Here is a 144179-nt window from a genome sequence, read left to right on the forward strand (position 1 = left end):
CCTACATATAGCTTGTACCATTTCACAGTTTAGCCTGTCAGATATCATCTTACCCAATGTCCACTTGACCAATCTCATTTCAGCAAAGTGAAATAGTTGTTTCTCTCTCTTCATCATTGGTCAGCATTCTGAAGTGTACGTCATGGCTGGCTTAATCATGGTGTTACACAATTACAACTTTTTTTTAGTAAGGTTATAGTCATTGGAACATGAAAGAGGCCAAATCTGGCCAAACGTCTGAAAGCTGCGGACCATAAATTATATTGTCCTGCACTGAAGAATTGATGGACAATACAACAGCCATATTGTACCTCAGCAGGTATAAGGGTACTCGCTTGCAGTCACTTTGTTTGGAAGTAATAGCCTTCAGAGCCTGGTGCTTAGTTCATGAGATATTCATTTGGTTCATCAGGTTGCTGGCAAGGAAAATGTATTGTCAGACAAGTTTAAGCTGCAGACCACAATAATTAGCCTGAATAGTCTCTGATGCAGCAAGTGGTAGACCTGTTTTTCACAAGTGATGCTGTCATTTCAGAAGTATCTTTGCAACAGCTAGCAATGCAAAGTGTTGCTCCATTTCTTTTCCAGAGCAGTGCCAGAGTGAAACACAATAACAGCTGTGCTTTTGCTGAATTGGAGAAAAGATCTTCTATATATTCTTCCATCAGTGTTACTTCCTTTGTTGCTCTGAGCAGATAATGCAATGGTTCTTTGTTCCTCCAGCATAAGACACACAACTTCAGTATATACATATCCTGAATAAATCACAAAAGCCCTTCATCTCTTCTACCACTGGCACCAAAACTCCTAATACAGAAAAATGATCTCACTCTGCATCCTAATTCAGAATCATTTCACCTCATTATTTGGACCACAGGACATGGACTGCTTATGCTCTATCACATTTTTAAAGGGCAAGTGCATCTTGCCACAAGCCATTAAACCTTTTGCACTAAATCATGATGATGATGATGATGATGATGATGATTGCTGTTATTAATTGCTACCACCCCTGAAGTTTCTTTGCCTCTTCTTGGCTACGTCTACATGTGAAGCCAACATCAAAATAGCTTATTTCGATGTAGCAATAGGCTATTTCGATGAGTAACGTCTACACGTCCTCCAGGGCTGGCAACGTCGATGTTCAACTTCGACGTTGCGCAGCACCACATCGAAATAGGCGCTGCGAGGGAACGTCTACACGCCAAAGTAGCACACATCAAAATAAGGGTGCCAGGCACAGCTGCAGACAGGGTCACAGGGAGGACTCAACAGCCAGCCGCTCCCTTAAAGGGCCCCTCCCAGACACAGTTGCACTAAACAACACAAGATCCACAGAGCCGACAACTGGTTGCAGACCCTGTGCCTGCAGCATGGATCCCCAGCTGCCGCAGCAGCAGCCAGAAGCCCTGGGCTAAGGGATGCTGCCCACGGTGACCATAGAGCCCCGCAGGGGCTGGAGAGAGAGCATCTCTCAACCCCTCAGCTGATGGCCGCCATGGCGGACCCCGCTATTTCGAAGTTGCAGGACGCGCAACGACTACACGGTCCCTACTTCGACGTTGAACGTCGAAGTAGGGCGCTATTCCTATCACCTCATGGGGTTAGCGACTTCGACGTCTCGCCGCCTAACGTCGAAGTTAACTTTGAAATAGCACACGGCGCGTGTAGCCGTGACGGGAGCTATTTCAAAGTTAGTGCCGCTACTTCGAAGTAGCGTGCACGTGTAGATACGGCTCTTGTCATCAAAGAACACCTCTTTGATTCTTCGCCTTGGTCTACACTAGACCTTGCAGACGACTGCAGATATGCAATTCTGTAAAGTCTATCCTCACTGAAGGAGACTAAGGGGAGGGTTTCTCCCATCGACTTCCCTTACCCCTTGTGATAGGAGGAGTACAGGGGGCTGACTGCCAACCCCAGAGCAATCGATTTTGCATGTCTTTACCAGATGTGCAAAATTGAACTCCAGAAGATTGACCCTGCACTGATCAATCTCCTGGTAAGTATAGACAAGCCCTTGGTCACACCACTCTTTTCCATCATGTGCTCCATTTGGAGACTATACTGCCAAATTTAGGCCAGAGAAGATTATGTACCTGGGGTTATGTCTACAATTATAGGAACAATGCCCTGTTACGACATCAAAAAGGGGTCCTAACACATCCCGGTGAGCATTGATTTCACACTGTCAGCAGCTTGCTGCAAAGTATAATAATGTGGAAGTGATTAGAAACTAATAATAAAAAGACTTGAAACTGAGTTTAGTTTCAATTGTCCAATTTGTATAAAACCTTACAAGTACCTAATACATTTGATTTTAAAAGTCTTTCAACTTCACTACTCTAAAATGTTGTTAGTAATACAATATTAACTTTTTAAACGATAGTATTGTATCTTTACAGTCAAATCAATGGGATTATGCCCATCAATACAACAATGATGATTTGGTGTGTTGGTAAACTGTTATCCTACTTATATAAAGAGATAAGGTAAGTGAGTTATTTCTTTTATCCAACGAACTTCTGTTGGAGAAAGAGACTAGCTTTGGAGCTCTGTGTGGCTCTTCTTCACATCAGGGAAAATAATCAGTGTCACAGCTAAATACAAGCTAAATAATATGTCCATTTTGTATTTAGTTGTGACACTCAGATTACTTTTACCAGACCCAAAGAAGAGCTCTGTGGACTTTAGAAGCTTGTCTCTTCACTTGGTAGAATTTGGTCCAAAAAGGATACTACCTTACCTATTTTGTCTCTTTCATAACCTGGGATTAAGACATTGGGCCGCAATACTGCAAACATACATTTTTATATGTACAGAAAGTTGATAAATTGAATTGCGACATTACAGACCAATGTTTAAAGAGCAACGTTGTTTATCCTGTTTTCACTTTATATGTCTGCTGTAAAGGAAAAAATGGATCATTATTGGCTACATGTCAGAACGTCTTTTATTTATGATGATTATTTCTCAAAGATAAAGACTAATATGATATTCTCTGCACAGATTAATTTGAGGGTGCCTGGCAACTGTGAAGAATGTGATGGTCAGAGATTCCAGCTTCTCGGTGATTTTGCTTCTGGATCTACTGTAATTAATAATTATGTACTCATTAGTATGAAATGAAAATGTCATGTTGGTGCTCTTTTTAATGAGGTAGATTTTCATAAAGGTGACTATGTGCCCTGCTTGCTGACTAGTATAATGACAGCCATTATGTACTGTGAAATGGTGTCTTGTATAGTCAATTTTTTCTTATGTTCTTAGGAGCAGCAGCATGTGTTCAATGCATTTTAATGTGTGATTACAATAGATCGTATACAAACGTGTGTAACAGTAGATAATATACTAAAGGTTCCAAACATTCCATGATTTTGTAGTCCTGGAATCTGCTTCAGGATTCATCTTCTCTCACAGAAATGTTCAAGACAATCAATGTTTTCACCTTTTAAAACAACAGGGCTTCTAACCTTTGACAGTTACAGGGGAAAAAAAACTTTCAAAATTATTAATTGAATATAAACAGGTGGTCTGTTCCGTTCGATGGAAAGGATGGGCTTGTGGTTGTGATACTGGACTGAATTCCAGGATCTAGGAAGTGAATTCCTGAGTCTACCAGATGAATCTTGTGTGACCTTGGACAAGCCACTTACTTGCTATGTACCTCTCTTGCAATCTCTGAAACGGGTGTGCTTTCACTTTGTGTGTTTTAGCTACTTATATCGTAATCTCTTTGAGGCAGGACTGCATCATTAGTTTGGGAGAGTACAAACATAATGAGGACCTAATCTCAACTAGTGCCTTCCAACATTATCGTTGTCAGCCAGGGGCTCAGCGCCCGTTGAGTATTGATGCCGCTCTCAACTATTTCCTTCCAATTTTCCCTGTCCAGTGAGGAGTGGCTTAGTTTTGTAGACTAGCTCCGCACCAATCTCCTATATCTTCCACAACGACTGACTTTCAGAGCTATTATAATATAAATAATCAGCAGTCTGAAAATAAGCCTTCTGGGAACAATAGCACTGAGCAGTGTAAACTATCCTTTTCATCTAATAGTTAGAGCCTGAACAGATACAAAATTTGTTCTGCATCCCCATCTGTATACACAAAGGCTATGTCTACATTAGAGAGTTTTGTAGACAAAACTGAAGTTTTGTCAACAAAACCCACAGAGCATCTACACACACAGTGTGTTTTGTTAACAGAAACTGTTGACAAAAAAGCTGTGTAGACCCTCCTGGGGCCCTTTTGTTGACAGAACTGATCAAAAGATTCATCTGTGTTTATGTGCAGACTCAGTCTGTTGACAAAAGTTCTGCTGGAACATCTCTTCTGACAGTAACTTACTCAGATGGATGTTTCTAGTGTAGACATAGCCAAAAAGGAGCTGCAGATATCTGGATTTCCATCCACAGATGTGCATACCCCCAGATATAAAGCTGATATCCACAAATTTGCAGGGTTCTAGATACAAAATTTGTATCCACATTTGTATCCATGAAAATGAACCTCGGATATCTGCACTGACATCCATGGACGCAGCTACCCACCATATTAAGTGGATATCTGCAGATTTGCAGGGCTTTACTCATAGGCTGTGCCTACGCTATAGAGTTCCATCAACAGAAGTTACTGTCGGCACATATTTCCCAACAGAACTTCTGTTGACAGAATGCGTGCACACCAAACAGAGGCTTGTTCTGTCGACAGACAGCGTCCACACACCTCGACTCCTCTGGCAACGGAGTGGGCCACAGTGACCCAGAAGCCAGATTCACATGGACACCAAGCCCTTTCTGGAGCAACAGCCCTGCTCTCCCTTAAACAGCACACCCCATGCCACGTTTCCTGCCCATGTCGAGGCTTGCATACCTCTTGGAGGGACAGCAAAGCTAGTGCAGGACTCCCGGCCTTCCTGTGGGAGAGTTTAACTTTTCCAGTGAGCCGTGTCACCAGAGCAGCCACCGGGCTTGTGCTGGCCACCTGCATTGCTGCTGCAGCTTTTGATGCATGTCATCCCAGCCATCCTTCCCCTCTTCCTATGGAGGGATGAGCTTAAGAGTTCCCATGAGGGGGACGCCCTCTTCGCTGCTGCATTGAGTTACTGGCACCCGTGCCCATGAGTCATCAAGCATGTCTGGTGATACACCACCAGCTCAGACTGGTGGGACTGTCTGGTAATGGGTGAGTGGGATGACCGGCTCTGGCTTCTGAATTTCCACATGTGGAAGGACACCTTTCTGGATCTATGCACCTGGCTCACCCCTGCCCTCCAAAGGGAGGACACCCACCTGCGGCTCTCCATCCCCCTGGAGAAGAGGGTTGCCATCACCCTCTGGAAGCTGGCTACCCCGAGAGCTACTGATCAGTTGGGAACCAGTTTGGCATGGGAAAGTCAACCATCTGTGCCATCCTCATGCTAGTAAGGTGCTACCATCTGCAGGCCCTGCCCGTGGGAGGGAGGGGTCCTGGTCATGGGGGACCATCAGGAAGCACAGGTGGAAGTATGGGGGGGAGATGGGAAATGGGTGAAACCCCATCCCTGGGGGATCATGCAACCCCAGCTGAATACAGCTCTTCTGCATGGGGGATGGCCTCCTGAGAAGAAGCCTGAGGGGCTCAGGAGGGAACTGGGAGGATGGAGAACACCCCCGGGCCAGGGGTCCAACTTCCCAGCCCCTTACCTGTGTGACCCACCTTCTCCCCCCTCCAGTAGTGAAGGTCATCAACTCCCTTCTGCTGCAGAGGCTTGTCTGCCTGGATGATGCTGATGGTGCTGTGGCTGGATACAATGCCATGGGGGTCCCCAACAGTTTCAGGGCCATCAGCAGGACCCACATCCCCATCTGTGCTCTGAACCACAGTACAGCACAGTTTGTCAACAGAAAGGGTTACCATTCCATTGTGATGAAGGACCTGGTTGACCACAGACACTTTGTTGACATTTACATTGGATGGGCTGGCCAGGCACATGATGCCAGTGTGTTCCATCACTCCAACCTCTTCCAGAGAAGTCAAGTAGCACTTTAAAGACTAGCAAAATAGTTTATTAGGTGAGTTTTCGTGGGACAGACCCACTTCTTCAGACCATATCCAGACCAGAATAGACTCAATATTTAAGACACAGAGAACCAAAAACAGTAAGCAAGGAGGACAAATCAGAAAAAGATAATCAAGGTGAGCAAATCAGAGAGTGGAGGGGTGGGGGGCAAGATCAAGAATTAGATTGAGTTAAGTATGCAGACGAGCCCCTATAGTGACTCAGAAAGTGAACTCTCAGTGAACTTTCTGAGTCACTATAGGGGCTCGTCTGCATACTTAACTCAATCTAATTCTTGATCTTCCCCCCCACCCCTCCACTCTCTGATTTGCTCACCTTGATTATCTTTTTCTGATTTGTCCTCCTTGCTAACTGTTTTTGGTTCTCTGTGTCTTAAATATTGAGTCTGTTCTGGTCTGGCTATGGTCTGAAGAAGTGGGTCTGTCCCACGAAAGCTCACCTAATAAACTATTTTGCTAGTCTTTAAAGTGCTACTTGACTGCTTTTTGTTTTGATAGTGTATAGACTACCACGGCTTACTCTCTGTTACTCTTCCAGAGAGTGTGCCTCATGGGGTACTCACAGACAGGTACCTCAAAAAGGTCTGGCAAGGCCCTGGAGGTGGCCTGGCTGAAGGAGTGGCCCGACTCCAGACTGATGACGAGGGTTCCCTTGCTGGCCAGGGACATGGTGTCACCTTCATCATCGGGCTGCTGCTCCCCTGGGTGGGACTCTGTAACTGGGTGGGGGCTTCCCCGGATTTGTCCGGAGGGCTCATGTGGGGGAGGTGTCCTCCACCCAGAGGAACTCATGTAGCTCCCAGTAATAGGGGAAGCTTGGCTGTCTTGCCCCTGACGGGCAGCCTTCATCCCGGGCCTGTCGCAGCTCGTTTATTTTCACCCAGACCTGTTTGATGGTCCAGATGGAGTGTTCTCGGGCTGCCAGGGCTGTTGTGACGTGGCTGTAGCCCAGGGTATTCCTCCTTTTAGCAGCCAGCTCAAGCAACACAGTTTCTTCTGCCCAGAGGATAAGCATGTCCTAGACTTTGGGGTCTATCCAGGACGGGGCATGCCTCATCCTAGCAGGCGGAGTGTCCTGGGGCTCCTTTCCCCGCTCTGTGGAGAGATGGGGGATGACCCTGGTGGAGTAGGAGGCCGCCATTTGCCTTTCCTAGCCGCAGGAGGGTGGTTGTCAGCAGGCTGCAGGCACATGTGGTGGCTGGGCTGCTTGCACGCTTCCCACTTCCTGTTACAGGGTTTCCAGGGCTCCTGTACCTCTAAGGATGGATGGAGAGGCAGGGCATAGAGCTTTGCTTGTGGTGGACAGAGCATCTCCTGGCTCCAGATGGCAAGCACCATGGAGGACTCCTCTGTCGAAGAAGGTGCCCTCCACCCATCTACACTATTTTTTTTTTGTTGACAGAATCTGTCAATAGAAGCATTATGCTTAGAACGGGAGTGACAGAACTCTGCTGAGGAACCTGCTGTGTTCTCGACAGCACACATTTGTAGTGTGGATGATCCCTGAGTTTTGTCAACAGAAGGCCACTTTTGTTGACAAAACTCTCTAGGGTAGACCTGGCCATGGTGGTTGTAAACTGCCCCTAAATATTTAAAATATTTTCACCATCTTTACTTGTCATACCAACTGCTGCACATAAAAGCAGGCATTAACTTAACTGTTCTTAGGAATCTGATTTTCTGCATTAATTCCCCCATTGAGCTCCATTTTCCAATTTAAATTAATAAAAGTAATTTAATAAATTTCATTGAAATGGGATTGTATATCAGTCAGTGCACAGAAATGATGTATTTTTTATCCCAAAAGTATGCACTTACTTTTTTATATGTTCTTCCCAGTACATTGGTTTACTTAAATTTTATTTTATTTGCTTACTGTTAAAAGTCTATTTCTCATCAAATGTAAGTATCTAAATCCCTTTGGTTTGATTTGGGAAATGTGTTCAGAATCCACCATATAAATGCCACCATCAAACTTGGCTCCCTCAGCTTCAGGACATCTAACTCCTAACAGCCCAATTAACTTGTTCTAATCTATGGTCTTCATAAAGTGTCTATCACTATGATACAATTAAATATAATTTAATTTAAAATGAATTACCTCCAGCACTGAAAAATAGAAAATGAGGTTTAAGATGGGGAGGCAGAGAGAAATTTAGGTAATCCTCTCTATTGTGGAAATATGTCTGAAGCATTAACTAATAAGTACAGATGAATTATAGCAGTTACAATGGAGGGTTTAAAGCTTGGACCAAATAAAATAAAATAAAATAAAATAAAAGAATAGCAAGATTTGACCCACATTGCTTGGCCATGTAGTAAAGAATTTATTTTGCTCAGAATAGTTATTAATTTGTAAATTCCCAAATACCCTTATGTTATTATTTAATTAAATCTCTAATGATGGAACTTCATTTTCACCTTTCCTTCAGTTTTATTTCTAGAGTCTGAGGCACTAGTTCAACTGTTAGAAGATAAATTCCTACTTTAAATATAGCGTTGCAACAATAGCTTTAAGGTATAGACATAATTCATTTAAAATCAGAAAGACTTGAATCCCCTTTGTTTATCCTTTTTCTGACAACATTTCCCATAAACATGCCTTTAAGCAGCTAAATGTTCATATGCAGCTCAAGGGTGACAGTTCCTCGACTGGTAGGTCAACTGGAAAGAAAAGTAATGCTTTCTAAAACCTTTAGCATAAAACTAGAGTGTGTCCTAATGGAGTTACAATCAACAAATAATTTCATAGGGCAGAAAATATTTTAAAGATATATTGCAAAGCCATTTTAAAAGCAGATTTATGGTAACTGATACATTTAAGTGTGAACTTCCCTAGTCCAGCACCCTTGGGATGTGACTGGTGCCAAAAGAGAGAATTTGCCGAACCATGGGAGATCAATATTTTCTGGTAGCATTTCTAACACTTCTACTGGTTACTGGGCTCTTAGAAGATATTCAGGAGGAAATTACAGCTAAATAACAGCACAGAACACTGAGAATCAGAGTTGGTGGCTGTAAACCAATTTTATGGAACCACAGGAAATGTGGACATACCACAAACGAAAATTATGTTGGACCACGCAAGTTGCCAGATGAGAAAGTGCCAGACTATAGAGGTGCCACCTGTATTAAGATTCAGTTTATGCAGGGCTGAGTGGGGCAGCCACCCAAAGCATAAATCACCTAGGCAGGAAGAATGAGGTGACAGGAGAAAGGCAATACGTGTGCGAGGGAGAAGCATATGTGGAGGTCACATACCCTGCTAATTTGAAAATACCTGTGCTTAGTGGAAGACAGAAATCGAGGGTGGGAGCACAAATATGCCTGCTCATCCAGACACTAAAATGCCCAGTTACAAAACTGTTTTTTATGTAGGCAGCCTCTTCAACCCCCTCCAGTCTACTTTCTATTGGGTCTGTTGGAATTAAATTTCTGTCACCAAAGCCACGAATGACTACCTGCTAGCAAAGTCAAAGGAGCAGTCAACCTTTCTGTTGCTCTTCCCTCACTTCTCTGGCTTAACTTTTACTGCCTCTTTCTAGATGCCACATCTTTTTCTTCTCACTATCCGAGTTCTTAGAATCCTTGTAGAGCCCTTCACTTCCTCTTGCCTCATTGGTTGCAACCACATTCTCTTTTCTATTCTAGTTTAACCAAACCACCATCCATAGCTAAAAGTTATGTTTGTCCCCTACCACGTGGGCCTGGTTCAACATCCTCTGTCATGGTTCAGCACCTTCCCATCATTCCTCCCTGCTCAGCCCTGGTTCAAACACCCCCCAGCTCCGGTTCACCACCCACCCCCCGCACAGCTCTGGCTCACCTTCCCACGCACCCGGCTCGGGCTCACCCGCCCTCCAAATGGCTTCCGCTCAACCCCCGTCCCCCAGAGCTGCGCAGCCCGGGCTCAACTCCACCCCCAACTCCCCCTGCAGCCCTAACCCACCCCAGGCTTAACCCTCTTGCCCCCCTCCCATGGTCCCAACCCACCGTCAGGCTTAACCTTCCACAGCTGTCCTCCACTCAACCCCAGGACTTATCTTTCAAAAGGAGCACCAGGTGCTCCTGCTGCTTCCCCAGCTGCAGAATGTGCATTCCGCCAGGGAAAAAAAGCCATGCCCACTCCCCCCGTGACTTATGTGGAATTCCAGTTACACAAGGGTTCATGGGAACACAACTCTCACATACCTTGAGGGACTACTGTATTATTTGACAGGTATATTGTCACACATGACACCCTCTAAAGCTCCTTCAAAACCAGAACATTATTCTCAGATTCCATACTTTGCACTGATCAAAACTGGGGTCATAAATGGCTGGATCTTCTTGAACGAGTCTGTCCCTCTCTACAGGATAACAGCTTCCTAGCTGTCTGTAGTTAGAAGGAGGCATCTGTGGAAGCTGTTGTTTCATAAGTATTTATTATGGGAAGATGGCTATATTATACTTACAAAATTCAAAACCCGTTTATGTTAATCTTCTAACAGAGATCTTAACAACAGCCAGTTATGGTACTAGTTAAACTAAATCATTTTAAAATCACCTTTTCTGTTAAACCATTGAATTTTTCATGGTTAAATAAACACAGAAAGACTCTGGTACTATTATTAGAGGTGGAATTCATTTTTAGTTTTTGAAATTGGCTGTCAGTTGAAAGGAGCTCTTGATAATGTTTGTTGCTCAGTACAAATTCCATCCTCAGGTTGGAGAACGGTGATCTCATTGATTCCCCTGAGTGCTGCAAGCATATACTGCTGAAGGACAGAATCTTCACCTTTTATTTTAAACCATTTTAAAAGTATATTTCTCCAATAAGTTAAAATGAAATATGCTCCAAGATGGGGAACCTGAGAGACAGAAAATGAAGAAAGATGGCTGTTGTTGTTGTTTGTTCTTTAACATCAGTTACTTACTTAAGGTTTATGGAATTCTGCTATGCAGAGGAAGATATGTAAAACAAATCCCTAAATAAGAATAAGTCTATGTTTACACTAGGCAAAATAAGTTGACTGCAGATACACAATTCTAGCTACTGCAATGGTGTCGCTAGAATCAATGTATCTGTGCTTGGCTCATTTGGGCACCTTTACTGAAGAAGGCCAATGGGAGAGTTTCTCCCCTTGTCCTCCCATACGCCTAATGTCTTGTGAGGAATACAGTGTTGACAGCGAACCCCGAGAGACCAGTTTCTTGCATCCCTACCAGAAGTGTGAAATTGAACCCCAGAAGATTGACCCTGAGCAGGTCAGTCTCCGAGCTAGTGTAGACATTGCCTTCAGAATTGAGTCTAAGGCTTTCATGTACATAACTTAATCATGTGAGTAGTCTCACTGATTTGTACAGGTCTACCAGCATACTTAACATTAGGCATAAGTTTGTGTACCTTTTTCAGTTGGGGCCTAAATCCATTTGCTATATGAGAATTAAACTAGAATTCCAAATATGGAGAGAGAGAAAACTTTTAGTTATGTTAAATATGTCAGTGTGTAAATTAGGATGGGATTTTACCTCTGGTATGAGAAGGTAACCAGATTTTTTTGTAGACCATGTATTTTAAAATACATACACTTTTTCTTCAGTGCATGGTTAATCTGTCTTTATTAATTGACTTCTACTGGCCAGTAGAATACTTCTAAGTGGATCATTGACTCTATGAATCTGTTGCCTCTGTCCATTATAGATCCAGAAAATTAAAAGTTAATTTTAAAGCACATTAATTAACCGATGTCCAGATATCTCATACTCTTCACATATATTATCTCTGTGTATGTAGATATGTATTAAGAGTGAAGGATGTGATGAATTTTTATTATGTTTCATTTTTCATAATTAAATTCATCAAAGTCTTGTACACCAAAATTCGATCAGGCTTGGTGAACTGTTAATTATCAATATTTTTATAATAGTAATTATTTTTTAATAGTAGGTATTACATATTCAGTCTGGATTATAAGAAATAACTGGATAATATTGTAAATTCTCAGAATTTCTCAATTGTGTTAGTGGGGTGGGAGCTGTTTTGGTTCGTTTTTTGACTCTTAATATAAATATAACTATACCAGCAATTGGGTTTATTCTCAGCTGCAGTTCAGTATACATGGGGCCAAAGTAACCTTGTAATGGTTCTTTAAGGGATGTTATACCAGCAAGAATCACAGGAGCATATAGAGTATTCTGTCTATACCCTCTTCTGCCTCTAACATGGCCCATTTAGAGGTTTGGGCTCAGGAATGGTTCACAAAGAGCTGTTGTGTAAAGGTGATTAAGAGTAGTACAGGATCTCACATAATATTATTCATGACCTTGGAAGATTAGATTAAAGGTAAATTAATTTTTCATTGTATAGATTTAATAGCTGACACCCAGTAAAAAGAATTGTAAATGTCTTGTTAACTTCAAAAGGAGAACATTGAGCCCCATGTTTAGTAAATTCTGCATTAAAGTACAGTTTAAACTGAATATCAAATATTTCAGTAATTTTCTAGTTGTAGTGAGGACATCTAGAATACCCACAGTTCTCAAGAACTTCAGTGCACAGTGGTGATCAGTATCGCTCAGGATCTGATAGATCTGCATGAGTAAGGATCGCAGGATTTGGATTTGGAATATATGAAATAAAAAAACCCACATAGTATACAGACTGAATGAATTACAATGATTCAGTATCATTATCGTATGTCCATAGGACTTCTGACATGAATGTACAAGAGTAGCTATAGAATTAGATCAAATACTGTGTCTGGAGACTCATATATATTTGGCACAGCAGAATAAATTAAAAACTGAACACCAGACTTACTGGCATGCTCTGTCTCCTGCTTTGCACTTTCTTCTTCCCTGCAGTGAGACACAGCTGCCAAAAACTCTCCTTAGTTAGGTAGTTAGACTAAATTTATGGCTTTTTTGTGTTATTGGAGTAGCACAAAGCAGTGAGAATATATTGGTAAATTTCTTTTTAATTTGTACTGTAACGAAGCATGGCAAACAGAAGGTGGGGAAAAGAAAGAGAAAGAATTGTCCCCATTCTACAGATGGATATACTGAGGCATACAATGGTTACATGGCATGCACAAGTTCAAACCATGAGTGGTAGAACTAGGAATAGCACACAGGTCTTTTGGGCTATGTCTACACAGTAGCACCATTCTGAAATAAGATGTCTCAATAGAAAGTATCCACACATAAAATGCATTTTGAAATAGCATTTCCAGGTCCATAGTGTTATTTCGAAATAGTGCCATTGGAGTCCATTATGACTTATTTCAAAATCGTGCTATTCCATGTCTTTTTAGCACCTATTTCGAAATGGTGATTTTGAAATAGGTGTTATACCTCGTGGAATGAGGTTTACCAGAATTGGAATAATGAACCCGCTATTTTAATTTTATTTTGAAATAGCGTGTGTGTCATTTGGATGCTGGCAAAGTTATTTCAGAATAACAGTTGTTGTTTCAAGATAACTTTGCTGTGTACATATAACCTCGGTATTGCTCTCTAAACCCTAGTATGCACAAATTACAGTAAAACAAATGAGATTCTGTCATCTGTTTATAGTATACATTGGTCAATTTAGGCACCAAAAATATCCAGATACACACAGTTTACTTTACTCATTGACTTTAGGGCAAAATAAACAATATTTTTTGTTAGATTCCCCTAGACATATATAAAATTTTATTTAAATATACTTTTCCCCTAGTCATTTTCATGATTCACGAAAGTATTATTCTTTATGCTTAAGCATCTGATTATCTTTGAAATGTGTAGTCTGTGGATCACATTGAATACTTTTCTGAACCAACTCACACTGACAGGTAACATTCTTGATTTAGTTTTTTCTTACTGCTTACTACTGACTGATTTGATTTTCCATGTGTATTTTCATACCATCATTTAATGGCATTTAAATTCTTTGCAGTTCCTCATACACTTTTATTTAACAAAACTAGTTATCAACAGCAACATCTGTTTTCCAGAATATTGCACTTTATTGTTAAGTTAGACTTGCCTTGTATATTGCCAACTGTTATTAAATGAAATAGTAATTTATACCACATATTTATTAGATATTTCACTCTGGGGCAGGAAGCGAAGATGAAATACACAAGCTTCTGGGTATGCATCAATGTTTAAGGACATAGGCTGGACGGGCTAATAAATAGATATCATGGAAGTTCTGTATTCACATGCATTTCTTAAATTTCCATAGCTATGCTCTTCTGCTTTTTATTACACTTCCATTATATGTGATTATTTTTGGCACAGGTTGTGCCTCCAGAAACCAGTTCTCTCTCATCTGGCAAAATTCCTCATTATGCCCAGGGATGTCACTGAACCAGAGAGCAGGGCAGGAGCGCAAGCTGCAGCCCATGTCCTCAGGCAGCCCTGGGGGACTGGAGCCAGTTGAGCACGGGTAGGAGCCTGAATCCCCCAGCAAGTCTGTGGGTTGGACAGCCATGCAGGGCCTGAGTCGGCATCCCTGGCCATCCTGCATGCCTCTGGCAGCCCTGTGGGGCACTGGAGCTGGACCAGCTTCTTCTGGGAACCACACAGGGCCAGAGCTGGGGCTGGGACTGGAAGCAGCAATGTGAGGTTGGAGCCGGAGTTCCCCAGCAGCCCTAGTTGCATGCGTGGGAGCCCCAGCTGTAGCCTATGCCAAGATGCCCACACAACATTGGATGGGTGAGCAGCCCAGTGGGGCAGGGAGGAGGGGTTGGTGGCTTGGGGGCTGGTGGCAGGAAACCCACCACGCTGGACCAGGGAGGTGCAATCTGTAGTGACAAATTACAAAATGATCACAGTTTAAGATAACAATTTGTGCAAAAATCAAATTTCAGGCACACAGCTAAACCCTCATAAAGAAAAAAGTACCAGCTAGTCATATATTATAAATAAAACTATATTGCTTCCTAAAGACATACAACATGTATACACCTTTTGATCTTCACAAAATCAGAACGAGGAGATGGATTTTGCAGCAAACTCTTAAGGTCAATGGATTTCTTGGTTTTCTATGCTATAGAACAAGGGCAGAGATGCTGTGACTGCATGTGGGGTGCAGAAAGCCACTCAACCAAACTCTATATCTGGCACATGATGGAAACCAGGTCGAGCCAGGGAGTGTGTCACCATAAATTCCAGCATCATCAATGTATAATGGGAATATTGTCAAAAATGACACTTGAGTCAACACCTTGGCTCAGTAAGGAATCGTGTCTACACGTGCCCCAAACTTCGAAATGGCCATGCAAATGGCCATTTCAAAGTTTACTAATGAAGCGCTGAAATGCATATTCAGCGCTTTATTAGCATGCGGGCGGCAGCGGCGCTTCGAAATTGATGCCGCTTCCCGCCGCACATCTCATCCAGATGGGCTCCTTTTCGAAAGGACCCCGCCTACTTCGAAGTCCCCTTATTCCCACAGGGGACTTCGAAGTAGGCGGGGTCCTTTCGAAAAGGAGCCCTGTCTGGACTAGACGCATGGCAGCAAGCGGTGGAAATTTCGAAGCACCGCTGCCGCCCGCATGCTAATAAAGCGCTGAATATGCATTTCAGCGCTTCATTAGTAAACTTTGATATGGCCATTTGCGTGGCCATTTCGAAGTTTGGGGCTTGTGTAGACGTAGACAGAATATCATAATCTGACACATCTAGAATAATTGTCAATGCAGATGTGTGTTTGAACAAGCAAATCAGATTGCACACCCCTACTTCCACCAGTAAGCCAGATAAACCCTAGGTTATTTTTTTTCTTCTTTTTTCAATTTCATTGGGCAAGAAAGCAGTTATTCACCTGACCATGTTTTTCTTTGTTACATAAATACTCAGGAGAGGGTGGAGAAAACAGTGGAAAAGAAAAAGCATTATGAATTTTTGAAAAAGAAAAGCATTCTAAAGAGGGTTTTTCTTTAGGGGCATGACTAGGCTAAGGCTGCTTCTACGCTTTCCCTCTCCTGTCAGAGGTGGCATGGTTAAAGGGGCAATTCGAAGCAGGCTAATAAGGCACTAATGTGCATATTCAGTGCATATTCATTATTTAGCATAATGGCAACCACATGAATTTCAAAGTGCAGACTTTGAATTGCAGATTGACACTGTAGATGGGGGGCAGCTTCAAAATAAGTGCCCCACGTTGACATTCCCTTAGTCCAATCTAGTTCTGTTGGAGTAAGTGAATGTCGAAGTGGGTTTTTTATTTCAAAGCTGCCCCCTTCTTCACTGTCAATCTGTAATTCGAAGTCTGCACTTTGAAATTTGCATGGCCATCATTATGCTAATGAGGCACTGAATATGCATGTTAGCTCCTTATTACCATGCCACCTCTGACAGGAGAGTGACAGTGTAGAAGCAGCCTAAGTTACTCTTTGGAAGCATGAGCTGTGAAAAATGGAGAAAGCTTCCTCTTGTGTTTCGCCCTTAAAGAGACAGCACTTTGCCAACCTGTATATATTCTGACTACCTGGCAATGAAACTACCACTCTAAAATACTTAACTTGTCTGGTGATTGTTATTTTCCCCTCTCCATGAACACCTTTACCTCATCAGTTGGTGAAATTTAGCTCAAAGTGTTACAAAATAATTCTGAAAAAATTCATATGTATGTGCTTAAAATATTGTATGAAAAGATTTTTTTTTCTTCCATGGCTACCTGCCAAATGAAGATGCATTTGAAAGGAGAGCCTTTAAAGTCCTTTCAGTTGTAAGTACAAAATAATCTTTGACCTGTAAGAAATAATTCAGGCAATGCTTAATTTGCAATGAAAAAAGTGCTGGGACTCCAGCCCTTTCTTTTTTTAAACTTCCATTACTGACATGGCAAGCTCAGAGGTGCTGAGGCTATGAACTGCCAACTGGGGCTCAGCCTTGGCACAATTAAGCACAGAGTTCAAGCAACTGCTTCCCTTTTGTTCACTTCTGTCCCTTGTTCAGTAAGATATTTAAACACATGCTTAAAATTAAGAACGTGAATAGTCCCATTGCACTTAGGGGAACTGTTTAGCCATGCTGGACTAGGGCCTAGCATAAAGGAATCATAGAAAATTGAAACTGAAAAGCACTACAAAATCCATTCCTATGCTGGAACACCTTTCACCATATTTCACATTACACAGTTTTTATCGCTTACATTCAGGAACATATCACATAGTTTAAAAGATGTTTTTGAAATAGTCTCCTGATACTCAGATTACATTTGCTCTTCCCTGATTTCATTCTAAAATCCCTAGTTATACATACCCTTGTTTTTGCATCAAACCATTCCTCTTCCTCAAAAATTTGATCTAAGAAGCAAAACATTTTAAAACAATAATTCCCATACAAATTAATCAATTACACTTGGAAGAGTAATTAAAATGGCCAAACTGAATATGTAACCGTATGCTTAAATAGATGACCCTGCCCCAGGGCCTACCCTACTACTATATTGCTCATTAAAAGTGATATTTTGTATATTAATCACCACATACTGAAACTTTTACTGTACATACCAGGAAAATAGTGAGGCTGTTCATAAGGCTCAAATCTTTGGCCTTAATATATAAAACCTGCACTGAATTAAATGGAATTTGCACGCATAAAAGTTGGAGTTCTCAATGCTGTGCAAACTAGACCAACCCTGCCCCACAGTGCCTGCCAGCCTTCAGGGCTGTCCAGAGCACACGGCAGGGGGCTTTGGTAGCAATTTAAATGGTGTGGGGCATCAGCTACTGCCACTGTCTCAGTATTGGTGGCCGGGAACCTCTGGGCCCTCTTGAATCACAGGGCAGCTACTCTCTTTGCTGCCATTGGCTGGCCTGTGTATGAAGGAAATAAAAAAGAGAAACTACTGTCATTTATCAGGTTTCGGCAGTAGCTGTGTTAGTCTGTTTCAGAAACAACAAAAAAGCATCCATTAGCATCTTAAAGACTAAACATTTTATTATGGAATAAGCTTTATACAGCTGATCAAGTGAGTTGCAACGCATAAATGCCATAATAAAAAGGTTAGTCTTTAAGGTGCCACTTAACACACCATTTTTACTGTCGTTTACCCCAGCCACTACAGAAAGAAAAACATGACCAGGAGAGTGAGGCAATGTCTTTCATTGAACCAGCTTCTGTGGGTGAGAAAAAAGAGTTTTTGAGCTACACAGAGCTCTTCTTCAGGTCTGGGAAAGGAAATCAGAGATTCAGTTAAATACAAGCTCATACATATTTCTTATGTGGGTGAAACCAGACAATCACTACATTGTCTTGAATGAACTAACACAGGAAAATGATAAAAGGTGAAACCACATCACCTGTGGGTGAAAACTGTTGCTAAAGCAATCAATCTATATGTGACATATCAGTCCTTACCCTGAAAAGGAAACATGTGCAACACTTTCAAAAGACCAATCTGGATAAATTAATTACCTTTCTAGACACTTACAAAAATCATGATTTTAATAAAGATACAGTAAACTCCTGAAATGCATGACTTCAAGTTGCACTTAAATTTCCTTAACGTGAGTTAAGCGCAGCTTGAAGCTGCTCTGTGGCTGTCCGCCCAGCACAGCTTCTCCCATCTGGGGGAAGCCAGAGATTAAACCAGCCATGCTGCTGCTGTGGCTTCTCCCTGGCTTCCCGATGTGCTGGTCAGTTTCCTGGCTTCCCTCAATGGAGAGAAGCCTGGAGGTAGCCTTCCGCCTGGTTCCTGCCTCCTGCCCAAACTGTGGGAGCCAGGAAACTGACCAGCACTGACCACTGCTTTGCATGGGAAATTTGACTTATGCGGGGTTGCGAGAACACAATCCCTGCATAAACTGGGAGTCTACTGTACTGGATGTATGGCTCATTACAACAATCTGTAATTCATGAATCTCACCTTTTCTATCCTAAGACTATGAAGATGGGAACACTTTGAATGATTGCCTAGAATACACTATCAAAACAAAAAACCAGTCCAGTAGCCTAGAATAAGTAGTCTTGCCTAGACTTTGTGTTAATTACTTACCTAAATTGCCTGTTCCATCTTGTGTTTAGCAGTGCCAGTAGCTTTCCCAGGCCTGAAAAAGAGTTTTGTTTAGCTCAAAAACTTGCCTTTCTCACCAAAAGAAGTTAAAAACAAAACAAAACAAAACCCTCAGTGACTTTGTCACTTACATATCCTGGGACCAACATGGCTAAAACAACAGTGCATAGACTAGATTTCATGGCATCTTTGGTGACATGTTTCATTCATGGGGAGCTCGTGAGTGCCTTTGTCTGGGAGGCTAGTTCCCTGGCCCCACCCCTTCTGGCCAAGGCTCTGATCCTACTCTGCCCCTTTGATGCTTCCCCCCTTATCTGCCAAAGCCCTTCTCTCCTACCTCTACAAGAGGTCTGAAAATCATGATGGTGTGAACACAAGTGTGTCTATGTTTTAGCTTGTTGGTGATATGCAGACCCCATTCTCTATCCAAAGAGTGTGTGCATGTTGAAAATTCAGTCAAAAATCATGCACAAAAATGGAGAGTCTTGGTTCCATGCTCCCTTCCTTTCTGCTGCCATGAAAGTCACTTCCTTCATTCCTGCACCTCTGTCCACAGTGGAGAGGAGCGAGCTTTTTCTCCTTCTGGTCACTCTACTGCCTTCTTCTGTAGTTCCTCTGTCCCCTGTAATCACTATCTCTTCTCTCCATGACTGATTTATTTTTGTCACCTCTTCCCTCATTATTCATCTTTTTTTGCCACTGTCCTGTTTTGTGGAAGCAGTAAAGCAGCATCCCTGCAAATGTGTGGCATTGCTTTATCCTCGCTCCCCAGTCAGTCTAGAAGGGCAGGGTGGCCGAGAGACTTGCTGTGTCCCTGGGAAAGGACAGGTGGCTTTGTGCTCCAGAAGGGGTATGACTAGGGCAGCCAGCCCTTAGAGCCACCTGGAGCACACTATGTGGCCCACCAGCAGTGATTTAAAAGGCCTGGGGTTCCAACCTCCACCACTCCCGAAATAGCTGTGGTGGCAGCCGGGAGTCCCAGGCACTTCTGAATCTCTGAGCTCTATGCAACTGCCCTCTTTCCCTGCCCCACCTCAGTGGGCCTGCAGATGGCAAAATTGTCTTCTGATCATATACAGGAAGCTGGCAGCAGTGCTTTTCCCTGGCTCTCTGTCTCTGGCTGTGGCCACACTTGGCCAAAATTTCGAAAGGGCCATACTAATGGCCAAATCAGAGAATACTAATGAGGTGCTGAAATGAATGTTCAGTGCCACATTAGCATGCTGCTGGTCACGGCATGGCACTTTGAAAGTGCCGCATTTCAATTGTGTGCGGCTCATCTACATGGGGGTCCTTTTCAAAAGGACCGCGCACACTTCAAAATCCCTCATTCCTATCAACTGGTAGGAATAAGGGGATTTCGACATCATTTACAGGGTTCTTTCAAAAAGGATTCGCGTGTAGACGAGCCACATGCAAGTGAAACACGGCACTTTCGAAGTGTCATGGCTGGCAACTTGCTAATCAGGCACTAAATAGTCATTTCTGTGCCTCATTAGTATTCTCCGATTTGGCCATTAGTATGGCCCTTTTGAAATTTTGGCCAAGTGTGGCCACAGCCCCTCTGTACCCTGTTAATAGAATAGAAACTATCCAGAGCAGGTGGGAACCTCCCACTCCCATGAAGTGAGAGCTCTTTATTTCTGGTGAAGAACAGCAGATCAGACCTCCTAGCAGCAGCACACTTGGCAAAGCTATGATTTTGGCTTAAATGATTCACAAGCAGCAAGGGAAAACTGTCCAAAATCACATTACTGCAAGTAATTTGTGAGATTTGGCTTGGCAAGGCTACACATTCTGTCAGCAAAATGAAATTTGGTGTTTGAAATGAGACAACTCAGTGTAAAATGAGAAAAGACAATGGAGCCGCAGAAAAGAGTGAGCTTATCAGTTGTGGGTAGGTTTAGTTAAAACAAAAAAGAATTCAAGGGAGACAGCAAATCTCAATGCATTTTTTCTGCATGTGTACTGTTAGAACTGCTGTTTAATCTTAATATTTTGTACTTTGCTGGGAACTGTAAGTTTTAGGCAGCTAGCAATTTTGGGCGGTGGAGACCCATGTAAAAAGACTGAGAACAAGCATGTAGAACAGACCCTACAGCCCAAGGCTGCTGCCACCTGCAGGGCTTCGCCAGATGGAAAACAGAAGCTGCTCTAGGCAAAACTGGCTCTGGCAGGCTTTCCACCTAACCACACCTCTCCTGTAGGTCGGGGTGCTGGAACAATCTTTATAGCGAGCTGTTGAGAGTCATTGAGCCAAACTGTATACCCTGCATGTAATGGAAAGCACTTCGAGCCGGGGGGTGCACAGGCACCCACAGCTCCAACAGGCATGGCCGGGGCAGGCAGTGCAGGGGAGGAGGTGAGCAGGGTGCCACTACTTGTAATTGTGGTGGTGAGGCTGGCAGGCCCAAATGCTGGGTGCGCGTTATGCCCGGAAAACGGAGGCCCACTGAAGGCTGCAGGGCCCCCCCCCCGCACTGCCAGCTCAGGGGCACGGCGATTCCTCGTGTACTTTTCCAGCGGCGGCCATGCAGGGAACCGCACATTTAGCGCTTCCCAAGTAATGGGCAGGGGGAGGGGGCTCCTGTGCCGCCCCTGCCCCCCAGCTATTGCAGCAGCCCCCGGCGGTAGGTGCCGGCCATGCCCTAGATGGGGGGGGTGCTACCGGCGGGGGGGGGTGGTTGTCCGGCCGGTGCCAACAGCCCGGGAGCAGGGGGCGCACGCTGCAGGACAAAGCCCCGGTCACAGGGCGAAGGAGGCGGAGGCGATGAGGTTGTGAAAGGATTCGCAACACGCAGCTCATCTTCTCCCTCCGCCCCGAACTATTTCCTTCCCCCGCCGTCACGCCCCATCCCCAACCGCCGCCGGGGCGCTCCAGACAGGGGCAGGAGGCGTGGCCTGCGCGGAGAGGAGGGGCGGGGCCTCGAGCGCAGGGCGGGGCCGGCGCGGGAGGAGCAGAGCGGAGCAGACAGGCTGAGACAGTCACGGAGCTCCGGGCTCGGTTCGGCGGCGACAACCGGGCGGGGGACGGGGCGGAGACGCGGGGAGCGGCGCTGGCTGGAGACGGTAACCGCGCGGCTGAGGACGGCCGGGCTGCGGGGCCGGGCTGTGGCGGAGGAGGAGGCAGTTGCAGTGGTTACGGCGGCCGCCGCTTCCGTCCGAGCCCGCACGGGAGCGAGCGGGGGCTGAGTCTGCGTCGGCAGCTGGGGCTGCAGCTCCCCCGGCTGCACCTGGCGGCGGGCGATTACCCCGGCCTGGGCACCGCGGCTGCGGCTGGGAAAGCCGAACGCTCCCGGGAAGGAGGAGGGGCGCGGGGCCGCCGGCTGGCAGCTTTGTGCCGGGTGGTGTGTGCTCGCAGGCAGGCTCCGCTGCGTGCGGGCTGGTGGGGGAGGGACAGGGCGCGTGTCTCCAGTGGGGTGTGTATGAGAAGCAGATGGGGGCGCGCTCCCAGCTGCTCCCTTCAGCAGTCCTGGAAAAATGTAGCTCGACTAGCAGGACCTGGTGAAGTGACTTTTTAGCCCTGCCTCTGTATCAGCTGAACGGTAAAGCCTCGTACTAGGGACTTACAGCAAAGAATCCCATCCAGCCCCAGGGGGAAAAAAAAGGAGGTGGGTGGGGTGGGCTGAATCCAGGCAAGGGGAAAAGTATAGATAACAGAAATGTGCAACACAAAAAGAAACTATAGGGGGTGGATGTGTTCAAGTGTGATTCTGAGAGGCGGCTGTGTGTGCTAATGCATACAAATTGTGAACAAAGAAGTGTGTAAAGGGAGCCGTGGACAGTGCTGATGTGCAAAACATGCAGCTGGCAGTGAAAAAAGCAAATAAAAGGATAATTAGATGGACAAATGTTGGCAACCAAGAACGCTCAGGATAACCGGATATATGTCTCCTCCTTAAGATCAATGGGAGGCTCACCACCCTCCTCAGGTTTTTGAGGTTACTGTGAAACCCGTGAAAGGAGGCAGCTGTGACTAATTTTAGCTCATACCCATAGTGGAAGTAGGAAAAGCTTGACTAAAATTATTTTCCCTGAGTAAGTTTGAGATTAACTTTAAGACTTTTGAAATTGGTACAAATGAGGAATGTGAATTCTTGGTTTTAGCAAATGTATAGTAAAATTTGTGAGGAGTGATTTTGAACCTGGAGTTAAAAGTCACCGTTGTGTTCCTTATTTCACAGGTCCAGAGAAGAAACTTCTTGACATTTTGCAGTCTCTGAGAATGAGTTGAAGAAAATTTAAGGATTTTGAAGAAAGCACTTATCCTATATATTCCCATCGTCTCTGCAGACTTCATACATCTCAGCAGGAAAACACTCTGTTATGGTCTTCAGCAGCAAAGTATATTTATACTGACCACTCCTCAACAAGCAGTACAGATCTACATATTTGCAGTATAACTTTGATTTCTAAAGGACAAAAAAATCTTCCGAATAGAATTCTCAGAAGCTACATTTTATTGTGGACAGGTTTTTTTTTTTTTAAATGTAAATTCATGAGGGTTAATGTTTGGAATTGAGGCATCTAGTACGTACTCAAAGAAAACTTTGTTTCTTCATATGCATTGTCTTCTCTACTCTGGGAACATACATATCTACAGATGAAGTCATGGAGTTGTTATCTTTTGAACAATATGAGAAGCATTGTTGAGCCTTGGTACTAGGTATCACTTCGTTGCATGAGCAGTTGAACACGCTACATGCTAATTGTGATAAAGTGTCTGAGTGGAGTGACTGTCTTATAAAGAGGGTGTTCACTTATACAAGAAGTGGTAACTCATAGTGTCTTCCCATGGCTGGTTCCACGTACGTGTATTTGCATGTAAGATGGATCCTTCTATCCAGACTTTAAGATGTTGAAGCTGTTTTATTGCTTATGACCAATCCCAGGGACGAAGGTCTACAAAATGGCTCAAACCAGTTTGCTACAAGGGAAGCAGTTTTACTGTAGGGAGTGGGTATTCCACAAGCTTCAGCACTGTCTTCAGGAGAAAGCTAACTGCAGCAACATTGCCGCCAACAAATCAGCTCTTGTAGCAAATCCTGGGAATAACGCTGGTTTTGTCTCTGGGAAAGGAACTGCTTGGGGTCTGTTGTTGGTAGGGGGGCCTGGTAGTGGGAAGACAGCCCTGTGCACTGAATTATTGTGGCCAAGCTCACCTGCAAGCCTGCAAAGAGGTTTACATTGCCAAGCTCTAGCTTTCCATTTCTGCAGGGCCCAAGACTCTGATACGCTATGTGTTGGAGGGTTTATTAGAGGTTTGGTAACCCAGATCTGCCGCAGTGGATTGATCCAGGGATATGAAGACAAACTAAGAGATCCTGCAGTTCAAAGTCTCTTGCAACCTGGGGAATGTGAGAGGAATTCTGCTGAAGCATTTAAAAGGTAAAAATAAAACCATTTTATATTTGTATACTGCCATTCATCCAAAGACCTTAAAACTTAGACAGGAAAAAATGTGCTTTCTTGGAGCTTCATAGATTGTTCCTATGGCTTCCAAAATGTCATGAAAAAGAATCTAACTTCCTGTTACCATAAATCACATAATTGTTTCAAAACATAGTGATGGATATAAACAAATATCCAGAGGTGAACACACATTTTTGAAGATTTAGGACCTCAGAGAATAACAGAGCTCATGAGGATGTAGCTTAGCCCACCTCTCCATACTGCAGGTTTTTTGCACTTTCTCTGAAGTATCGAGTGCTGTCAGACAGGGTATTGGACTAGACAGGTATTAGAAATTGTCATCATGGGTCAGACTCCTATTTGTATCCTGCAAGATCAGGTAGGAGAATGTGAAGTTAAAATAAAACTATTCCCCTTAACTATGCGTGGATTGCAATAAGTTCAAATAACTGTTTATGAAGTCAATTCTCTTCCACAGTATAAAGTAGTACAGAATCAAAACAATTTCTATAAATATTATTTAAAGCCCCACATCTCAACAGTTTCTTTTAAGCAGTATGGATTTCCTAGTTTGTTTTTTTAACTTTTATTCTAGCAAAATCAAAGAAACTGAATAACTGTGAGGGAAATCACAAATTCAGACATCCTGTATTCATTTCTTCCATCAGTGCCCCTTGCTATACAAAAATGTGTTCATCACCAGGAACATAGATGATGATAGTGTTTTCACAAAGATTTTTAGGAGTGTGTATTCCTGATTACATTAGATGCTCCTTTTCTGGTATTGCTGCATGAGGTTAATTTATTCTGACCAATTCAAAAGGAAGCCAATAAGAGTAAAGATGACGACTCAACACAGTGTTGGAATATTGGCCTTTTTACCAGTAGGACTTCATTGGTATGAAATTTTCCTGAGTCAGTAGTAGCTAAGTCATGGCTCTGAAGTGGCCTGTGTAAAGTTTGTAATGGTGTCTGAAGTCTTTCTGGACTAATTTGCATTTTACAAGAATCATCAAAAGAAATTTTCCTTCTCTTCTGATCAGAAGGGTTAGCTGAATAGATATCCGGGCTGCCAATATGATCAGATACCGTTTTACAAAGTGGAATATGGGTGGCTTGCATTATAAGATCTGTTCTGTTATTGTCCTGCTGCTAAATAGGATTTAAGTCTCCAAAGCTTTCAAACCAATGTTTTTCACAAGAGTTAGGTTGATCACAGTTTCCCTCTTCTCCACACGAAAGCTAAAAATCTCCACATGAAGATAAAATGAGTTTTACACCGTGAACAAAGTTATAAAATTTTCAGTGTCCAGTCTGGTTTAAGTAATTGTAAAAGCTGTAGGCACCTGCAGCTCCTACTCTTTTTTGTCTTTTTAATGTTTTTCAGTGTGATTTACAATCTAAAATTCTCTCATCCATCCGTCAGCTTAGTACTCCTGATGCTGGTAATATACTGTCACTTCTGGCAGTTGCAAACATATACGTCAAAGTGACTAATACCTATCTTTAAATCAGGCACTAGCCCTAGCCCTTCATGGACAGAGTCAGAGGGCTCGTGCAGGAACATGGCTCTGCCATGTCTATCTCATCACAAGTTCATGCATATCTCAAAGAGCTGGGAGAGACCTCGAGAGGTCATTGAGTCCAGTCTCCTGCCCTCCTGGCGGGACTTACCATCCCTGACCAATTTTTAAATCTATTTGCTGCAGACCCCTAAATAGCCTCCTCAAGGACTGAACTAATAACTGTGGGTTTCCAAGGCCAATAGCCAAGAATGGGGGAAAAAAGTTCATAAATCTAAAGAAGCTTGTGGCCTGGAAAAATCTACTTCACACCAGTATTTTAGGCTCTTATGAAGATTAAATTAGAAACAATTTACTGTTTGACAAAACTGTAAAAATGAAACTTCACAGTGAATAATGTTTAGATACTTCACATTGTCATCTGTTATGTGCTAAACATGGCTTTTAGCAATCTTGAGATGTTTTAAATTTTGCATAGTGAACAGTATAATTGCAACCCAGACAACTGAAGCTTTTTCAAAAATGTTTTAAAACGTCTTTTATTCGGAAGAGGTAAAATCCAAATAAACTAATTCAGTTTAATATATCCACCTTCTTTCTCCACCATTGATAATCTTTGAAACTGTTCCTACAACAGTGTGTACAGTTCAAAAAGAAATGTAAGATCAATAGTGTGGAAGACTTCAGCAGGCCTCCTGATAAATGCCAGTCATTGGATGTAAGACTGAAATGAGGAATCGCTCTTGGTAGCGGTGCTTTGGGGCACTCATCTTGATAAGCACAGTTTTAGTCACAAAGTTGGTAAATGAACAAATTTTGCAGCTGAAGCTTTTGCTCTAGACAGGTAAGTATCTTGCCTTGAGCTTGTTGCTGTTTGCCTTAGATGCTCTAGATTCAAAAGACACTGCAGTGATCAAAGCTTTAGGTTTAATTTCATTGCAGAAAATGTTGGAACTGATTTTATGTTTCAACAAAACTGTTACTATTTGTACTTGTTGTAAGTTTAAAGTTAATATAAGGGAATGGCCAAGAGTTTCTTGAAATGAGTACCTGAAATTAGGTTCCTGTGTGGTCAGTCCATTATATCTAACTTGTGACAGCTTTCTGTAACTTAGTCCATGTTTACACATGGAGCAGTCTGCTGATTTAGAATGTTGTACTCTTAGGCTAGGTCTATAGTAGAAATTTGTAGACAAAACTCCGCGTCTACACACAAAATGCGTTTTGTTGACAGCATTCTGGCGCCCTTTTGTTGACAGAGCAGATGGAAAGATTGACCTGCTTTCATGTTTAGATGTGATCTGTCAACAGCAGTTTTGTAGGAGCATCTCTGCCAACAGTAACTTCTGTAGACAGATGCTTCTAGTGTAGATGTACTCTGTGTTTCTGCTGTTGATACAACTATACTTGTACCCTGTGATTTGTATTGGTTTAGTAAAATTACACCCAGGAGAGAGAGCTGTTCCAGCGCAGCTGTATCACACAGCTCTTCACTTCCCTGACTGACAGGTATTTCAGCAGAAGCTTACAGTGTAAAATGGCCTCAGAGTGGATTTGATCCTAACTTTAAGCATCCAGTATTGAAAAACAAGAGTGATATTAAACTAACCTTGTGCTTCAGACACTTAATTACTGGTACAATATCTATGTCTCAAAATATATATTGATCATTTAAATGATTCTGTACATTTTTTCCTATTATATTGATCCTGCTTTTTGAACTTTTTAAACTTTCCAAACAATTAGTCTTTTTGTCTTTAAAGTTTAAATAAGAATTGATTGGAAATAGTCGCTGCTGGCCAAGGGAATGAAGAGTAAATGTGGTTGTATATCAGTATTCCCTGCTCTTTGACCGTCAGTCTGTTTTACGTGAATTGGATTCTCCTAGTCCTCTCCTTTTTACTGTCTTACTCCCAGATGGCGCTTCTCCCCGCACCATCCTCTCAGATCACAAATCTATACATGATGCTTCACTAGGCAGCTGTCTGCAATACTAACACTAAAACAAATGCAGAAAGGGCCAACTGCTGATGAGGGCTCAGATATATGTTGTTACTCCTCATTTGCTGCTGAGGATATAGACCCAGTGATGGAAGTAGGAAGGAAGAAGCAGGAGTCTACGTCTCCTTCTTACCCTATTTCATTATCCCTCCAGGACATCTCCAGTCTCAGCAGAGTAACATGCCAATGTTCTTTCTGCACACACATCCTCTCCACTGGTGCCAGCAGAAGCATTATGACAGTAACCATATTCTGCTGTGCTGATATCAGTAAGGCAATGTCTGCACTTGACCTCTTCCAGAAGGGGCATGATAATGAGCAGAGTGGAAGATGCGAATGAGATGTGGATTAAAATAGCCACAAGATCTCAGTTCTGGAAGACTCCCCTCCGGAAGCGAAAGCTGCCATGCAGATTGGGCTCCTCTGGAAGGAAACACGTCTTCCAAAGGGGGATTTCCTTCTGAAGGAGCCCTGTCTATGTGGCAGCTTTCCCTTCCAGAAGGGGGATCTTGTGGGAATATGCTAATGAGGCATGAGATATTTTAATCCCCTGTGTCATTTGCATCTTCTGCTCTGCTCATTACCATGCCCCTTCCAGAAGGGGGATGGTTGAGTGTAGATGCCACCTAAGTGTTTTATACAAAGGAGCAACTCAAGTACAGATGTAGTCTTCTGTGAGAATCACTTGCTCCTGAAACAAGGTAAAAGCCATATTATTGGTGGATTAACCTGTGTTTTGCACCTTCTAAAGCAATAAGAAAATGGGATAAAGGTTGAAGTAAAAAGGATCAGATAGAGTAAACTCTTTCATATCCCTTAGCCCCAGGATCAGGAGGTTGACAGATATTCAAATATTCTGGGTAATAGAGAGATGTACCTTGTAATGCAGAACACTAAAGAAAGACAAGATTAGATATTAAGAAGTAAACAAATGTATACAGAGTACTTTATTTACCAATAGTATCACTGTGCATTGTAAACTTATAGGCTACGTCTACACTAGCCAAAAACTTTGAAATTGCCATTTCGAAGTTTACCAATTAAGCGCTGAAATACATATTCAGCACCTCATTAGCATGTGGGCGGCCGCGGCACTTCGAAATTGACGGGGCTCCTATCTGCTCATAGGAATAAGGGGACTGCGAAGTAGCCGGGGTCCTTTTGAAAAGGAGCCACGTCAATTTCGAAGTGCCGTGGCTGCTTGCATGCTAATGAGGCGCTGAATATTTCAGCGCTTCATTGGTAAACTTTGAAATGGCAATTTCAAAGTTTTTGGCTAGCGTAGATACGGCCATACGGTTTGCTGTATTATTTTTATTTGCTTTCACTATACTGTACTTATGGAAAACATAACTAAAATTTACATCTGGTTAAAATGCCAGTTATTTGAGAATGCTGGGTATAAAAGCTTCTACTGTACTAATAAAAGGAAAGGGGGGTGGGATGGAGGATGCTAAAAATAAGAGCGCATAATATTATAGAGAATACTAAAAGGCTGAGGGCAAAAATTTAAATCTATAAGGAACCAGAAGATTCAAGTTTCCCCTCTACGTCATGTTAAAATTCAAATACATTTTGGAAGACTTAATATACAGTTGCTGTTTGGATGGCCAGTGGCTTTTAGGGGGAAAGACTCAGTGGATTCAATGCTCACCTTAATGGGCGTAAATGAGCTTGTTTACGTGATCATCACAGTCAATGTTGGCGGGGTAGTTCAGTTTCCTTACCAATTCAATATGGTCATTCTAGGTCAGGCAGTGAGTTTTGTAGGTATGTTGGGATTGAGGGGCAAACTTGTACTTCTGGTGACTGCTGTACCTGTAATACAAGTATAGGATTAGAGTCCACTGCTGTCAGTATGGTACTTCTCCCAAGCCCTAATGTACAGGTGTTTAAAATACACCTATTGCTGCGCTGTGCTATGTGTATAGTAATTAATACTTCTAATTTATCCCTAAAGTGAGTAGTTATTTATTGAAGATTCTAATACAGTTGTTAACTGCAGTGGAAGTTAAAGTTGTGTTCAATGAGAATTTATCTTGTTTTGTTTAAAAACGTTGAAAGACAAAAATCAGAATATAAAATATAAACTTAGTGATATTCAAATTGTACATGGTTTGAAACTAAGTGGTACCCAAAGTTAATACATCATATTATTAGGCAGTTCTCCTGGTCCTTTACTTTCCTTTGTATCCCCTTCAAAGAAACTTCAAATATACTGGGCATTGTCTTTTGGTCATGTTGTTTCTCATCATATACCAACTTCTTCAATATCAATTATACAGAAATAGTGTATGCCCTTAGTATATTCTGTAACACTTTTGCCATAAAGAAAAATGGTTGCATGAAAGCAAACCTGCTAAATCTTCATTTTTAGGGTAGAATTGAAGGTTGGAATGATGGGGGTGAGAGAAACGAGTTGAAGAGGACAACAAGAATTCAGATCTTCTCATTTTTTAAATTTATATACTGTTAACAACCCTTGTTCATGGCCTTAGTTAAGAACTGCAAAATATGAGGTGGTGGTAGAATTGCTGTCAGACTGAGTCTGTGATGAATGGCATTCTTCCAGGAAGCATCTATAGCTAACAGGTTGTCATCTCTACTAAACATAGAGGGTTGGTTTTGGGTACACTGGCTTTTAAATAGGGATTAAATTTTATGGAAACATGACCTAGTATGGTATGTTTCTGCTCTTAGTCTTCAAGAGAGTTGTCATAGGAGCTGTGTCAGCAGCAGATGATCTTCCTCTTCCCCGTAGAGGTGTAACTCTTCTCCTTGGCTACATCTACACTAAAGAGTTTTGTAGACAAAGCCTAGGTTTTTGTCAACAAAACTTCCGGAGTTTTATACGCAATGTGTTTTGTCGACAGAAACTGCCAACAAAAAAGCTGTTAGATGCTCCGGGGGCACTGTTGACGGAGCGGAACTAAAAGTCAGTCTACTTTTATGTGTAGACGAGATCTGTCAATAGAAGTTTTGTCGGACCATCTCTTCCAACAGATGCTTCTGTTGACAAATGCTTGTAGGGTAGACGTAGCTCTTAATTCCAGAGAATTATCGATTGAGGTAATGCAAAGCTATAATTTTTAAAGGTAAAATAAGGAACTTAACTCACTGAAAATATAACTTATTAAGTTTGCGGTAGGATATAGTCATCCTCCAAAAAACTTTATGGTCATGAAAAGAAAGGGAAAGGCATCTGCTTTCCTCATTGTCTTCCCATAATTATGTTAGTAGGACTGTTGTCAGCAGGACAAAAGGAGTAATTCTGTTCTATGCTGTTCTGATTTTGGTGATTTGGTCTCAGATGGAGAATTGTATCAATTTCTCCAGTTTGTTTCAGTCTGAGAAGGTGGACACAGAAGGCATAACAGCTTTCAAGTACGTAAAAGGTGGTTGATTAGAAGGAGAAAAAGATCTTCTCCTTAACTCTGATGATAGGACAAGAAGCAGTAGGCTTAAATTGTAGCAGGGGAGGTTTAGATTGGACATTAGGGAAAACTTGGTAACTGTCAGGGTGGTTAAGCACTGCAATGAATTACTTGGGTGATCATGGAATCTCCATCTTTAGAGAATTTTAAAAGCAGGTTAAACAAACCCCTGTTAGGAATGGTTGAGATGGTGCTTGGTCCAGCCATGAGGATATAGGGCATATACTCTGTGTGTGTCTGGAGTTAGAGATTAAAGCTTTTATATTACTGGAGCACATTACTTTGGGCAGCAGTAAATCATATATTTAGAAGTTGCCGTATTAAACACTTATACTCATCCAGAAAACTTGGGTACACACATACAGTTTCACCTACAATTAGTACCTTAGTTCTCTGGAGTGACTTGCATATTCGAAAAAGATGTGGAAAGGACTGGGCTTCTGTATTTTATAGTCAGAGATAAATGGAAAAAAAAATTAAATCTGTGTATTCAGTTGGGTTTTTTCGTTTTTGCTGACAAAAATTACTATGCATTTTTTTTTCGTACTCTTAGCTATATTGACTCTGCTGTGCCATCATGGAGTGAGCTGGATATGTGTTTTCTGGCTGCTGTATTGTCAGCAAAGTTCCAATTTCAGGGTGGCTCTTACCTCCTTTTGAGTGGTGAGAACACTCTTTGCTTTCTGATCCCAGGTTGACTTTTTCAGGTCTTGCAGTAAGAAAAGAGATCTACTTATTTACTGACATAAGTGGTGTGGAAGCCCACTGAGAGGCTGTATAAGTCTACACCAACATTATAATCCCATTTTTATGGGGTTGCTTGTCTGAGTGAAGCCACATTCAAAAATTATTAAGGAAACCCCCTTTTCTTTCCTGCTTGTTTTTTGCTTAAATGTGGTATGACTAGTCACATAAAAACAGCTTCTTCATAATTATTCTAATAGCAATTTGAACATTCAGAAATTAGACTTAATCAAGTAGTATGTGTTTTATTGTTTGGACTGGAGTGTCTTAAATTTATTTGAAGCGTCTTGCTCTAGTATGGTGGAAATTACATAAACTAGACTGATGGTGCTTGTGTGTTCCATTTTTAAAATACTGATAGTGGTAGATGTTTGCCATTGTGGTGTCAGTGACTACTTTTGAATGACTGCTTGAACTCTCATGTTGGTCTCTTACCAGTGGGTATCTGAAATTGTGAAGATCCATATCACTAGCTGCTGAGGCAACAGTTTTCTTTGTCTCCAGATGAGCCTGACTGCTTTGCAGGAGAGTGGGAAGTCTCTTTGCTCTTTTACCCCTCCCCCCACATTTTGGGTCCACTGTTCTAATGTTTAACTAGTGCTGTCACTTTCATGCTGTTTGCCTGCTCTGTTGTTCAGAGCTGGCAGCATTTTAAAGTGGACACTCTTTGAGTTTCACTGATGGAGCAGATATTCACTGCCAGGCTATTGATGTTGCTGGACCAGAGTGTCCCAGATTTCCGTGGTTTAACTGGTATTTAAAACCGATATTCTGTTCTCTATAACTACAGTATCAAAGAGTCAACCCCCAAAAAAGCAAGGTTTTGCTTTTAATACTTGATTCCTTGCTATGAAATTCTGTGCCACCTACCTTCTGTATCCAGCTGATATGATAAACTTCAATTTTTAAACTTCATCTACATTTTCAAAATAAGGGATATTGATATTGCTTCCCTCTCTCATTTGCTTTAGCTTCCTTGCAAATTTTTTGACTGAAGACGCTTAAATGTAGCAAATATTATTTCATCTCCTCCTCCGTTAAGCAGTTTTGAAGGTTGTCTTTTACAACATAGAACCTTCTTAGTTTACAGTAAACAGTTATTACCTATGAGATCAAAAGATCTTTTGAGATCCAACCAGAAGCTCCAAACTGACCAAGACCGGCTTGGTGAGAGAAATAGGAACAAAGGAAAACAAAATAAGCCCATAAAGCGAAGTTCTAATTATATCCTCTCTGGGTTATTGTACTTTAAAGGCTACAGTATATAAAAGCTAAACATTGTTATAAATCACTATCTGTCTCAAATTTGTTAACTTACTGCTATCTGCAGTAGTTCAAGTCAATTGTCATGAATACTGTTCTTCTCTGTGCTTAACCAACTGGACTAAATTAGAAATTCATATGTAGTTACATGATCTAGTAACTCACTTCCTGGGTTTCTCATTAAAGAACATAGCATTTGATCCCTACTTTTAATTATGCAGTAACATTACTCTGAAGTAGGTATTATTGAAAGCCCAAAATAATGCAAGGGTCAGGACGCAGACTGAACATAATTCCAACACAGAGTTGAAAAAAACATTCTTTTACTGCTAGGAGCCAGCATGTGAGATTAAAGGGAAATTAACCACTTAAATGGAAGTTCTGACTGAACTTTTAATTGTAAAATTGCATGATTCATAAGGAAGTTAAGTGTGCACCACTGCCTCACTTAACTAACAAAACCTCTGGCCTACCTTGTGATAGGTATCAATCTGTTTTGCAAGGGTACAAACTACAACGTGATTGTTCTGGGTTGCCTTTTAAGTTTTTAGTGATCACAGATAATCAATGTTTTGTGTAAAGAATACTGTACTTTCATGCTTTCTGTCTCCAACTTGATGTTCTGGAACACTAAAGTATTAAGTACTTGTTGATATTTCTCTAGAAGGTTTTTTTGTTATAAAATCTCTTTAATATGTGGGTCATATAAGAGTGTTTTGTAAGCGTAAGCTGGATTCTTCCTTTTTTAAGGTGTGGAATCATTATATACACATTGAACATAATACATACTATTTTAGGTTTTAACCTGTTCAGTTTGAATTGCCACAAGATAGCTTGCCTTAGGGAATTTTCATTAAACAAGTTATAGACCTTTCTCATCCTGTACTTTAATGAACACTGTTTTGTCTTTCATCTTTCCAGTGCAACCTTAAACCTTTCAGCATTTTCTGTGAAGTATTTCACAGGTTTAACAGCCCCTATCGCCTAAACTAGAACAGACTAGTATATATTTTAGGGGTTGAAACCTCTTTCATGTAATTGGATTTTTCACACTATCTGTAAACAAAGATAGTGAACAGCAATTATAAGAATACTATGAGATTGCCCTACTTACTGGTTGTCCTGGTTATGACTCTTTTTTCTCCACAGCCATAACTTGTGCCCAAGTTTGAGCTACAGGTTAAACCTTTAAAAAACCGGAACTCCCTGGTCTGGCTGGCAGCACAGCTGTCTGGCCAGGGTCCTGGGTGGGGTCTGCGGCAGCAGGCCAGGAGCTTAAGTGGAGCTGGTGACTTGGAATCCAACCAAGGCATACAGCCAGGTGGGGTGGGGCAAGTGGGAGCAATGCCAGCAGCCTGGCTGGGTTGGGCAGCCTGAATGGGGCTGAAAGTGAAGCTGGCTTGGAGGGGTGGGGCAGGAGCTGGTTATGAGCTGGCTGCTGGGGTCAGGAGCAGAGCCAGGCAGAGGGACTGGCAGTCGGGCTGAAGGGAAGGAGCAACAGTGGGGGCCAGGAGTGCACTTGAGAGCCAAGATGGCCAGGTTGCCAGAACTGACCTTCCCTGATCCAGTAAACTTCCTCAGTTGGGACCAGTGAGGTCCAAAGGGTGCTGGCCTAGGAAAGACCAACCTGTAATTACTTTTTTAAAATTAGTTGACAGGTGACTGTACTCAGATTCAGTTGTGGAAAAGATTTGGAACAGGATTCTGTGAGGTAGCAAAAATTCTTTGTCAACACAAATTCATAGAGCTCTGAAACTGGCAAATAGAATATTGCTCAGAGGAGAAGCAGAGCAGTAATCTGATGGGCACCTTGCTCTTGTCCTGAAGTAGATATTATTTCGTGGAGTTGCTGTACATCAAGAAGACTGAGAAATTTGCCACATTCTATTGGGTACACTGAAACCTCCTTAATCCAGATGTCTGATTGGGGAATAACTCAGGTTTGGTGTATCCCTGCCCCGGCTCACATGGCTGGAGCTCCAGTACAGGTTGTGTGAGGGTTGGGGAGCCTCGTGGGCAGGATCCAGGAAAGCCGCACGGGCTGGATCCGCCCCTACTGGCTGTGCCTGGCAGGGGGAGGTAGAAGCAGCTCTCTTCACTACTGTTCCCCTCCCTCTCAGATGGGGAATGGCAGTGCAGCAAAGCACCTGTCTGGAGGTTTTTCTTGATGCAGTGCCTGGGATGGTAGGGTGCACAGAGCTACGTGTGCCCCTAGGAACAGGACACCAGGTAAGCTCCCTATCTTCCTCTCACCCAGGCCCTATGCACCCTCCGTCCCAGACACTAACCCTCCCACCTCCAATAACAGTCGAAATAGAGTTCATTATGGATTTATCCTGAGACTTGCTATACACATACAATGCTCTATAATGGTAAGTACATACAGAAGCTTTAGTAATAGGCTGTTTATGCTTCGTTATGTCCAACACTCATGGTTTGGAAAACTCCATGATCTGGCATAGCCTGTTTCCCGGGGTGCTGGATTTAAGAAGTTTAAGTATAGTGATAGCTATTAATTCATTTTAAATTAATCATGATATGTAACATCCACAGAGAGAGATTTTCTGGTCGAAGAATGTATTTTCCATGCATCTTTCAGGTTAGGAGATCCAGAGACTGGAGAACTTGCATTTCCTTTTTTTAAAAAAAAAAAAAAAAAAAAAAGTAGTGATTTTGATGTTTGGGAGTGGCCTTTGAAGATGGTTTAAAGGAGGTGGCTTTTTCGAATGGTTGGGGTCCTGTTACATTATCTGGATGCATTGTATCATGGTGAGGGTTGTGTGAATAAAGCATGGACGTGCATCTCATGAAGCGGGTCTTTGCCTATAAAAGCATATGCTCCAATAAATCTATTAGTCTGTAAGGTGCCACCGGACTTCTCGTAGTTTTCGCAAGCAAGATTGGAATCTAAAGATTATTCAGTTAGTTATTTATACACCCTTTCTCATTGTTGCTTTAGGTTTTTGATATTGATGAGGAGTATGGTTTAAATACCTAGATAATTCATTCTTCTATATAATTTCACAGTGTCCTAGGAGACAGCTGAACTGACCCTTTTCTGTTGTTGACAGTTGGCATTCTCACCAAACTCAAGAAGGAACTAGCTATTTCTTTCAAATCCACTGCTATGTAACTATTAATCACAAGAAACTTCATATGATTGACATTTTAAATCCTGGTGAAACTAGGAATGTTAATGTTTAACTGGTAACCATGGGCAGGAATGCTTCAGGGTAACCTTGGGGGGGCGGGTAGTTGGGGAAACGCTCCTGGAGAGGCCCCTCTGCCATGGGGTGGGGCTGCTTAGGCCAAGCTGGAGCAACCCTACTTGAGGCATGTCAGGGACCAGGGCTGCTCTGCCCATCTGGAGTCTCCCAGTCTGCAGCATGCCCAGGGCCTCCGCCAGTGGTGGTTGCTCCATATGGGTTGGAGCATTTTCCCCGCTGCCCACAGTCAGGGGGGCACTTCAGCCCTCCCCAGACATTCTACCTCAGTCAGGTAACCAGTTAAACCCACCATTTAATATGTTAGCCAATTGAATGGGATTTTACATCCCTAGGTGAAACAGACTTTACATGTGAGTTGCCTTAAAATTGCAGTGGATGATATTTTAGGCATTAGATGTGGCTGTGATGGTACAGATGTATTTCATATTAGCTTCGTCTTTGGGCCAGTCAGTATCAGGTGAACTGTCTAGGCCATTTCACTAACCTATTGCATGCCTAGCAGTATGCAGAAATTTGACTTCAACTCTTTTAGTAACTGTATGCTACAATGCTGCTCATTCCTACTTGAGCCTTCTCACTCAGCTGCATCCCACAAAAATGTAACTGATTTATTTTCTAGAAAACACAAACTGGGAAAAAAATTCCAAACACCTGTATTAATTTGATTTGTTAATCCCAAATGCATTTTGCATGTTTGTTTTTGAGAAAAGTACAACACCCCCATCTTTTGTTCCTCTGCATGGTGCCAGAAATATAGTAGTTGTACATTATAACAGCTGTCAATTATACCAGTCTGTTATAGCTGATGCTAAAAATGGATCTTACTAAATAAGCTATAGAATGAATACCAGAGCGAGGTGTGAAGAGTGTGTGTCAGACATGCATGGTGATCATCTTACAAAATAGTCTTTAAAACAAATGAGTGAATGGTAGAGATTCTATAAAAGAAATTTGCAGAAGATGTAAAATGGCTCAAGATGGGGAAGTTCAAAGCTGACTGGGAAGAGTTATAGGGATCTCTCAAAATGAGGTGAGCTGGGGACAAAAATGGCAGACAAAATTCAGCGTTGGTAAATGCAAACTAATGCACGTTGTAAAACTTGCCAACTAGACAGACAAAATCATTCTGTGTTTTAGCTGTTACCTCTTGATCTCATCATCCTGAATAGTTCTTTGAAACTATCTGCTCAATATGCAGTCTGTCCAAAAAAAAAAAAAAAAAGCTGATAATATTATGAACCATCAAGAAAGTGATCGAGTAGGTCAGTCAGCTAAACTATGTGCCAAGGACGATAATGGAACAAATAATTAAGCAGTTGGTAAATATCTAGAAGACAAGGTGATAAATACTAGTCAGTATGGATTTGCCAAGAACAAATCTTGTCAAACCAACGTGATAGCTCTCTTTGACAAGCCTTGGGGGTGGAGGTGACCAGTAGATGAGGCATATCTTGACTGTACTGAATGACCTATCGTAAAGTGAGTGCATGATTGGTTGGATGACCATTCCCAGAGGGTAGTTAGCAAGGGTTTGCAATCATACTGGAAGGGAATAATGCTTGAGGTCCTGCAGGTTCAGTTTTGGTGCTGGTTTTATTCAATATCTTTATCAGTGATTTAGATAATGACAAAATAAATAGAATCAAATTCAGTAAGGACAAATGTAGCATACACCACTTAAGAAGGAGTGATCAGTTGCGCGCACACAAAATAGGAAATGACTGCCTAGGAAGGATATTGCAGGAAGGAATTCAGGGTGATAGCGGATAACCAGCTTAAATGTGAGTCAGCAGTGTGACACTCGCAAAAAAAAGCAAGCATCATTCTGGGACGTATTAGCAGGAATGTGGAAAGCAAGACATGGGAAGTTGTTACTGTGATCTGCATCATGGTGATTAGGCCTCACTGGAGTAATGTTCTCAGTTCAGGGTGCCACACATCAGGAAAGATGTGTCCACATTGGAAAAAATCCAGAGAAAAGCAATAAAAAGTTTAAATTCTAGAAAACATGACTTAGAGTAGAAAAAATAAGCTTATTTAGTCTGGAAAGAAGACAGAGGACACTAACCCTTGTCAGGTACATAAAAGATTGTTAAAAGGCAAAATTATTAAAAGAGCAAAATTGTTGTCTCTAACTTTTGAGGATAGAACAGGCAGCAATGTACTTAATTGTAGAAATGGAAGTTGAGGTTGGACATGATGGAAAATTCCTAACTCAGGGTGTTTTATTGAAATTGCCAAAGAGGGTGGCAGAATCCCCATCACTGGAGTCATGTGGGTTTTTTTTGGTAATTATTTTCTTTTTTTAAAAAAAAAGAGCAGGATAGATGAATGTCCGTTAGAGATGGTGTAGACAAGGGATTCTCAGACTTCGCTGCACTGTGATCCACCTCCTGACAAGAGAAATTATTACATGATCACAGAAGACGGGACTAAAGCTTGAGACTCATGAGCTGGGCAGGGGGTAGGCAGGCAGGCAGGTAGGTGACGTCCAAGCTCCAGAGCCCCATGTGTGGGGTAGGGGGGCAGGCAGAGCAGGGGCAAAAAAGACAGAGGGCCTGTAACCTGAGCCCTGACACCCAGGGCTTCAGCTTTGGCCCCCATAAACATAAGCCAACCCTGGCAACAACATTAAAACTGGGTCTTGACTCACCTTTGGGGTTCTGACCTGTAGTTTGAGAGCTGCTAGTCTAGATAATACTTAGTCCTGCCATACGTTCTGGAGACTGTACTAGATGTCTCCTTGAGGTCCCATCCAGTCCTTTGATTCTGTAATAACGCCAAAATATTATAATGCTGCTATATGTATCTATAGTATGCCTAAACCTTGAATACAGTGTGCAGTGCTGATTGCTCCTGTATTGGAAAGTGTATGGAAAAGGATAACAAAATTGATTAGTGGTAGCATACAGCATCCCTGTAAAGAGAAATGAAAATGACTGGGACTGTTTATTCACCTCCTTTTCTAAGTTAAAGTGGTAGTTAAAAATAGGTCTGTTAGTTCATGAAGGGTAGGGGGAAAGTGAAATAGCAAGTATGGATTACCCCATAACATAACAGAAGAACAAGAGGTCACACAATGAAATTAGTAGGCAGCAGGTTTAAAGTAAGCTTAAATAATAACTACTTCAAACAACATCCAGTGAAACTGTGGACCTCGTTGCCAGGGAATGTTGTGAAGGCCAGAGGTATAACTGGGCTCAAAAAAGAGTTAGATAGGTTAATGGAAAACAGGCCTATCAGTAGCAAGTAGCGAACTTGGTCAGGGATGCAGCCTCATGCGCTGGGTGTCCCTAAGCCTCTCACTTCCAGAATCTGTGATTGAGTGATGGGGGGTGGATCACTTAATATTTGCCCTCTTCTGTTCATTCCTTCTGAAGCATCTTTCACTGACTGCTTTGGGAAGACAGGATACTGGGGTAGGTGGCTCACTGATATTTGACCCCTTAAGGTGGTTCATTTAGGTTGTGTTTTCCTTTAGGCATATCTCTAAGTTAAATGACAGTATTTAACTTTGGCTGCATCTACATGATGAGCTAAAATCAGTTTTATTAAAAATGATTTATCAATGCTAGGTGTTATCAATCCAGTTTTGAGTATCCTCCCTTTACACATGCTCCCCACAGAATCAACTTACTACTGCCACACACAAGTTGCCAAAATTAACTGTTGCAACTGTGTAATGTGAGAACCTGTCCCATAATTCCCCAAGCCCCACAGCATTCTGGCTATTTTCACTGGTGCAGCATGGGGAGAAAAAATGCCCCACAAGTGGCTGTGGGTATCTTGACATCTTTCCGCAATTCATTGCCTACAGTTCATTTCCCTCGTTCCCCTGCTGTATTAATCAAATGTCCCTTTTTCCAAGTGGGATCTGCTTTGCCTGTATAAGAGATGTGCTTTCTATAATGGAGGGGAGGAGTAGTAAAGCGCTTAAGAAAGGTTAGAAAAAAAAGATTTTGGGTTTCCCAACTGACAGGTTTTTGAAAATGGGCTGCAAAAGCACTGGTTCTTTGGAGCGTTGGATCTGTATTTAGACCTCCTGGCAAAGAAGATCCTCAGATCAAAAATTTTGTCTCAAAGGCCCCAAGAGCTGGCCCTGGGACACAAACAGACAGATCCCTCCTGGACTGGACAGAAGGTACAGACCCTTCTGGACCTGTGGGGCAAGGAGGATCTCCTCAAGACCCCAAGGTGAAGCCCTGTAATGCTCAAGCCTATGCCGGATGGCCACCTCCACGGTGGAACGAGGCCTCCCCCCTGCTGCAGCATGGCAGAACTCTGGTGCAGGAGCTCCAGCAGGGCTACATCCAGGCCCAGCATCCTGGCCAACACTCCAGGGCAGGACCCACTACCAGCCCCTATTATCAGTGGGTCCAGGCTTGGATCTTGGTTTAGACCTTCAGGCACAAAAGACCCTCAGAACAAGAATTTACAACTGAAATGTATGTTTAAGTAGACATAGGCACTACACTGAAAATGCGGTGGATCATCAAATCAGTTACAGTTGCTTGCTGACACTGCAGGGCAGGATTCACCACTTGCCCCTATTACCAAGGAGCCCAGGCTTGAATCTAGGTTTAGATCTTTTGGCAAAGGAGACCCTCTGAACAAGAATTCTTGTCCTTGCAGCCACTGCAAGACCTAGAAATGCTTGTGTACGTAGCAGACACAAGCACAGCACTGAAAATGCAGTGTATCATAAAATCAGTTATGGCTTAGTTCGTCACTGCAAGCCTTACCTGGAGAACTGTAGTAATTGTAGAGCTACTATGTTGCCTTCAATGGCCTTTGGAGAAAGCCCATACAAAAATTTGCTCTGAATGGACAGACATTCTTGTGACAGTTTTTTTTTTCTTCTGTTGACCAAAAATTATGTCCTCCTGAGGAGACATCCCCTGGGTGACTAAAAGACCCCTGCCTGTAGCCAGCCCCTGAAAATTATCTGTTTTGGGAGACATCCCTCAGACTGCTCAAGATCCCCGACTATGTCAGCTGCCAGCCTTGAAAATCCTGGCCACTGAGGGTGACTTCTCCTGGGCAACTGCAAGGCCCCTGAATAGCTGCCAGTCCCCCAGTAGTCTACCCGCTGAGGGAGACTTCCCACGTTCACCTCCAGTACCCTCACCATGTGCAAGCTGCCTGGTACCTTGTCCAGTATGTCCTTTTATTGGTTTGGGATCAAGCCACCTGATGCTGTTGCACTCGGAAAAGTTCCAGACTGTGTAGCATCTCTCAGGGAGGTCTTGAAGGGGGTGTGAGAAATGTAAACAGCTTAAAAGAAGCTTCTCATCCTATCATACAAACACAACTCCCGCCTAGCTGCCTCATGATGCGGGAGGGCAATGGCTGGCACCAGACAGCACAGGAAAAAGACACCTAGCAGAGGTAGACACAGAACCACAGGCCCTACAGCCACACTAATAGCAAAGAGAGATTTTTCAGCCTCATACAAGCATGACCCAGCAGCTATGGGCTTTCAGGTGCCAAATTCAAATGGTATTCCTGTTGCCTAATTTCTCTGAACCTGAGCAGTGGAGATGGAAGCAGGCAGAGCAGAGAACTGTGGGCCACATACGGGACATCCCTGGAGGCTAATGAATTCAATTTAAAGATATTGCACTTCTCACTATCCTTCATTTGGAATTTTAAATTAGAACTGGATGCTACAATCATTAGGTCACATGCTGATTTTAGTGCACCATAAATTGAGCTAATGGAATCTACCGTGAAGACAGGCACTCGGTAAAATTAGGCTAAATGCCTTAACATCCATATTATCTCATAGTGTAAATATAACCTTAGTTGAAGTTTTCTGACTGTAATAGATGTAGCAGTGGACTTTTACCAGTGCGAAAAACAAAGTAATGGTTGAGTGAAATCTTGCATATTTAAACCACAATTTCAACCTTAGCCTAAACACACACACAGTTTGACGGATTTGCCCCCCACCATACTCCTCACTGGCGTACAGTTCACCAAGTAAATTACAAACCTTACATTGTTTTAGAACAATACTACATGTATGTTGAGAGAGTTGAATTGCATTGACAACAGAAAAGGGTTTACCTGTAACTTTAGCTGCTGTGTGCTTAGTTGTTTTGGGGAAAGTTTAGGAAAGGTGACTATTAATAGAGCTTCTTCTTCGAGTGTCCCCGTGGGTGCTCCACCATAGGTGACGGCTTGGCCGGCGCCGCAGATCGGATCTTCCAAGCAGTTTCTGCCGGACCGCGCATGCGCCGGCACGCGCCGCTCCCTGGCGCGCTCCTGGCCATGTGCGCGATCCGGTCCCCGCCAGTTCCTCTCAACCGCCGTCGGCTGTAGACGGAATCCGACTAGGCTAAAGCCACATAGCGTATTCAACGACTTTATTTGTTTTCTCTTTAAAGTTTTTCAGTTCTTAGGATACCATAAGTAACCGGTTGTTATTTTGTAAAAAAAAAAAAAAAACAAAAAAAAAAACCAAACAACAAACAAGCTACGGAGGGACAGCTCAAGCCAGTCCCAGTAACCAGCGCCGGAGGCCGGGAGCTAGGGCCATCAGCCCTCCTGCGGAGGCAGGCCATCGGCCGGGGAAACAGCACAAAGAAGTGCTAAGTACCCACAAACAAACTCAAAGACTCACCAACAATGTCCTCCTCAGGCTTTAAAAAATGTGAGTCCTGCCGAGAGGCGATGCCAGTGTCCGATGGGCACAGTCTATGCATAAGGTGCCTGGGGGAGTCCCATGTGGCACAAAAATGCGCCTTCTGTGCAAAGTTAACGACCAGAGCACGGAGAGACAGGGAGATGAGAATTAAACTGCTGCTTCTTGACAAGGCCCTCCAGCCAGACGTGCCGGAGTGGCCGCAGCAGGAGGGACCCTCCGGGACCCTTAGAAGGAAAGCTGCCTCCCTCACTCCATCAGCGCAAAAACGGAGGAAAGTTTCTCCAACCCGATCCCTGCCGGCAGCAACAGTGAGCGGGACGGGAGGAGCGAGCAGCCCCCAGCCGCAGCAACAGCTGATCGGCGGCGGCACGGAGAGCCACGTGGAAGCGGCTCAGCCTCCGATGATCAGCCAGCCGCCCTGCACCGCAGGCAGGGCGGCGGCTAAGCAAGCGCCGGTACCAGCGGCACCGCAGGCAGCGGCACCGATCCCCGGGGAACCGGCGGTGCAGAGCGCGCAGGCACGTAGCCTGCAGGCGCAGAAGGACTCCGCACGTGTGGCACCGCCCTCGAGCGTGCCTAGCACGGTGCCGACGGGGCCGGGATCCCCCGCCCATCAGGGGGCGGAGTTACCTCCTCAAGGGAGGGGGAAGGCTGCACACAAGAGGAGGCATTGCAGCCCCTCTCCAGATAGGGCTGTGGAGCTCTTCTCTCACAGCCCTCCGCTCATGTTGCAGACTCCAACCAGAAGGCAGGGGCCCCCCCTAGCCTACCCGGAGCCCCCTTTTCCTTTCCTGCAATCAGCCTCCCCATGGCTGGCACCACCCTCGCCCTTCCTGGGATTTGAATCGCTGGACTATTATGCAAAATCGCTCTCTCCAGTGTCTCGACGATCCCCCTCTCCCAGACACACAGGGTACGTGCAAAGGGAATGGTCAAGGTCACGGTCACCTTCCCAGGAACAGTGCCTATACTGCCATGGTCGTCCCTACCACGCGGGGCATGGACACCATCGGCAATCTACCAGGGAGAGATCCCCACATATTACCTCGTACCCCCGAGGGCAATCGCGATCGGGGACGGAGACTCAAGCATCCCAGGGGGGACTGGCCGTGGACCCACGAGATTTTCCCTCGCAAACCTCCAGCGAGAGGGCGCACCATCACCATCAAGAACCGGAAGGGTCCAAAGAAATGTACCCCAGCGGTTCCTCGTTTTCCTCCCCGGATGAGGCCACGGCCTTAGGGGACGTCCATCCCAAGGACGATCTCAAACAGTTTCAGGAGCTGTTTAAGAGGGTAGCTTTCACGCAAGGCATCCAGACAGCACAAGTGCAAGAGAAACATCATAAGCTCCTTAAAAATTTGAGCTCCCCGGCCTCCTCCAGAGTAGCAATCCCGCTTGATGAAGCGATCTTGGAGTCCGCCACTACCATATGGCAGACCCCGGCAACTATTCCGCCTGTCCAAAAGAGAGCGGATAAGAAATACTTCGTGCCGGCGAAGGGCATGGAGTTCTTGTTTAGCCACCCCCAGCCAAACTCCTTGGTGGTGGAGTCCTCACAGCAAAGATTAAAAACATCTCAATTTAAAACAGGGGGAATGGACAAAGATGCCAAGAAGCTAGAGCTGTTCGGCAGAAAGGTCTACTCCTCCTCCACTTTAACCTTGCGAATGGCAAATTATGCAGCGCACTTGGCGAACCATAATTTCGACAACTATGCCAGATTAACTTCCCTCATGGACTCGCTTCCAGAGGACAAAAAGCCGGTCCTCAAGGCCATAGTGCAAGAGGGCTACGCGGCTGCGAGGATGGAAGTTCAGATTGCTTTGGACGTTGCGGACACGGCAGCACGTTCCACAGCAACTGCAGTGGTGATGCGACGGGAGTCCTGGCTCCAGACCTCGGGCATACCGAGAGATCTGCAGGCGAAGATAATCGACCTTCCCTTCGACTTGCAGAAGCTGTTTGCTGAATCAACTGACTCGGTCCTTCATTCCAGTAAAGACTCAAGAGCCACACTCAGGACCCTGGGGATTTACACCCCTCCATACTCAAAGAAAAGGTACTACCCACAGCAAAGGCGGTACCAATACCAGCAACAGCGCCCCCAGTATCACAGGGGTTACGAGCAAGGGCGGCATCAGCAGCACCAGCAGTACAGAACCCCCAGGCGACGCTCACAACAGGGCCGTCCGTCCTCGGGGCGGGGCCAAAGGCCACAAGTTTGACATACAAATCCAGGGCTGCGCCATCACCACCATTGCACAACATCATCCGAAACGACTTTTTCACCATCGCCTCCGACCATTCTACGACCAGTGGCAAAGGATCACCACAGACAAATGGGTGCTGGAGATCATAGCCACGGGGTACGCCATCCCCTTCCAGTCGCTCCCGCCGCCGCGACCCCCGCCCAAGCCCCACCCCCAGGAGGCCTCCCATGTAGCCAGGCTCAGGCAGGAGGTGGCCCACCTAGAGTTCATAGGGGCGGTGGAAAAGGTGCCGGAGCAACTGCAAGGGAAAGGGTTCTACTCTCGGTATTTCCTGACGGAGAAAAAGACAGGAGGCTGGAGGCCCATCTTAGACCTTCGTGGCCTCAACAGGTATCTGCGCAAGCAACGTTTTCGGATGATCACTATTGCCTCCATCCTTACAGCACTGGACGATGGAGACTGGTTCGCAGCCCTCGATCTACAAGACGCGTACTTCCACATAACCATTCATCCGGCTCACCGACGTTTTCTCCGGTTCATGGTGGGCAACGAACACTTCCAATACAAGGTCCTACCGTTTGGCCTTTCCTCGGCCCCCAGAGTCTTCACCAAGACCTTGGCAGTGGTGTCAGCCTACCTGCACAGACAGGGGGTGTTTATTTTCCCGTATCTGGACGACTGCCTGCTCAAAGGGACCTCGAAAAGGGAGGTTCTCCGCATGATACGCGTCACAGCAAACACGTTCTCCGCACTTGGCCTGGTTATCAATATGGCAAAATCAAAGATAGACCCCTCACAGGACATAGAGTTCATAGGGGCTCGCATAAACTCAGTCTCGGCGAGAGTATACCTTCCAGAGGCTCGCTTTCGAGCCATCGGTTCCCTCGTGCAGGTCATCACCTTCAGCCCTACGGTGCCGGTCTTGACGTGCTTGCAGCTGCTGGGCCACATGGCAGCGGCTACGTTTGTGGTACAGAACGCCAGGTTGCACATGCGCGGCATGCAACATTGGCTGGCAAGTATATACAAGCCGGCAGTACACACCGTTCACAGGGTGGTGTCGCCCCCACCAGGGGTGCGCGAATCCCTGCAATGGTGGGTAAACCCCGGGAACTTGCTAACAGGGGTACCCTTCCATCAGCCGCAAATATCGGTTTTCCTCACTACGGATGCCTCCCTCATAGGGTGGGGAGCGCACATGGGCGAAGAGGTGGCTCAAGGACTGTGGTCACCCACGGAACAGTCTCTGCATATCAATGTTTTAGAGCTCAGAGCAGCGTTCAACGCCTGCAAACACTTTCGAGACCGTATACAAGGCAAAGTCGTCGGGATCAGTACAGACAATACCTCCACCATGTTTTACATAAACAGGCAAGGAGGAGCTCGATCCCGTACCTTATGCGCGGAAGCAATCCGCCTATGGAACTGGTGCATCGCCCACGATATAATCCTGAGAGCCTCCTACTTGCCGGGCACGCACAACGTGAAGGCAGACCAGTTGAGCAGACGTTTTGCGCTCACCCACGAGTGGCAGATCCGTCCCGATCTACTACGGCCCATTTTCCACGCATGGGGGTTTCCCCAAATAGATCTGTTTGCCACTCAGCACAACAAACAGTGCCCACGATTCTCCTCCAGAGCAGGGCTGGGCCGGGGGTCCCTGGGGGACGCGTTCGCGATCCCGTGGGGAGGCCCCCTGCTTTACGCGTTTCCCCCCGCAGTGCTGATCCACAAGGTTCTGCAAAAAGCCAGGAGAGACAAGGCTCGGATGATCCTGATAGTCCCAACATGGGATCGCCAACCATGGTTCCCCCTACTCCTGTGCCTGTCGGACCGCCCACCGATGCCTCTTCCGGTGGCGCCGGACCTGCTCACGCAAGCCCAGGGGTCCATAGTGCATCCGCACCCCCAAAGCCTGCGACTGCAAGCGTGGCTAATCCATGGCTCAGCTCCCTAGAGAGCACATGCACAGTGGAAGTACAGCAAGTCCTAGAAAGTAGCAGGAGGACTTCCACTAGGAAAACCTACAAACAAAAATGGACTTGCTTCATGGCTTGGTGTTCTACCAAGCAGCTGGCCCCCCTTTCGGTGCCTATACCTACAATTCTAGAGTATTTACTGGACCTCAAGAGAGCAGGACTCTCGCTATCCTCGTTAAAGGTCCACCTGGCCGCCATCTCGGCGTTCAGACATGAGGAGGGAGGGCACACGGTGTTCGCCCACCCTATGGTTACCAGGTTCCTCAAAGGGTTGGTAAACCTCTACCCCCCTCGGAAACCGATTCCACCTTCGTGGAGCTTGGACCTGGTGCTTACCACACTCATGGGACCACCGTTCGAGCCCTTGGCCACGGTTCCCCTTCGCCTCCTTACAGTAAAGACGACCTTTCTTCTTGCAATTACGTCAGCCCGTCGGGTGAGCGAGCTTGCGGCAGTCATGGCAACGCCACCCTGTACTGTCTTTTCCAAGGAGGCGGTAACCATACGGCTGCATCCAGCCTTTGTTCCCAAAGTTTCTTCCGAGGTTCACATCAATGAACCTATTGTTCTACCCTATTGTTCTACCCTCGTTCTAGCCTCATAACTCCAGCGAAGAGGCGCGCCTACACCTCCTGGATGTGAGGAGGGCGCTAGCCTTCTACGTAGACAGGACCAAGTCCTTCCGAAAAACGGATAGACTCCTGGTCTCCCTCGCTCCCAAATCTAAAGGAGAAGGTCTCTCATCACAGAGAATCTCAAAGCACATTGTATCCTGCATAAAAATGTGCTACGAGCTCAGAAAGACTCCTTTGTCGGCCACTCCCAGGGCTCATTCCACCAGGGCGGTGGCAGCATCAACAGCCTTTTTCAAGGGCGTTGCATTGAAAGACATTTGCAGAGCGGCGACCTGGTCATCCTACGACACGTTCGCCAAACATTACGCCCTTCACAGGGTATTCCAAGAGGATACCCGTCTCTCTGCAGCGGTCCTCTTGGGGACCAGCTGCACATAATCCGATTACCCACCACCTATCTGGGTTACTGCTGGGTAGTCACCTATGGTGGAGCACCCACGGGGACACTCGAAGAAGAAAGAGAAGTTACTCACCGTAGTAACGGTGGTTCTTCGAGATGTGTCCCCGTGGGTGCTCCACTTCCCGCCCATCCTCCCCGCTTCGGATCTCTGTTAGTGTTTTGCAGGGGCAACCGAGGCGGTTGGTCGAGGAACTGGCGGGGACCGGATCGCGCACATGGCCAGGAGCGCGCCAGGGAGCGGCGCGTGCCGGCGCATGCGCGGTCCGGCAGAAACTGCTTGGAAGATCCGATCTGCGGCGCCGGCCAAGCCGTCACCTATGGTGGAGCACCCACGGGGACACATCTCGAAGAACCACCGTTACTACGGTGAGTAACTTCTCTTTCGGGTTCCTGAGAAGTAAAATCTGTGCTCCATGACATCGTAGGGATCTTTTCAATTGAGGCACCTCTTAAAATGAACACCTCTATCACAGGTCTTTTGAAGACCTCAGTATTGGTATTCTAAGTGCCTTAAGAAGTACTTAGTATTGGAGATACTGTCCTACACATAATATGTAGAAAACTATTTTTTACATTATTTTAGGCAACTGGGCAGCAGCCTTGAAGGATCAATGGTCCAATCAAGGGTTTGGTTTTCTTGGAGGTCCTCATTGATGAGAGTGGCTATACAGCTGGAGGTTTACAGAATTGTGATTCTGTTGCTGTAATGAGGGTAATTTAATTCTTTTGTGATTAGATTTTTATAAGATCTTCGTTTTGATGTATTTTTTTAACTGAGCAACTTAATACAATTGTATTTTTTCAATCAAGATTTCTATGCAGAAAATTTACTCTTTATTATAAGGAAAAATAGTTAAGCATTACTGTTGATGTTCTTTGTAGGTATTTTGAATGGAAAAGTTCCAAGAATATATTACTGTGACTTTATCTTGCTGCAATAAGGAATTACTACAGAAAATTAACATGTGATCTCACAGCTGACACACAGTAAACAAACTGACCTATATGGCTTCAATAGCGTGTACATAAAATACTGTTTTGGAGTCCTCTCTTTATGTATGAATAATTGTTTGCATTTGCACCCTAGCTTTTGAGAAGCTGTGTTTTAGTTCTGCATTAAATTAATGAATTTTCCAGCACACAAATTATATAGAATTAAAATGAATAGTTCCTAAATTCAGAGTGTTGCATGTTCTGAAAATTCAACCACCATTTTACTGGTCCTCTGTTTTGAAAGTCTACATATATATGTATATAAGAACATAAGAATGGCCATACTGGGTCAGACCAAAAGGGCCATCCAGCCCAGCATCCCATCTGCCAACGGTGGCCAATGCCAGGTGCCCCAGAGAAGGAGAACAGAAGACAATGATCAAGTGATTTATCTCCTGCCATCCATCTCCTGCCCGTGTTCTGAAGGCTAGGGCACCATACTTTATCCCTGGCTAATAGCCATTTATGGACCTAACCTGCAAACATTTATCAAGCTCTTTTTTTAAACCCTAATAGAGTCCTGGCCTTCACAGCCTCCTCGGGCAAGGAGTTCCACAGGTTGACTGTGCGCTGTGTGAAGAAAAATTTCCTTTTATTAGTTTTGAACCTACTACCCATCAATTTCATTTGGTGTCCCCTAGTTCTTGTATTATGGGAAAAGGTAAATAATTTTTCTATATTCACTTTCTCCACACCATTCATGATTTTATATACCTCTATCGTATCACCCCTAAATCGCCTCTTTTCCAAACTGAAAAGTCCCAGTCTCTCTAGCCTCTCCCCATATGGGACCCGTTCCAAGCCCCTAATCATCTTAGTCGCCCTTTTCTGAACCTTTTCTAATGCCAATATATCTTTTTTGAGGTGAGGAGACCACATCTGCACGCAGTACTCAAGATGTGGGCGTACCATAGTTTTATATAGGGGAAGTATGATATCTTTTGTCTTATTATCGATCCCTTTTTTTAATAATTCCTAACATCCTATTTGCCTTACTAACTGCCGCTGCACACTGCGTGGATGTCTTCAGAGAACTATCCACTATAACTCCAAGATCCCTTTCCTGATCTGTCGTAGCTAAATTTGACCCCATCATGTAGTACGTGTAATTTGGGTTATTTTTTCCAACATGCATTACCTTACACTTACCCACATTAAATTTCATTTGCCATTTTGCTGCCCAATCACTCAGTTTGCTGAGATCTTTTTGTAGTTCTTCACAATCTGTTTTGGTTTTGACTGTCTTGAACAACTTGGTGTCATCTGCAAACTTTGCCACCTCACTGCTTACCTCATTTTCTAGATCATTGATGAACAAGTTGAACAGGATCGGTCCCAGGACTGACCCCTGGGGAACACCACTAGTTACCCACCTCCATTGTGAAAATTTACCATTTATTCCCACCCTTTTTCTGTCTTTTAACCAATTCCCGATCCATGAAAGGATCTTTCCTCCTATCCCATGACCACCTAATTTACATAAAAGCCTTTGGTGTGGGACCGTGTCAAAGGCTTTCTGGAAATCTAGGTATATTATGTCCACTGGGTGCCCCTTGTCCGCATGTTTATTAACCCCTTCAAAGAATTCTAATAGATTAGTTAGACATGACTTCCCTCTGCAGAAACCATGCTGACTTTTGCCCAACAATTCGTGCTCTTCTACGTGCCTTGCAATTTTATTCTTTACTAGTGTTTCTACTAATTTGCCTGGTACTGATGTTAAACTTATCGGTCTATAATTGCCAGGGTCTCCTCTAGAGCCTTTTTTAAATATTGGCGTTATATTGTATAATGTCTAAGGATCATGTTTTTCCACGGCCAAAGCTCTTCTTAGGTCATCTTTATACAGTTAGACATTCTTTCTTCCAGACATATTCCTACTGTCTACATTTGTCTAAAGCAGGAAGGGATGAAGAATAAAAACTGATTGCTTTTGAAAACCAGAATAAATTGTTTAAAAAGCATATTTTCTCAGGCATTATTTCATTCCATGGAAAGCTGTCTGATTGAAGAATCTGTTGCATGGGCCTGAGGTCATCATACTGATAGAACAGGAGGTTAACAATTGGTTGGTAGACTCACTTGAAAAGAGTAATAAATGGCTCCTTTACTACTTTATTTTTCTCCTGCTGTGATCCTTTAACGTTGGAGGCCTAGGTGCAACTCATAATGTAATTATTCACTTTTTTGTGGATGGAATTTAAATTAGGTTAAAATTCCAAAATACTGCTTATCAACCAAAATAAGTGATGACCTGTCCCTTCCCCTCCCCCCCACCCCAGGAAACTTGATCATTCTGTTTAGCTGTGTTCACAGTAAGTGAATATTAAAATGGAAACCACCAGAAACCCAGATATACTTCATACTGTTTCTGCTTTTCTGTATTGCTAGGAATTAGAGTGAGGGTTTAATCACTTAAAAACTGGAGCCGTCATTATCAGTTAATTTCAAATACGGCACAAGTTCTTGAGATGTAAAAGTAACTTCACACCAAGAACCACATGAAAATAAAGCTTAGTTTTGATGGAAAAAGACACAGACAAAGGAAAAAAAAGCATTCTGAGACAGAAGCATAAGAATAGAGTAAATGATTTCTTCTCTGTGGGCTTAGCATCTCCAAAAGCAGTAATTTTGATCTTCTATTTCACTTCCTTTTCTGTGAATTGTAGAGGTTTAATGCTTCCAGTATATTCAAAGTTACTTCCATTAAAATTGTGAAATGCGTCTGAAAGGGCATCTAAGTTTTAGGAGAATAGAAGGGATTAGAGTTGTTCCTTAGGAACCTAAGAAAGGGAGGAGAGAAACCACACTATTACTGCCAGGGGAGAACCTTCACATCTGAGAAGAGAGCAGTATTTCCCCATTACTTAAATTCACTTAATAAAATAAATTAATCTTCTAAACATATTAACTAAAATTTAATGATTCATTGCCATGTGGTCAAATTAAATGTTTTACCTTTTTAAAACTGGACTTACAATAGTCATATTATTTACTTACCATGGGGATGTGCCAAAAGAGCAAACCTCTGTAAGCATTTTAACATGTATACAACCTCAGTACATACACAGTCCTTTCCCATCACTGTGATATCTGAGCATCATATTTAGAATTTTTTCACTTTAAACCGAATTGTCCAAAGGCCTGTGAGTAAAATTTTCAAAAGCAAGTTAGGCACTTAAGTGTATATGATCCATTGATAATCAGTTAATCTTAAGGCCCTATGTCATTCAGATACTGTGGAAATTTTTATCCTGTGTCTTTGTGATGTAGAATGGAAGTGCTGAATAAATACTTAAATTCTGGAAATTATGACGTATAGGTTGCATACATTTGATTGCAGACAAACATAGTAAAACCTCAGTTATCTGACATAAACAGGACCAACTGGTCATTGGATAAATCAAAATGTTGTCTAATTGGGGAGTGGAGGGGGACTGCCTGGCTTCCTGGGGCTGGCTGCTGTGGAAAGGCTGCCGAGCCTGGCTAGTGTTGGATAAAACAGAATGTTGGGTTCAGAGAATCAGGGTTGTATTTTACACTTAAATGCCAGCTTAGGCTATGTTTTAAAGTGGAGTATTCATTTTTTTAAATGATGCTGCTCAATATTAGATTAGTGCTAGATACATTAAATCTGGCTGCCTTAGATATATTTAGAGTATTTAATGTTTACAATATATTTAAGCCTGAATGCTAAATTGGATCCTCTAGTTTGGACCCTTGCACACTCAAGAATGATTGTTGAAAATTCAGTTGCTCAACCTTGATCTCTGTTACTTGACTAGGGATGAAAAATACAAGGAAAATGTACCACTGAATTTACTATAGCCCAGCTGGGTTAAATTATTTTCAGGCTCAGCAGCATGAAATACAAATATAGAACCATCATTCTTTTTATAAAACTAAACTGCTTAAGTATATAACACTGACAACTTTGAAGACTAAGGGATGCTATTTTTCTTATTTGGAACTCTTCATCAGTCGCTAATAGTCTGTGATAACTAGTATTAGTTGACACGAAGTATTGGTGAGCTTTTAAAACTTTGAATTGAGAAACCTTTTAGTTTAGAAAAAAATAGCTTACAAAGCAGGTATGTTTTTTTTGTAAAATTGTAGTAGACTTATGCCAGGAAAAATAACACTGTTTAGTCAAAATGAACATCACTAATTTACCAGCTTGCCCTTTTCAGAATACCATTATTTAATACAATCCTTAATCTATCTCAGTATATTCTCCACTAAAAATAACTGAAGAAAATCCTTTCTTCAGATGCTTTTTAAAATGATACTGTACTATAAAAGGTTCGTCAGGGTTGACATGAATGACTGACTACCACAGTAACTTGTGAGTTGTCCAATATTTCTAGAATATTAATTTTTTTAATAATTCTTACAGGTGCATTCTGCTTCCACTTTTGGGAATGAAGCCCCCACAGCAGAGCCTCTTTCTTCTTGTCGATTCAATTGATGAAGGTTGTAATGTTGCAGAAGGTGAACAGACTTCATCAAGTATATCTGGAACTATTGCAGAGCTTGTAGCCGATCACTATGAGTTCTTCCCTCCGTGGTTGCTCCTCCTCTGCTCTGCTCGCAAGCAGAGTAAAACTGTAACCAAAATGTTTACAGGTGAGTACAAGCATGTGAATTATTGGCTACCAATGCACTGTAACAAACTTGCATGATTTTACGGGAAACTTACTGGTGGTTGAAAGTGCTAGGTATAAATTTTGATTGCTCTAAATTTATTGCCAAAGGATTAAAAACCTTGGAAATCATTTTCCTGCTTTTGGGTTTTCAGTAGTGCTGATCAGCAGATTATATATAGTATTTTATTTGCAAACTAATTTGATTGCAAACAAATATAGTAAAACCCCAATTGTCTGACATAAACAGAACTGACAGTTGGATAACACTAGTAGGGGAATAAGGGGAACTGCCTGGTTGCCCATTTCCCAGGGCCAGCTGCTGCAGAACGGGCTGCTCTGTGCTTCCTTGGTAAACTGGATTTGCAAGATAAAGTTGTTATGGCTTGGAACTTTCACTCATCTTTTTCAGGTCTTAAAAAGCTGTTGTGATTTTGAAAGTGTGTGTGTCACATCTAATGTATTCCTCTCTTCCCCCTCCACCACCTTCCTTCCCCTACACATACACTGCAGGAGTCTTAAAAGATTTTTTTTAAATTGTTCTTTGTGATGCCATTTTGTTTGAAAAAGCAGGACTTAAAGTTTGCAAGCCAAGTACATGGGTGTAACTGACTGCCGAAGTAAGTCTTGGGAGTATACTTTTTGGCAAAAGTTATGCCATAAAGAATCTCCTACAACTTGTTTATCCAGTCCTTGCTGTATCGTGAGATTGTTTCATCAGTCTGATGGTAATGTTCCTGGGATTTTCTTGGAGTTTAATAAAGGGAAGCACCAAAAGTGGATTCCAGGCCTGCATAAAACTTCTGTGTGTTTTAAGGCAACAACTGGAATAAAAATGTTGATTATGGACTATATTCCCAGATCTCTGATAGACTTACTAGTTTTCATAGTGCCTGAAAGGCAGTGTGATGATTCCATTTTGAAATCAAGTAATGCATTTATCAGATGGGGGACATGAAAGATTTAGAGGAGCTTTGGGGTGTTTCTTTAAAGATTCTTTGGGTGTACTCACGGAAATAGTTTTTCGAACCTTGGCTGCTTAGATATTTAGCCATTGTCAAAAAATAAGAAGAAAAAATACCTTACAAGATATTTGTATTTCCATTTTGTTGAATCACCACATATTGAACATTAGCCTGAAAAATTGCTGTTCTGTTATCTTCAAAGCATATTTCCAGATGGAGTTCCTGACAAGAAAAATAAGTAGAACTAACGTTATAAGCTTTTCATATAAATTTCATCTGAATGAATTAGCTTCTCATTTCCTCAGAGAGTGGTTTTATGAATAACATAATAAGGGAGTTGGCTTGAAATGTTGCAACTCTGTATGAACCATTAAAATCTTCCCTTCTCTGGCATCTCTGGTTATAATATAAAGCCAGAGAGAATGAAGCCTAACATAATTGGACAAAACTTAAAATGAATTTGAGAATATTTAGAGAAGATTGTTTCTCCACCAGAGAAGGCAGTAAGTCTTGATAAATAGTTTGTCACTATTTAGAGGATTATTGTACATGTTGCAACACTCAGTGTTAATGTAGTGTCTGACATGGGCAGAAGAATGAGTGAAGCTCTCTGAAGTGGCATATATCTGTCATTTAGAAAACTAAGATGAAACACATGCGGTTTCAGTATGGATAACCTACAAAGAGAAAAGACAGTTTAACTTACAGCTCTCCTTAGGCAACAACCCCCTCCACACACAACCACCTTCTCTTCTCCTCTCTCTCCCCCCCCCCCCACCCCCCCCCGCAACCGGTTTGTGATGTATGAAAGCTTGCTTGGAGTTAAATGTTGAGCTGCATAGGAAGGTGGGCAGGATGTGGGAAACGTGTATAAAGTACACATGGTACAGTGTAGGTCATGGATGTGGTTTTTAGGTCCTGCTGCACAGAGTAGGTTTTCCCCATGGGAAAGGGTAACTGTCCCTAAGCGGTCTAGTGGACATGCTATTCATATTTTGAAAGTGAAAATAGTGTGGATGCTGGTCCAGACAATGGGTATTAAACAGCCCATAGACTCTAAGTCTTGCTATCTCCAGGGATAGAGCGTGGTGCATTTATTCCATGTATGGGTTATTTGACTTAAGTGTTTACTTCTGTCTATATGAACTGTACAGCTGGGCTGTGAGCAAGCAGCAGGTATGTGTCTGGTTACTGGTGCCTCACATACTGGGAGGCTTTGTCACTTTGAGCTTTTCTGAGAGTCTTGGTGGGGGCCAGGAGGCTGTGACCTTTGAAAGCCCAGTCTTGCTGATTGGGATTAATTAATTAACCTCCTTTAATTCTCTATTAATTGAGTTCCATATGAGCCATTCCATTATCCCACCCTGGATCAATATCAGACTAACAGGTTCTTCTTCGAGTGGTCCCCGTGGGTGCTCCACAATGGGTTTCGGGCTCGCCCGGCACCGCGGATCAGAATTCTTCTAGCAGTTTCTATTGGATCGTGCATGCGCCAATGCGCGCCGCTCCCTTGCGCGCCCTCGGTCATGCGCACCATCCTGTCCCCGCCAGTTCCTTCTCAACCGCCATCGGCTGCAGATGGAATCCGCTCCGGCTAAAGCCTGAGACAGATAAGATAGTTGTTTTTATGTGTTAGTTCGTTGTTTGTCACTATTATACGAAAAAAAAAAAAAAAAAAAAAAGAGGAGCATATTAAATAGCAGGGAGAAGAGGACCAAAGGAGAGAGGGGCAGACAATAGGCTGTTAAGCTGTCTGCTGCCCTGAAGGCCGTGAATGTTATTTTGGGTTAGAAAGCACTGATTAGTGGCTAAGTACCCTATTAACAGTAAAGACTCACGGTGATGGCTTCCTTGGAGTTTAAGAAGTGTGAGTCATGCTGCGAGGCTATGCCAGCCTCTGATGGGCATAGTGAATGCATTCGTTGCCTGGGGGAGTCTCATGTTACCCAGAAGTGTTCCCACTGCACTAAGCTTACAGCCAGGGCCAGGAAGGACAGAGAAATGAGGCTCAAAATGATCTTGTTAAGGCCCTTCAGCCTTAGCCGCCGGAGAAGCCTCACACAGAAGGGCCCTCTGGGTCACATAAAAGGAAGGCAGCCTCTTTGACCCCCTCTGTGCAGAAGAGGAGGAAACTCTCCCCAGCTCGATCCTTGCCGGCGGCCTCAGCAAGCAGGATGGGCAGAACGCAGAGCCCCCAGCCGTGAGCTGATGAAAGCGGCAGCGCAGCAGCGCGTGTGGCCGAGGCTGGGCCTCCAACTATACAGCAGGCGGCATGGAAGGTGCTGCGAGCACCAGCACGGCAAGTGCTGGAATCAGTGGCGCTGCCGCAAGTGGCACCGGATCCCACGGCGCAGGGGCACCCAGCACAGGGACTACTGTCGCCAGAGGAAGCTACCCCCGCGGCACCGACAACGGGGCCGAGATCCCCGGCACGGGAGGGGGCAGCGCCCACCCTGCAGGGGAGGGGTAAGGCTAGAGCTAAAACCCGGCACCTCAGTCCATCTCCAGGAGGGGCTGCGATGCCCTTATCACCCAGCCCCCCTCCCGAGATACACACGCCACACCGCCGGGCGGCAAATCCACCAGCTTATTTCGGGCCTCCCTCTCCGTTCCTCCAACCAATTTCGCCGTGGCTCAGGCCACCTTCACCATTTTTGGGCATGGATCCCCTTGAGTACTATCACAAACCAGCTTCACCACTATCAATGTCGTCACGGAGATCCTGCTCTCCCAGACATCATGGGTACACTTCCCGATCGTGGTCCAGGTCTCCGTCACCGGGCCCTTGCGCATGTTGCTATGGTCGTCCTCATCATGCTGAATACAGACACCGCAGATCTAGATCCAGGGGCAGGTCCTCTCCTACTACTCGTCAATACTCCCGTGTACACTCTCGCTCTGGGACGGGAACGCAGTTGTCCCAGGGAGAATTAAGTCCAGAGTCCTGAGACTTCCCTTCACAGCCCACCAGGGAGCAAGTATACCACCGAACTCGGGAGCCAGAGGATTTGGGGGAGGCTTACCCCAGCGGTTCCTCCTCATCCTCCCCAGATGAGGCCATTGCCACCGGGGATGTCTCCCCTCCGGATGACCTTAAACAATTCCAGGAGCTGTTCAAAAGAGTAGCATTCACACAGGACATTCAAATAGCAGAGGTGCAGGAGAAGCACCATAAACTCCTGAAAAATTTGAGACCCCCGGCTTCATCTAAAATCGCTATCCCGCTGGACAAAGCCATTATGGAGTCAGCCACTAACATATGGCAGACTCCGGCCTCTATTCTGCCTACGAACAAGAGAGCGGATAAGAAGTACTTCGTCCCAGCCAAGGGCATGGAGTTCCTGTTTAGCCACCCACAACCCAATTCTTTGGTGGTCGAATCGTCCCAGCAGAGGTCGAAGACGTCTCAGTACAAATCAGGGGGGTCGGGTAAAGATGCTAAGAAATTAGAGCTGTTAGGCAGGAAGGTCTACTTCTCCTGTACCCTATTATTGAGAGTGGCAAATTACGCGGCACATCTATCAAACCATAACTTTGACAATTACTCTAGACTCGCTCCTCTCATGGATTCACTTCCAGAGGACAAGAAGCCAGTGTTAAAGGCGATTGTCCAAGAGGGCTACGCGGCATCGCAGACGGGAGTCCAGATTGCCCTGGACGTGGCGGACACAGCGGCACGTTCAACAGCCGCAGCAGTGGTAATGCGTAGGGAATCCTGGCTCCAGACGTCCGGTATCCCCAGAGACCTACAGGCGAAGATCGTGGATCTTCCTTTTGACAAGCAAAAGCTGTTTGCGGACTCAACCAACTCGGTCCTCCACTCCAGCAAAGACTTGAGGGACACACTTAAGACCTTGGGTATTTTATTTATACTCCCCCATACAAGAAAAAGAAATTCTATCATCGGCAAAGACGCTACGCTTACCAACCACAGCACGCACAATATCAGCGAGGCTATGACCAAGGGCGTCGTCATCAGCAGCAGCAGTACAGGGCTCCCCAGGCGACGTTCTCAACAAAGCCGTACACCCTCGGGGCAAGCCCAGAAACAGCAAGTTTGACGGGTATGTCGAGGACTGCACTATCAACACCATCGCTCAATGCCATTCTCATCTCATGTTCCATCATCGCCTCAAACCGTTCCTCTCCCAATGGCAAAAGATCACAACAGACAAATGGGTGCTAGAAATTATAGCCACGGGTTACACGATCCCCTTCCAGTGACTTCCACCGATGAAACCTCCCACCCAGCCTCATCTCAGGGATGTTGCCCACGAGGCGAGGCTGAAGCAGGAGGTAGATCACCTCATGTTCATAGGGGCGGTGGAAAGAGTGCCGGAACAATTCCAAGGGAAAGGTTTTTACTCACGCTACTTCCTAACAGAGAAGAAAACAGGAGGCTGGAGGCTGATTTTGGATCTACGGGGCCTCAACCATTATTTGCGCAAGCAGCGCTTTCGGATGATTACAGTTGCCTCCATACTTACGGCACTGGATGATGGAGACTGTTTTGCAGCCCTCGAGTTACAAGACGCTTACTTTCATATAACAATCCACCCGGCACACAGGCACTTCCTCTGCTTCATGGTCGGCGGGGAACATTTCCAGTACAGGGTTCTTCCATTCGGCCTATCCTCGGCACCCAGAGTCTTTACCAAAACCCTAGCAGTAGTATCAGCCTACATGCACAGACGGGGTATTTATTTTTCCATATCTGGATGACTGCCTACTGAAAGGGGCCTCAAAGGCGGAGGTCCTACGCATGATACGTGTCACCGCGAACACATTTACTTCGCTGGGCCTAGTTATCAACCTCGCAAAGTCAAAGACCGAACCCACGCAAGATATAGAGTTCATAGGGGCACGCATAAATTCTATCGCATCAAGAGTATACCTGCCCGACGCCCGCTTCCGTGCCATCAACTCCCTGGTGCAAGTCATGACATACAGCCCCGCGGTGCTGGTCCTAACGTGCCTGCAACTGTTGGGGCACATGGCGGCAGCGACGTTTGTGGTACAGAATGCCAGCTTATGCATGCGAAGCCTGCAGCATTGGCTGGCGAGTGTTTACAAACCGGCATCCCACACTGTCCACAGGGTAGTGTCGCCCACGACGGAGGTGCGCAGATCGCTAGCGTGGTGGGAAAATCCCAAGAACCTGCTAGTGGGAGTGCCCTTCCACCATCCACAAATTTTTTCTTACAACCTATGCCTCCCACATAGGATGGGGAGCGCATGTTGGCAGCAAGGTAACACAAGGGCTATGGTCCCTTGTGGAACAGACACTGCACATAAACATACTGGAGCTCAGAGCAGTGTTCAATGCGTGCAGACATTTTCGGGAATACCTGTACGGCAAAGTAGTCGGGATCAGTACCGACAATACCTCCACTATGTTCTATGTCAATCGACAAGGAGGGGCACGATCCCGTGCGTTATACGTGGAAGCAGTCTGATTGTGGAACTGGTGCATCGCCAACAACATAACGTTGAAAGCCTCGTACTTGCTGGGTGCCCACAATGTGAAGGCAGATCAGCTGAGCAGGTGCTTCGCACTCACGCACGAATGGCAGATCTGCTCCGACCTGCTGTGGCGCATATTTCGTACATGGGGTTTTTCCCCAAGTCGATTTGTTTGCCACCCAGTACAACAAGAAGTGTCCCCAGTACTGCTCCAGAGCAGGAATAGGGCAGGGGGTCCCTGGGGGACGCATTCATGATTTCATGGAAGGGCCCTCTACTCTACGCGTTTCCCCCCACAATGCTTATCCACAAGGTTCTGCAGAGAGCCAGAAGGGAGAGAGCTCGCATGATACTCATAGTTCAAACTTGGGACCAGCAACAATGGTTTCTCTTGCTTCTGCGCATGTCGGATCGTCCACCACTCCCCCTACCGGTGGCGCCGGACTTACTCACGCAGGCTCAGGGGTCCATAGTGCACCTGCACCCTCAGGGACTACGCCTACAAGCAAGGTTAATCCATGGCTCAGCACCTTAGAGAGCACGTGTACGGAGGGAGTACGACAAGTCTTGGAGTGTAGCCTAAGGACCTCCACCAGGAGGACTTACGAACAGAAATGGACACGCTTTACAGCCTGGTGTTCTGCCAAACAGTTAGCTCCCATTGACGTTCCTGTAACTGTAATACTAGAATACCTGTTGGACCTGAAACAAGACAGGCTTTCTCTATCCTCGCTAAAGGTCCACCTCACTGCTATATCAGCTTTTTGGCATAAAGAGGAAGGGCCCACCATATTCACCCACCCTATCGTCACAAGGTTCTTGAAGGGGCTGGTAAACCTGTACCTGCCTCGAAAACTGCTACCGCCGTCGTGGAGTTTGGACTGGTGCTCAGCGCGCTATCAGGACCACCCTTCGAACCATTAGCCACGGTACCCCTCCGACTTCTTACTATGAAAACAACCTTCCTTCTTGCGATTACGTCAGCCCGCAGGGTGAGCGAGCTCGCAGCAGTGATGGCAACACCGTCCTGCACAGTATTCTCAAAGGAGGCGGTAATCTTATGGTTACACCCAGCCTTCGTTCCAAAAGTTTCCTCGGAGTTCCATCTTAACGAACCAATAGTTTTACCCTCGTTTTACCCGAAGCCTCACAGCTCCAGCAAGGAGGCGCGCCCACATCTCCTAGATGTGAGAAGGGCGTTGGCCTTTTACATAGACAGAACTAAGTCCTTCCGGAAAACGGACAGGCTTCTGGTGTCTCTCGCTCCCAGGTCAAAAGGGGAAGGCCTCTCTTCCCAGAGAATTTCAAAGCACATTGTGTCCTGTATAAAAATGTGCTACGAGCTTCGAAAGACCCCTTTGCTGGCCCCACCTAGGGCTCACTCCACCAGGGCGGTGGCGGCATCAACAGCCTTCTTCAAGGGAATCGCGTTGAAAGACATCTGTAGAGCGGCGACCTGGTCATCCTACGACACCTTTGCCAAACATTACGCCCTGCATCGGGTGTTCGATGAAGATACCTGTCTGTCGACAGCAGTCCTCTCGGGGGCAAGCTGCACATGAATCGATTACCCACCTCCTTACTTGGGTTACTGCTGGGTAGTCACCTATTGTGGAGCACCCACGGGGACCACTCGAAGAAGAAAGAGAAGTTACTCACCTGTAGTAACGATGGTTCTTCGAGGTGTGTCCCCATGGGTGCGCCACCACCCGTCCATCCTCCCCACTTCGGATCTCTGTCTGGTGTGTTTCAGGAGCATCCGAGGCGGTTGGTCAGGGAACTGGCGGGGACAGGATCGCGCACGTGACCGAGGGCGCGCAAGGGAGCGGTGCGCATCGGCGCATGCGCGATCCAATAGAAACTGCTAGAAGAATTCCGATCTGCGGCGCCAGGCGAGCCCGACACCTATTGTGGAGCACCCACGGGGACACACCTCGAAGAACCATCGTTACTATAGGTGAGTAACTTCTCTTTATAAACTGGGTGGGTCATCCCATTTACCCTTGTAAAATATTGCCACAGTAGGGAAGGCACATAAGAAAGCTAATGTACCAAGGTTTACTGAATATCATTAATGACACAGAGAGCAGCCGTGCAAGCTCTTTTAAAACTCTTAATTGAAAATTATCCAGACTTGCTGATTTAAAAATATCCAAGTTTAATAGCTGCTGTTTAATGTCTTCCTGATTACACTCAGCATAACAAGGATATAATCGTCATGTGATAAGATTTCCTCTTTTATACAAAATACAGCATAGAAATATTTATTGAATACTTCAGCATTTATTGTTGACAGTTCTGTTTCCATCTAGTGATTGGCAAGTACCATCAGGATTCTTGTTCGCAACATATTTAAGAAAATTCTTATACCTGCAACTGTCTGCCACAGATTTCTCCTTGCATTGTTTCTCCCTTTCAGTTTTCTGTAGTTCTAAGCTTCTAATTTTTGTTTATTTTTTCTCAACATCTCCTTTCTTTTGTGTTGTTTTGATAATGGCCTTCACTTCCCCTCTAAAAAATAATTTTTAACCAGTGAAGCCTTCTTCCTAAATATGTTTAAACCAATAGTTACAAAAACTAATTATATGAAGCATCCCACCAGGTTTCAGTAATGCTAACAGATTTAATTTATGTTCATAATATGATAATCCAGTTCCTCTTATTTGTTATCCTAGTGTTGTTTTATAGGCAGTTAAAGAATTTCTTTCTTTTGCATCCTTTGGTTCCTTGATGAATTTTAATTTCAGCATCTTGATTTAGTGCTAAATGAGGGCTTATATATTGCCTCTTTTTACCCTGCTCTTTTGTTATTTAATGCCTGTCTGACTTCTCTATCCAGTCTGGCCCCAAAGAAAGTGTTTCCCCTACTACTGAAGTGGAGGCCATTTAATTATACAGAGGTTCCCTATGCCCAAGTAGGTGGACCAATGTGTCACGAAACCAGAACTCTGCACTGCTTACCAAGCCAGCAGTTCACTTGTGTTTTTTTCCTTTTATTGTCTTTTCACTTGTGGGGTAGGAAGTTTCTCAGAAAAGATCATGTAGGCATTATTCTACAATGTGCTTCCAATTACCTGAGAATATCCTGCAACAGGCCTGAAACATGGATAATAGATCCACTGCCAGTCTTTAGAATGACATCTTGTGTCTTGGTTCCATGAAGGCAGCAAACCTTCCTGGCCCTTTCAGAATGGCCTTTTGATTCTTCTGAATATTGAATCCCTAACAAGTGTAGTCTGTTTTGAATGGTTGGAGAGCTCTCTCAGTAAGCTTGATTTTTTTTTTTTTTTTTTTCATAAAGGTTTAGCTGAGCTGCCATCCACAGTTGTGTCCTGTACATCTCTCCATTCCTTTGGACAAACTGACTCTTGAGGGAGATCTTCCACAGTTGTCATGTTGAGGACATGCAGTTGACTGGAAACTTATACCTGTGTAACATTATTCCTGGTCCTCCTTTCTCTCATCTCTTCCTGCCCATTTTAGTCCATCTGCAGTCATGCAGAATGCTGTTTTTTAGCGGGGTACAAACTGCCAAGACATCCCCCACTCTCCCTCCCTGGTCCCTTTTTCCCTTGAATCTGGTATACTGATATTTTCCAAAGCTGTCTGTTTAGAAAGTCCCCAACTTCTCTGATTCTCAGTGGTATCTTTACTTGCTTCTCCAGTCCAGAAAACTTTTTCTCAAGCATAACCACCAAATTAATACTTAATGCACAGGAAGTCCAAGAACCCTCAGGATGAGTCTCTCTAATCTGGAATTTTGTCATCTGACAAAATCCATAATCTAGCATGATATTACTTACCTGAATGACCGCGTAGCATGGGCGTGGCCCAGTTTCCCATGGTCCCATCAAATCTGTTTACAACCATCAGTTCTGGATGTCAGGGTGCTTTTACTTAGCTGTAATTTACCCCTGAACGTCTAAGAGCTCAGTAAGCAGTGAAAGTGTTGTTAATACTGCTAGACAATATTGATCTCCTGTGGTCTGGCAAATTCTCTTGTCCAGCACCAGTCAGGTCCTGAGAGTGCTGGAGTACAGAGGTTCAGCCTGCACACAGGGAACAAGTATTTTAAAAGTGGTTCTTTTTCAGGTACTGGGAAGATACGCTGAATATCACAGCAAAATGTCAGATGGAACAGATTTTTTTGATTTGAGAGTATATTGTTCCCAGATCTGAAGAATAGCTCTAAGACTCAAAAGCTAGTTTCTCTCACAGAAAGTTGGTCCAATAGAATATATTACCAAACTCAACATGTGTCTTTAGCTTCTTAGGTTATTTAACTCTCTTCTCTTTATGTCTCTTTGGAATTGTATTGAATTGTTGCAACTTTGTGTAATTTTTAACTGAATAAGAAACTAAAACATCACATGATGTTTTTTTACTTTTCTACAGGCTTTCTGTCTTGGAAAACATTTTCTGAGCTGTTTTTTTCTAAATGTTGCAGCACAGAATGAACCCTCTTCCCATCTCTACAGCCTTAATTTGCTTGTTTCTAAAAGAAATAACTGACCAAAGTTGCCACACCTTCTTCTGTATTTTGTCTATTAAATTTGCTGGCTTATTTGTTGAAAGGTCAGTTTGTTAGAAATAAACGATTATCTAATGCTATTTCTTCGCAAGTGATGTGTTGTATTATACTGTTTTACAGATTTGCAGAAGGTACTTTTTTTTTCTTAGCTTTAATTAATATGTGTTAGCCTCCTGCAGCCTTCTGAATATTTAAGAGAAATTTAGGTCATTCAGATAAATCATTTTTGAAGTTGAATATTCTCTTGGATGTTCTTTTTCCACCTGATCTGCTTATGTGGTGTATGTGTGTGTGAATTTAGGGTTAGACAAAGGTGAAACAACAAAACGTGGAACTAACCTAAGTTCTCTGCAAGGTGCATGGCTGTGCAGCCATCTATTTAGTCCTGCAAAGGTGCTCCAGGCTGCTCAGGGTCTGAAGCTGCAGCAGCTGGGGAGGGCTGACCCTTCCCCACCCACCTCCTAGCCTGCTCTCCAACATGCCACAGTTGGCTGCCTGGCTGCAGCCTCTGTCTAGACTATGCCCAGCTCCAGTGCTGCTGTGACTCATTCCCAGCCCTGGCATTCCTGCAGCCCTGGAGCTAACATGGTGGAGAGGCATGCTCTTCCCCCCCACACCCCCAGGCCAGGTTCTGCTGTACCTCCAGCCAGAACCTTTACACCCTTTCATCCCAACTGTCTGTCTCAACCTTAAGCCACCAATCTCGGGGCCCACCCAGAACCCTCACAGCCTTGCACCCAAACTTCTGCCCCATGCCTCAGCCCCTTCCTAGGCTACAAACTTCTCCCTGCACCTGCCACATGAATTTTGTTGCATATCACCTCCATATTGGTGCATATAACATTAATTCTGCTCCATGAGAGGAAAAATTACAGGGGACACTGGCCTTATGGCATTTTATGTATCTTTGGGTCTACCAAACTAGAGTGGAGGGGTTCAGTTTCCTCTTGGGTAGTAAGGAACAGCACCAGTGAGAACTGCCAGAACTCAGAATTTTGGAAAAAGTTACCTACAACCTTGCAGTAGTGAGAGCGAGGTTAAGTGATATTGGCACTGGACAGGGGAGGATGTGACTGGGGCCATGAGCAGTAAGTGGACATGTGAATTCATGGTGTTTGGAGGCACCAAAGGTTGGTGAGTAAAGAGGAGGCAGTAGATTGGTGTATGGGAATGCTGGTGACAAAGTTTCATGAGAAGGAGTTTGAATGGGGACACAGACAGTGATCTTGTTCATGGGGAAGTGAGGGGTGAGTAGCTATCTAGGCAGGAATGCAGTAAAAGCTTTCATATTCGGCAGTCTAATATCTGGACTCTAAAATATCTGGCATTTTAACCGTGAGCAAATTGTTTAGTTATATTTTCCAGAAGTATAGTATTGTGAAAGTAAATACAAATACAGCAAATACAGTATAAGTTTACAGTGTGCAATACTACTGTTGGTAAATAAAGTACTCTGCATATATTTTTTTTTGGTTTCTTAATATCTAATCTTGATTTTCTTTTGTCTTATGCATTGCTAAATATTGCTCTCTATTATCCAGAATATTTGAATATCTGGCAACCTCCCTGATCTCAGGGCTGCTGGATATGACAGAGTTTACTGTGTAAGATGGGAGGAATTTTGAGGGGCTTACAGGTGGGACAGTAGCCTCCACCGCAGCACAGGGTTAGTGGCCAGTGGTCCCGCCTCAGCACCCCTGCCGGAGTGCAGTGCTGGAGCATGGGGTTGGGGCAGCAGTGGGAGCTGGCACACCCCATGCGGAGCCTGCAGGCATAAGAGCCCAAGGGTGCCTTGGCCAACCCCTTCTTCCCACCGCACTAAACATTAAAGCTCTTGCATCTTTTTTTTTTAATTTATTAAAGAAGTTTTTGGAGGTAAGACTATTACAAAGTATCACCGACACTTGGACCGTACATGGAGGTCAAATTTTAGCATTCCACCTTGGAAAGGTTGCTTACCACTGGCCTATCTTATGTTTTTAGGTATTTCTAATGTGTGCTTTGCTGCAATTTGCATAGACCATGAAAGACAAACTATTTTAACTTTTTTTTTCTAAAGCAAAACGGGCACTTCATCTGATACATGATAGAGCACTCTTTTCCTTTTAAATTAACTGGTAAAAATGTGACAGACCTTCTAAAAATAAACTTCTTCGTTAAATGTGGAATTTGGCAAGTAATTAATCCAAGATATTTATATGATTTCAAGACGCACACTCTGTGTCACTCTGAAGTTTAAAATGTCTGTGTGTGAAACAATGGAAAGAAGTAGCACGGTTCCCTCTAAAATGCACAGCCACATAGCTAATAAGCCCAGTGCAAGGGCTGAGCATGGCCTTCTCCCCTGGCCTTATCAGCTCTCTGCTGGGGCTGGAAGAGTGCATTTTTCCCCCAGTCACAGCAGCTCCCTGAGCCTTTAATATTAAGAAATAGCTATTTACCCATATTTAAAAATTACTTTCTAAACTTCGTACTTTGCTAATTAACTTTTTTATTATTTCTGCTCACAAATGAGTTGCGAACTTGTTTCAGACATCCACATTTTTAGATATGTATTTACTTTTTTTACGTTTTTAGACTAGAGGTAAAAAACCAACCATCCCATCTATATTTAGATCACAGTTGTGACAAAGTAACAGTAGCAAGATAACTATAGTTTATTCAACAAGTTTTACTAACATGACTTTTTCCAGTATTTAGCTCAACATTTCTAAAACACAAATTGGCTTTTTAAAGGTAATGTTAACATTATTTGTTATGTAACAAACACTTACAGTATTCAGAACAATACAGTGGTTTTCTGAGCTTTCCAAGTGAGCAGCCAAAGAGTAGCTTATTGTCACGGAGAGCAATTATAGGATTTCCAAGAAGTTTTGACCCTGTTCCTAGATGTATTTGAATAAAGAAATGTTGAAATGGCTCAAATAATGACAGTCTTCCATTCCTCCCATCCCCATTCTTATAAATTACAATACATAAAATCGTTTGGAAATTAAAGGAAATCTTGGAATTCAGAAAACTGATACAAGAAGGAAGCTGTGGCTAGTGGAGTTAAGAACAGTAAGAGAAGTATTTTAAGTACATTCAGAACAAAAAGAGCCCTAACAATGGTATTGACCCATAACAGTATGTAAAAGGTAGCATTATTAACAAATAAGAGGCAGGAGTTTTCAGTAAGTATATCCGTTTTGTACTTGAAGGGCAAGGAACAGAGGCTGTACTCATATGATCTGATGGTTATGAAACTCTCTCCATCCCAGGATGTTAAACAGTAGCTACCAAAGTTACACATTTTAAAATTAGCTAATATAAATAACTTGCATCCAAAAGTATTGAGAGTTAGCCAAAATGCTGTCTGGACCATTGATATGTATTTTCAGTAACTTATGCAGCACTAGGGAGGTTCCACAAGACTGGAAGAAAGCTAGTAATGTGCTAGTACAGATTGAATCTCTCTAGTCAGTCACCCCATGGCCCAGCAGTATCTGTGGTCTGGCATGATTTTAGTTAGCCTGCTGTCCACGTATGATGCATGTGGCCAAGTTTCACATAGTCCCACAAAGTTAGTTAGAGCTATCAGTTCAGGCTCTGTGTTCTGCAGTGTTGTTTAGCCCTGTTTACCCCTAAATGTCTTCTAAGAGGCCAATGACAAGTGGAAATGTTGTTGGTAATGCTGCTATACAATATTGACTTTCTGTGGTCAGCACCAAGAAGTTTAATGTGTATAGAAGGGTAAATGGTATGTCCAGTTAGCGATAGGCCTGTTAACCTATCCAAGATAAGGTAATGGAATAGTTGAATTGAAGGTGTGTCATATACTTAATGCCTATCAACACGAATTTATGGAAAATAGGTTGTGTTGAATTTAGTATTTGATGAGATTATAAGTTGGCTTCATAATGGTGTTGATGTAGTAGACTTCTGTCATGCATTTGACTTGGTACCACTTAATAGTTCGTTTAAGGAATGAAAATAATACAAAATATTGGCTGGTAGTTCTCCATATAATTGTAAATGGTGAATCATAACCGAGCAGGAGTGTTTCTAGTTGGGTCCTTCGTGGATTGGTTCTTGGCCCTTTACTGTTTAATATTCTTATCAATGGCCCCGCAAGAGAACATAATACAGTAAACTCCCTCTTATGCAGTATTCAGTCATCCGGAACGCTCAAATAACTGGCACCTTCCTCTGCTGGCTCCACCCCCAGGTTCTCCCACCTGGGGCTCCCCCACCCTGGGGCTGGAGCTGCTGGCTCTCAGCCCCCTGGCTGCTGGGGTTGCCTGGCCCAGCCGGGACTCCAGGGCTAGAGCTGTTGGTGCTCCAGCCCCAGCACTGCTGGGGTTAACCCATCTGGGTCCCCAAGGGTGGAGCTGCCACAAGTCACCTGGCCCTGGGGCTGCCAGCAGAACTCCACACCCCAGAGCCACTGCCAGAGCCCCATACCCCAGGGCCGCCAGAGTTCACCAGCACCCTTGATGGCTCCCAGTCCTGGGGCTGCTGGCATTTCCCCCAAACCTGCCACCCCAGCCAGTTCCCAGCCACAGGGCTGATGGTGTCCCCTGCCCCACTGCCAGGTGTTCCACAGTGGGCTCTCTAAGTGGCAAATTTCAATATCCAGCTACCTCCTGGCCCTGGAGTTGCCAGATAGGAAAGCGTTTACTATACCATCACTGATAGTTTGCAAATGAGATGAAAATTGGAAGGATTGGTATATAATACAGAAAACTCTTCTATATTCAACAGCCTCAGGTCCAGGAGGCTGCCAGATATTCACATATTACAGATAACTGACAGGGTCTGTTGCCATTACCAGCCAGCGCTCTGAGGCCAAGCCCATGTAGCATGAGGCTACCAGAGGCTTGCACAATTTTTCTCCCTTTCCCAGTCCACAGGGGCCACTCCTGGGTACAGGCGGGGCTGCAACAAACCTACCTGCTGCTGGCTGTGGGCGCAGAGTGGTCCAGGCTGGTACCCCACTGCATTCCTTCTGTTCACATGCCATCGCCACGCAACCGTGGAAACTTCTGGAATGCAGTGGCATCTGTCAGCCAGAGCCGGAAGCTTCACCTTTGACCCCACTTGGTCTAGTGCAAGGAGGAGTCAGGGGCCTTTGTGCCCCCCACTCCAGCCTAGCACAGCTCAGCCCTCCAGGACCCTGCCCTAGAGTCCTCATGCCTTGGACTGGGGTCTGCACTACATCAGCAGTCTGCTCCCTGAAGACCTTGGCAGCCCTGCCTCCAGAGCACTGCCTACACCAGCGCAGCCCACCCTGTGCTCCAAGAAGCCTGTCCTGTGCTGCTGCATGGGGGTGGGCTCCCTGTGCTCCAGCCACCTATCTTGCCGCCCTCTTTCAGGGGGTTCAGCAGCCCCCAGCAGCTCAGGCCCCAGGCTGTGCTGCCACCCACATCCCAGGGACTGTCCCTGTTTAAGAAGGGAAAGTGGCATTTTTCTCTCCGTTTTATTTTTGAATTTTTTTGTTGTAGGACTGCTACTTTGCTGTTGTTTTGAAAAAAATTTCAAAAATAAAATGGAGAGCGAAATCTCTGAGCTGCAATTCACTTGCAAATTTGACTCCATCAACGAAGGATTAAACATACTGGGAGTGGCTGGCACCTTATTAAAAGTTTCCCTGTGCTGGAAGTTCACACCTCCACATTAGAATCTGACAATGGGCCACATCCCCCCGACTGATCTCACTTTGTTTTTTCTCCTCTTTTGGTGTATACTACTGATAATGGGCCATTTCCACCACAACTGAATAGACCTTGTTAGTTCTGGCCCTCCCTTTTACTGGGACACCACTCTTTAAATACTCCTCTGAACCTGCATCCACACTCGTGCACCCGATGAAGCGGGTCTTTGCCCATGAAAGCTTATGCTCCAAAATATCTGTTAGTCTGTAAGGTGCCACAGGACTTCTTGTTCTTGAGAAGCAGTGATTCTGAAAAAGATTTGGGGATTATGGTGGTTAATCTGCTGAACATGGGCTCTTAGTGAAACGTTATGGCCAAAAAGGCCAGTGAAATCCTTGGATGCATAAATGTGAATCTCAAGTAAGAGGAGAGAGAGTTTGTTACATCTGTATGTGGTGCTGATGTAACTGTTTCTGGAATACTGTGTCCGGTGTTGACGTCCACAATTCAACAAGGTTGGTGATAAATTGGAGAGCTTTCAGAGAAGAGATGCAGGAAAGAGTAAAAATTGGAAAACATGCTTTTTAGCTGGGGCTTTTCAGGAATCATGAGTTTTATTTCTGTTTTTTAGAAAATTCACAACAGTGTACATGGCAAAATATTAAATTTCATGGAGTTTGTAAGGAATTAATTTTACAACCAGAGTTACTAACATGAAAGATCTATGCAACAGAAGCTTCCCTAGATGACTCCTCTGGAAGAAAAAAGACCCTAAAAACATGATTCGTTTGGCAGAAAGATTTATTCCTCAGCTGGTCTCCAGATGTGTATTTACAATTACTGGGCAATATTCTTAAAATACAGATATATAAACTTGGACAGTGTGTTGCCATGCTTACACAAAATCGGGGGGGGTAGGGGTGTAAGATCCTTAGCATTTTAAGGGTGGTTAGTGGCCCAAACATTTTCGCAGGTGTCTTTCTAAAATGTGTGAATTCACCTCTTTCTCTCCACTGCTCTGTGTCATGCAAAATTTCTGCTTCCTTTGAAGTACTGCAACATTATTCTCTCTTGAATTTATGCAGCATTTTGGTTCAAACATTTTGGTCACCATTAAAAGTTCTGAAGTTTATCAAAATATCTAGGCTAGAAATTTAGGGAGCACACACATTCTCATACGTTTTTCTGCTAGTTCTTGCTCCTGGTAGGAAGTTGAAAATAGCCTGTCTTGCCATATATTAGTCCTTCCATTTGTGAGCCTGTCTAAAATAAAGAATGGAAGAGTTACAGTGGAGTTATAATCCTGTTTTACTGATGCTGAAAAGTTAAACTTGTTTGTCTCACTCTATTTACACCTAAATTCCACTAATCAAACTGATTGTACCTTGTGGAGCTGAGGTTTCCTTTTTTTCCAATCATCCCTATCAAAAAGCAAATTGATAATAGCAGCTGAAAGTCCATTCTGTTGCATAGTTTTAAATGTCTAAAATGTATGCTTTTTTAAAAAAAAAAAAAAAAAAAAAAAAAGTCTAAATTAAAAGAGGGCTCTCAGCCATGGTTGTAGCTGATTTCATTGTTTCATACTGATTAAACAGACGTTCTGGGCTTCTGAGTGATGTTTGGGGTTATTATGGGCTTGTTTGCACTATGGGGTGGATCGACAGTAGCATTTAGTAAAGACCATCCAAGTCAACAGCTGATCATCTCTGGTACTTCAGAAGAATGAGATAAGTAAGGGGAGTCAACGAGATTTTTCTTTTGACTCCCCATAGTTAGCGAGTGGATCCCAACCTTTTCAGCAACACCTCACACTTCAATGAGACAAGCAGTTCTGTGGTGTGCATGCTGTTTTGAGCTGAATAGATTGCTCATAAATGTCACACTTGCTTACATTTACTGTGGTTTCAATCTTAATAGACAGGCTTGCGTCATAGTAGTGCATACAACAAGTTAATCAAGGATCAAATGTGTTGTTTCAAATCCACCACAGAATATACCATTTTAGACAACAAGCACAGCTGCATTTTCAAAGTCTGCTCAATGCCATGCTAAGGATGTTGAGTAAACAAGTAACCACTGAAAGCTGGCTCCTAGCCCTCTCAGCTCATTGGAGCTAGGACACACCATTTAAAATGCATCCCAGCGCTAACAGGCTAGCTCCCTCCCGCTTACTGCAGTAGGGTGTAGCGGATGAGCTCCCTGCCAGTTTGTTCAGGCTGGGACACAGCATTTCAGGTCTGCAAAGAGCCACTGGAGGTGCAAGGGAGGGGAGGAGAGGAATTGGCAAACCCTGTGCCAGCTGGGACTCAGGCAGTCTTGCTGCTTGAGCCTCAGAATGCGCAGGGTCGTCAGTATGACCCCTCCCCTGTAATGGCTCTGCGAAGAGCCACAGCAAGGGAAAATTGACAAAATTTCTCTGTACATTGTACGATCTCACTGATCTGAGCTGCCGATTTGAGTTACGCTGCTAACATAACTCAAACTGCTTAGCTTGGATCAACCAGTCTTTGTTGTGTACACCTGCCTTCTGTGTGCTGGTTTGTTTGTAGTGTGGGTGGTTGTGTTGTGGTGGAAGAGTTTTATGTGGATTTATACATATGAGCAAAGGATGGTGTGGTACTTTATGTATTTGAGTTACTGTGTGCTGGTTTTGTGTGTATTTGATTTTAGGAATTGTGGCAGCTGAGCCACGTAGTTCATCCTGTAGGCAGTCATCCTCATACAACCAATAAAACTATTGCATGCAAAATTAGCTATAGAATAAGTTTTTAATATTTGGTTATCTCTGATATAGTAATAGTCAAGGACTCAGGAGCGTAGATGCTTGCTGTCTCTTTACTGGTGTAATTCATAAAGTCAAAATGAGTGAGAACTTAAAATGGGATGCCACTAATAATTGAACATTGTGATATTCTGAAGAACAAGAGCCCTATGTGTGCTTCCATCTGAGCTTGATGCTGACTTAGCAAACAATATAGGCTTTAAATTGAAACTTAGAATTACCATAATGGGATCTTACTATGTATATTTCAAGAGAGATTCCCTCATGAGAAGAAAATCTTTATCATCCTCAATTAGTGTTAGGGTTAAAGAAGAAATTTCTATATAAATTTCCATGTATTGCATAGGCTTCTCAACTAGTGTGAAATTGTTACCATGTGATCATAAGACAGCACTAGTAAAGAGCCTGTGTTCTCTTTTGGAAGTTTTAAAGAGCAAATAAACATTCATGCAGTGGCACATGGTAAGAAAAGCAATGAAATTCAAACATGAGGTTGTTCTCACTGATTCTGTCCTATTTTAATGTTTTAGATATCTCTTAGTGTGATGAAATATGGACTGTATTGTTTTCTGCACGTTTATGTAAAAAGGTAAATGTGGTGTTTGTTTCGGTGGATGATAGTCTGTGACTCATAGCTCCTGAAGAGCTGGTTATGCATAAAAGTTCATATTATAATTACCTAATTGAAATGCTTCCTAGATCCACAAACTAAATTATTCATAGCTAAAACATTGTATTTTCCTTTCATCTTAAATATTTAAGATGCTATCAGTTAATTAAAGGAATTATAGATGTAAAGATTTAAAGTTACATTTAAAGCTTGGTTTCAGTTTGTTTTCAGTAAAATGACTGATATAAATGAGAAGGGAAAAAGGTGATTTAACACAATGGGTTTAAGAACATATATTTGTTGTGTTAAACATTGAAAGAGGTGTTTTTACTCTGGATAGCAAAGATGCTCCTTTTGTTTTTGCTTTGAATGACCCAAGACCTTAGTGGGATGCCAGGAACAGCATTTGGAACTGAAATGTTTACAGAGCTGCCAGGCAACTTAATAAATCAGCAAAATCCATTTTGTACAAAAATTGTGTTAGAAGGAAAAATCTGAACAATGCAAAATCAGGGTCGTGGGACTGTAAGCTGTCTGCTGCTTTCCTGATTTGCTGAGCTCAAGAAGGTAATGGGAATGAATCTGAAACAAATGTGCTTTTTCATAATGTTTTCATGCGTGTTATCCGTGAAACCTAATAAAAGTGCCATATCATGTCTGATGTGGTTGGAAAATACATCTGCAGGATTTTTGTTTAGACACGTAAAATGCCTTCCTTTTAGATAGATGTTTAGAAAATATCACAGCTTTGTTTCATTTCGTCTTTCAGTCTTAGCTAGTGACGGAAGCTTTGGAATTTTAGAACCTCAGTTCTTTTAATTCTAACTTCATATACAAAGCTTCTTACACTGGGAAATGGAGAATATGTACAGATTGAACCTCTCTAATCCAGAACTTCTTCTATGAGCGTCCCCATGGGTGCTCCACAATAGGTGTCGGGCTCGCCCGGCGCCGCAGATTGGAATTCTTCCAGCAGTTTCTCCTGGATCGCGCATGCGCCGGTGCACGCTGCTCCCTTGCGCGTCCCCGGCCACGTGCGCGATCCGGTCCCCACCAGTTCCTTCTCAACCGCTATCAGCTGCAGACGGAATCTGCTCAGGCTAGTCAGATTAGCTAGAGTTTTACGTGTAAATTGTTGTTTTTTTCTTTCTTAAAAAAAAAAAGAGTAAAAAAAAAATAAAAATATCTAATAAAAAGAGAGAGAGGAGCGGAGAAGACGCATGGACGTGAAGGCCAGTAGGCCTCCTGCCGCTGCAGACCGGTGTCCGCGACGGGTAAACAGGCACGAATTAAGTGCTAAGTGCCCTATTAACAACAAAAAGACTCACCGCGATGTCCTCTTCAGGCTTTAAAAAGTGAGAGTCCTGCCGCGAAGCTATGCCGGCCTCTGATGGGCATAGCGAATGCATTCAGTGCCTGGGGGAATCACGCGTTACCCAGAAGTGTTCCCATTGTGCTAAGCTCACAGCCAGGGCCAGGAAAGACAGAGAAATGCGGCTGAAAATGCTCCTGTTCGATAAGGCTCTCCAGCCCGACTTGCCGGAGAGGCCTCGACCAGAAGGGCCCTCTGGGCTCCACAAAAGGAAGGCGGCTTCCCTCAGCCCCTCGGTGCAGAAACGGAGGAAGCTCTCCCCAGCCCGATCCCTGCCGGCGGTCTCAGCGAGCGGGACGGGCGGAGCACACAGCCCCCAGCCGCATACTCAAACAAGTGGCAGCGCAACAGCGCACGTGGCAGAGGCTGAGCCTCCGATTACTGAACAGCCGGCACGCGCGGCACCTAGAGCGGCGGCCAGGCAAGCGCCAGAACCGGCGGCACCGACCCCTGCGGCGCCAGCGGTGCAGGGCCAACAGGCACGGAGCCCGCAGGCACCGGAGGACATTATCCGCGCGGCACCTCAGCTGAGTGGGCCGAGCGCGGCGCCGACAGTGGGGCCGAGATCTCCGGCACAGGAGGGGGCGGTGCCAGCCCCACAGGGGAGGGGAAAGGCAAGAGCAGAAACCCAGCGCCGCAGCCCTTCTCTGGACAGGGCTGCAATGCTGCTATCAACAAGCCCTCCCCTTATGATGCACACGCCACCCAGAAGATCTGGGTCTCCACCGGCCTATCCAGAGTCTCCTTGTCCATTCCTCCAACCTACGTCACCATGGGTTGGGCCACCTTCGCCCTTTCTGGGATTGGATCCCTTGGAGTACTATCACAAACCAGCTTCACCGTTATCTGTATCGTCGCGGAGATCTCGCTGTCCCAGACATCGGGCGTACGCACCCCGAGAGTGGTCCAGGTCTCCATCCCCAAACCCGTGCCCGTACTGCCATGGTCGTTCTTATCATGCTGGACACAGACACTCCAGGCCTACAGCTAGGGGCAGGTCCCCCTCGGCCATCCAATACCCCTGTGGACACTCCCGGCCAGGGACGGAAACACAGCTATCTCAAGGAGAGTTAATTTTAGAACCCCGAGATTTTCCTTCGCAATCCTCCAGCGAGCGGGTGTACCATCGGCCACAGGAACCTGAGAGTTCGAGGGAGGTTTAACCTAGTGGTTCCTCCTTGTCCTCCCCTGACGAGGCCACGGCCCCCGGGGACGTTGCTCCCCCGGACGACCTCAGACAGTTTCAGGAGCTGTTTAAAAGAGTGGTTTTCACGCAAGGCATCCAAACGGCAGAAGTGCAGGAGAAACATCACAAACTCCTGAAAAATTTGAGACCCCCGGCTTCATCCAAAATTGTTATCCCGCTCGACGAAGCCATTATGGAGTCAGCCACTACCATATGGCAGACCCCGGCCTCCGCTCCGCCTATGAACAAAAGAGCAGATAAGAAGTACTTCGTCCCAGCGAAGGGCATGGAGTTCCTTTTTAGTCACCCACAACCAAACTCATTGGTGGTGGAATTGTCTCCGCAGAGATCAAAGACTTCTCAGTACAAATCGGGGGGTTCAGCCAGAGATGCCAAGAAGCTAGAGTTGTTTGGCAGGAAGGTATATTCCTCCTCCACCCTGCTATTGAGAATAGCAAACTATGCAGCACATCTAGCGAACCATAATTTTGATAATTACTCCAGGCTTACTTCTCTCATGGATTCACTTCCGGAAGATAAGAAGCCGGTGCTAAAAGCAATTGTGCAAGAGGGCTACGCAGCTTCGAGGACGGGAGTCCAGATTGCCCTGGATGTGGCGGACACGGCGGCATGCTCAACGGCTACAGCAGTGGTCATGCGTAGAGAATCCTGGCTCCAGACATCGGGTATCCCAAGGGATCTGCAGGCGAAGATTGCAGATCATCCCTTTGACACGCAGAAGTTGTTTACAGACTCAACCAACTCGGTCCTCCACTCCAGAGCTACACTTAGAACTCTGGGTATTTATACCCCTCCATATAGGAAGAAAAAGTATTGCGTTCAGCAAAGATGATACCCGTACCAACCACAGCGTGCTCAGTACCAACAGGGCTACGACCAAGGGTGACATCAACAGCAGCAACAGTACCGAACTCCCAGGCGACATTCTCAACAAAGCCGTGCATCCTCGGGGCAGGCCCAAAGGCAACAAGTTTGATGGGCATGTCGAGGGCTGCACTATCACTACCATCGTGCAATGCCATTCCCAGCTCATGTTCCATCATGGCCTCCGACCGTTTCACTCCCGATGGCAAAAGATCACCGCAGACAAATGGGTACTGGAGATCATAGCCACGGGTTACGCGATCCCCTTCCAGTTGCTCCCACCGCCGAAACCTCCTCCCAGGCCCCACCACAGGGATGCTTCCCACGAGGCGAGACTCAAACAGGAGGTGGACCATCTTATGTTCATAGGGGCGGTGGAACGAGTGCCGGAGCAATTCCAGGGGAAAGGCTTTTATTCACGCTACTTCCTCACAGAGAAGAAAACAGGAGGCTGGAGGCCCATCTTAGATCTTCGGGGCCTCAACCGGTATTTGCGCAAACCAACGTTTTCGGATGATCACAGTCGCCTCCATACTCACGGCACTGGACGATGGAGATTGGTTTGCAGCCCTCAACTTACAAGATGCTTACTTTCATATAACGATCCACCTGGCACACAGGCGCTTCCTCCGTTTTATGGTCGGCAAGGAGCATTTCCAGTACAAGGTTCTCCCGTTGGGCCTCTCCTCGGCCCCCAGAGTCTTTACCAAAACCCTGGCAGTGGTGTCAGCCTACCTGCACAGACAGGGGGTATTTATATTCCCATACCTGGACGACTGCCTATTGAAAGGGGCCTCGAAGGCAGAGGTCCTACGCATGATACGCGTAACAGCAGACACGTTTTCTTCGCTGGGCCTAGTCATCAACCTCGTGAAGTCAAAGACCGACCCCACACAAGACATAGAGTTTATAGGGGCACGTATAAACTCTATTACAGCAAGGGTGTATCTACCCGACGCCCGCTTTCGCGCCATCAGTTCACTGGTGCAAGTCATTACATACAGCCACACGGTGCCAGTCTTAATGTGCTTGCAGCTGCTGGGCCACATGGCGGTGGCAACGTTTGTGGTGCAAAATGCCAGATTGCACATGCGCAGCCTACAACATTGGCTGGCGAGCGTCTACAAACCGGCATCCCACACTGTCCGCAGGGTGGTATCGCCCACGACAGAGGTGCGCAGATCCCTGCAGTGATGGGTAAACCCCAAGAACCTGCTCACAGGGGTACCCTTTCACCAGCCACAAATCTCTATTTTTCTTACTACCGACGCTTCCCACATAGGATGGGGAGCATGCATCGGTGACAAGGTGACGCAAGGACTATGGTCCCCTGCAGAACAGTCAATGCACATGAATATACTGGAGCTCAGAGCAGTGTTCAACGCCTGCAAACATTTTCGAGACCACATACAGGGCAAAGTAGTTGGGATCAATACAGACAATACCTCCACTATGTTTTATGTAAATCGACAAGGGGGAGCCCGATCCCATGCCCTATGTGCGGAAGCAGTCCGGCTGTGGAACTGGTGCATCGCCAACAATATAACGTTGAAAGCTTCCTATTTTCCAGGTGCTCACAACATGAAAGCAGACCAGCTGAGCAGGCGCTTCGCACTCACGCACGAATGGCAGATCCGCTCCGATCTGCTACGACTGATCTTTCACACATGGGGGTTTCCCCAGATTGACCTGTTTGCCACTCAGCACAACAAGAAGTGCCCCCAGTACTGCTCCAGCGCAGGATTGGGGCGGGGGTCCCTGGGGGACGCATTCGCGATTTCATGGAAGGGCCCTCTACTTTACGCGTTTCCCCCCACAGTGCTCATCCACAAGGTCTTGCAGAAAGCCAGAAGGGAGAGAGCCCGCATGATTCTAGTAGTCCCAACGTGGGATCAACAGCAATGGTTCCCCTTGCTTCTGTGCATGTCGGACTGCCCACCGCTCCCCCTTCCGGTGGCGCCAGACCTACTCACGCAGGCCCAGGGGTCCATAGTGCACCCACACCCTCAAGGTCTGTGCCTACAAGCATGGCTAATCCATGGCTCAGCTCCCTAGAAAGCACATGTACGGAGGGAGTACAACAAGTCCTGGAAAGTAGCCGAAGGACCTCCACCAGGAAGACCTACAAGCAGAAATGGACTCAATTCGCTGCCTGGTGTTCCACCAAGCAGTTAGCTCCCCTTGACGTTCCTATACCTGTAATACTAGAATATTTATTGGAACTCGAGGGGTGGGCTTTCCCTATCCTCGCTAAAAGTCCACCTCGCCGCTATATCTGCTTTTCAGCATGCAGAGGAGGGGCCCACGGTATTTGTCCATCCTGTTGTTACCAGGTTCCTGAGGGGGCTGGTAAACCTGTACCCGCCTCAGAAACCACTTCCACCATCGTGGAACTTGGATCTGGTGCTCAGCACGCTAACGGACCCACCGTTTGAACCCTTAGCCACAGTTCCCCTACGTCTCCTTATGATAAAAACAACCTTCCTCCTTGCAATTACGTCAGCTCGCAGGGTGAGTGAGCTCGCAGCAGTTATGGCAATGCCGCTCTGCACAGTATTCTCAAAGGAGGCAGTAACTTTACGGCTGCACCCAGCCTTTGTTCCGAAAGTTTCTTCAGAGTTCCACCTTAACGAACCAATAGTTCTACCCTTGTTTTACCCAAAGCCTCACAGCTCCAGCAAGGAGGCACGCCTACATCTCCTGGACGTGAGGAGGGCGTTGGCCTTCTACATAAACAGAACTAAGTCCTTCCGGAAAATGGACAGACTTCTAGTCTCTCTCGCTCCCAGGTCAAAAGGAGAGGGTCTCTCTTCACAGAGAATCTCAAAGCACATTGTGTCCTGTATAAAAATGTGCTATGAACTTCGAAAGACTCCTTTGCTGGCCGCGCCTAGGGCTCACTCTACCAGCCCGGTGGCGGTGTCAACAGCCTTTTTCAAGGGCATCGCGTTAAAGGACATCTGTAGAGCGGCGACCTGGTCATCCTATGACACCTTCGCCAAACATTATGCACTACATCGGGTATACCAAGAGGACACCTGTCTGTCCACAGCAGTCCTTTCGGGGGCAAGCTGCACATAAACCGATTACCCACCTCCTTACTTGGGTTACTGCTGGGTAGTCACCTATTGTGGAGCACCCACGGGGGGACGCGTAGAAGAAAGGGAAGTTACTCACCGTAGTAACGGTGGTTCTTCGAGATGTGTCCCCATGGGTACTCCACCACCCGCCCATCCTCCCCGCTTTGGATCTCTGTTTAGTGTTTTTCTGGCGCATCTGAGGCGGTTGGTCAAGGAACTGGCGGGGACCGGATCGCGCACGTGGCCGGAGACGCGCAAGGGAGCGGCGTGCGCCGGCCCATGCGCGATCCAGGAGAAACTGCTGGAAGAATTCCGATCTGCGGCGCCGGGCGAGCCTGACACCTATTGTGGAGCACCCACGGGGACACACCTCGAAGAACCACTGTTACTACGGTGAGTAACTTCCCTTTTCTTGTCCCACAACATCTGTAATCAATCATGATTTTAGTTAGCCAGGCCACTTAATATGGGTGTTGCCAAATTTCCCACAGTCTCATAAAGTTTGTTTATAGCCTCCGGTTCTGGCTCTCAGTGTTCTGTGCTGTTATATAGCTGTAATTTATCTTAAACATCTTCTAAGAGTCCAGCGTGCAGCAGAAGTGTTGGTAGTGGTGCTAGCCAATATTGATCTTCCATGGTCCCACAAATTCTCTTGTTTGGCACCGGTCAGGTCCTGAGGGTGCTGGATTAGAAAGGTTCAGCCTGTAGTTGGAGACAACTAGAAGAGCTTAGTAAAAAGAAGGCTAAGAGTGAATGATTGTGCTTTATAAATACATCAGGGGAGAGGGTGTTTAAACACCAGGGAGCATGAAGATCCCTTTTAATATAAATTGTGTTTGTACAAGAACTAATGGATATAAATTGCCTGTGAGCAAATGCATGTTGGAGACTGCAAGAAATGGTTTAACCATCAGAGGAGTCAGATTCTGAAACAACTTCCCAATAGAATTTCTGGGGTAAGCATTATAATCAGTTTTGAGAGAGAGGGACAATTTGGTGAGTGGGATTGTACAACAGGATGGTTCGTGGTGATGTCGGCTGTTCTCGGCGTCACTGGAGTGCCCTTCTGCTTTGTCTTAGGTTCTAAAAAGCTTATGCTTCAGTTAGTCACCTGTAGCGATCCACAGTAGATTCCCCCACCTCAGTGTATTCTGGTTGGGGGAGAGGTCTTTTTTTCCTTTCTCTGAAGCACGGCAGGTGGCCATCATTAGAAATAGGACACTGAACAAGGTGGACCAGTGCTCTGAAGTGTGTCTAAGCGTTCAGTCTCAGCTGGATGGTTCTGACAGGCAGGTCAGTCCATCATTCTTCCAAGACTATTAATTTAAGTATTCGTCAGTCAGATTTCATATGGTGCTTTAAAAAATTAGTGATGGGATGGAAGTTGATGGGATGGAGTTGACAGATACTGTGGCTCCATGAGGGTAAGGATTTCCATCTGATTTTGCTACGAGTATCCCTCTCACTATAGCATTGTGATGATGCATACTCTGTGCTGATTTGCTGCTGCCCTCCACGCCAGAAATAGCTGCATTTCATGTTGGTGTGTGTATTTTGGTCCAGTCCTGAACTCCAAAAGGAGAGAAGTGGCATTCCTAAGCTGGAGTACATTCTGTCAACCAAACTGTTCACTGGATTCCCATCAGTAATATTTATGCAACCCCAATGAATGAAGGCCGTTGGAGTTGCTCATCTACCACAGAGGCCTAATAATATGGGATTTGTAACTTCTAATGAGAGTACTTCAGTCTTAAGTCTCAGATTCCAGGTTTGAATTTGCAGATCAGATAAAACTTGAAGATTTAGTATTTAGCTCTGGATGTCATGTTAAAACCAATAAACAGAAATCCAAACAACACAGTTTTTCATAGTATCCCTTCCGGCTATTAGCTCTGTGGAATAATGGCCAAAACTGGATCAAACTGGTTACCATATAATTGCTTTCCCCCAAGATAATTAGCAATTTGTTCATTTTGGGTTTTAAAAGTAAAGATTGTGAGGCAGCTGACTCTGAGAAAATGCGTACAAGTTGCTATAATGGACAGATGAGCTTGTTGTCTGTCACTGGAGTGGTGAGAAACAGTTACATAAGATGGCCATGCTGGGTCAGACCAAAAGTCCACCTAGCCCCGTATTCTGTGTTTCAACAGAGGCTGGTGCCAGATGCCCCAGCGGAAGTGATTGAACAGAACCAGTAATCATCAAATTGATCCCTCTCCTGTCATCCTTTTTGTGCCTCTGACAAACAGAAGCTGGGAACACTATTCATACCCATGTTGGCTAATAACCTTGAATGGACCTAACCTCCATGAATTTATCTATTTTTTTTGAAGACTGTTAAAGTCCTGGTCTTTGCAACATGGTTCCATGGGCCTACTACATGCTGCTTGAAGAAAAACTTCCTTTTGTTAGTTTTAAACCTGCTGCCCATTAATTTCATTTGGTGACTCCCAATTCTTATGCTGTGGGAAAAAATAAATACCGGTTGAAGCTCTGTCGTCTGGCACTCCAGGGATCTGAATGATGCCAGGTGAGAGGATTTGCCGGACCATGGGAGGTCATTATTGTCTGGCACATTACCAATACTTCTATTGCTTACTGGACTCTTAGAAGACCTTTAGGGATAAATTATAGCCCAATAAAAGCACAGAACATGTCCAGCCAGGACTGGTGGCTTTAAACAAACTTTATGGGACCATGAGAAACTTGGTCACACCCATGGTAAGTAGGCATCTGAATAACTACATTCATACTAGATTACGGATGTTGCAGGAAGAAAGAGTTCAGGGTTAGAGAGGTTCAACATTAACTTGTCCTTGTTAACTTCTTCCACACCGTTTGTGATTTTATATACCTCTACCATATCCCTCCTTACTCTCCTCTTTTCTAAGCTGAAAAGTCCTAGTTGTGGCCTAGAATTTTTATTTTATTTTATTGGTTCAACAACTTACATTTCTGTTTCTGTGACTTCTGGAGTTTCTTAGTTTAGTAGTTTCCATAAAAGTGGTAAGCAAGCATTCTTGTGTTGTGTTGTATTGTTTAGGCAATAAGAAAAAACTCGACTAATGTTTCAGATGACTGAGGCTAACTGAATGTTACATGTAACTGATACATACTACATTCTACCCATCTGTTACATTCTGGAAATAGGCAGGCTGCTGAAACTTGCAAGAGTCCAGTTTTGATGTATTTCCAAGTATAATCTTATATATGTAATTTCCCTTCTTATTCTTAAAACAAAGGGACCACATGAGGAAATTTGTTTACTACTGGAGAAGTTGGATATTCATCTTCATTTGCAGAATCTTATTATGCAATTTACATGATTAAAAGGATAGTTAAATCTACCTTCAACATACTGAAAGCAGACATTGTGAAAGGCTGTTGAGATTAAGACGATCAGGCTGTCTGTCAGCAGCAAATTGTATTTATTTTAACTTGGAAATTGTCCATATCATTATGCATTTGTTATTAAGCATAACTTCTAATGTAAGTGAGTTATCTTTTTTTCCACAATATAGGAATATATTACAAATCTTAATATCTGCATTAATTTCAGACTAGTATTAAGTAAAATATTAAAATGGTATGCACAGTTCTTTCTGAAATGTCGAGTGTATTCAATGCTGAGCATTATTGTAAAAAAAAAAAATTTTAATTTTCAGAGAGTGGTAGTAGTAAATATGATTGATTGTTCTCCCCAGCTTGGATCATTTTTTATATCCCTTTTTAGAGTGGATTTTAGTGCTTGTGGTATAAATTTATATTTTACTAGGTACAGGAATCAGGTCTTGGAAGAGCCTTTAGGTAATAAAGCATAGTGGAGGAGTACTGAAACCCCAGCTTTAGTAATGTTTAAAAAGGCAAGCATCTTATTATACTTTAGTGAGGAAGATAAATATGTAGTAATGCTTTTATTTTATTAGGTACTACTTAAGTGGTTCTTGTACTTTTACACACAGATCATCGTGTCAGATTCCTTGGCCTTTCAAAGACTTAAGCCCAAGATTAGTCACAGAAACATCAAAATTGTAAGGCCTTATCTAGTCTGACCAGTTGTATATCATGGACTGGGATGGGGAACCTTCTTTGGACATTTTTTTGGGTCAGGGCCACTGACCCACGGAAGGATCAGTTGGGTGTTACCCAAAAGTGAGATTTAAAAAAAAAAAAAAAAAAAAAAAAAAGACACACCCCTCTCATGCAGCTTGGGGCACCTGTTTCCTTTGTGTTCCAGTCCCACAAGGGGGTCAAGAAGAGAGGGGGCAGAAATTCAGGGCTTCCCTCCAAGGCTGGATTAACTCTTCTGAGGGCTCAGGGCCAGGAGATTTTGTGGGGTCTCCCCAAGTTCTGGTGTGAGTACAAAAATGAAGGGTTCAGTATCTGGGAGGGAGGGCACTTCTGGGGAGCAGGGTGGGGTTGTGGGTACAGGGTCTTGGTGAGAGATATGGTGTGGGAGCAGGCTGAATGTAAAGCATATAGGGCCTGGCTGTGAGGTGGGGTGTAGGGAGTGGGCTGGGTGTGGGCAGGAGCAAGGAGGGGATTGGGCACTTACCTGGTGCAGTTCATGGGGAGGACAGAGAGGCCACAGGTGGCTCTGCACCATTCTGTGCTTGTAGGCACCACCTCTTGCTGCTCCTGGCCAATGGAAGTGACAAGGCTGAAGCCTGGGCGTTTTTATCATCTGCAAATTTTGTCAGTAGTGATTTTATATTTACATTGAGTTCATTGATGAAAATGTTGATTAGGATTGAGCCTAATACTGATTTTTATAGAACCGCATTAGGAACACTTCCAGCCTCCCTGCAGTTAGCCTGACTGGGCTGCCAACTACTGCTCCAGCCATGCAGACACCTGCTCTGGCCCCAGCCCCATTTCAGGTCCCACGGATGCCAATCTGGAACATCTGTCGTCTGGCAGGACCGCAGATGTTGTCAGATGAGAGAGCCCCAGATTTGGGAGATGCAACCTGTGTCATAATCTGAAAATTAGGAAGCGTTAAGTAAAAAGAAAATTTGGACAGAACTCTTTCACCTAAAGGAGGAGAATATAGTTATTGTTCGGATGATTGTGAAGCCAAGATTAAAGTTCAACTTTCAAATGAATTAGAGGATTATTCTTAAAAAGTGGGAAGGGGAATTAAGATGAAGCAAAATAAAAAGGCTGAGAGATTGGGCTAGTGCATCAAAGAAATAAAAACAAATGGGTTCCTAAATTTCTTATATTCTCAATATAGAATGTGTTAAGTGTATAGGCCAGTTTTTTATTATTTCTGATCATGTGCTGTCTGTGTGCCTTGCATTGTTTGCGACAGTCCCAGTGTCTGTCCCATGGTCCAGTTTGGTTTTGTTTACTAATGTACATTTCTCCTTTTGGTGGAATATGAAATAATATACTACTATATATGATAGCATAATACTCAGCTACTACATAAGTTTAGATATTTGTTACTGAATTTCAGATGCACTGTTTATCAATACTTCATTTCTCCTGTTTCTCAAACTCCTGTGTAAAAGCCTTCTTTTCTTTTGTAACATTGATCAGCCAAAACCAATATGAAACTAAACCTTAGAATTGTTCGTTGACCTTTATTTTTCTTACCTCTTTTTAATAGGCTTTCGAAAAATAAGTCTGGATGATCTCCGAAAAGCCTATATTGTGAAAGATGTGCAGCAGTATATACTCCATCGTCTAGATCAAGAAGAAGCACTGAGACAACATCTCACAAAAGAAACTGCAGAAATGCTGAACCAGCTTCACATCAAAAGCAGTGGTTGTTTTCTGTATCTAGAACGTGTACTAGATGGAGTTGTGGAAAATTTTATCATGCTAAGAGAGATCCGTGACATTCCTGGAACGCTAAATGGCCTATATCTCTGGCTCTGTCAGAGGCTTTTTGTAAGAAAACAGTTTGCAAAGGTCCAGCCCATTCTGAATGTAATTCTTGCAGCTTGTAGGCCCTTGACTACAACAGAATTGTATCATGCAGTATGGACCAAAAACATGACATTGACTGTGGAAGACTTTCAACGCAAACTAGATGTTCTGTCAAAAGTTCTTGTTAATGGGCTGGGAAATACTAAAATTTTGTTTCATTACAGTTTTGCAGAATGGCTGCTGGATGTAAAGCACTGTACACAGAAATATTTATGTAACGCAGCAGAGGGACACAGAATGTTAGCAATGAGTTACACCTGTCGAGCAAAGGATTTGACACCATTAGAGGCCCAAGAATTTGCATTGCATCTAATTAATTCAAATTTGCAGTTAGAGACTTCTGAACTGGCTTTGTGGATGATCTGGAATGGCACACCAGTCAAAGATTCTTTGTCCACTTTAATCCCAAAAGAGCAGGAAGTACTACAGCTGCTAGTAAAAGCTGGTGCTCATGTCAGCAGTGAAGACGACCGTACATCTTGTATTGTTCGACAAGCCCTGGAAAGAGAAGATTCTATTCGCACCCTGTTAGATAATGGAGCGTCAGTAAATCAGAGTGATTCAAATGGGAGAACATTGTTAGCTAATGCTGCATATAGCGGCAATCTTGATGTTGTTAACTTACTTGTTTCTAGAGGAGCAGATTTAGAAATAGAAGATACTCATGGGCAGACGGCACTTACTTTAGCTGCTCGACAAGGACATACCAAGGTTGTCAATTGTTTGATTGGATGTGGGGCTAATGTAAATCACACTGATCATGATGGCTGGACAGCACTAAGATCTGCAGCTTGGGGTGGGCACACTGAGGTGGTTTCCGCCCTTCTTTATGCAGGAGTCAAAGTGGATTGTGCAGATGCTGACAGTCGAACAGCCTTGAGAGCAGCAGCATGGGGAGGACATGAAGATATAGTGCTGAACCTGCTACAGCATGGAGCTGAAGTCAACAAAGCTGATAATGAAGGTAGAACGGCTTTGATTGCAGCAGCATACATGGGACATAAAGAGATTGTGGAGCACCTTCTGGACCATGGTGCAGCAGTAAATCATGAGGATGTAGATGGAAGGACTGCTCTGTCTGTTGCTGCACTTTGTGTACCTGCCAGTAAAGGGCATGCTTCAGTAGTTAGCCTTTTAATTGACCGTGGTGCAGAAGTAGATCATTGTGACAAAGATGGTATGACTCCGCTTCTGGTAGCTGCCTATGAAGGACATGTGGATGTTGTTGACTTACTTCTAGAAGGAGGCGCTGATGTGGATCACACTGATAATAATGGTCGTACACCCCTTTTGGCAGCAGCCTCTATGGGCCATGCTTCGGTTGTAAATACTCTTTTATTTTGGGGTGCAGCTGTGGATAGCATTGATAGTGAAGGACGAACAGTTCTTAGTATAGCCTCTGCCCAAGGTAATGTTGAAGTGGTACGGACTCTGCTGGACAGAGGTCTAGATGAAAATCATAGAGATGATGCAGGATGGACACCTTTGCACATGGCAGCTTTTGAAGGTCACAGATTGATATGTGAAGCACTTATAGAACAAGGTGCTAGAACAAATGAAATCGATAATGATGGACGTATACCTTTCATACTGGCTGCACAAGAAGGTCACTATGATTGTGTACAAGTATTACTGGAAAATAAATCTAACATTGATCAGAGAGGCTACGATGGAAGAAATGCTCTCCGAGTTGCTGCTTTAGAAGGTCATAGAGATATAGTTGAACTACTTTTCGGCCATGGAGCAGATGTAAACTACAAAGATGCTGATGGCCGGCCAACGCTTTACATCTTGGCATTAGAAAACCAGCTTACAATGGCTGAATACTTTTTGGAAAATGGTGCAAATGTAGAAGCAAGTGATGCGGAAGGCAGGACAGCACTCCACGTTTCGTGCTGGCAGGGCCATTTGGAGATGGTGCAGATACTGTTAACATACCATGCTGACGTGAATGCTGCAGACAATGAAAAGCGGTCTGCTTTGCAATCTGCTGCTTGGCAAGGCCATGTGAAAGTAGTTCGGCTTTTGATTGAGCGTGGAGCCTTAGTTGACCACACCTGTAATCAAGGTGCTACTGCACTCTGCATTGCAGCACAAGAAGGACACATCGATGTTGTACAGATATTATTGGAGCATGGTGCTGATCCAAATCATGCAGATCAATTTGGACGCACCGCTATGCGTGTTGCAGCAAAAAATGGACATTCTCAGATTATTAAATTACTGGAAAAATATGGTGCATCTAGTCTAAATGGCTGCACTCCATCACCAGTCCACACAATGGAGCAAAAACCCCTGCAATCAGTCTCTTCAAAAATGCAGTCATTAACTATAAAATCAAATAGTTCAGGTAGCACAGGTGGAGGTGATATGCAGCCTGCTATGCGAGGTTTGTCTAATGGGCCTGCTCATGCTTTCAGTTCTCCCTCAGAATCTCCAGATTCTACAGTGGACCGTCAGAAATCGTCTTTATCAAATAATTCTCTCAAAAGTTCGAAAAACTCTTCTCTACGTACTACGTCATCTACAGCAACTGCTCAAACGGTGCCTATTGACAGCTTCCATAGTATGTCATTTACAGAACAAATACAGCAGCATTCCCTGCCTCGTAGCAGAAGCAGGCAATCAATTGTGTCTCCTTCTTCCACAACTCATTCGTTAACACAGAATCATAATTCGCCAAGTAGTGAATTTGAATGGAGCCAAGTAAAGCCCAGTTTGAAATCAACTAAAGCAAACAAAGCGGGGAAGACTGAAAACTCCAGCAAATCTGGCTCTGCTGGGAAAAAAATCAAGCAGAGCAGCTCCTCCCAACCAAAAGTTTTGGAATATGAAATGACTCAGTTTGATAAACGAGTACCTGTTGCCAAATCTGGGACCAGCGTGGCACTCAAGTCAACGCAGTCAGAACCACAGTGCAAAATTTTGGTTCCTCCTCCTCAGCAAGAAGTTTGTCGACCTCAGCAACAGTTCCTAATTCACCAACAGAGTGGGGAACAGAAGAAGCGAAATGGAATAATGACAAACCCAAATTATCACCTTCAAAGCAATCAGGTTTTTCTTGGTAGGGTTTCTGTTCCACTTACAGGACAGGAGAGAGGACTTCAGGAAGTTTTGGAAGGCTATCCTCCTGCAGAAACTGAATTAAGCCTTAAGCAAGCCTTAAAACTTCAGCTAGAGGGAACTGATCCCAGCTTCAATTACAAGAAGGAAACACCACTGTAATAGGTAAACCACTTAATCATATAGGGCTTGTCTGCATGGTACATGAGTGTATACCAGCTATGGTTGTAAGTTCTAGTGGACACCGTTGTATTGCAAGCTAACTGGTCACACAGACCCAGCTGGCATATTTTAAACATTGCTTAACTCATGCTGGCATAGTCCCAAATAATAGTATATAATGTCACCACACACTAGGAAGCTTTTAATGCACACCACCAGGGTCCAGATGGATAGTTAACATGTGACACACTGGTATTCATTAAAAGTTGCACCTTCACTCATACACAGTAATGTACCATATAGACAAGCCATAGACAAAATATGTGCATTTGAAATATAACTTCTGTACATTTTTAAAGAATTATAAAATCTTAATCAAAATTATGAACTGTCAGTTTTTTCAAATGAGCTTATTGGATTTCTGTATTATTAAATGTTTCTCAAAACATTAACAAAAACTAGTTGGATGATCAGTACGCTTTCTTGCAAACAGATATAAAGCTAAAGGCATGGTGTTGCTCCATTACATTTGATAAGTAGCTGAGTAAGTAGCATGTGTCATACAGACTTGATTCATTTGCATTATTTTCAACTGAAATGTTAACATATCTTGCTCTATTTTCAGTGCTGTGCTGAAATGCATTTGTTTACACCTACCCTCTTAAAAAATGTTAGTCTTGCAAGTTACAATTAAAAATAAAATTTCTTTCAGTTAAATAGAATAAAACTAGAGTAAGTTCTGTATAACTTAAAGTAACTTATGTGGCCATCATCGTGCCTTGAGAGAAGTATCAAAAATTTCCTTCAAAGAAGATGGGATCTGAGATGGCCTTCGTGCATCCTGTTTTTTAAGATGGGATTATAGGACCAGTTACATTGTGTGTTGATACAGACGTTCTTAAGTATAATCTGAGAATTCAAATGAAATTAATATTGGTTTCTCGTTGACCGTGTAATACATTTTCAGCTATAAATTCTGCAGGTTTGAATTCCTTTTCTCCTTACAGAAATTGTCCAGGAGTTAAATAGATAATTGCTCTCTTCCAGCCCCTATTCCTGCAACGTCCTTATGAAGTTTTATGGTCTTTTAAGGTATTGTGGCATTATTGATAATGATCCCATTAAACATTTGCGTTTCAGAGGAGCAGCGTCTTTCTGAAATGCAAAAGCTACTTCATACACGTTGCTTATTTCCCACAATATCTTTTTTATTTGTTTACATTAATATTACAGTGCAGGCAGATCAGAGTTATTCCTTCTTAGAACAAAAATGTTGTTGCTGCTAGCTATCTTAGTTTTGCAGTTAGTCAACAACGGTATTGTGTATGTGTGTGTACTGTTGCTTATTAGTCTTGTCAGTCATCTGATGGTGAAACATTCATAAATCTTTCTCTATCAAAAGAGGGTTTTTATCCCAGACTGCCTTGGAATGTAGAAAAAATTTTTCACTGACCTGTATGTCCCTTCTTACTATTCCTATGCTACAAGTTTAATTCCTAAGGTTTATTTTGAAAGGGAAGAAAGCATTATACAAGATTCTGAGATGCTTCCCCAAATACGTGAGGCAGCTCTAATGCCAACCAGTTAAACTAGCTTGATGCTTCAGACAAAGAACATTCCAATCTTGCTCATACGTAAAACTTTAATATTTGCACAGTGTAAATAGTCTGCATTTTCACAGCACCTATAGCTACCACCTTGTTTCTAGTAATGTCTTGGGGAAAAACTTCAAAAGTACCTGTATGACTTGGAGTCGTAATTCTCATTAGAATTCAACAGAGCTTTAGAACTCAAAGAACTCAAAGTGTGCTAGTAATTCTTGAAAATGGGGCTTAGGTTCCTTCGACACTTTTGTGTTTTTCAGAGTTTTACCATACTTCATATAATATTTGATAGGGTTAACAGGCTGCATAATCAGTCCCTTTATTTCATAACCATGCTATCATGTGAGCACTCTAGGTACTGTCTCTGAACAGTAATTAAGAGAAATGAAATTTAAAATAACATGATGGAAATGTGGAAGCTGTGTCAAAGAGTCTACCCATCAAGTCCACCAGGACAGAACTACTGTGCAGGAGTGTAGATACCGTCATTCATGTTGCTAACTCTTTTCAATTGCCTGATTTTAGAATTAATAAATTTAAAATATAAGAAAAGTTTGTGGCAATAACCTTATGTATAGTTTTATAACTGTATGTTGACTCAATTAATTTAATGTTCTTTCCATTTAACACTCACATACATACATACATACATACATATTGGGTAAAATGAAATATGACTAAAGATCAACATTTTCATTCTTTTAAATCTTTTTACAATAACATGTAAAAGTAAACTTGCATATCTGTTGTGGTGACAGCTTTATGGTGCAACTTGAAAACTATTTATTTTGACGTCTTCTATATTTCTTTGCCACATCCCAATTTCAGAAAATCCACTAATCAATAAAACAGGTGGACTTTTTCTTGAAGTTCATCTTAGTACTTCCCCTAAAAATATTTCACAGATTATTTTTGATTATTTTGAATGAATAACCTATGTAACATCATGTTAGAAAATATTTCACTACAGAGAATCTCATTGCCAGTCTCCAAGGTCTTCCAGAACTGGAGCTCCAACCCACCATTCATTGCCTTTCTCAGCAGTGTTTTCCAAAGTTTCCATTGGTATCGGGGCCAGATAAGTGCCAGGATGGATAGTGAATGTAATAATGTGTTTTTGTTTTCAAAGAAAATCTTAATTTCAGTACTATTATTTCTAAATATCTTTAGCTGGAAACTGTGTGTAGTTGTCTATCTGTAAATATATATATATATATATATAGAGAGAGAGAGAGAGAGAGAGAGAGAGAGAGAGAGAGAGAGAGAATAGTTCCAAATTCAATATTTTAATTTTGCACTTTTAGGCCAGTTCCATGATACAGAAGAACAGAAGAATGTCTGCCTGGAATGGTTTAATCAGCTGGCTGGGATGAAAGCGTATAATGCTTTGGTAGTCCACCTAGAAAACCATGAATGCGATTACTGCAGTACAATTACCTTAATTACTGTAATGTGCCTGAATTTTAAGGCTGCCTTCTCACTGTAACCCTCTGTGCTTCAGAAGTTTATTTTGTGTACGTTGTACATAATACACAGAATAAGCTCTTTTTTTCTTAATTGCAGAATAATATATGCTGTGTTTCCCTGACAACAGCTGAAAAACTGTAAAAGCAAAGATTTTTGATTTCCAATTCCAGAAGGCTTGATAAATGTGCATGTGCCACAAAGAGCTACTTATAGGAGGGCAGTGCTTTCTGTATTTATTTTGTTTTCCTGTGGTAAAGGAAACTAAACAGACATTTTACACCATATTTGCATTGCTGTAATGTATGGCCATTTTCCTGTATATTTCAAAAGTTCTCTAAAGAAAAACAAGTCTGGTAACAGTATTTGAACTTACAGTACTTGTATGTTCTGTCTGTAAAACTACTCTGTTCAATGGTAGAGATGTGAGTTTATAATCGTATACATTGGTGTAATAAAATGCTATTTCTACAATTGCAACATGAAATCTGAATGCGCAGACTTGCTACAACTAAAAATTATAGGAACTATGCATGTGTATCCAAGGGCAAAATTTAGCCCATACTTAATAGTCTAGTATGATAGATAAAGAAAGCTGGATTAATTTCAATATGAGGTGCTTAAGTATAATGTGCTAAAATTTAAGGCCTGATTCTGCTTGCACATACATCTTCATGAGAACTCAGGAATAACTCCATTAAAGTAAGTGAATTCATACCTTGTAATATTTGTGCAAGAAAGCAAAAAACAGGTCCATTGTATGTAACAGCGTACAGTAGAAAATTTTCTCTATTCATGAGGGATGAACATGCACAAATCTTAACGCTATCACTCATGAATCATTAAGCTGATTAACACCTGAAAATACAAAGTATATTGCACCATTCACTATGATAGTCTGATTCTAGATAATAAAACTTAATATTTTCTATGTAAGTATTTTCTCTAAAGACTTGAATTCAACTTTTTGCATACTGTGATTCTGTGCATTTCCTGAATAGTGTGATGTAAAGGTATGATGGTGAGCTAATCATAAGTTTAGACAAATGGCCCTTGGATGCATATACATGGTCTATTCCAGGAAACGTAAAATCTTGACAGCTTAATACTAAGGTGAACAGCCATCACAGCATAATTTTTTTTAAATTAGAACGCCTCCTTATTCACTCGTATTATCAATGTAAAAAAATGTTTTTCATAGGCATATGATGTATAGTAAAATGTAATGTTAGAAGTTGACACCATAGCAATATTGATAATTCTGAAGTGAATGTTTTGAGTATTTAATTTCTTGTCCCTGTGGGATACTTATAAAAATAAAAAAATGAACTCTTGCAGAATAGCCTTAAGAATGTTAATGGTTCACTAAAGAGAGAGTATCAGAAAGCTACAGCAAACTTGTTATGAACCTCAACTATAGTGTATTTGCAATACTGTGCAAGAACACGACGTTCTCCTTTTTTTAATTAGGTGTATGTTTTGTTCTGTAGAAAGAAATCCCTGAAGACTTGCATTTTCTAATACCTTGATTGTTGTTGGGATTGTATTTATTTAATTTTATTGTTTTTGTTACAAAATGCACATTGGATCGGGGGCAATGATATGGCCAATTTCATAATGGGCTACAATTTCCAGACAGCTTCAAGTTATTCTGTGAGTAATATTTACGTTTGAAACATTTGGTGGATAAACCCTACATATAAATCAACTGAAAGAACACCTGTTGAAAAATACTTTCAGAACCAAAATAGTGGTTCCTGCAGCTTTTCAGTATTGCTTTGGAATAGAACATGAATTATTCTATTAAAATATCCACTTAGATAAAGGTGTTTTATGTGTGATTTTAATATCACAATTTATGTGCGCTGTACTGTGCTAAGACAGAAAAACTAATATCCCGCCAAATGTTACCAGTTCAGCTCGGAATTTTAAGAGGTTGAGTGATGTCCTGCTGTCTGTAGAATCGTACAGAAGTTAGTGAGGTTACACATGTGTAACTCAGACTAGAATTTAGGCTGTCAAATCTTTCTCTGTTCCATATTTTGTTGTTCATAACCCACTAGGTGACTAGTCCTTTCTCCTAATCACATTTCATGCAATCGCTCCTACGATCATCTTTCCAAAAGTGATCAAAAATTCATGATGGGCAAGCTAGATGAAGGACTGTCTTGTGAGCATTAATATCAATTCCGTGTACTTGTGGAGAAGAGCTTCAAAAGAGAAAAGTGTTGAAATTTGTTAGACCTGAAAAGGTATTGAGGTACCGTGTTGCCCTTTTGTCCTCCTTGTGACCAGTATTGAAAGTATTACCAATGATTTAAAATAAAAGGTGGTTTCCCTTAATCACTCTGCTATGCAAATGTGTTATGCTTAATATCCTCCATCTGATCTTTTCCGTTAATGTGGTTTGCAGATAGACTTTTTTGTTTTTGTTTTTCCCCTGAATGCGGTTGTATATAGCCTATAATGTACATTGAATGAATTTCACATTGTAAAATTTTTATTTTATTCCTTGTATTATATTAAACAAAAGGTCCTATGTATATGAAAGTGCATAATAAATATATTTGCTTTTCAGCAGCTATCTGTTTTATTTTACAACCATCTTTCTTGGGACGTACCAGGAAAAGGTTCTTAAAATTAGGAAAACTTGACTAGCATTTGTTAAGCATCTTATAAATCCTTATGAAGATTAGAATAGGATTTAGAAATATCATAAGCATTTTTTAGGCTACCATTTTTAAAGTTAAATGCTGAAGGTAGCTCCTAAATTTATTTTTTGACAACTGTTTGTGGCCTGATAGTTCAAAAATTCTGACTTCTCAACAGCTTCTAATGACTTCAGATTTAGCAGATTTAGCTGAATCCTGGAAATCATCAGGAATAAAAAGCACAGTTATTAACCTGTTTTGTAACTTGTCCTTTGAGACGTGTTGCGTGTCAATTTTTGTTTGGGTGTCTGTGTAATGCCTGTTCGAGGAAACGTACATCTTCGGCAGTCGTGTGCACCTACATGATACTATAAAAGGAGGCAACAACTTAGATCAGTAATGGAATGGATATATATAATACATCTCAAATAACAGTTAAAGAACGCATCTGTTTCACTTCAGGTGACTCACAAGTAGTTAGGTCTGGAGATGTGTTTGGAATCTACCTGAATAATTACCATGATGGATGTTGTTCCCTGCAACCTGTGTGCTTGTACTGCCACTCACAGAGAGATTTAGCTGCTTCCCAGCTGATTAGCAGAGTGCCCACAGCTAGGTTTTTTTGTTTCTACTGGTGGTGCACATGCCTCGGGGCACATGCAAAAATCTGTTCTGCACATGGATGGAAAAGATTAGAATTATAGATCTAAACTTGGCAAAGTACTTTGAAAGCCAAGCCAAGGAGTTTTTTCTTCAACCTTAGGAGAGCAGTGACCGGAAGAATGTTCGTAAGTATGTAGCTTGATTGAGTTGGAATTGGAAAATTTATCAGGAATTTCATATGCCTTGTTTTTTAAAACGTTTGAGGAAAGTTATCTACCAACACTCTTAATTACATTAACCTTCTTGTAGATACAGTGGCTACCAAAAATGTTACTGTAACAGAGAGCAAGTGGCTCAAAGTAGGGTCAAAGGTTGAACTTGTTAACCCTGCCCGTTTTCAAGGAGGAATGGGATCCCTGATCAAATAAATTGGGTAGCAGCCAGGACTAGTGAAATACCTTTCTGTTTTCACCTTATGGAGAATCGTTTCCACTTCATCAGGTATGAAGCTTAGCAGATTTTCTTCCTGCTATTCAGAAATATTTTAAACATTTGGAGAACACTATTCCATCTCATGCCCTCAATGTTCCTGATTAATTCCTCAAAAGATAGACATATCTGGGTGTAACATCTGTGTTCCTGTGAGATCTTGTGATTTTAAGGTAGTGTCACTGGAGCCTTGACAGTTAGCAGACTTGGAGGTCCAATGATAGCAAAGCCAAACTGAAGCTTGAGTTTGGATAACATCTTGGGAAGGATTAAGAACAGGAGGTTAGGCATACAACAGCTTGACTTTCCAGGATACAAGGAAAGCATCCATAAGGGAGCCTGGAACAAGAATTGGTACTCTTTGTTGGGTAGAAAACAAGCATCCCTTCCATACACCTTGTATCTGAAAAATTAGTCTTGTATCATCTATGAAAGGCTGCTCATGATTGCTGAATGATCTCTATAGGCAATTTTTCCAAGCAGTTCTGAACATCAAGGAGGTGTGAGGATTTGAGATGTATTGCATTGCTCCTATAAGCTCTCAAATATATGTTGTCTCTTGACACAGAGGATATGCTGTGGCTTCTCGCTGCCTGTTCAGCATCATATTGTCTGTGAGGGCTTGTAATATTTCTTTCCTAATGCAAGGGAGAAAAGCTAAGCAGGCCAGGTGAATAGCCCACAACTCCCACAAATGTATATAGACCTAAGCTTTTATGTAATCAAAGTTTTTTGAAATCATATGATCCATAGATGAGCTTCCCAACCGTAACCAGAATTACCACAGTCAAAGCAGAGGTAAAGGGAGCTCCCAAGCGCACACTGTGCGTCCGTCCATCCTGCTGAGGATAACCTAGGCAACCAGGTGACACTTCTGGACTGCAGACGAGGGAGGAGGAGCCTGAGGGTTTTGAATTGGAACTGGGAGTTGGAAAGCAGTTAGTCTGGGAGACAGAGAGACAAAGGAGGGTGCAAGGCCCCAACTCTGGGGGCACCCGTGGGGCCTCCTCTCCCCAAAATGGATAGGAATGACTCTCTTTGCCTGCTGTACTGATTTCTCTGTACGATGCTGTGTCCCTGTTGGCAAATAAACCCACTGCTCTTCTGCTGAGAGAGTCGTTCCTGTCTGCAAATGGGATGCAGTGCTTGGGGATCCCTGAACTTCATTATGCTGGTGGCAGAGGTGGGATGTACCGCACCCTGTGGATGGTGCATCTGGCAATAAGTGACTGAAGCACAGGAGGAAGAAGGGGGGCCAGCGAGACCCAATTGTGATGAAGGGCAGCAAGGTGCAGCTCCCTGAGGTGGAGGGGCCTGTGGCTGAACCCAAGAGAGTGTGGTCAAGTTCCCCGAGAGGGGGTGTCACACCCGAGGAGGGGTTATTTCTGGGATTCTATTGGAATTGGTCCAAGAAGGTGGAGGGGCCTATGGCCTAACCCCGGAAATGTGTGACCCACAAGGAATCTTAACACACTGACAAGCTGTGTTAGTCTGTATCTTCGAGAACAAGAAGTCCTGTGGCACCTTATAGACTAACAGATATTTTGGAGCATAAGCTTTCGTGGACAAAGACCCGCTTCATCTGATGGCATTCCCCCGGGAATCATGGGGTGCAGCAGGCATCGGCCTGTGAATGTGCAAGCCTGTTCAGCAATTCTTCTTTGAGTGTCCCCGTGGGTGCTCCACAATAGGTGACGGCTTGGCCGGCGCCGCAGATCGGATCTTCCAAGCAGTTTCTGCCGGACCGCGCATGCGCCGGCGCGCGCCGCTCCCTGGCGCGCTCCTGGCCATGTGCGCGATCCGGTCCCCGCCAGTTCCTCTCAACCGCCGTCGGCTGCAGACGGAATCCGACTAGGCTAAAGCCACATAGCGTATTCAACGACTTTAATTGTTTTCTCTTTAAAGTTTTCAGTTATTTAGGCTACCATAAGTAGCCGGTTGTTATTTTGTGAAAGAAAGAAAAAAAAAAAAAAAAAACAACAAACAAGCTACGGAGGGACAGCTCAAGCCAGTCCCAGTAACAAGCGCCGGAGGCCGGGAGCTAGGGCCATCAGCCCTCCTGCTGAGGCAGGCCATCGGACGGGGAAACAGCACAAAGAGGGTGCTAAGTACCCATAAACAAACTCAAAGACTCACCAACAATGTCCTCCTCAGGCTTTAAAAAATGTGAGTCCTGCCGAGAGGCGATGCCAGTGTCCGATGGGCACAGTCTCTGCATAAGGTGCCTGGGGGAGTCCCAAGTGGCACAAAAATGCGCCTTCTGTGCAAAATTAACAACAAGAGCACGGAGAGACAGGGAGATGAGGATTAAACTGCTGCTTCTTGACAAGGCCCTCCAGCCAGACGTGCCGGAGCGGCCGCAGCAGGAGGGACCCTCCGGGGCCCTTAGAAGAAAAGCTGCCTCCCTCACTCCATCAGCGCAAAAACGGAGGAGAGTTTCTCCAACCCGATCCCTGCCGGCAGCAACGGTGAGCGGGACAGGAGGAGCAAGCAGCCCCCAGCTGCAGCAACAGCTGATCGGCGGCGGCACGGAGAGCCACGTGGAAGCAGCTCAGCCTCCGATGATCAGCCAGCCGCCCCGCACTGCAGGCAGGGCGGCGGCTAAGCAAGCGCCGGTACCGGCGGCAACGCAGGCAGCGGCACCAACCCCCGGGGAACCGGCGGTGCAGAGCGTGCAGGCACGTAGCCTGCAGGCACAGAAGCACTCCGCACGTGCGGCACCGCCTTCGAGCGTGCCTAGCACGGTGCCGACGGGGCCGGGATCCCCCGCCCATCAGGGGGCGGAGTTACCTCCCTTAGGGAGGGGAAAGGCTGCACACAAGAGGAGGCACTGCAGCCCCTCTCCAGACAGGGCTGTGGAGCTCTTTTCTCACAGCCCTCCGCTCATGTTGCAGACTCCAACCAGAAGGCAGGGGTCCCCCCTAGCCTACCCGGAGCCCCCTTCTCCTTTTCCTGCAATCAGCCTCCCCATGGCTGGCACCACCCTCACCCTTCCTGGGATTTGAAACGCTGGACTATTATGCAAAATCGCTCTCTCCAGTGTCTCGACGATCCCCCTCTCCCAGACACAGAGGGTACGTGCAAAGGGAATGGTCAAGGTCACCTTCCCAGGAACAGTGCCTATACTGCCATGGTCGTCCCTACCACGCGGGGCATGGACACCATCGGCAATCTACCAGGGAAAGATCCCCACTTACTACCTCGTACCCCCGAGGGCAATCGCGATCGGGGACAGAGACTCAAACGTCCCAGGGGGGACTGGCCGTAGACCCACGAGATTTTCCCTCGCATACCTCCAGCGAGAGGGCACACCATCACCATCAAGAACCGGAAGGGTCCAAAGAAATGTACCCCAGCGGTTCCTCGTTTTCCTCCCCGGATGAGGCCACGGCCTTAGGGGACGTCCATCCTAAGGACGATCTCAAACAGTTTCAGGAGCTGTTTAAGAGGGTAGCTTTCACGCAAGGCATCCAGACAGCACAAGTGCAAGAGAAACATCATAAGCTCCTTAAAAATTTGAGCTCCCCGGCCTCCTCCAGAGTAGCAATCCCGCTTGATGAAGCGATCTTGGAGTCCGCCACTACCATATGGCAGACCCCTGCAACTATTCCGCCTGTTCAAAAGAGCGGATAAGAAATACTTCGTGCCGGCGAAGGGCATGGAGTTCTTGTTTAGCCACCCCCAAGGAGTTTGGCAACAAAGACTAAAAACATCTCAATTTAAAACAGGGGGAACGGACAGAGATGCCAAGAAGCTAGAGCTGTTCGGCAGAAAGGTCTACTCCTCCTCCACCTTAACGTTGCGCATGGCAAATTACGCAGCGCACTTGGCGAACCATAATTTCGACAACTATGCCAGATTAACTTCCCTCATGGACTCGCTTCCAGAGGACAAAAAGCCGGTCCTCAAGGCCATAGTGCAAGAGGGCTACGCGGCTGCGAGGATGGAAGTTCAGATTGCTTTGGACGTTGCGGACACGGCAGCACGTTCCACAGCAACTGCAGTGGTGATGCGACGGGAGTCCTGGCTCCAGACCTCGGGTATACCGAGAGATCTGCAAGCGAAGATAGTCGACCTTCCCTTCGACTTGCAGAAGCTGTTTGCTGAATCAACTGACTCGGTCCTTCATTCCAGTAAAGATTCAAGAGCCACACTCAGGACCCTGGGGATTTACACCCCTCCATACTCAAAGAAAAGGTACTACCCACAGCAAAGGCGGTACCAGTACCAGCAACAGCGCCCCCAGTATCACAGGGGTTACGAGCAAGGGCGGCATCAGCAGCACCAGCAGTACAGAACCCCCAGGCGACGCTCACAACAGGGCCGTCCGTCCTCGGGGCGGGGCCAAAGGCCACAAGTTTGACATACAGATCCAGGGCTGCGCCATCACCACCATTGCACAAGATCATGCGAAACGGCTTTTTCACCATCGCCTCCGACCATTCTACGACCAGTGGCAAAGGATCACCACAGACAAATGGGTGCTGGAGATCATAGCCAAGGGGTACGCCATCCCCTTCCAGTCGCTCCCGCCGCCACGACCCCCGCCCAAGCCCCACCCTCAGGAGGCCTCCCATGTAGCCAGGCTCAGGCAGGAGGTGGCCCACCTCGAGTTCTTAGGGGCGGTGGAGAAGGTGCCGGAGCAACTGCAAGGGAAAGGGTTCTACTCTCGGTATTTCCTGACGGAGAAAAAGACAGGAGGCTGGAGGCCCATCTTAGACCTTCGTGGCCTCAACAGGTATCTACGCAAGCAACGTTTTCGGATGATCACGATTGCCTCCATCCTTACAGCACTGGACGATGGAGACTGGTTCGCAGCCCTCGATCTACAAGATGCGTACTTCCACATAACCATCTATCCAGCTCACCGGCATTTTCTCCGGTTCATGGTGGGCAACGAACACTTCCAATACAAGGTCCTACCGTTTGGCCTTTCCTCGGCCCCCGGAGTCTTCACCAAGACCTTGGCAGTGGTGTCAGCCTACCTGCACAGACAGGGGGTGTTTATCTTCCCGTATCTGGACGACTGCCTGCTCAAAGGGACCTCGAAAAGGGAGGTCCTCCGCATGATACGCGTCACAGCAAACACGTTCTCCTCACTTGGCCTGGTTATCAATCTGGCAAAATCAAAGATAGACCCCTCACAGGACATAGAGTTCATAGGGGCTCGCATAAACTCGGTCTCGGCGAGAGTATACCTACCAGAGGCTCGCTTTCGAGCCATCGGTTCCCTCGTGCAGGTCATCACCTTCAGCCCTACAGTGCCGGTCTTGACGTGCTTGCAGCTGCTGGGCCACATGGCAGCGGCGACGTTTGTGGTACAGAACGCCAGGTTGCACATGCGCAGCATGCAACACTGGCTGGCAAGTGTATACAAGCCGGCAGTACACACCGTTCACAGGGTGGTGTCGCCCTCACCTGGGGTGCGCGAATCCCTGCAATGGTGGGTAAACCCTGGGAACTTGCTAACGGGTACCCTTCCATCAGCCGCAAATATCGGTTTTCCTCACTACGGATGCCTCCCTCATAGGGTGGGGAGCGCACATGGGCGAAGAGGTGGCTCAAGGACTGTGGTCACCCACGGAACAGTCTCTACATATCAATGTTCTAGAGCTCAGAGCAGTGTTCAACGCCTGCAAACACTTTCGAGACCGTATACGAGGCAAAGTCGTCGGGATCAGTACGGACAATACCTCCACCATGTTTTATATAAACAGGCAAGGAGGAGCTCGATCCCGTACCTTATGCGCGGAAGCAGTCCGCCTATGGAACTGGTGCATCGCCCACGATATAATCCTGAGAGCCTCATACTTGCCGGGCGCGCACAACGTGAAGGCAGACCAGTTGAGCAGGCGTTTTGCGCTCACCCACGAGTGGCAGATCCGTCCCGATCTACTACGGCCGATTTTCCACGCATGGGGGTTTCCCCAAATAGATCTGTTTGCCACTCAGCACAACAAACAGTGCCCATGATTCTCCTCCAGAGCAGGGCTGGGCCGGGGGTCCCTGGGGGACGCGTTTGCGATCCCGTGGGGGGGGCCCCCTGCTTTACGCGTTTCCCCCCGCAGTGCTGATCCACAAGGTTCTGCAAAAAGCCAGGAGAGAAAAGGCTCGGATGATCCTGATAGTCCCAACGTGGGATCGCCAACAATGGTTCCCCCTACTCCTGCGCATGTCGGACCGCCCACCGATGCCTCTTCCGGTGGCGCCGGATCTGCTCACGCAAGCCCAGGGGTCCATAGTGCATCCGCACCCCCAAAGCCTGCGACTGCAAGCGTGGCTAATCCATGGCTCAGCTCCCTAGAGAGCACATGCACAGTGGAAGTACAGCAAGTCCTAGAAAGTAGCAGGAGGACTTCCACTAGGAAAACCTACAAACAAAAATGGACTCGCTTCATGGCTTGGTGTTCTACCAAGCAGCTGGCCCCCCTTTCGGTGCCTATACCTACAATTCTAGAGTATTTACTGGACCTCAAGAAAGCAGGACTCTCGCTATCCTCGTTAAAGGTCCACCTTGCCGCCATCTCGGCGTTCAGACATGAGGATGGGGGGCACACGGTGTTCGCCCACCCTATGGTTACCAGGTTCCTCAAAGGGTTGGTAAACCTCTACCCCCCTCGGAAACCGATTCCACCCTCGTGGAGCTTGGACCTGGTGCTTACCACACTCATGGGACCACCGTTCGAGCCCTTGGCCACGGTTCCCCTTCGCCTCCTTACAATAAAGACGACCTTTCTTCTTGCAATTACGTCGGCTCGTCGGGTGAGCGAGCTTGCGGCAGTCATGGCAACGCCACCCTGCACTGTCTTTTCCAAGGAGGCGGTAACCATACGGCTGCATCCAGCCTTTGTTCCCAAAGTTTCTTCCGAGTTTCACATCAATGAACCTATTGTTCTACCCTCGTTTTATCCAAAGCCTCATACCTCCAGCGAAGAGGCGCGCCTACACCTCCTGGACGTGAGGAGGGCGCTAGCCTTCTACGTAGACAGGACCAAGTCCTTCCGGAAAACGGATAGACTCCTAGTCTCCCTCGCTCCCAAATCAAAAGGAGAAGGTCTCTCATCGCAGAGAATCTCAAAGCACATTGTATCCTGCATAAAAATGTGCTACGAGCTCAAAAAGACTCCTTTGTCGGCCACTCCCAGGGCTCATTCCACCAGGGCGGTGGCAGCATCAACAGCCTTTTTCAAGGGCGTTGCATTGAAAGACATTTGCAGAGCGGCGACCTGGTCATCCTACGACACCTTCGCCAAACATTACGCCCTTCACAGGTTATTCCAAGAGGATACCCGTCTCTCCGCAGCGGTCCTCTCGGGGACCAGCTGCACTTAATCCGATTACCCACCACCTATCTTGGGTTACTGCTGGGTAGTCACCTATTGTGGAGCACCCACGGGGACACTCGAAGAAGAAAGAGAAGTTACTCACCGTAGTAACGGTGGTTCTTCGAGATGTGTCCCCGTGGGTGCTCTACTTCCCGCCCATTCTCCCCGCTTCGGATCTCTGTTAGTGTTTTGCAGGGGCACCCGAGGCGGTTGGTCGAGGAACTGGCGGGGACCGGATCGCGCACATGGCCAGGAGCGCGCCAGGGAGCAGCGCGCGCCGGCGCATGCGCGGTCCGGCAGAAACTGCTTGGAAGATCCGATCTGCGGCGCCGGCCAAGCCGTCACCTATTGTGGAGCACCCATGGGGACACATCTCGAAGAACCACCGTTACTACGGTGAGTAACTTCTCTTTCCTCTGTGAAACAGCAGCACCTGCAAACTGCATTGAGATTAAAGGATGGAACGAGAGAGAGAGAAAGAGAGAGAGGTATCATGAATGTGCAATTATGGAGCTGAGGGTTAAGGAAACTCCTGCAGGGGTGAGCCAAGATGGGGACAGGGAGCCCTGGACTGCATGGAGCTCTGAACCAAATGGCCTGCCACAGTTCAAGGAGGGAAGGAGTGATTCCAACCCATTGTCTACTAGTGGCCAGGACAGGCCTGTGAAGAGTTTTCCAGGCCTGGGCCCAGGAAGGGTGCCTGTGTGTCTGTGCAGGAAAGCAGCTTGGCCACTGGGAATGGCAAGTTGTCTGTGAGAGAAGCTGACTCATCATCTGGGTGTATGTGTGAGACCAGCCAGTGGGGCTGGGACAGAGGAGACCGTCTGTGATTTTCTCTCTGTGTTGAACAGTAGCAGCATGCCTGCAGAGAGAGCAGAGCCTGCATTTGAAGAAGGTGCCAGCGAGGAAACTAGTCCATTGCCTGAGGAAGACTCCCTGCAGCCTGTGGTGGCTGGAGAGAGAACCACAAAAGAGCATTCCAGGTGTGATTCTGAACCCAGACTGGGGGGCTGGAACAGAGCGAATGTCTCAGGGATGGGCAGTGGCATCCCTGATAAGGATGCTGTTCCTTGGTGCAAGGAAGGTGCTTCTACTTCTGGGGAAGCTAATTCTTTGCCTGAGCTTAGGTTGGCTCAAAATGGTGGTAAGATGCCAGAGTTGGATCTGAGTGTAGCTGAAGCCCAGAAGGAACTGGTTGTAGCTCAAGGGAGGAGGGCTCCTGTAAAGGCAGATGGAGGTCAGTTGTTGTTTGAGGGAACTCGTGAGGAAGGGGCTTCTCCTGGAAGTTTCTCTGAGCAGTCTGTGGTAACTGCAGGGAATGGGAGCAAGGTAAATGAGTGTGATCAGGAAAATTGCTTCTGTAGAAGGCAGGAGTTTGTTTGAGGGAGAAGTTTGTCTCAGCTCCTGATGGCCAGGACCTGCCTGAGTGTGAGACCATTGGCTTTTCTTTGGAAGGGTCCTGAGCAAACAATGTAAAGGTTTCTCATGAATTGGAAGTTGGTTCAGGTAAAGTGAAAGCTGTAAGGGAATGAGAGTAGCCCTGTGATAACCAAGTCACTGGGTGTGACCATCTTACTGGGAGTGTAGCCCTGATCCCAGTTGCTTGCAGAAGAGGGCCAGCAATTCCCCATCACCAGATACTGGAAACACTTGTATTCTTGTAATGAATGCCACTTCTGATTCCATGGGGAGGCAGAAGTTGGCAGTAGAAGGACAAAGGAGTTGTGGGCCTGGTGGGCCAGTAAGGAGTAAGCAGGGATTCTTTCATGTGGATTTTGTCTGGGACTCGCAAAGCAACTTTCAAAAAGCAGCAGGAGGAGGAGGAGGTCTCCCTGAGGATCAGCAATGGCCTAGCTTTTGGTAGAAGGAAGGGCACACCCAGAGAGATCAAATGCACACCCCACAGGGCAAGGGGGAAGATTAGAACTTGATGATGCAAAAAGCCTCAGCCATTTAGCCCCAAAATGCCAGGTTCTCAAGAGTGTTACACAAAGGTTGTGGTATACCAAAGAGCAATGTAAAGGTACAATTGCAATGGGTTTTTTCTTGCAACTTATGTTAACTGTTGTAACCAATGGGTGCTGTTACCAAAAGCTGTAGAATTGTGCCATGTACTGAATGTTTGGAAAGAACCATGTAACATATTGATATTGATGTATATGCGTGAATTGTATGTTTGTAATTCTAAAATGTCACAGTTGTCCCCTGTAACTAATCTTGCAACCTCTCACGTGAGAAGGAATATTCCAAACCTATTGTGGGATGTGGAAAGGGAAACTGAGGTACACAACCATTTTGATTGCATGGCTAAATTCCAAGGGTAGAAAGCATTTGTACCTTCATTTACTGAAAGTGACTGAATTCCAAACATTTGCTGGAGCAGCTGTGTGGGCTGGTGGGCAGATGGGGCAGGGGCCCATACCAGAGAGGGACTGTTTGGCCTGCTGGTGCTGGAGCAGCTGTATGGGCTCTGCCTGCCTGACATAAGATGGTGGCTGATGGACCAGAGGCCGAAGAAGAGAGACCAACCAACCCGAGGGAACCAATGGGAGTTGCCTGGCCGCATCACATGAAAGGGGCCAATGCCAAGCTCCAAAGATGGACTTGAGATCTATGAAAACGTTACAATGACTGGAACCTGACGTGCTGTAGCAGTATTGTCACCATTGTCAAATCCAGGATCATGCCTACAAATTCACTTTTCTGAACTGGGGAGAAGAATGACTTAGTTCTCATTGATCAGTAATTACAGAACTTTGAAGAAAGATCAGATCTTGGATAGATTACTTCCACTTGGAGCTTGGATCAACTTTGTATCAGGTAAGAAAATAATTGCACATCTTCTTTCTTTGGGAATGTAACCATCACCACCAAACATAATCTAAATACAGAGCTGCGGGCAGGCCAAAGGGTGGGACCATAAATCTGTTGGAGGAGTTGACCATAAATCTTCCAAACTTCTCTGCCTTTGGTGGACAGTCTCATAGAAATATGAGTTCATCAGGTCAAAGGCAGCAAACCAGTTGCCCCGGCATTCAGGGAAGGGAAGTTGAAGACCCAGCGTGACCATTCATAATTGTATTTTCCTCACATATATTTCAAAGTCTTTAAGTTAAGAATTAATTGCCTTGTGCTCAGGAAGTGAGAAGAATAGAAATCTCTTCCTTAATAGAGAGATGGAACTTCTATAGTTTCCAGACAGAGGAGAGAGTGCACACCTTGAAGGAAAATATTCTGATAAGAGTGATTGTAGAAGAGGGTTGGGGAGGGAAGGGAGTAATTAAACTGTAGGTGCATTGATGAGTTTCTTAGGCTGTGTCTGCACTGCATGATACAGTTGAATTTAAGATTCTTAGCTTGATTTTACAATGTCACTATACCATTAGGTCAATTTTAGGTAGCACTAAGGTCAGTATTATAACACTGTGGGAAGCAACTCAATGTAGTGACAAGTTCGAATTAAGGCTAGTGTGGAAATGCCATGTCTTTTGATAGACTTTATTAACTTCCGGAGATGTCCACAATTGTCCTCTCTGGCCACTTCCATCTCCACTGGCTCTCCAGGTGTCCAGGAATTAGGTGATAGGAAGCCTACAAATTTGAATTCAGCACCAGGAACCCAGTGGCTCTGGGGTCATGCTTGTACAAGAGGCTGAGAAACATCTTTCTTTCTTATCAGCGTGGTGAGCACATCTACCTAATAAAAGTATCCCCCAACACGGAGTTCATCATTCTGTCTCTACCTCTTCAAACTGAACACTTGGATTTTTTTTTTTTCCAAATGCTGGCATCAGCCCCTGCACCACGTAACAGCTATGCTGTGTGAGGTGTGCTCGCACGAGAGGGCGAAAATCTTCTATGGTTTACATTTGTGCAGGAGTCCCCCCTCCCTCTCCCATAGTCGCCATTCAGTTGGGGTCTTTCCCACACCCAACCACATTGCATGGCTTGCTCCTGACCCAATAGAAGGACATGCATACTGTTTACTGCAGACCATGCTGCCAGGCAGCACTGTGTCCTGGCTTGCGCATGATGAGGGCTCCAAAGGCATGAAAGATTTTGGGGGGCTCGCTGTTGCTGGGGAGAAGTCTCCCCCTACAGCTCAGATTTTTTGGGAGGTTTGTCCCTGACACTGCCTGAGCAACACTGAAGGAGCCATCTCAACTGGCCCTTCAACCACCGATCCCCCAAAACTCCAAAGGGGATGAAGGGGGCTGGCCCCTTAACAATCAATGGGGCTGCCCGCTGCTCCTCCTCACGCTTCCTGAGCAATGCTGCTTGTTGAAATTTGGTGAGCTCCATCCGCCAGGTTGGACAACTCCGTGCAGTGTAGTGGGCAGCCAAAAATGTTGTTCCTAACCTTTCCTAGCCGCCTCCTCCTTCAAGCTTTGGCAAATTTATCATATGGCCCCATTAAGACAAGGAAAAGTGGAGGCAGGGCCAGTTGAGAAGACGCAGACATCTGCCACTTTTTAAAGAAATCTTTAAATGAGTTATACAAGCAAGAGATTTCAGTTAATTTGGTGATCCTCATTGATGCCCTATTTTGACTTTTCTCCTTCTGGAAAAAGTGACCGTTTGCTTTCCATGGCACAAGAATGAGGGCAATGCAATGTGGGAAGATGACATCACATACCCACAACCTTTTGTGGGGCACTTTTCTTTCCCCATCCTGCACCAGCAAAAATACTTAGAATGCTACAGGGCTGAGGGAACTGTGGGATAGGTTCCCACGATGCACTGTTGCAACAGTCGATGTTTGGCAATTGAGTGTGGCAGCAACAAATCAACTTTGTGGGGAGATGAGGGTACTCAAATTTGTATTTATAAAACCCAGCATTAGAAAATCTATCTTAATAAATTCAAATTTATCCCACAGTGTAGGTGTAGTCCTAGAATCTATACAGCTGTTTTACTATGGGTCCAAGCACATAAGAAATAGAATTACCTTTGGGATGAAAATAGGGGAGGGCAAAATGGTGATGCAACAATCTGGTATTCTGTCCTTGACAAGGCAGCCTGGGATTTCTAGGCAGTCTTGAAGAATCCTCTGTAAAAGAAGAATAGAGGAGTTGGATGTCTCCTCCTTTGGGTCTCCCTTCCCTCTCCACGCCTCCCATTTTCTGGCATAGTTAGGCTGCCCATGTGAGAAAAGTGAGCATCTTTGCAAGACTGTTTATGAAGTTGTTTCCTTGTAGGGAAAGGAGTGTAAATTCAGTATGGTCCTTGATTGCTTGAGACTAGAGCATTTCATCTGTATTCTGTTAAGGAACAGGAGAACCTTTTATGGGGAGGCTCTGGATTTTTTGCTGGGACTCCTGCAGAACGCTGACTATAGGAAGTCATGAGCTTTGCATAGCTATTACAGATGCTGTGCTTCTGGCTAATCTGTCCCATCTAATGCTGCTTGCAGGGTGTCCTAGTCACTACCTTCTAATGTGGCTTGGAATTTCTGCCTGGCATCCTCTGAGTGCTAGTCTGAGAACTTAAGTACATTTTCCCAGAAGTAGAAGTTTTATCCAACCAATAAATTTGCTAGAGATACAAAATTTTAGTGCAGTAGTGAAAGAAATCTATAGTCTCTTTGCATATATCTCCTTTAGGATAGGCGCTTACCCCTGATGTGCTTTATCTCACCAGTGAATGAAAAAGGAACCTGGCACAGAAAGTATGTTAAAATGTTTCTTCCCAAGGTTATGGACATGGCAGCTTCTCTTAGCCGTTGGGCAATGGAAGGATAACGTTTGCCACACAAATTTTGTACCTTTCTCCCCAAGAGCATTCTAGTTATTTCATACTTCTGTTCCAATGAACAGGCTGCTTGGACATGATTTTACCCAAATCAGAATTTACGGGAACAAAATCTGAGTTTGTTGAGAATAAAAAGGGCTTTTTTATTGGAAAAAGTGTGCTAAAACCTTTTGAAGGACAGTGTCTGATATTTTTAAGTTATTTTTAAAGGTCAAGCAACAGGAGCAAAACTTCAGACTGTTTATCGATGAAGTTGTGAAAATTTTTTGTTTGCTTTAAGTAAGAGTACATTTTCTCTATAGGCCAAATCTTGCTACATGGTCATACCTTTGCATCCCACATGAAAACAGATTTTCTTCCTCTAGTGAGGTCACCAAAAGAAGACTTCTTCAGGCAGTTGTTTAATGTAAGCCTGCCTTATCATAGTCCTTGCTACCTCAACCCTTTGTACTTCTACAACGGGAGAGGACAACACACAAAACCAAAACCAGATGGGGAAAAAAGGGCTTTTGAAATTGGGGTCATTTAGAAAGGCCCCCAGTTACATGGGCGGCTGCATTTCGAAACCAGCAGTTTCAAAGCATGCACGGCTGCCCTTATGCTAATGAGGTGCTGCAAATTCATGGAATCACTTCATTAGCATATACCGAAGTGCCACATTACCATAGGCCCTCCGAAAGGAGGGGCTAATGTGGCCACAGCCTTTGAATGCTTGTTTCTGAAGGACCAACGTTTATATTTTAAGTCGTTCAGGTACATTTAGCTACAATTACACCTATAGATGGTAAATTGGTATTCTCTCCTCAGATTAAGAGATTTATGAAAGGTTTACTAAACCTGTATCCTCCAATAACAAAACCTGTTCCAACCTGGAAATTTAAATTTAGCACTTTCACAATTCTATTGTCTCCATTCGACTCATTATCCAATTATTCTTTTTGACTTTTCAGTGAATACTGCTTTTACCATAGCAATAGCAAAAGTGAAGAAGACTAATGAACTTCATGTCTGAATATTTAATTTCTCCCCTCCCCAGGTTTCAGTTCTTCATAATGACAAAGCAGTTCTCTCCCCTCACCCAAATATGATTTTTTTTTTTTTTTTTGTTAACCAATCCATTACTATACCAGTGTTCTTTCCCAAATCTCATTCAAATAAAAAAGAAGGTAAAGTACATTGTTTAGATTGGGAAAATGTTATTCAGTTTAGTTAAGTATAAGCATTTTAGATTACATGAGACTTTAGATTGTCTCGTGTGAATGACTGTAAAGGAAATCCTGCATCAATGCAAATTTTACTTAAGTGGGGTCAAACTATATATATTAGAAAACTATGAAAATAACTCACAATCACTCCCTGCTATGTTGGCAGCATACTCCACCAGAATATGTCTAAAGCAGGTTCCAGTAAGTAGTATTTGTAAAGTGGCTGCACCCTCAACAGAACAGCCAACCAGATGCTCAGCCAACAGGGCTGCACAGGGAACCAGAGGCCCTGTCTGTCAAGAAAAAGGGCCCTGGGGAGCCTATGTGGCTTTTTATGTTCACAGGATGCTGTCGACAAAGGCATTATTCCTTGAATTGGAGAGGCAGAACACTGCCAGCGGATGTGCCAGTTTGTCGACAGCCTGACGACAAAATCCGGGTTTTGTAGAAAAAACCTTCTCATGTAGATATAGCCTATGCATTAAATGCTAAGTCCAAAGCTACATTTTTAAAATCTCTGTTCCGTCTTTGTTCAGTTATGGCTCCTTGCCCTCCACACAGTTTATTACACAAGTACATTCTCTGGGAATTTGCTGAGGACATGCAAACAAAAAAGTCTATCAGAGGATTTTTGGATGGACTTGGAATATTCATATTTCCTGCCCCTCTTCAACACAGTTCAATCTATTCCTGGTGCTGCATCAGTGATGGAAGCAATATATGCAGTAACTGCTGATGCACCTCAGAACATGCTTGGAGATTGAGGGCAAGGATAGAGAGGGATGTTTGAGTGACTTACTGAACACAGCTAGTAGAAGGCTACACTGGTCCATGGCACCTGTTGGAACATAGCTTAAGTGGGGGAATATGCAGAGTCCAACTGGAAGCACTTGTTTGCCAATAAGTAACCTTCATTTATACGTAACGGGGCCTGATTCTCACTTACATGAAGACCACTTTACATTCATTTTAATGCAACCAATTATATAAAGTAACTGAGAATTGGTCCCCCCAGCGTTTGCGATACTCAAACCCATATGGCAAATGACAGCATCTAAGTGTTTTCTTCCTTCATTTGTATGGCACTTTTTATACTCTGTTATGAATGTAATAGAAATCAAAATTGTATGTGGAGTTTGTTGTCCTGATCATTTTTAATGATTCCCTCCTCTTAAGTGTCTAACTTGGTGTAGCCTTCATGATCTGCATTTAATGTTTGCTATCCTCAATTAACAGGGGTTCAAGGTCTGAAGAACAAGATTTTATACAAGGTATTGAATCTTGAGACTTGAAGTTTTTCAGACTTAAGATGGATCAAGAGTATTTGCAGGGAGGTTCATATGTCCTTACACTTATTCTTATTTGTAAACTGTAGAGCAGAAGAGTGTGATGAACCTTTTAAAAAATACGCATGATCAAAGGGAAGAAGTTATTTGTTTATATTTTATTCAAGTCACTATCTGCCCGTTCCAGAAGTCATTCTCATAAAAATGAATGTTAGTGCCTGGGATAGAGACATAATTGATAGCAAAGGTAAATCAGTCCTCATTTTGTCCATAGAATATGTTCAGTGTAGATAAGCCAGAGTGGGGAAGCTTGCACTCTCTTGTTACTCTTGTCTGGAGTGCAAGATGAAGTTCAGTCTCCCTGGCCTCTGGAGACTGAGACCTGTCTAAAATAATTTTAAAAAGAATGCATCTCATTTAATTTAATTTCACACATCATGACTATTCTTATTTATATTGAGAAGTATCTTGCTCTTCAAGTAGTCATATGGATTTCTGAAGGGCTACAGACTAAGATTCTGTTTTCAGTAAGAGTGACAGAATACGACCCTCAATGAATATTGTTCAGCTAGGTCTCATGATAATTACGGTGGTGATTGTTATTACATCCATTCTCTAGGAATTAGCATGAAACTGCCAGCTCGTTATATAGAAGACAGCAAAGCAACAGTCAGATGATGATGACAGTGACTACTACTTTTGATTAAAACTGACCTGCATCATATCAGGCAAGTGACTTAGCCATAAAAAGTTTTTCATTATTGTTAACTGGTGTTTTGATATGAGGATCCCATTACAATTAAGTCCCAACTGCATGTGTTTAAGCAATCATGTTTACAATGACGTGATTAGAACAATTGCTATTAATGTTATACAATATAGAAAGGGGAGAAAATGTTCCTTGAAACAAAAAAATGTCCAGACGTGTCTGGTGAAAACTTGTTTCACAGCAAGCAAGAAAAAACATAGTACTACTAGAGAGTCTTATTGTATCCAGAAAGTTAGGAACAGTGAGTCTTTTAGCAAAGAGACAAAAGACACTCCCAAGAGAGAGAGATGCATAATTAATGTATCCTTGCTTGCCAGACATCGGGGACAATGACTTCATATTAGAGCCAGACAAATCAGCAAACAAAACCAGTAGAGGGCAAATTATACATCAAAACCTAATTTGTATATGAGCCACTAAATTTTCAAATGCTGATCACCACAAACACAAGAAAGAGGTAGTAGTACACAAGTACCTTCTCTGGCAAAGCTACATGTCCAAAGAGAAAACTGTGAGTGTAAATATTACAAAATAAAAAGGTTAAGAAACTAAATATTTATTTGAAATTGTGTGGTAAAAAAACTGCAGATGACTTTATCCACTCTAATCAGTCCCAAAACACTGATGTTAGAAAATTGTCTGCAATTCAGTATTCAGATATGCGTTTTCAATTCTGCCATTTACAAACTTCAGCTCAGTCAGAGTGAAGAATGTTTCTGATCTCAAGCAATGATTACGAAAAGCTAAAGGTGTCCCCCTAGTATTTCTGAGAGATGTTTTCATGCTGTATTGAAATAATCTACTGTATGGTTCCAAGGTTTATGTGAAATACTCTCATTTTGTATATGTAGTCATCTTATATCCCATATAACAGTTTTCTCTAAATTTTTAGAACAGCTCTGTTCAGCTACTGAGTTTTATTGGTTCCTTGGGCAATCTCTTAAAACAAGATTTTTGAGCAGTATGGTCCAATTTAAAGCCTAGCCACAACCCAGTCTCTGGGGGAGATATCAAATATGCTTCAAAAGCACAGATCATGAGATCACTTTGAGCCTGTGGGGGGAGGGGGCCCTGCTCTTGCCCAGAATAGGGAGTTTGTGCATAGGGGCTAAGTATTTACACGAAATGAAACTTGGTAATAATATGAAGGAGCAGAGACAGTTGCCAGCTTTGCTCAATTCACTTTTTATTCACCATTAAACAAAGCAAGGAAGAATGTGAAATGTCAGGCCTCATACAGCATACAGAAACTGCTATGCAGTAACAATCCTAAATGGAAAGTGGTTCACAGATGCAAACAGAGGAGGTCCACATCACTCAAAAATGTACAAATACATTAGCAGCTGGATTAAGAGGAAAATGAGTCTGACAGATTCATGCTGTTCTTCATTTCCTGTGCCTTCCATTTGCCAAGACACGTTTTTGAAAGCAGATATCTAGTCTCTGTAAACACTGTCCATTGGTGTTTTTCAATATGTTTCCATTTTAATCTAAGATGCTTGTATTTTAAATTACTTAAATGATGATTGACAGTTGCCAGCTAGTGTCAAAATTTTGTAAGCTTGATGTTCTGAGCAGTCCCTTCACTCCTTTAAAAATAAGAATTTATTCCTAGATCTGAAATATTGCCAAATTCAAACCATTCTTCACTTTTGCAGCCTCCCAACTCTAGTATTTTATCAGGTAACTAGCTATCACATGGCCAACTTCTGCTCTCATTTATTCCAATTCTGCCCATGGACTTTAAGGGAGGAATTGCTGTAACTGGGAACAAGATTTACCCAGAATTTTTTTTCGTGTCAAAGTTGCAGTTATGCCCAATGTTTTTGGCTTTCATTCAATAATTGATTACTAGGTACCTGACCCAAAACAGAAAGGGGAACCACACAGAAGTGAGGTTAAACAGAAATTTAAAGGTACAGTGCCAAAAGTGAAATACCTGCAAGCTGCATGGAAACTTTTCAAAGACACTATATTAGAATCTCAGCTGAAATATATAGCCCAAATTTAATAATAATAATAATAATAATAATAATAATAATAAATGTGCCACCAGGTAAAAGACGCCACAAAAGATAAAATCGCAGCTTTTAAAATGTGGAAGTTAAATCCCAGCGAGTAAAATAGAAAGAAGCATAAACTGTGACAAATGAAGTGTAAAAATATAATTAGAAAGGCCAAAAAGGAATCTGAAGAACAGCTAGCCAAAAATTTAAAAAGTAATAGTGATTTTTTTTAAGTGCATCAGAAGCAGGAAGACTTCTGATCAGCCAGTGGAGGCACTGGATGATAAAGATTCTAAAGGAGTGCACAAGAATGATGAGGTCATTGCAGAGAAACAAAATAATTCTTTGCATTTGATCTTCATGCTGAGGACCTGAGGGAGATTCCCATATCTGAGCCTTAGTTTTGTCATGAAAAAAGAAAGGAACTGTCTGAGACTGAGGTGTCATTAGAGAAGATTTGGGAATAAATTAATGAATTTAAACAGTAATAAGTCACTAGGACCAGATGGCATTCACCCAAAATTCTGAAAGAACTAAAATGTGGAACAGCAGAACTAAAAAGTGTGGTTTGTAGCCTGTCCTTTAGATCATCTTCTGTACCAAAAGACTTGAGGATAGCTAATGTGACACCAATGTTTAATAGGACCTAGGGGTGATCCTGGCAGTTACCATTTGATAAGTCTAACTTCAGCTCCAGGCATATTGGTTGAAACTATATTAAAAAAACAGAATTGTCAGACACATAGATGAACCTAATTTGTTGGGGAGGAATCAACATTTTTAAGAGGTAAATTATGCCTCACCAATCTACTAGCATTCTTTAGGCAATCATGAAACTTGTGGACAAAGGGGAGCCAGTGAATATAGTGTACATAGATTTCTGGAAAGCCTTTGACAAGGTCCTTCACCAAACACTCTAAAGCAAAGTAAGTTGTTATGGGATAGTAGGGAAGGCCCTCTCAAACAAAGGGTAGAAATAAATTGCCTCTCTCTATTCTGAGAATTGACAATGCGATGAAGAAGCATACTCTTAGGGTTGTCCAATCCTATTCAATATACTCATAAATTATCTGGAGAAAGGTGTAAACAATGAGATGGCAAAATTTGCAGGTATATAACTGCTCAAGATAATCCAAAGCAGACTATGAAGATCTTCAAAAGCATCTCAAAAAACTAGGTGACCATGCAACAAAATGGCAGATGAAATTCAATGTTGATAAGTGCAAAATAATGTACATAGTAAAGTATAATCCCAACCATACATATAAAATGATGGGGGCTAAATTAGGTATTACATTCAAGAGACAGCTTGAAGTCATTATGGATAATTCTCTGAAAATATCCACTCGACATGCAGCAGCAGTCAAAAAAATAAACTATGCTGGGAATCGTTAAGAAAGGATAGAGAATAAGACATGATATTTTATTGCCTCTTTGTATATATCTGTGGTATGCCCACATCTTGAATATTGCATGGAGGTGCACGCAGTCACCTCATTTAAAAAAAGATACCTTGTTATTGGAAAGGGTTCAGAGAAAGGCATCAAAATTACTAGGGGTATGGAACAGCTGCCATATGAGGAAAAGGCATCACCAAGTGCAATTAATTGGTAGCAGGTTTAAAACAAATAAAATGAAGTACTTCTTCACATAACGCCCAGTCAACTTGTGCAACTTTTTGCCAGAGCATATTGTGAAGGCCGGGAGTATAACAGGGTTCAAAAAATTCATGATAAATTCATGTATGCCAGGTCCGTCAATGGCTGTTAATCAGGATGGGCAGGGATGGTGTCAGAACCAGGGAATGGTTGACAGAGGATGTATCATTTGATGGTTACCTTTTCTGTTCCTCTCTGTGGTGCACCTGGCATCGGCTGCTATCAGAAGATACAATAGTGAGCTAGATGGACCTTTGGTCTAACCCAGTATGGCCATTCTCATGCTTTTAACAGAAGATACTTAAGGTACGTATAAGTTATTAATCCAGTTTTGAAAGTCTGTGATTTCACACACAAAACTCCTCTCGTTACTTGTAATTAAAGTCAGGTAACTAAAGTTCTGCACATCTAATTGACTTGGTAAATGATTAGCATGGAGCTTTGATCTCCAGCTATTCCCAAAAGACCAGCTAGCAGCGATGGCGAGACAGCTGCAATTTTTCCCACGGAATGCAGATTTTCATCCATCTTCTTGCGTATTTAAGATTATACATTGTGCTCCCTTGGGTTGGCTGGTTAGATCCTCAGTTCAGTTTAGCGCTCTAACAACATTAAAGTGACAATACAATTAAAAATAGCTGCTGTGTGGTAGCACTCCAGCAACCACCCAACTCTGTCCTCATTTTGCTCCCAGTATACCACCTGTATTCCCTATGCAGAATAAATTTTGTTATGCACCCTGAGGTATGTGCAGATGTGCACCTCCAGTAGAAGCTACAAGCTACTGGCTGTGTGGGACTGTGGATATTCTGCTAATTACATTTAATTTTTTTTCTGGCTGGCCACCCAAGCACACAGCTTATAGGAAAAACTGTCCAGCTTCCTAAGAAGGTCCCAAAATTGGAGGCATTCCTATGGTCTGAGATGCATGCAACCTTTTTTCAACTCTGGAATGCTATCAGAGGCGTAAAGGGCCTGGGTCTGGGCCATGAATCAGGACTTATGTTATGCTATGTTTTGTGTCATTATTACAGTTGATGTGCAAAACAGCAGCCTAAAATTACTTACAAAGAAATATGCATATTTTATGTAGACATTGAGATAATCTTTTCGTTTCTCTAGCTCTGATCTCTGTACCTGTGGCTCACAAGAAAGGTTAGTTTCCAGCAAGAGGTGAGTACTGTGATTATCATGGTGCCTGTCTCTGCATTCTTTTTGAGGTACCCAGTCATCATCTTTTTGGCAGAATTTTTCCTCCGAGATTATGTTGTTTAAGAGAACACCAACAATAGATCTACTCATTTTCTATGTCATTTGATCCTGAAATATCTGTTCAAAGTCATGTTTACTGTGAAGTCAAAGATTAGGTTTACTTTAAAAAATCCAAATGTAGAATAACTGAATACTGCTTTGCTAACTGTTGCTAAATAATCCCATCAGTAACTGGCAAAGGATGAAAAAACTTGAAAATGTAAAATAGGATGATGACTCCACAGAGCAAACTTACCCATATTAATGCAAACTGGTCATGTTAAGCATCCAAGTTCAATGCTTGGCTATTTAGCTGAATTCATATTTTAATAACAATACTGTTCTGCCAAGTATTTGTCCAAAAAAGGACACAATAAACAATGCAAATCACTTAACTACCTCTGTTACATATTCCATTTTCTGTTTACTGTTCTGAAATGGTGCATCCATTATTCATTGACTGTGTGTATCGATAAGGGACAGGAAATCATTCATTTTCAGTTTGTTTTATTAATGGTGGTGGTTCATGGTGCAGTTGTACAACTTACAAAACTATAACTCCACTATAACTGCAACCCTTACTACTTTTGCGTTCCAGTTCAGAAACAATTACAATAACTCTCAAAAAATCTGTGACCTATGTGCCAGATAATGTTGAAATGCTTTCTGCATTTGGGTAATCATTCTGCTTGACACTACAAACTACTTTAGCATTCATGCTTCTCTGTCGTACAAGTAAATGATTTCTATTCAGTGAGGGACAAGAAGATGACTTCTATCTCCTTATGTTTTATCCCTGCATTTCACACTGACCAATATATACTCTAACCAGGCTTAAAGAGAACAAAAAAGATTACTGTTGTTCATGAAAGAAGAAATATGTTCAAGCTGTAATCATTAGTTAGTCCCTGCTGGGGCATTGCACTAAATCTGTGGTGTATTTCAACCCTACAATATAATTATAGGGTAAAACCCTGTAGCTCTTGCTCAGTCAATAATCCATAGGGTTATTACCCACTTGTTCCACCGTCCTTGTAACCTTTCTGAACCACTTGGAAATAAGAGTCTGCTCTGGCAAATTGATACAACTTTGACCTAGATTGCAGGTCACAGCTAAATAAGTTCTGTTTTCATTTGGCTACTCAGCCCTGTTGGGCTTGGTCTATACTACAGTGGTTTGCCATAGCTGAATTTAACTAACACAATATTGAATGTGGCTTGGCAGCTGATGAAACCAGAGTATAAGAGTGGCCATAGTGGTACAGACCAATGACCCATCTACTTCAGTATCCTGTCTTCCAACAGCAGCAGGTGTCAAGTACGTCAGAGGGAATGAAGAGAAAAGGACAGCTATTAAGTGATCCTTCCCTTGTCATCCAGTTCCAGACAGTGTGCTGGAACAATTTGTATGTTGTGGGATCCTGAAAGCCATTGAACCAAACTGTGAATCTTGCATATAAAGGAAACTACTTCAAGCCAGAGGGTGCCGCTTAAGATATCCAGAACATTTGAATTTTGTGCCTGACTATCTTAGTGAACAGTCATGGATGGACCTATCCTTCATGAATTTATCTAATTCTTTGTTTAACTCAAGTACACTTTTTGTTCTCACAACATCCCTTGAAAATGATTTCCACAAGTCATTAATTCTACAATTTCATATACAGGTTCCTTTAGAGTTCTTGGGTGAATACTGTCTCATCCTAGTGACTTACTTACTTATTAATTTATCAGTTCTAAAACCTCCTCCACCCCAGACTGGAAAGTTGCTAGTCGCTCTTCAAATTCTTTTTTGGCCGGCCTAATTATACTTTTTCTTGGCCTACCAGAGTATGTGCACCTTTCGATATTCCTTGTTAACGGTTTCACTCCAGTTATTAAAGAACATCTTTTTTGCTTGTAAGCGCCTCTTTTATTCTGCTGTTAAATGCTACTGTGGTACAAAACAAAAAAGGCACTATAATTTAACTTCAAAAAGGGAAACTACAAAAATGAGAAAGTTATTTAAACTAAAATTAAAAGGAACAGTTACAAGAATGAAATGCCTACAAGCTGCATGGAAGCAATTTAAAAACCTCACAGTAGAGGCTCAAATTCAGCATGTCATTTTTTTTTTAAATGGTAAGAGAGCATCAGTGGATGTGAAAGGAGTACAGACCTTCATAGGAATGATGCATTTTACAAGTTCTGGCCACATCTGGTTGCATTTTATGGCTGGACCTGGCTGTTGGCACCTCAGTACGTTGCCTGTCAGTCATTGGTCACTTGTTGATCTGTCAGTAGGTCACTCTTCACTTGTCAGTTTTCAGCTGGAACACGTACATCAGTTCTCAAGGCAGAATGCTCAGTGGGACTCAGCAGGTTCCTAATAGCAAGTGTCTGACCAGTTGAAACAAATGATAGTAGAGGCTTCTGTCCTGAAGCATGACCAACCAGGAATGTCCCTGACTGGTCAGAGTGATAAATCAGAGAAAGAACTGGGTGTAGCTCTTTTGCAAAAGCAAACTGTTGCTTATGCCAGCTGAGCCCTGTCAGACTGTGAAAACTTTAGGCTGTGGTATTTAGAATGTAGCAATTCCACCAATACATTGATGGCCTCCCAGTAATAGTGTAATCAGATCCCTAAAGTCTGTTATGGCAACATCCCTTACAGGGAGGCATGCCCCAGCCAGCCCCTTTCATCTGCCTGCTGCTTAGCAGAGAGGCCTGGAAGTGCTCTGCCCTTCCTCCTGCAGCCAGCCACCCCAGCCCATGAGCTCCTTCTTACCAGAGAGGCGCACTGGCTTATTTTCACCTCTGATTTAAGGTTTTCTTCACAACCCTGAGGGCTAGAAGTGTGTGTCTACATGAGCCCCCTCCTTTCAGAAGGGGCATGTTAATGAGGGAGTTTGAAAGATGCTAATGAGGCACTGCCATGAATATGCAGCACCTCATGAGCATAATGATGGCTACGGCCATTCGAAAGTGCCCCTTTCGAATAGTGCACTGCCCATGTAGCTGTGGGCCTTTTGAAAGGACCCGTCGATCTTCAAAAGCCCCTTCTTTCCAAAACAAATGGGAAGAAGGGGCTTTTGAAGTCCTGGGGGTCATTTTGAAAGGCCGCCAGCTACACAGGTGGCATACGATTCGAAAGCAGCACTTTTGAACTGCTGCTGCCGCCATTATGCTAATGAGTCACTGCATATTCATGACAGTGCCGCATTAGCATCTTTCAAACTCCCTTATTAACCTGCTTCTTCCGAAAGGCAGGGGCTCATGTAGACACACCCAAAAATGTTTTTAATAAGTAAAAGGTGAGTCTCATTTATTCACCATGTCTCCAGGAGCGGAAGCTTTATAAAAACACCCAATATTCTGAGATTTGTAATATAAGGAGGTTGATAAATTGCTCTATGTATCCCTTGAAGATTGGACAAGAAGCAATGGGTTTAAATTGCAGCAAGGGACATTTAGGTTAGATATTAGACAAAGCTTCTTAACTGTAAGGATGGTGAAGCTTTGCAACAAATTACCCATGGAGATTGTGGAATCTGCATTACTGGAGTCTTTGAAGGACAGATCTGGCCAGCACCTGTTAGGAATGGTCTAGATTTTACTTATTCCTGCTCTAGTGCAGGAGATTGGACTAGACATCCTATGGAGGTCCCTTCCAGTCCTATATTTCAAAAATGGGTTTCTACAAAAATTGCCAGTCTTGGCTAGGGTGACCTGTTGCTCCATGTTTGAAGGAATAGCTCCATATGTAAGCCCTCATCCAGGTACTCTGGCAGTATTTTTTAAAAATGGGTCAATTGTCCCCTATTTTATGTCTCTCCTCTCCCATCAGTTCTTGTGGGTCCCACTGTCGGACAGATCCTTACTCCCCACCTGTCCATCCGCTAGCGGTAGTGGGGGTGGGGATCCAGGGGCTGATGGTGAGGGTGAGTATGCAAGGCCGGAAATTGGGTAAAGCTGCAGCATGTGGGGCTAACTGCTCTCTCTGCTGGCCCATCAGTGCAGTCCCTGCTGCACACCAGCTCTTGGCCAGCAGGCTCTCCCACAGGAGGACCCCATTTTCAGCCAGCACTGGCTACTTGCTGCAGTGTGTCTTGAGCATAAGCAGGCAATGGCCTCTCACGTGTCACCACTGCTGCCCACCTTTTGACCCTTTACATGCTCCCTGCTCACTGTCCTCACTCTTCTGGGCCAATTCACACCACCCCCAGCCCTGCTTCTCCTCCATATGACCCTGGTGCTGTGTGGAGAACCAGCCCTGGTCACATCCTTCAGCTCACCAATACCTTGGCTGTCAGGCTCCTTCCTTCCCCTACTGCCTCTGGCTGGACTTCGCTCAAGACCCACTGGGCAAGAGCACTGGACAGGAGGAGCCACGTGTCCTGCATGTGCCAAAGCTTCACACAGTACTGGCATGGGGAAGCTTTTCTGCCCCTCAGCTAAGCGCTGCGGTGGCAGAGAGGAAGCTGTTTCCAACCAGTTTGTGCCCCAGCCCTACAGATCCCCAGGCAGGGGCACTTAGCACACTCTCCATATGCTGCCTCTGCCCTAGGTTCTGCTCCTGGGGAGTCCTGAGTTGTTCTGTCCCCTAGGAACTCTCCCTTGCTCAGCACCCCTCTCTGGTGCTCGGTTGTCGGAAGACTCTTCAGTCAGGTTTCCTGGGCCCATGTGCTGAATGCATCCCTTAGCGCTTAACCTCTTCCTGCCTGTGCTGTAGTTCTGTCAGTGACCAGCAGCAGCTTTGAGGTGTTACCTGCATTTATATACTGTGAAGGCAGGAAGGGACAAGCCACTTCTAGCCATGGGGGCAGGAGGGAAGAGATGAGCTCTGAAAACATACAGGCCAGATCATCCCTATCTCCACCACCTCCTTTGGCTGGGAAGCAGCTCCCATCCCTCCTCTCCTGCACAATGCCGAAAGGCTGCTGCTTGCCACTCTCTGGTGTGAACCCCAACAGAAATCTGGGGAGGGAAGCCACTGACCCTAAGTGCTCCCCATTTGAGAAGAGAGAGTGCCATAGTCCAGCCAGACATAGAGGGCAGAGAGCACTAGCTAGTGAGCGTTGGGGATAGGGCTGACTGCCCAACCTCACCCCTGTGAGAGAGCAGTATGGGAAAGTGTGTGTGTCACCACTTCCTGTGCAAACCTCAAGGTGAAGAAGGCACATAAAAAGCCTCCATCTACTCAGTGTTCCTTTTTAACAGGGGCTCAGTCAACTTGATGAACATTTGTACTGCGTAGTTTTGATTGATTGCTATTCAACTCACTGGAATATGAGTAATTTTACCATATTCAGCATATGGAAATACGGTCACACTGGTCTTGACATAACTGCCATTGTGTCTTGTGGTTACTCTGGCCTTCATTCCTGCCCTTCTCATTTGCTTTTGTTTGAGGGAATGGATTCTCTAAAGGATACTGGAGACTGAGGCTGCTGCCACACTACCATTCTCCTTTCGGAGGTGCTGTGGTCATGAGGCAATTAGAAGCAGACTAGTGAGGTGCTAACATGCATGTTCAGTGCCTCATTAGCATAAAGGTAGCTGCATGAACAGACTTCGAATTGCAGATTGACAGTGAAGATGGGGGCAGCTTGAAAATAAGTGTCCCACTTCGACATTCCCTTACTCACACAGATCTAGATTGGAGTAGAGGAATGTCAAAGTGGGGCACGTATTTCAAAGCTGCCCCCATCTTCACTGTCAATCTGCAATTCGAAGGCTTTTTGTGAGGCTGCTATTATGCTAATGAGGTACTGAATATGCATATTGGAGCCTCATTAGCCTGCTTCAAATTGTTTCATTGCAATGGCACCTCCAACAGGAGAATGGTCGTGTAGCAGCAGCCTAATTCATTGACAATTTTATATTCGCTCATTGGCAATCTTTTATATTATACTGGAAGAAAATTTCTGAGTTCAAATCCGTGAAAAGTGTGAGATGTTAGTATAGAAGCAGGTGGCCGGTTATTGCTTTCAGAATAGCTAATCTGTAGTTTTGGACATCCTTAAACTTCTTTCACTTGCTATTCTGAAGACAATTTTTCCAGAAGGAAAGAGAGTTTATACTGCTAACTTTCTTCAGAACACATGGATCCTTATTTTTGGGACTTTTATTTATTAATTTAGATGGTTTTAAAAAGTGTCATCTATGTCTGTGTATTTATATAAAAATGAATGAATAGAACATCATTCTGCTGATTTACAGCTTCTGGCCTGTAGATATCTACAGAATCATTACAGCAATGAAAACTGCAAATCTCTGAAGAGCTCCCTGAATGCCCACCCATCTCTACAACCTGCTATGTTAATTAATAAGAATACTCAAATGTACTGCCTGGCTTCCTGTGTTAAATTGCTTGTGACATACTTGGAGAAAGAGTTCTGAGTAGTTTGGTCCACTTAACCCTACTGCCTTTAATTAAGTCTTTACTCTAGGACACATAAGCCATCTTACAGTTCTTTAAAGAAAAGAAAAGCTGATATGATAGGTCAAGGAAAATGCAGAAAAATATGAACAGTTTTAATTCTTTTGTTTTCTCAAGTGACATGTGTTTAAAATATTGTTGTAGCCATGTTGGTCCCAGGGTGCTCGACTTGGTCCTGTTTGTGAGAAAGAAAAAGCTTTTGAGTTTACACAGAGCTCTTCTTCAGGTCTCTGAGTGGTACCTCTGTTAGTCTGTAGCTTCACAAAAATCAAGCAGTCCTGTAGCACCTTAAAGACAAATGTATTTCTTAGGTAGTGAGCTTTCTTCTTCAGGTGTGGGAAAGGTACTCACAGAGTCACAACTACATACCAGATGGACCAGATTGTTTAGTCTAAGTAGTTACACTATTTCAAAGGACCATTCCAGGAGATATGCCCTGTAAACACCTCTCCAGTCTTAGGGGTGGTGGGGAAGATGGGGATGGGACTTAAGTGGCTTTCAAATTTGATATTTCTTGATGAATGGCAGTAGCTAGCTTTTAAGATGATTCAGAATTAGCATTACAAGTCTAAGAACTTACATCTTAATTGAGTAAAAATAGGTTACTAAAGCTAGCTAGCTAGAGGATTTCATTTAGTAGACTGGTGATTAGTACATTGTGCAACTGATTTCAAATTGTGGTCTGTCCTGTCCTGATCTTTTAGTGATAACAGCAGTTCAAATACACACAGCTTCCTATTCTCCTTTGTTTAGATACATACTCTATGTAATATACTTGTTGTAATAACTCAGAAACTGCAATAATGAGCATAGTATAAGAACTTACATGAACTAGAATAATTAACGTAGAAATCACAAAGTGCTCTTTCATATACTACATTGAACAAAATATTTTTGACAGAAAAATTAGAAAAATGTAATCCTGTATAACCTTGCATCTAATAGGGCATGGTGTATAATTGCATTGTTGACCATTAATAGTGTTCCTTCCACCTGTCAAATATTTACTGTTCAAGAGTTCTTTTGTATTTTATTACAGCCATTTAAAGTTTGTGGTTCTTTCCTAGCTTCATTCTGGGTATTATAACATACCAACATTACCTATGATGTAATTAAGTTTAAGAAAATAAGTAGCACGAGAAAAGTAAAATTCTTCTCATTCTTTTCAGTTAATGCCTTTACTGTTAAGCCACAACCTATCGCTGGTTTGCAAACTTAGTGGTCAAAAGCAACAGCCGTGTTCAAAGTCTGGCAGCTGAATGAAATGAAATTTGAATCAATCTATTAATACCTTTAGGATCTACTTAATTACTTCTCTAAATACAACTGTAACATCTGACTAAACTGTCACTTACCAATTCCATTACTATCATTAGTTTAATGTGCGGAATGCAAAGGCATATGAGCAAGATGGTAATGTTTTCCTTGTACCCTCCAAGTTATTTGTTTCTGTTGTTGTAGCTGAAGACATAATGCACACTGTAACAAAGCAAGAAGATACATTCTTGACTGCTCTACGTGGCAGTGATGCCATTGTTCTTTGTAGGAGTGCAGAAGTCTACACTCAGCTTTTGGCAGGAATTGAGAGATATTAGATATATAATTAGAATGAAACTTCATAGACTTTGCCTACACTTGGCTTTGGGTGGGAGAGTGACTCCCAGCTTGGGCAGACATACTAACACTACCTTTCACTGAGTTAGCACACTCAAATGAGTAGTCTACCTACAGTAGCATGGGAGTGCTGAAAGGCAGCATGGTCTATCTGCTCCAAATAGAACATGCCCATACCCCATAGGTAGATGCTCAGGCAGCCACTCGCTGCTGTCCAGGTTACCATGGCTACATGGCTAATCTTAGTACACTAGTTTGATGATATCTGTTCAGAGAATGTCTAGTAGAGCTTGGAATCACAGCCACAGCTGCACACAGAGAAGGAGCCATAGCCTATATTTTCCAAAAAAAAAAAAAAAAAACGCACGTACAATAGCATGCCTAACGTGCATATTTACAATGGTTATATATGCAAATCAGATATCTGCTCAGGCAAACGTCTTCAGAGATCCATAACTGGTCGTTTGTGTACGTGCACAGTCATCGTAACCGCATGAGCATATCAAGTGCTTGTCATAAGACCTGAAAATGAGGCTCACTGTGTACCTCTGCTAGCTCAAAGTAAACATTTGGGCCTAGAGAGTCCCTGCTCAGCTGAGTTTTCTCTTGGCGTAGCAAAAGGGAGAGGGGTTTTTCAGTGAACTGGCTATGGCTCCCTGATTCTGTCAAGAGAACTGTGCTGGCCCTTGACCCTTTTTCCTGGCACTCTTTCAGCTGGCTCAAAGACTCATCCTCAGCTGAGAGGGGCCAGAGTACAACATGCTCTTGCCACAGCAGACAGAATATGTTCTCTAGATCTTACTAGGCCCAGGTGGGGATGATGGCACAGGGGTTGGGTAGTTGCTCATAGTAACAGCGTTCTTATTTGGCCAAGTCCATTTCCTGTGAGCTACCAGACTGCTGCAAAAGGTCCAGAATATAATACAGAGTGTGACATATATTCTGAAAGCAGCAACTGGGAGCAGATGCTGGGAGTGGATTTGGGTCCAGTGTCCCCTCTATCTTTTTCTATCTCTGGGCAGAAACAATGGTAGGATGCACATCAAAGCATGAGCAGATACGCAGCACCAGTAGAAACACAGGCTGCTGACTGTGGGCAGCTGTAGGCCCTGTGCTAATCAGCTGGGCTGTAAGTGAATGTCTCCTGGCTGGCCATCAAAGCGATCCTCTTACAGGGAACACTGTCTGGGTCTCAATGATCTGTGATTTTATTTTTTTCAAGTTTCTGAGTTGGCTTTTGAGACTATTCCTGTCTGCCATTGGGTGGCTCTTTATACAAGAGAGATGAGTCACATTGATTTTATTTCACACAGAAGCTTCGCAAGTGCTGTAAGAGCATTTTAAACCATAACGTCTTGGCTGCTTTCTGGTATTTCATATAAATTAATAGAAAAAATCATGGAGTAAATATGCTTTTGCTTTTTCTTTCGTTGGGATCAGCTATTTTGATTGATCAGTGTATTTTTTACACTTGGCAATCTGTAGTTTATACTCAGACTTGAGCTCCATTTTCCACAGGGAACATTCTGCATTTAAGGGTGTGCCTACACAGCAGCCTTATTTTGAGATAAGATACTTCAGAAGAGAAATTCAAGAATAGCTTATTTTGAAATAATACTGATACACACCAATTGCATTTCAAAATAACACTTAGGCTCTGTGGCTCTGGCCACACGAGCTCCTCCTTTCGGAGCCCCCCCCCTTTCGGAGGGGCTATGGTAATATAGCATTTTGGAATATGCTACTGAGGTGCCTCCATGAAAATGCAGCACCTCATTAGCATAAAGGCTGCTGTGCGCACTTCGAAATGCATGCCACCTGTGTAGCTGGGGGCCTTTTGAAATGGCCCCCTGACTTCAAAAGCCCCTTCTTCCCATTTGGTTTGGGGAATAAGGGGCTTTTGAAACCATAGGGCTCATTTCGAAAGGCCCCAGGCTGCACGAGCAGCATGCGTTTCAAAACTGGCAGTTTCAAAGCACACACGGCCACCATTATGATAATGAGGTGCTGGATATTCATGGCAGTGCCTCATTAGCATATTCTGAAGTGCCAAATTACCATAGCCCCTCCTTCAGAAGTGGCATGCTAATACACGGAGCGAAAGATGCTAATGAGGCATGGATGCAAATTCCCTGTGCCTCATGAGCATAAAATCACATGATGTGGAGTCCGGAAGACCGTTCTTCCAGACTCCAAAATGCTGTGTAGAAGCGCGGCCCTGGGGGTGCTTCGGGAAGGAAGTCTTCCTTCCAGAGGCCCCTTCTTCCCAAAAATTTTTGGGAAGAAGGGGCCTCTGGAAGAAGGACTTCCTTCCAGAAGCCCCCCTGGGACTGCACTTCTACACAGCGTTTTGCAGTCTGGAAGAGCGGTCTTCCAGACTCCAAATCAAGTGACATTATCCGAACGAGGCACAGGGAATTTGCATCCGCACCTCATTAGCATCTTTCACTCTGTGTATTAGCATGCCACTTCCAAAGGAAGTGGCCTGTGTAGAAACGGCCCCTGTGTGTGTAGATGCTTTAGTCTGAAAAAGCTATTTCAAAATAGAGCAATTGGATGCACTAAGTTTTATTTTGAAATAAGCTCTATTCCATGTCTTAGCCCCTATTTCAAAATAGCTATTTCAAGTAGGCTCTATTCCTCATGCAATGGTGTTTACCTATTTTGAAATAAGCTAATGGCTATTCAGAAATTATTTTGAAATAGTGGTTGTATTGAGTAGATGCTAGGATAGTTATTTCAGTACAACAGCTGTTATTTTGAAATAAATTTGCTGTGGAGACATACTCCAAGAATGGGAACTCAGAGTACATTGATCAAATGCATTAGTTGTGCACATCAGTTGTTCGTTGCAGATGTTCAAAAAAACATCAGCAAGTGATGACATGATGTCAGATCCTTACATTGCAGCTGCTGGCAAATACCAACATAAACAACAGTGAAGAAAAACCTCCATTTATTGTCTAAAGTAAGTTTGAATATATAAGGTCTGTGCAGTTAATGCTGCCTCCAGGTTGAGAGAGAAAATCATTCCAATGCAGTTAGTATAAATTTTTTCTGTAGTTGACTCCATTTTTCTTTTGGGAAGCAGCTGTTCCACAGGGCAAAGTACTTTATGGGGAACCTCTAAAGAGAACATTTTCTCTTGTGGAGCCAATAGCCCCTTCCTGTTTTCTTGAAAAGTGGCTGTCTTTTTCCTCCCCTCTCTGTTAGTACCTTCCCCCATTTTCTTTGCACCTTTCTTTGTTTCTTTATTTGAATAGTTGATTATAAGTTAGTGGAACTCACATGTTGTCACTGTTTTATAAATCTTGAGGAAACATTTTGGCTGGATTCAAGGAGTGAATATTTTAGGAGAAAGATTTTAAAATAGGGCTGTGTGGTTTCTGAAATACAAACCATAGCAATCTGTAGAGGCTTGCTGTTATCCAATCTACTAATTACATGATCAAAAATAGAATTAAGTGAATATATGCTACCCAACTATGTTTGCCATGTACCAAACCATAGTTTCAGATTTTCTTGCAGAGATTTCTAGCATAATAATATGGGGGAAAATGAAACAAGTCATGACTGATACCTAGGCAGTTTGGTAGTTTTGATACTAATAGCTAACATAGTGGTGGAGGTTAGTTTTTAGATAGTTTTCCTTGTAATGTAGAGTATAATCGAGGACCTCAGTGATAGGGTGTCATCCTCCATCCAAAGCCTGAGCAGGATAAAAAGAGTCAGTCTGATAGGCTACATGTGCAAGAGCCAGAGACTGATAAAGCTTCACATCTGATGCTGAAGAAGCAGACAGAAGAGTGCAGATAGGATCATACAGAGAGAAAAGTTGGTAGCAAAACAAGGCTGTGGTGAAGAATGTTGACTAAAAATGTGGAGGAGGTTTAGGTTAGGGAGTAAGCCATGGGATCATGCTGTAGACGAAAAATAAATGCTGGTAAGTACAGAAAGTTTCAGAAGCTAAAATAGAACAAGTCAAAAATTACCTAGAGAAGTTAGATGTCTTTTAGTCACCAGGGCCTGATGAACTACATCCTAGAATACTCAAGGAGCTGATTAAGGAATAATCTGATCCATTAGATATTAACTTTGAAAAGTCCTGGAAGATGGGAGAAATTTCAGAAGACTGGAAAGAGGCATATAGTACCCATCTATAAAAAGAGAAATAAGGACAATACAGAAAAATACAAACCATTCAGCTTAACTTCTGTGACAAGAAAAATAATGAATCAAATAATAAACCAATCCAGCTGTGAACATCTAGAAAATAATAAAGTGACAAATAACAGAGTGGATTTGTACAGGACAAATTATGTCAAACCAAGTGTTAGATGTAGTGTAACTAGACTTTTGTAAGGCATTTGATATTGTCTCCCATGACCTTCTCATTAACGAACTAGGGAAATACAACCTAGTAGGAACTGCTATAAGGTGGGTGCATAGCTGGTTGGCTAACCTTTTCTAGAGCGTAGTTATCAGTGTTTAACAGATACACTGGAAATGCATAACAAATAGGGTATTCCACAGAGATCAGTTTGGGACCTGTTCTGTTCAGTATCTTCATCAGTGATTTAAATAATGACATAGAGCATACACTTAGGCTGTGTCTACACTTGCATTCTTCTTTCAACGGAGGCATGTAAATGAGGGAAATCCAATGAGGCAGATTTACATACCTGGCACCTCATTTGCATATTCTTCTTTTGAAAGAAGAAGAGTGGTGTAGACACTGCTCTTTTGAAAGCAAACCCCATCTTCGAAAAAGCCCTTCTTCCCTTTTTTTATGGGAAGAAGGATTCTTTCGAAGATGGTGCGTACTTTTGAAAAAGCAGTGTCTACACTGCTTCTCTTCTTTCCAAAGAAGCTCTTTCGAAAGAAGAATATGCAAAATTAGGTGCCCGATATGTAAATCTGGACCTCATTTGCATTTTCGATTTGTAAGTGTAGATGCAGCCTTATAGTTTCGCGCATGATACCGAGATGTAAGGAACTGCCAGTGCTTAGGAGGATAGGATGATTCAAAATTATTTAGAAAAAACTGGAGAAATTGTCTGAGGTAAATAAGATGCAATTCAGTAAGGACAAACACAAGATACTCTACTTAGGAAGGAACAATCAGTTACATGCTAAGTTCTAGCCATGAACTTTCCAAATTCTCTGCTGAAAACTGCTACCCCAAAAACACCTTATGGAAAGCTCTTAGAACAACCTATCTATTGCCCCCCTAATGTGTCCTTCCAAAGGTATGGGCAGCTAAGGAAACACTTGGAAGACACTGTTACCTTCTGACAAGTGACTGACACAGGCTCTATTTTTGCAAAACAAGGTATCTGTTATTAATATAACTAATAATCCATGGTATGGTAATCTAAAAATAAAAATCAAACACAAATCCATCATTGCAAGTTAAAGGTATTTCAACTGCAGTAGCACGTACTTTAAATGATCTTAAGTGGTTACATGCTGTTTCAGATGGCCAGTCTGCAACGGATCACTGACAGCAGTTCTTAAAATGTATTTTAAGTTTTACATATGTAAGTTACAGTTCACGTACATATACACACATCTCAGGCATGGACATATTAACACACACAGTACACTTACTATCCTAAACTGTAATTACAACTCGCAGGTTTATGCTGTTCTGTTGTCTGCTATTTGTGGCTAGTCCTACCATCATCTCTGGTCAGTCAGTTTCTCTTGTGTTCTAGGAGCTCCTTAGATCTCCTGAGTTCTGTCCTCCACCAGCATCTTATTTGCTCTTCTCCTAACTCTTCTAAATAACTCCTGGCTAGTACACTCCTGTTATATTGTCCCATTGATATCAGACCTGTAATGCACATGCCTGCTGTTATATCAAATCTTTTCTGTATATGTTCACTACTAAATATTCTCATCAGCTTGGATGCATACTGACATTCTTTTTCTCAGATGTTTGCCAATATTCCAAACACTCAGCACATGTTCACTGCCATTGTTTACCTTGTCCTTTGAATGACCTCAGCCTACACTCAGTGGTGAAGAACCATGTGACCCAGCATTCAGTGGTATGTGGCCTATGGTTTCCAATGGTGGAGTAGCTGCTATGTATTTAAATGAGAGCTAAGGGTACACAATGGAGTTTGAAGAATTTCTCTATTGAAAAAAACACTTCATAACTATCACTATAGTTTTGCATGGCATAGCATCAGTACACGTATTAGATATGTACTTTGCAATATTTTTCAATCACAAAAATCAGGCAATAATTTGGGGATCACCTTTGCATGGTTTGGGATAATACAATTTCAAATGCAAATGAAATTCCAAGATTGAGTGTTGCTATAAAAATTAAGATATAGTTTTGAAGAATTCACTCAACTGCCATCTTAAATAAAGTATTTCCATATAAAAAAATTAGACTAGGGTTAAGATTGAATACTCATCAGTTATTTAAAAATGAAACCATTACAGGGATGTTGTAATTATCCATATAACAACCATTAGAAACCCAGGAGACTCAAAGTTAATCTCAAACTTAAATTCAAACATGTTAAGGGATAGAAATGCACAATTAGGGCACACAGACAACCTTTACTGTCAGGTATAGTGAAACATAAGACAAAAAATCTAATGTGCCTTTTGAAAGCTGATTAGTTTGCAAACACTGTGGCTGCATCTACATTAGCAAGTTATTTTGAAAGATTTTTTGAAAGAAGAGGGCTCTTTCAAAAGATCCCACAGAGCATCTCCACACAAAGTTTTCTTTCGAAAGTAAATCAAAAGAATGTGGTACTCCTTTTATAATTGCTCTTCCTTTCCCATTTCGGAAGAACACTCCCTTTCAAAGGCTTCTTTCAAAACAAAATGCATGTAGATGCTCTGCAGGCCCTTTTTTTCAAAAGAGCAATCCTCATGTGGCCTGCTTTTTCATTCCCTGGCCTGTTCTTTCAAAAGATCATGTAAGAAATGTGCAGGAATGTTTGTCAACTTTCTCAGATTTATCTGTATGGAAAGATACTATATAAGTTGTTGGAAAAGTTTGAGAGAAACTAACTATCTTATATTTTTTGTGTAGTAATAGGTAGAACTCAAAAAACAGATGGTTAGTAATAGCCTGGCAAAATAACATGCTGCTTTAAAAAGTGAACTATAGCTGGATCTTACAGGTCTGCAAAATTAATCATGCTCCTGAAACTGATTATGCTATAATAGACCATGTTGCTCTTGCACTGTGTCATTCGCAGGCGTCCATGCTTGCTGATTGGATTGTAGTATTGAGGACTTGTTGGAAACTGTTAGAAGGACAAACTCCTTTTGGTGAGGTTTATGGTATTCTGATCAAGCTGAAAATAACACAAGAAGAACTGTTTTCACAATTTCTTGAAGTTTCATTTCTGATCCTCGATAAAATTTGGAAGGACTGAGCAGTAGCATGAAATTGAAAAGTAGTGTAAAAAATGTTAACTGAACTGTTTAAAAAATTAATGTTTAGCCTGAGTTTGGGAAAGCTCTTAGGGAAAGGTGGTGGCTTTGTTAGCTCACCAGATCTGCAGCTGTGTTTCGCAGGAGTTCTCTTCAACTTAGTTTTTTTTTTTTTTTTTTCCAACACAAACAAAACGGAAACTTTTAATTCCCCATCAGGATCCAGCCCTTGGTAATTGAACTTTAGGAAATGAAGCGCTCACTACAAGAACAGAGTGAATGAGCTGGAATTAATCATTTTTAATTACATGTGAGAATTTATTGACTAGTTCAGTGTTCAAAATAAGATCGCTAATTATGTTGAAAATGCAATTGCACAATAGTCAGCCTTGCTTGATTGTTTTGTGCTCCTATTAAGTGTTCAATATGGTTTATTAGGCACTACTGGTTAAGAATATCAAACAAAACAAGTGCAGTACATCTATTGTATGAAAAACATCACAGGAGTCTATCACAAAATTGCTAACCTTTGTTATCACAAGAATGTAGGTTCTGTCAGTGACTACTTATATTTACTTTTATTTTAAAAACTTTAATTTACATTCCATTTTAAGCTTGGAAGGAGAACATTTTGTCATTTGGTAACTGTTGAAAACTCAATGGAAAAGCAAATTTTATGTTGTGTCCCTATCTCCCAGGGGCGATTTATATCAAAATACCGAGATGAAGAAACTTTCTTGTTCACACGTACCCACACATCGTTGATACAAGTCCTGTATTTCAAGGTAAAATCTAAAGGTTAACTACAAAAGGCCCTTTATATATTAGGAACCTGGCAAGGACATCCTTGGGAAAATACAATTTTTTTATGAGTAAGAGAAATGTGTCCCTTAATTTTTAATTTCCAGCTATTGTATACTCTTTCTAGCTATTCTGAAAAACCATTTACTTGAAAAGACATTCTTGGAATCATTATTCATATACTGTATATCTATTGAAACAACTTAACCCTAAACTTTGTAATCTTGCATGCCATGTGGCTCTCCTATAGTTTACAGTGTCAGCAGAACTCCCTGTCCCTCATCATTGTTCATTAATAGCCAGAAGCAAAACATATTTCTCTATTGCATCCCATACACAAATGCACAAAAGAAGAAGATTGCCAAAGCAATGCTGATTTTCAAAAGAGCGGACCTGTAATTTACTGATCTTGTCAGTTTAGTCTTATTTATTAAATACACCATTACATCAGGCTATGGTTTAAACATTGATTTCTTCATGGTTCAAAAAGCACACTCAGCTCTCCTGTGACATTTGGACAAGGTCAGTGCAGCTAAAACACATATAGAGTCAGACTGCAAAACTGTAATTGGTCAAACATTCTTGAGTACAATGGGATATAGGTAATGCATATCTATATCAAAGTATACTGGGACTCCCTTAAATATGAAACTGCAAAAGCAACCATAATTGTTTTTATGATATAAATGTCATACAAGTTAAGGAAATGTTACAGCTCTTGGTGCCAAAATATTTCAAAACAATGTATCTATGGATTTACTCAACCATAAATAGGTCAATAACCTTTAACAGGGAAGAAAAATATATCAGAACTATAAAGTATCCTAGTACCAATTTCAGTCCCTTCTGAATAACCAGTGTGACCTATAGATCTAGCCATTAAAAATAAATTGGAGTGTAAGTCACAGAGACTGTTAAGGATAGATAAAAATGACATATTGTTAACACCTGCCTCCAACCTTTTTAAAACATTGTGAAACTTATGTGTTCTCCTCAGAGTAATTCAGTTGACTGCCACCTAACAAACACCTGCAATTTTCAGATCAAACCACAATAGCCAACTGTGTTAGGATTTGTTGCCTCCATGGATATTTCATTACATTTCATTAAAAAAAACAACAACCCTGCAGTGGAATTGGAAGGCACTGATAACATTTATCCTCTCACTGTGTAGCTGGCCCCAGATAAAGCTCTATGTCAGTAATAGTTCATAGGTGATTTAGCCCTCTTTCCCACATCATCTAACAACAGTAGAAGAAAGGCTTTGGAATGAGCAAGGAATAGTAACAAGTGCATAATCAATCATTCTGTCTGAGCACTTGAAATTTTTCCTGGCTAAAGTTCGAAAAGTGCTGTTCTTTTCTCAGAGTGACAGACCTCATCTTGTTTCAGGCAGGCAGGGTTTGACTTTGTAATAACAGAAAAAAAGCAGTGTTTTGTTTTGCTAGTATGTTTGTGGATATTTTGTTTGGTTGTAAGCCAATACACCCTCTCATCCTGTAAAACTGTATGTATTCCAATGACAAGGCAGGAGGGAAAGCCTTCTAACTATTTTTAAACAAACCTATTCTAATAGAGCTGTTTTCTCTCAAATGTTAGTGTCAATGAACAGTAACTCTATCAACCAAACCACTAAAATTAGTGTTTCTCTGCTTCTTGAGCTGCAAAAACACTTCTGTTTATGAAAGGATAGAAAGTTCACATTAATTTTGACATCCTAATCATTAAATTTATAAGTTTGAAAACCCACCACAATTTTGTATTAAAAATGTGCATTGAAAAATCCAAGCAGACTACTGAATGTGTGCACAAAGTGAAAAGTGCTTACTTTGAATTTATAAGAATTTATGAGTATAGGGGTAGTACCAATACAGTACCTGGCTAGACAAAATACTAAACTGGTTAGGTCTGTAATTAAATTTATAAATAGAACGTCACATAAAAAACTAGGCACAGATTAAAACCACATTTAAAGTGTAAAAATTGACAGTTTTACTTTAGCACTAAGTCTTAGTTGTATCACTGAATTTAATAAACTCCGCTCTACGTAAAGCAAACAATCTAACAAGCTTAGTTTTCTGTTCAGTGGTTCTGAAAGTTGTTCAAGGATTTTTTTTAACTCTGTTTGAACATTCAGAATATATCACATTGCAGTTACCCTCCACAAAGTGCTGCAGAAAGTAAATACTGTACAATGAACTGGAATAGATAGGAGGAGTTAATCTAGCTGCAGGCCCACAGATGGGAGTGGGGTTTGAAGGGCGTAGTTGCCCCTTGAAGTGCTGTGGCTGTGCTACTGCGTACAGCTATGAAGGAGTGGAGGGGAGAGAAGCTCAGCAGTCCAGGCACCATTGAGAGCTGAATGACCTAGGCTCCGCCCCTCTGCCCTTGTCCCTGCCCCAAGGGTGGGGAGCCGGGCCCCCCTCCCACCTTGCAGTGTGGCTTTTGGCCCCACTGTCTAGCTGTATGCTGGTAGATTCTATCACAGAGCATGTCAGAAATGTAACTGGAAGTATTCTAAGGAATAGAAGGTTGTATTTCAATACATACTTGGACAGAGTGAAAATATGTAGAAAACTGATCAACACAATACCTTAGTCTGCTCTAGATGGGTGTGGTTTCTAGTGAGTGTTTGTGTTGCACACAAACAGCTTGGGGTAAACCCTGCTGGTGAACACTAAGTTCTCTACTACTCATAAATATAGCATTATTTGAAACTGCTAACATGGTCTTGGCAACTTATAGTGCGCACAAACAGAATCCACGTGCGCCAGTTAGTTCTCACAAAAATTTACACCCTAGTAGTTTGGATTAGTAGCACTGTATAGACCAGTGTTTCTTAAACTATGTTGCGCAGAACACTGATGTTCTGTGAACAACTCACAGGAGTGCCGTGAGCATCTGACACTTTATTGATATCATACGCTCATGATATATTTTCTGTTATTAAAACCAGCCTTCATTGCTATCATACCTGATTAAATTATGTTATTTTGTACTTGCTATATATGTTGGATTTTTTTGTTTTGTTTTCTTTTTGGTCTGACTTTTTTGAATTTTTTGAAGAAAATTTTCATAGGTGATCTACATAAAAATACTATTGTTTGGTATTCCGTAGTCTAAAAATTTTGAGAAGCACTGGTATGGACAGTAGTATTATGAACATATGTCTAATTGAGTCAGTGTACCAAATATTGCCCTGAATAGGTGAAAATAATACCTAGATTTCATTTACCCTTTTTCATTAGGTCTCAAAATGCTCTACAAAGGAGGTCAGTAACATTTCCAGATGGAAAACTGAGGCAGAGATTAGCAAAGTGATTTGCCTAAGGTCATCCAACAGGCTGTTACACCCATTCAACCTCCGATGGGCAGCCTATGGGCCATTAGACCCATGAAGAGAATTGCTCTTTCTCATTTTGGGGGCAGCATATTAAAACACAAGTTTATGATCATGACTCACTCCAGTAGTATAGAGATCACTTCTCTAAGACATCCCAAAGTTAAAGGGAAAGTCAAGGAGTGGCTTTTGAATTTTCTACTAACAAGCTATTTTGACAGAGTTTAGTAATGTGTTGTAACTACTTCCAAATCCCATCATCGTGTAAAGTGACTAAAAGTACAAAGGCTTTCTGTGCCCCTTTAGACCTGTCTTTGATACACTCTTAAAGTTAACAAGCAGCAATATGCAAACCTCCAGACTCTTCACTGTAAATCACAACAGCTGACTCCAAGACATATCCATTCTCAAGAAATGTATGTCAGCACAAACATGTGGTTGTTGCAATAATTGCCACATTTTCAGTGCCATCAAGAATGCTCCCTGCTTCAGAGCAGTAACAAAGAGGAAGCTGTGCTAGTCTATACACTATCAAAACAAAAAGCAGTCAAGTAGCACTTTAAAGACTAGCAAAATGGTTTATTAGGTGAGCTTTTGTGGGACAGACCCACTTCTTCAGACCATAGCCTATTCTGGTCTGGCTATGGTCTGAAGAAGTGGGTCTGTCCCACGAAAGCTCACCTAATAAACCATTTTGCTAGTCTTTAAAGTGCTACTTGACTGCTTTTTGTTTTGCTTCAGAGCAGTGTGCAATACTCAGTGCAATGGTTGCCTTTATCAGATCTTGCTATTATGCTATCATTCTAACAGAAAATTGTTAACACATGACACATTCAACCCTGGCAAAAATTGGTACAGCTCCCATTGATTCCTCCTTTGTATGTTGCTGTTTCCTCTAGGAAGGATTTGGAGGCTCATCTAATCTGACTTTATGTAGACACTCTGTTTAATTTTGGTGTTTACATGAGAAACAGTGTTTCTCAGACTAATAGGCTGATGTACTTTTTGGAGGGTAGGGACAGGAAGCGTTTGTTCTTTACTTTTTATTAAGAATATGCTTGGTAAAACCAGGTCTCTCACATCACAAAAATGTTTTGTGATTAGTGGGCTTCAGTAGTTTTTGTTGTTTTGTGTTTGGAAAGAAACCAGTGGTCATAAAATATTCAGATGAAAGAAGAGCTCATGGCATATTTGGAGATGGGTGAGATGGTAGACATTACTACCAGTTTTAAATTTAGTGGCCAAAAGTCTGCCGTGTTTCATTGGGAGCTGTATAATCCAGTTCTGAATCTGCTCCTTCTCCCGCCCTCAAAAAAGACTGTAGACTTCTCTGAGGTTTTTATATAGCAACAGCTTTGTTTTCATACATAAAATACAAAAGCCATTTGTAAACTAACGAGTAATCTTGTGCTATGGTGAGGGAAGAAATATAATGACACAGATGTGGATTTAATGCAGAAGGAATAGAACTCTGCTTCTAGCTGTCAAACTCATTTTGCTGAACTTTCTCAAAAGAAGTGGTTTCATTTTGTGAGCTTGGAAACAAAGAAAAATCTCTCAAAGGCACCAGCTTAGAGATTCTCTGTTTTCTTTCGGCTGAAATGGCAGAGAAGAGGGTCATATGTCACCAACTTCAGTGTCCTCTGGTCAGACAAGGACAATACTGCCACGCAACTGTCCTCTGCTTTAAAGAAAATAGGAACTTGTACAAGTTGAACCTCTCCAGACTGGCACCCTCAGGACCTGACTGGTGTTGAATGACAGAATTTGCCAGATCATGGGAGGTCAATATTATCTAGCAGTATTACCACCACTTTTGCTACTCTCTGGGTTCTTAGAAGACTTTCAAGGTTACATTACTGCTAGATAACAGCACAGAACATGGAGAGCCAGGACTGGTGGCTGTAAACAACTTTATGGGACCACGGAAAACTTGACCACACACGAGTTGTTGTCTGGCTAACTGTCAGCTTATGGATGTTGTTGGACGAGAGAGTCCCAGACTAGAGAGGTTCAACCTATACTAGAAAGAGCTGAGTCAAAATCAGTCCAGGATAAAGTGGTGCTGGTAAGCAAGTGAAAGTAGCCTGAAGAGCTAGCAGAACTCAGTCTCATCATTCGTGAAGTGTATCTGGTTTCAAATTTTCAGCACAGTTAATTTTCAGCTTACAGTTGGCCAGCTTCCGCAAAAAGAGGGTTTTCGACCATTCATTTAAGCCTGAATGGCTTTTCAGTCCTATTATGTGCAAAAATATAGTGGGTTTGAATATTTACATAAACAGGTTTTTAACACCATAAATATTTATCTACTAATAATTTTTGAATCTTTACATAATTGTGTGCAAATATTTGTATTCACATGCAAGCGAGAGTAGCCGCTATTCGTTATGTGCAGAAAAGGATAGCCCAGTGGTTTGAGCATTAGCCTTTTAAACAGAGGGTTGTTACTTCAGTCCTTGGGTTCGGGGGGGCTTTAGGTATCTGCAGCAAATAGATTAAAAAATGTTAGGGATGGTGATAGGTCCAGCTGTGAGGGCAGGGGACAGGACTCAATGACCTCTGAAAGTCCCTTCCAGTTCTGTGAGATAGGTATATCTCCATTTACTGTTTGATGCAAATAGCTATTCGTGATCCATATTATACTATTTCACATTTATTGAAACTGGGCCAATTTGAAGTTGCTTTGTGAAGGGGAAACGGAGTAAGGCTATGTCTACACTACGTGATAAAGTCGATTGTAAGGCAGTTAGCTTGATTTTATAATGTCACTGTCCTCACTGTAAGCACCATTAGGTTGATTTTAGGGAGCGCTGAGGTTGGTATTATTACACTGACCATGCAAGTTGGTGCAGTGCCAAGTTCAAATTTAAAAGGTCAGATAAATGCTAATGTGGAAACAGCATTTATTTAAATAAATTTTATTGGCCTCCAGAGGAGTCTTGTATGTATTCTACAGTGCCCCATGGTCATCTGTTCTGGCCACTTCCATCTATGCCGCTTTCCAGGTGTTTGGAAAAGAGGTCACAGGAAGCCTGCAAATTTGAACTCAGCATCAGGAAGCCTGGGAAATTGAATTGGGCGCCTGGGCCTGTTATGAATTCATTTCTTTATGATCAACATGGTGATTGCATCTATCTATGAAAAAATAGTCCCAGCTTGGGGTGATGGCTTCTTCCCTGCACAATATAGCAGGAGAGGCTGAGGGTTTTTTTCTTTTCGGTGCTGGTGCCAGCCTCCACCTCACCACACCATGTGGCGGCTAGGCTGTGGGGTCATGCTTGTTTGAGAAGCTGAGAGACTTCTTTTCTGCAGTTCACTTTTCTACGGGAGCAGACCCCTCCTCCCCCACAGGCACCATGCAGTCAGGGGTCTATCCCCTGCCCAAACACATCACATGGCCCGCCCCTAACCCAATAAAAACACGTGCCTCTGATGCAGTGCAGACCACACTTCCAGGCAGTACCATGTCCTGGCTTGTGCTGGGTGAAGGCTCTAATGGTGGAAAAGATTTTTGGGGGCTGGTTGTTGCCAGGGGGAAGTATGCCCCTGTGGGAAAGATTTTGGGGAGCTAGTGGTCACAGGGGAAGTCTGGTTCCTGCCCCATGCTAACAGGAGCTCTCCGGGGCTAGATGTCCCCTCAGAGGCAACATGAGCAAGGGAGCTGGGTCTTTGCTATGTTTTCAGTAGAGCAGCACATGTTGGGGAGCTGGCACAAAGCCCCTGAAGGGATCATGTCAACTAGTCCCTCAGCTGCAACCCTCAACTGTCAATAGGGTGACCATCTATCCCATTTTGGGTGGGACAGCTCCATATTTGTGACACCTTCCTGGCATCCCATTTTATTTTAACAAAGGGGCTAATTGCCCCGTACTGTCTTGGCTACTGGGAGCCAAGAGCACAAGGGCCCAGCTGCCTCCTTGTTCCCAGGTCAGTTTCCTGGCTCCCACAAGTGGTGGCAAGCTGGGAACCAGGCAGCAGCTGGGTCTTTGCACTCCCTGCTGCCAGCAGCTACACCTGGCTCCCAACTCCCCTCTGCTTGTGGAAGCCAGGAAACTGACCAGTGCTGCTGCACCTGACTTGGGGGTCCCAGCTGTTCATGGGGGCCAGAAATCACACCAGTGCAGCTGCCCCTTTCCCAGCTCCCAGCTGTTCCAGGAGGAGGTCATGAGCAGGGCTGCAGCCAGTTCCCAGCCCCGCAAGGCGTAGGATAACTGGGAGTCACAGCTGCCCCCTGAAGCCAGGGAGCACTCCATCCTAGCAGGATATCAACCCCCGCAGGGCAGCAGCCACTCCCTGACTCAGGGTGACCATCTGTCCTGTTTTGGCTGGGGACACCCACTACCCCCGGGTGTCTCATATTTAGCCTACAGGAATATGGTCACCCTACCCGTCAATGTATGTTGGCGGGGGGCATAGTCAATGATGTTCAGGGCTGCCCCTCCCTCCCCCCAGGCAGGAAAAAGCCCCTGAAGGGACCATATCAACTGGTCCCTCAGCTTCCACCCCCTCCCTATAGAGTGAATCATCATACCAAAGCGAGCTTCAGAAAGTTGGCTCCCCTTCAAGAAAGCACTTTTTGTTTTCATTGAACTGCACTGTTTCCATCATTATTTGCAGTTGAACCAGTGAATCTACAGCATGTGATTTTAATTTGGATTAACAGTTAGTCCATAGCTTGCTTTCAACCAGTAACTCTCAGGAAAACCAAGATGTGTTTAAATAAGCACCTTTGCTTTTCCTCAGAAGCTTTAGTAAATGATTGAAGAAGGATATCACAAGTCTTTTCCCATAATATTTTCAGAGATGTTATTTCATCTGCTTTTTGTAAAATCTTTGATAATTCACTTATAAAAGCTGGAGATTTGAGTTAATCTGGCAATCTTTTTTGGTTCTTTCCTTCCAATCTTCATTTCTTTTGGCAAATTACTTATCAAATGGCTTCCTTAAGGCTGGTCATACCATACTGTGTTTTCAAGGTGGGAAAAGTAGCTGAGGGACTAGTTGACATGGCATAGTCACCTGAGTGATCTCAGAGCACATACACATTGGGTGCATCTACACTTGCATTCCTCTTTTGAAAGAGGTATGCAGATTGAAAATGCAAATGATGTATGAATTTGCATGTTGGCACCTCATTTGCATATTCTGATTTTGAAAGAGTTTCTTTTGAAAGAAGAAAGCCAGTGTAGATGCTGCTCTTTCAAAAGTAAGCCCCATCTTCGAAAGAATGCTTCTTCCCATTGAATAAAGGGAAGAAGGATTCTTTTGAAGATGGGTTTACTTTTGAAAGAACAGTGTCTACACTGGCTTTCTTCTTTCACAAGAAACTCTTTTCTAAATTGGAATATGCAAATGAGGTGGCAGATATGCAAATTTATACCCCATTTTCATTTTTGATTTTCCTCATTTGCATGCCTCTTTCAAAAAAGGCATGCAAGTGTAGATGCACCTATTGTGATTCTCTACTTTTCTTCTGGAAAAATGGCCATTTGCTTTCCACAGGAGGGGAATGAGGGGAATGTAATGTGGGAAGATGACATCAGATGTGCACAACCACTTGTGCGGCATTTTTTCCCATGCTGAACCAGAGAAAAAACCCAGAGTGCTTTGGGGCTGAGGGAACTGTGGGATAGATTCTTACAATGCACTGCTGCAACAGTTCATCTTTGGCAATTTAGTGTGGCAGCACTAACTCAACTTTGTGGGGAGTTTGTGGGGAGGTAAGGGTACTGAAATTCGAATTTATAAAACCCAGTATTACAAAATAAAATTTAATGATGAATTCATCTCGTAGTGTAGGTGTTGCCTAAATGTGTTGTAATTTATACTTCACATTATTTGCATAAAAGATTTTGAGTCTACCCTCCCCCAAACTCTGGAGGGATTAAGGTGGCCACCTGGGGCCAATTAACTATTCAGGTTGCATGGGGAAAAGACACCAGGGAGTGTGGATTTACTAGATAATGTTCAGCTGAACACGAAAAGGAGCAGCCTGTATAAAGGTCAGGAGCTGAGCGTGTCTGCAGGGAAATAGTCTGACCGTGAGAGAGAGAAGGTCAGTGTGTTTAGGATTACAAAGAGTATGTGCTACTAAATGCAGGGGAGAGGGAACTGGGGAGGAGTCAGATTCAGGGGGAAAGCAGCAAGAGGGAGACATGGGCTCTCACGAGGGTCTGTGAGTTGGCAACCAGAATAGAGGGTGAGCCTGGGTTCCCCTACCAGCTACCGGGGAAGTGTCTCAGACCAGGTGGTAGAGAGCAGACTGCCTGGTACAGTTTTACAGTTTTCCTTGAAAGATTTTGATACAACAGAAGGGGGCTACATGTATCGTGACCTTGCCAGATGGCCAAGTCACAAAGAAGGAGTGCTTGGAGTTGCATAGCTGGATGGAGAGACTGCCAGAGGAGGGCACAGCATCTAGCATGAGCTAATCCCCAGAATGGACAAGAGGAGGTGCTCTAGTGGTGAGTGGACCCATGATGGACTCCTTGCAATTCTACTTATTTTCCCTTGGGCAGATACAGAACTTTATCAGTTTATTAGTGTGGCCTTAATTTTTTTTCCCAACAGCTACAATATTAAACTCTGTGTAAATCTGTCGGAATGACAGACTGACTGACTAATGTGGTGGGGTTTCTGGGCACAGCTAAACATACCAATACAGGGTATCTTTGCTTAAATCTGGGCCA

At 43.5% G+C, this 144179-nt stretch overlaps 1 protein-coding gene across 1 annotated transcript; it reads left to right on the plus strand.

Moving 5' to 3' along the window:
• The first annotated feature begins 22045 nt into the window (after window positions 1-22045).
• Window positions 22046-95490, plus strand: ANKRD50 (ankyrin repeat domain containing 50). Its single transcript, XM_074993336.1, has 5 exons — window positions 22046-22126; window positions 23242-24445; window positions 53927-54156; window positions 86295-89845; window positions 92751-95490. Exons 2-4 carry the CDS (start codon window positions 23967-23969, stop codon window positions 89840-89842), a joined length of 4257 nt encoding a protein of 1418 aa, XP_074849437.1. The 5' UTR covers window positions 22046-22126; window positions 23242-23966; the 3' UTR covers window positions 89843-89845; window positions 92751-95490.
• Window positions 95491-144179: the final 48689 nt, after the last annotated feature.

The sequence above is a fragment of the Carettochelys insculpta genome, chromosome 4, assembly GCF_033958435.1.
Source record: "Carettochelys insculpta isolate YL-2023 chromosome 4, ASM3395843v1, whole genome shotgun sequence".
Classification (NCBI taxonomy): Eukaryota; Metazoa; Chordata; order Testudines; family Carettochelyidae; genus Carettochelys; species Carettochelys insculpta.

Coding starts and splice junctions, on each gene's coding strand:
- ANKRD50 (XM_074993336.1), top strand. CDS start 23,967: ATGGCTCAAACCAGTTTGCTACAAGGGAAGCAGTTTTACTGTAGGGAG. Junction 24,446..53,926: donor TCTGCTGAAGCATTTAAAAG/GTAAAAATAAAA, acceptor TAATTCTTACAG/GTGCATTCTGCTTCCACTTT. Junction 54,157..86,294: donor TGTAACCAAAATGTTTACAG/GTGAGTACAAGC, acceptor TCTTTTTAATAG/GCTTTCGAAAAATAAGTCTG.